At 32.3% G+C, this 144,179-nt stretch overlaps 8 protein-coding genes, 2 long non-coding RNA genes and 1 pseudogene across 11 annotated transcripts; 5 read left to right on the top strand and 6 right to left on the bottom strand.

The window, feature by feature from the left end:
* Positions 1 to 2,674: 2,674 nt before the first annotated feature.
* Positions 2,675 to 4,735, bottom strand: LOC107893348 (protein NUCLEAR FUSION DEFECTIVE 4). The gene has a single exon (XM_016818309.2). It carries the CDS (start codon positions 4,524 to 4,526, stop codon positions 2,817 to 2,819), a length of 1,710 nt encoding a protein of 569 aa, XP_016673798.1. The 5' UTR covers positions 4,527 to 4,735; the 3' UTR covers positions 2,675 to 2,816.
* A 4,502-nt stretch (positions 4,736 to 9,237) lies between these two features.
* Positions 9,238 to 10,055, top strand: LOC107905151 (uncharacterized). The gene is made up of 2 exons (XR_001686461.2): positions 9,238 to 9,371; positions 9,793 to 10,055. It is a non-coding gene; the product is annotated as an uncharacterized lncRNA (long non-coding RNA).
* A 41,986-nt stretch (positions 10,056 to 52,041) lies between these two features.
* Positions 52,042 to 53,811, bottom strand: LOC107905141 (uncharacterized; annotated as a pseudogene).
* A 1,690-nt stretch (positions 53,812 to 55,501) lies between these two features.
* Positions 55,502 to 56,689, bottom strand: LOC121203020 (putative pectate lyase 2). The gene is made up of 2 exons (XM_041075078.1): positions 55,992 to 56,689; positions 55,502 to 55,897 (listed from the first exon to the last, which is right to left on the bottom strand). Exons 1-2 carry the CDS (start codon positions 56,687 to 56,689, stop codon positions 55,543 to 55,545), a joined length of 1,053 nt encoding a protein of 350 aa, XP_040931012.1. The 3' UTR covers positions 55,502 to 55,542.
* A 1,560-nt stretch (positions 56,690 to 58,249) lies between these two features.
* LOC107893339 (xyloglucan endotransglucosylase/hydrolase protein 31) lies at positions 58,250 to 61,496 on the bottom strand. The gene is made up of 4 exons (XM_016818296.2): positions 61,097 to 61,496; positions 60,908 to 61,008; positions 60,615 to 60,832; positions 58,250 to 58,971 (listed from the first exon to the last, which is right to left on the bottom strand). Exons 1-4 carry the CDS (start codon positions 61,425 to 61,427, stop codon positions 58,611 to 58,613), a joined length of 1,011 nt encoding a protein of 336 aa, XP_016673785.2. The 5' UTR covers positions 61,428 to 61,496; the 3' UTR covers positions 58,250 to 58,610.
* Positions 61,497 to 68,289: 6,793 nt separating this feature from the next.
* LOC121204708 (uncharacterized) lies at positions 68,290 to 69,095 on the top strand. Its single transcript, XR_005899900.1, has 2 exons — positions 68,290 to 68,613; positions 68,863 to 69,095. It is a non-coding gene; the product is annotated as an uncharacterized lncRNA (long non-coding RNA).
* A 4,898-nt stretch (positions 69,096 to 73,993) lies between these two features.
* Positions 73,994 to 76,982, top strand: LOC107948260 (serine carboxypeptidase-like 48). Its single transcript, XM_016882746.2, has 9 exons — positions 73,994 to 74,687; positions 75,033 to 75,201; positions 75,285 to 75,404; positions 75,481 to 75,624; positions 75,717 to 75,867; positions 75,959 to 76,047; positions 76,157 to 76,415; positions 76,525 to 76,658; positions 76,754 to 76,982. The coding sequence occupies exons 1-9, from the start codon at positions 74,365 to 74,367 to the stop codon at positions 76,874 to 76,876; spliced, it is 1,512 nt and encodes a 503-aa protein (XP_016738235.2). The 5' UTR covers positions 73,994 to 74,364; the 3' UTR covers positions 76,877 to 76,982.
* Positions 76,049 to 79,972, bottom strand: LOC107948258 (alpha-L-fucosidase 1). Of its 2 annotated transcripts, none has more exons than XM_016882744.2 (4): positions 79,114 to 79,945; positions 78,423 to 78,659; positions 77,414 to 78,209; positions 76,049 to 76,448 (listed from the first exon to the last, which is right to left on the bottom strand). In XM_016882744.2, the coding sequence occupies exons 1-3, from the start codon at positions 79,674 to 79,676 to the stop codon at positions 77,447 to 77,449; spliced, it is 1,563 nt and encodes a 520-aa protein (XP_016738233.2). In that variant the 5' UTR covers positions 79,677 to 79,945; the 3' UTR covers positions 76,049 to 76,448; positions 77,414 to 77,446. The 2 variants fall into 2 exon arrangements, with proteins under 2 accessions (XP_016738233.2, XP_040931011.1); XM_041075077.1 differs by lacking the exon at positions 76,049 to 76,448 and adding an exon at positions 76,919 to 77,280 and having other exon boundaries at positions 79,114 to 79,972.
* Positions 79,973 to 83,970: 3,998 nt separating this feature from the next.
* Positions 83,971 to 84,687, bottom strand: LOC121204707 (probable prolyl 4-hydroxylase 7). Its single transcript, XM_041075076.1, has 4 exons — positions 84,603 to 84,687; positions 84,365 to 84,458; positions 84,207 to 84,264; positions 83,971 to 84,114 (listed from the first exon to the last, which is right to left on the bottom strand). The coding sequence occupies exons 2-4, from the start codon at positions 84,430 to 84,432 to the stop codon at positions 83,998 to 84,000; spliced, it is 243 nt and encodes an 80-aa protein (XP_040931010.1). The 5' UTR covers positions 84,433 to 84,458; positions 84,603 to 84,687; the 3' UTR covers positions 83,971 to 83,997.
* Positions 84,688 to 111,758: 27,071 nt separating this feature from the next.
* LOC121202814 (transcription factor RAX2) lies at positions 111,759 to 113,472 on the top strand. Its single transcript, XM_041075075.1, has 3 exons — positions 111,759 to 112,048; positions 112,141 to 112,270; positions 112,521 to 113,472. The coding sequence occupies exons 1-3, from the start codon at positions 111,913 to 111,915 to the stop codon at positions 113,200 to 113,202; spliced, it is 948 nt and encodes a 315-aa protein (XP_040931009.1). The 5' UTR covers positions 111,759 to 111,912; the 3' UTR covers positions 113,203 to 113,472.
* An 8,576-nt stretch (positions 113,473 to 122,048) lies between these two features.
* Positions 122,049 to 124,146, top strand: LOC121204706 (heavy metal-associated isoprenylated plant protein 3). Its single transcript, XM_041075074.1, has 5 exons — positions 122,049 to 122,581; positions 122,713 to 122,848; positions 122,967 to 123,193; positions 123,308 to 123,401; positions 123,498 to 124,146. The coding sequence occupies exons 1-5, from the start codon at positions 122,573 to 122,575 to the stop codon at positions 123,947 to 123,949; spliced, it is 918 nt and encodes a 305-aa protein (XP_040931008.1). The 5' UTR covers positions 122,049 to 122,572; the 3' UTR covers positions 123,950 to 124,146.
* Positions 124,147 to 144,179: the final 20,033 nt, after the last annotated feature.

The raw sequence follows: 144,179 nt of genomic DNA, 5'->3' as shown, positions 1-144,179 counted from the left end.
ACAACACAAAGTAATAATTCATAAACAAAATGTTATAATAATGAATCACAAATAACAAATAAATACAAAGTAAGAAAATCTAAAATAAAATATAAAATAATTCTAAGCAAATAATTCATAAAAAGGATTTAAAATGGATGTTATAAAAACGATCTAAAGTATATAAAATAATTTAAAAAAAGATTAGTATCCATTCAAGATAAAATAATATATAAAACTCTTTAAAAATAATATATAAACAATTCAAAATATATAATGTTTAAAAAAAATTTAAAATACATAATATATGAAAATATTAAAGTAAATAATGTATAAAAATTTGAAATGAGCGTTATATAAAAAGTTAAAATATATAATAACAAAAAATGTAAAAAAAAAAATAGAATGTTAATAACAAGAGTAAAAAAACATATATAAGAAAAATAATAATGAAAATAATATTAGTATATAAATAGAAATAGAAATATAATAAATAGAAATATAATAATAGTAGAAATATAAATAGATAAATAAAAATTAGATAAATAACAATAGTATTAGAATAGCAAAATAAATATAAATAGAAACATAATAATAATAGCAATAATATATCAAATTAGTTAATTTGATAATAAAATAGCAAAAAAAAAGAAGAAGGTTAAATCGAACCTTAAAGCAAAATTTTGGGGCAAATAAAAAATAAATAAAAGGAAATGGACCAATTTGAACATGCGAATAACAAGGAAGGACCAAAAGGGAAATAATCTTCACCCTCCAAAACGCACAGCTTCAAAGAGAACCAAAATGCAATCAAAAAAAATTTTAGGGCCAAAAAATAATGAAAACTTAATTGCAAAACAATAAAAAAATGGAAGTGCTAAAAGCAATTGGACGAATTTAGGAAAAACAAAGAAATTGAAATGAAATAGACAAAATTCCCACGTAATTGAAAGAGAAAAAAAAATAATTCAATTCCAATGGAAATAGAAAAAGAGAGAATAATTCAATTCCAAATTGAGGTAAGAATACCAAAGTAATTCCCCCTTTCAAAAAACAACATATCCCTATTTATATACATGGGGTTACTAAAAATAGCCTAACTAATTTAATAAATTAAAATAAAATAAAAATAAATAAAAACAAAAATAAAAATAAAATAATATCTTCTTATTTTTGGCTTTTTACCAAGTCAACAAAATTTGATAACTCATTGGCTTTCTTCATCTTTTTTATTTGGCCCCAATTTAATGATTGTCTTTCAATTTGGCCCTTTTTGGCTTGTTTTTGACCGATTGCATCCTTTGGCTTTATTTATTTGATTACTATTTTTTCCGGGCCCAGGCCAAAATTGGCCTATTACAGTTAGGGCTCGAGCTTTGACCAAAGCCCAAACCCAGTTTATTTTTAAATTTAAGCCGATATTCTGAATTAGGTTGGGTTTGGATAAGCATAAATTTATTAATATTATGTTTAAGCTTGACCCGACCTAACCCATGAGGATTTATACAATAAAATTAGCACATCTTTTTTAGGTCAAAATTTTTAACTAATAATTATCAATATATTTGTATTTAGCTTTTTCCCTATATTTTATGGTTAGATCTCTATTTAAACAATAAATCTATTTAAAAATGAACAAATAATTTTTAACTAATAATATTAAATTAAATTATCATTAAATTTAAATTTGTGATTCTTATAACTTCAATTTCTGATTGGTTATACTTATTTTAAATGTAGAATTATCACAATTTTTACTATACATCAATTTTTTTAAATGTAAATTTAAAATTTCTTTTAAACTCATACCAATTCATAAATAATCCGTCACCCATATTATTTTAGTAAATAACTTTTCTATTTTATATTATTTTGATAAAAATTTCAACTTCTCGATTTTGTAAAACAGGAGGATAAAGTTTGGAATTATTCCAATTTAAAAAATTGAAACAATGGCCACTCACCAACTCCAGAAAACCACACCACTTTCGTGAGTTCTCTTTCTCAATTTTTCAAGCAATAAGTACTTTTTTGAGTTATTGTCGTTTATTTTAATATAAATGCAGATTAAATTGTTAAATGAATATCAATGGAGACATCTATTTAAAAAATATTTTTTAAAAAGTTCGATATTATCATAAAAAAATTATATAGTTTTAGTATGCAATATTCATTTTTCAGAAAAAAATTAATTTATTAATTATTATTAACAAATCAATTAAAATTTAATTTAATTGAATATAAATTTGAATACACTCAAACATATATTTTTCTTTCCCGGATTGAGATATAATACATATGGTAGGAGCCATTATATATAAATTAGTGTGAATGTATGTGGGTGGAAAAGGGTAGTGGGAAATGGAGCAAGAGGCGCTAACGTTTGGGGATTGGCTTTGGCTGACCAATCAACGTATGAAAATCACCCCACGTGAAGTGGGTGTCCTACAACTTGGGCCGAATTCAAGGAAAACTGTCCTGAAATTACAGCTCCTAAATCCCATAAACAAATGATTTGGAGATCACAAGTTGTGACTTGCCCACCCGTGAATCACAGGATCTAGCACAAAACGACAGAAAAGAGACATTTGATTTGGGGAGAGAGGGTGGTAATCCCAACAAAGTAGTGTGGGCAAATCACTTCCCGGTGAGCACTATCGTATGCTTTTCTGAAGCTCATCGACAAATTTGGATATTGTGTAAGTATCTTTCAATTATGAGGTAGGAAGCAGTAAATAATACATAAAAAATAGTATACAGATAACAACATGCGATAATATGGTAGAAACAATACTGTTATTTTATCAATGCTAATCCCAAATGATCATTTTGTTGTCTCATAAACTCTCAGCATTTTCTCTAAACTTCTTGTATATATCGCTTCTATAGTAATTTCGGGTTCTTATCACCAAAATTAGAGACGTCAAGGCTCCAAAGAAGGTAACAAAAGTCAAGATTATAAACGGTAGCCTGTAACAGTGACTGCCAATGCAGGTCAATGCTTTCACTGAGGATCGTGTTAGACCTTTCTTTGCAAGATCCTTCATTGCCTCTCGATCGTATAGAAACCCAGTAAGCTTCACGTTAAATATGTACGAGCCGAGAGGACTAGCCAACTGTCCACAATTGAACAATGTGGAGTAGTACTTAAGGCCGAAAAGCTCGGAAATGATGGCGAAAATCAGCGGCAGTTGTGCACCAAATGAGAATCCAATTATGATGGATGCTACATAGAGTGAACCTGGCATTGGAAACGCAACCAGGAGGTAGCCAATGCAGGCAAGTAGAAGGACCAAGGTCATCATGAGTGGCCGTGGAACCTTGTATTTTACAATTAGTGTTTCAGAGACAAATCCAGAAAACACCCTTCCGAAGAAATTCCAGATGCTAACAAGGGACACAAAGGAAGTAACTGTCTTGTTGGGGTAGCCAAGGGATTCACCAATCTGCCCCAAGTTGTCTACTGCTGTTAAGCTTGCTCCAAGTCCACAGAATGTTGCAAGAAACAGAACCCACATGTCAAGGCTTGTCAGTGCTTGCAAAATTGTGTAGTCTTCTCCTCTCTCAGGCCTGTCACAAATGGTTAAGAAACAAGACTTTTCTACCTTTTCATCACCCTGTTTTGGAGAACCAGGCATGGAAACCACTTGTTTGGATTCAACTATTTCAGGGGTTGACTTGTCTACTGTTATCTCCATTGGAGAACCAATTGGGTGTTTCTGCATGTTCCAAATGAGCAATTCTTCTCTAACGGAAATAAAGAGAGGGGAAAAGACAAGGAAACAAACCACTGTGGCAGCCCCAGCATATGCTGCTTTCGAGAAAGTAACTAGTTTCTCTGTCAAAGTTATTAGCATGAGAAAAACTGCTAGCAAAATGGAGGCGCTAAGGAACTGGTAAAACACTCTAATTTCATTCGGGTGTCTAACAGGCTTCATTGTCCGAATTGTATATACAAATATTACGGAAATTGCAGCAGGAAGCCATCCGATAAGAAGAATAAGAGATTTGGAATCATTTCCATATACAGCTAAGTAAATTTGTGTCATTACAGCTCCACTGAGCCCTGTATAGCCCTTCAACAGGCCTAACATTGAACCCCTGCTTTCAGGGAAGTTCTTGACACTGGTGACAAGAGCTCCAGTGTTGGCAAAATTCTGAGAATTAGCTCCTATGCAGATGTAAATGCACATTTGCCAAACCTTTGGCTTGGCTATTCTACCAGTCACAGCTAACCATATCATGAAATACCCTCCGAAGTTTAATGCAGCACCAACTAGAAGAACAAACCAAGTGGGAGTTACCTCAGCAATAAGACCGGAAAAAACCCCAACGTTAGCACCAAGATCCTTTGAGAAGCCCAAGAGATTGAGCGTTGTCTGATCATAATCCAGTGCAGCTTTGATCTCTTTGGAGTAGGTTCCAAATAGATATGTGGCACCAGCTCCAGCCATGATTAGAAAGGATGCAAAAAGTGCAAACCATCTTCCTCTCAGGAACTGTACCGTGAAAGGCAACAGTTCACTGCCTTTGAGCCCTCTTCCCATCGTCACACTGCTCCTTGCAAATGACTCTATTATCTGAGTCTGTGAAGAAGATGGAAAAGAGAGAATTGAAGAAGAAGGAAAGGGGATCTGTGAACTTTATAAATAAGACAAGAATTCAGAATGACTGAAGTTTAGGTAGGCCAGGTTATAGAAAATTTAAAGGAGTGAAGTTTTTACTTGCAGGGATTCCTCGGCCTTTGATTCAGCTGAGTCCAAAAAGAGTAGTTTATCTTTGACACAAAAATTAACTGTAGACGAATCTGCTTGTATTATAATTTGTAAATTGCAAACAAGTTGTAAGTAATTCTGATAATTAAGTTTGGTCAGCCTATTGTTTTCTAAGTTGACTTGAATGGTCTTTTTTTTTTTTCTAAAAGAAAAAGAAAATATTAATTTATCCACTAAACTTTAAAGCTTTAGCTGTCTTAAGTTTTATTTAATTTTATTAAAATTGATGGACACCAAACATATAAAAATTGATTTTATTATTTGGAAGCAGATTTAATTGGTGTTGTTGAACTATAATGAAATTAAATTGTTAAATATCAAATCTACTTATATGGAAGATTCATTTATGGGCGTAATTAGTGGGGAGCAGAAAGAGTTGATGCAATTTCAAAACTATCAAATTTATAGCTTAATTTTTGTTATTAGTGTGATTTTAATTTTAATCTTAATATTAATGCTGAAGTATTGGGATAATTAGGTGAGAACCTTTTCTGTTTTAATTTCTTCACATCTTATACTCAAATTATTCTTTCAAAGAAAACACAAAATATTAATTAATCCACTCAACTTTAAATCTTTTTGACTCTCTATGTCTTTTTAATCTCTTTACAAAATTAACGTTTAAATATCTCAAACGTTTCGTTCCCCTTTTAAAATATACTTTCATTTTGGGATATTAAAAACTTTTTTTAAGCCTTCAATGTTTATTTTTTTCAATTTGATCCTTACAAGAAATTTTAAAAACTATTTTTTTATATTTTAAATAAAAACATAAATAATAAAAAGAATATATTTTAAAAAGTCTAAACTTATGAAAACTAAAAACTATTCAAAATTCAAAAAATAAAATATTCTAAATTTCAATGTTGTCTAAATCGGACCATATCGACCAATAAAATTGGCTAGGGTATTGGTTTGGTGAGATGTAAAATATTGATTGACCCACAAACCGGTAAAAATTAGTTGAATTGTGCTAAAAATCGATTGAACCAATAGTTGAACTGATTTTTATAATTTTTAAAACTATTTTAATGTTTTATTTTTTAATAATTTATTTGCTTAAAACTTGTTGGGTTGTTCCAATTAGGAATTCCTGGGCTGGCCTGACTTGGCCTGTTTTAATGTTTATAATGATAAAACTTAAAATTTTTTATATTAATATTTATATAAATTAATATTATTATTAATATTATAATTAAATTTAGATATAAAATAATTTATATTATTTTTTTAATCATGTGAAAATAAAATAAAATAAAGAATACACAGATTTTACATGAAAACCCATTCGGGAAAAAATCACGAGCAGTGGAAAAGAAAATTCACTATGTCGAATTCGAATAAATACAAGAGGAATAGACTATGTCTATTTATAGGCTTGTAAAGCCATATCCTAATAAGATTGAAACACCTTATTCTAATCAATATAAAATAGATGGAGTTTAATAATGTTTGTTGAAAGCATTTTTTTGAAAAGGAGGAATCGACTTTTTAAAATGAAAATTGGAGTCGTCACCAATCCTTTTTTGATGAGGTGTGATCGGGTCACCTCGAAAAGTGGTTATTTTTAATAAACGATTTGATTTATTAAAAACGATTTTGGTCTACGAAATTCAGAAAATTGGTTCGGGAGTCGGTTACGCACGAGGAAGGAGTAGCACCCTCATAATGCCCAAAATTGGTACCTAATTGATTAATTAGTGTCTTAGTGTCGAAAATTAAAAATTTAAAGAAATTTTAAAAATACAATCCTTTGTTAAAATATTATTTAATCGAAAAAATTTTAGGAGATAATGTATTTCACACTAATTGAAGAAAAGACTAAAACTTGAAACGGAAAAGGACTAATATTAAACAAAGAAATAAATAAGCATGGTAAAAAAAACTTAAAAACAAAAATAGTAATAGTAATGATGATATTAATAATAATATAAAAAGGGAAAAAATAATATTATATAAGAAGATATAAATAAATGATAAAATAAAATAAAGGTATTTAAGGTTTTTAGATAAATAAATAAATAGAATGAAAATATAATAATAGTAGTAATAACAGTACAAAACTAGTTAATATAGTACCATGATAATAATAAAAATAAAAATAATAAAATAATAAAAATAACAATATGTTACTAATAATAATAAATAAATGGTAATAAATATATATAAAATAATAGTAACAGAAATAAAATAAATATAATATAATAAATATAAAAATAAAAATAAACATGTTACTAATAATAATAATAATATATAATAATAGTGATAATATTAAAATAATGATAATAATGTCAAATTAATCCATTTAATAATAAAATAGCAAAGTAACTAAAAAAAAGACTAAATTGAATTGAAAACAGGAGTTTTGGGGCAAAATCAGAAACAAATAAAAGAGAAAAGGACAGAAATGAAACGCGCACTCAACGTGGAAGGACCGAACTGGAAAATATTCTCCCCTCCAAAACGCATAGCTTAAAAAAAGACCGAATCAAAATCAAGTCAAAATCATGGGGTAAAAATTAAAAATAATATAACTTTAATTGTAAATTTACAAAAAAAGCGGAGGGGCTAAAAGTGAAATTAGCCCCTCCCTAGAAAACACGCGGATCCTCCTCGGGTCGGGTCACTAGCGCGGGTCGACCAAAGAGCTAGAAATTGTAAAGCGACATTCATAAACCAAAAGAAAAAAATAAAAACATGAGAAAATATGCATGCATAAAATACGACGATGATGAATGAATAAAGATAATATAACTTAGGAAACCGGTTAACAAAACAAACAATAAAATATAGCTAATTAAAGAAAAATGTAATCAAATTTACAAGCACAAATGAACGATAATACCAAAAAAATGAATAAATAACATGTCACAATAACATATGGAATAATATAAAACAAATAGATCATAAAAGCTAGCACATGCTAGAATTTGAAATATTTTATAAAAAACTAGGAATATGTATATACGTACAAAAATTTAAGTTAGATCATCGAACGATAAAAATATAGAGTAAATAATATACAAACTTTAACATATAAATGAATTGCAGGATAAGTATTATAAGAAGAACTTTGAAAAGAAAACTATACAAAATGATTTAAACCCAAAATTTATCGATAATATATAATATAGATAAATATAGTAATGGATGTCAATATAAATTTTTAAACCAATGGCGTACATGTTAGAAAGTTTTAAGATAAATAGATTATATGAATATAACCGTATAAAAATATCTAAAAGAATGTATATGAACTACTAACTAGGTAATATGAAATGAATGATTGTACAAAAATAATTTGAAACGAGATTTATTCATCCACAATGATTAATATACATGAAGTAAAAAGCTTAATATAAACAACGCATATACAAAAGGGTAATAATATAGGAAAATATTTGAAACAGACAAAACATATAATACCAAAATTGGATTTAAAAGAAATAAACAATATATATAAATAAAATTAAAAAAATATGAACATATTCAAAAGAGGATTTAAATAAGTAATTCGATATAAATCATGTATGTGTATATATAAATATCGATGCATGAATATAAATATTATGCAAATCTTTTAAACATAAAATTACACGAAGAAAATTTTAGAATGATTATATGGTATAATAAAAAATGTACAAAATATTTTTAAAATGAAATATCAAAATAGACCATACACACATAATAAAGAAAATAAAAAAAAGGGATATAAAATGTGAAAGGTTTTTAAATAATAACAAAAAAAGAGTATGATAAAATATATTTTATATACGTAAGGTTTTAATATATATGCAAATAGATTCAAAAGAAATTGTGTACGTGAAGTAACATATAATTAATAAGATATATAGAATAAAATCCAACTTTATCGTAAACTACATATATTTAATAGTATATAAGAACATTTAAAGGATATATTATACAAAATCTTTAAAACTATGCAATATACGAAACAAAAAAAAAACATCCTGATAACTCAAAGGTATATACATCCATATATAAAATAAGTATTGAGTGAATAAATAAATAAAAAATGAATTATGCCAATTAAAAGGACTCAATTAAAATAGAATTAAACTAAAAGGATATTTAATAAAAAAAACAAGCTGCTGAAATTAAAGGAAGGACTAAAGCACAATGCACTCCAATGCTCAGGGATCAAAATTGGCAATATGCCAGGCCCCGAAACGCAGCATTGAGGCGCGGGTCAAATTAAAACAACGCGCAAATTCCAGGGCAAAATTAAAATAATAATAGAAAGAATTGACTGATGCTGAATCAAATGTTAATGCAAACTGGAGGGACCAGTTATGCAAATTTCCTGTTAATGGAAAACGCGCGGATCATCCCCGGGTCGGGTCAACGCGCGGATCTAGGGGCTCAAAGCGACGTCGTTTAGACGTTAAGGCCCCCTAACACCAAACGGTGTCGTTTCATAAACAGTACAAATCTAAAAAATTAATTAAACCTCATTTGGTCATTCAGTTGTTTCTAAAAAGAAAAATGCTCCCATTCCTCTGCTAGGGTTTTGACCCTGCTTTGGGGAGCCACCTAGGAGGATCATCGGTGCTTCGGCACCTCCGCCCCTGACATCAATCCATGGAGCGAATCCAGGTAACCCCCTTTTACTTTCATTTTTTATTTTAAAAAAATCGTTTGTAAAATACACGAAAGGAAGGAATAAAAGAAGCACGATTGCAAAAAAAAAAAAGGAAAGAAAAATTCAGAAAAAGAACAGAAGACAACCTTTTAAACCTTGGATCCGATTTTGGTTGCTATTGATTTTTATTTTTTTTATTTAATATGCGTAAAAACCCAGAAGAATGAAACTAAAAAAACATCCAAAAGATTTCGAATCGGAAAACACCTTTCGATTTTGATAGCCCATTTTTTGTGTTTCAATCTGTGTCCCCTTTTTACAATGAACATAGGGCTTTTATATAGCCGAAAATCTAAATAAAAATACAAAGAATTTCCTTTCTATTGTTTTACTCTTTGCTGTTGTTTTTGCTGTGCTGTTCTTGTCCTCATGCAGGTACGGAGGAGAACGTAGAGCACGTACAGAGGCTATGCGCTAGCGTACGGAGGTAGCTGGCGCTACGGAGGCTGCTAGTGATCGGGGCTGCGGCGCAAAAGGGGAACAAAACCCTAGGGTTTCTGTCCTTAAAATGTTTCGGGCCGTTTAGGCCAATGTAACTTTGGGTCTGAGTTAATTTGGGCTCGTATTGGGTTTTGAATTTGGGCTATGTAATTGGACTTTGATGGACTATTAATATTTAGATTTTATTATTATTATTATTATTTATTTTTTGTTTGTAACGGGCCGGGCAAATTTGGCCCACTACGCTCCGTATACTTCCACGTCAATCTACAAGAGACATTGAATAAACTCAAGTAAGCTTATGGAAACTTAGTAAGTTCGTAGGCATAAAACATAAATCTTACCAAATATTTAGACACTTATACAATATACACAATTATTAAGTTCACCTGTCAACCACAATCATTGATGAGTTCCCTTGTATAAACTCACTACCACTTATCCATTTCCTTTAATTCTTTTGGGCCCATTTGTCACATACCATTCTTAATCAAATTAGGGAACGGTTACGGAAAATTGAGTACTTCACTTTCACTTTTCCATAGTATAACTATGGTCTTGCGTATGATCACTTATCACTTTTCGAAATTATAGTTCTGCCACGGTCTTACACGGATCATATTTATCACTTGTCACTTGTCACTAATCAGATAAGTGTAGCTAAAGCTACCACTTATCACTTGTCACTTGTCACTGATCAGATAAGTGTAGCTGAGGCTACCACTGATCACTTGTCACTTGTCACTGATTAGAAGTACTCAAATCAGACGTTCCACTCAATTTGAACATTTATTCAGTTTTTACATTGTCATTTTATTCTCAATTCATTAATAAATATATCTCATTATACATTATATAATTCATAAAATTAATATTTAATCATTAAATTTCAGCCATATGAACTTACCTGGGTCGATTTCCAAAATTTGTGAAAATTCAGGGACTAATCGGCTACTTTCTCTTTTTCTCGAATTGCTTCGGGTTCTCGATCTACCATTGTAAAATCATTCACTTATCAGTATTGACTTCACATTCATTCTATTTCACATCCTTAATATTTATAACCCGCTTATAAGTAACATTATTTGTAATTTCACTATTTACCTATGTATATTCAATGTTGTCCATCTGTGTCATAGTTACTAAATTATTTTTATTTTGAGCTACAGAACTCCAAATTATGATCCGCTAATTTTCCCTAAAACTAGGCTCACATATCTTCTTATTATAAAATTTTTAGAATTTTTTGTTCAGCCAATAAGTACAGTTTATTCTTTAAAGTCGCCCTTGTTCTACTATCTAACAATTCCGACCCTTCTTCACTAAAATTTTATTATCTCCTCGTACAGGATTCGGATGATGTTCCCATTTATTTCTATTGAAAATAGACTTATTGAGGATTTTAAAAATATAAATTTAAGGCCCTAATTATTTTTATCCAATTTTTTATGATTTTCCAAAGTCAGAATAGGGTAACTCGAAATCATTCTAACATTGTCTCACAAAATTTATTATATCTCATGATTTACAATTCCATTACTTTCACCATTTTTCTATAACAAACTAGACTCAATAAGCTTTAATTACATATTTTATTCATCCTCTAATTAAATTTATAAAATATTTGGTGATTTTTCAAAGTTAGACTACTGCTTCTGTCCAAAACTGTTTTAGTGCAAATGTTGATTTCAATTTTTGCCCCAAATTTCATAGTTCATACAATTCAGTCCTTGCTCAATTAAGATAATTTTTCCCAATTAATACTTTACCTAGAAATTAAAATTTATTTCAAAACTATTGAAATTTATAATTTCCATATAAAACCCAAACTTCAAACTATTTTACAATTAGGTCTCAAACATTCACTTTCTATTAAATTCTTTCAATAAAATCAGCATATAAACAATGTAAAGCTCTAATTCCATGCTAAATCATCATATTCTTCCAACACATATTCATAGCAACTTTCAATTTCTTTCATAGAATCAAAAACTAATGAATTCAACAAGTGCACCTAGTTGTAAAAATCACAAAAACACAAAAATTTCAAGAAATAATCAAGAATTGAACTTACTTGCAGTAAAAATATGAAAAACCAGCTTAAGAAAACCCTTCTATGGTGTTTTTTCTGATGAGAATGTAGAAAAATGAAGAGAAATCTAGATAATTCCACTTTAGTCCTAGCTTTATTAAGTAAATTTTGTAATATTCCAATTTTACCCTTAATTCTCCTTATTTTCTTGCTGATTTCATGCCCTTGCCGTCCAGCCCAAATAAACCTTGGGTCTATTTTCCTTTTAAACCCTCTTTCTTCTATCATTTAAGCTATTTAATCATTTCTCAAAATTTTACATTTGTTACAATTTAGTCCTTTTTATGCAATTAACTATCGGAACTTTAAAATTTCTTGACGAAACTTTAATACTAACTTATTAACACTCCATAAATATTTTTATAAATATTTATGGCTCGGTTTAAAATTTTCAAAGTCTCGATACCTCGTTTTCGATTGTAATTATTTTAATATTTATTTCTAGTCCACTATTCGCTATTTCAAAAATTTTCCTAACTTAATATCTAACTTATATTCACTAAATTAATAATATTTTCTACTCATTTTTCGGATTTAGTGATCTCGAATCACTGTTCCGACACCACTAAAAATTTATGCTATTGCCTCCGATTGTAAAGACATAACCTGTGAGAGATCTTCTTCTATCAAGGTCTCCAGCAAAATCAGCATCAACATACCCAATGACTCCATCTCTAATTCTTCCAAACTTTAAGCAGACATCAGTAGTTCCTCGTAAGTATCTTAAATTCCACTAAACTGTTTTCCAGTGTTCTTTACTGGGATTCGCCATGTATCTGCTAACTGCACTGCCTGCATATGATAAATCTGGACGTGAACAAATCATAGGATACATGAGAGATCCCACTATACTAGAGTATAGAACATGTGACATGTACTCAATCTCATCATCTGATTATGGAGACAAAGCCGATGAAAGTCTGAAATGGGCTGCTAAAGGAGTACTAATAGGCTTAGCACTCTGCAGATTGAACCTGCAAAAAACTTTCTCAATGTACCTCTTCTGAATTAGGTACAATTTACTTGCTTTTCTATCTCTGAGAATCTCCATACCAAGTATCTTCTTTGCTGGTCCCAAATCTTTCATATCAAATTCTTCACTTAGTTGGGCTTTGACCTTTCTTATCTCTCATTTATCTTTTGCTACTATTAACATGTCATCAACATAAAGAAGTAGATGCACAAAATAACCATCATTGTTTTTCTTAAAGTAAACACAACTGTTAAAACTATTTATTTTGAAATCATGAGAAGTCATAAAAAAATCAAACCTCTTGTACCACTATCTTGGTGGTTGTTTCAAACTGTAAAGAGACTTTTTTAGCAAGCAAACGTAGTCTTCTTTTTCTAAGACTGTAAAACCCTCTGGTTGTTGCATGTAAATATCCTCCTCAAGTTCTCCATGCAAAAATGTAGTTTTTACATCTAATTGCTCAAGCTCCAAATCATGCATGACCACAATACCAAGCAAAGCTCAAATCCAACTATGCTTCACAACTGGGGAGAACACATCTGTGAAGTCCACTCTTGGAATTTGACTGTAACCCTTTGCAATAAGCCTTGCTTTATATCTGGGTTCTTCAACTCCTGGAGTCCCTTATTTCTTTTTAAACACTTATTTACAACGAACAACCTTTTTACCTTTAGGAAGTTTCACAAGGTCCCATGTTCTATTTTTGTGGAGTGATTTCATCTCCTCTTGCATAGCGAACATCCACTTTTCTAAGTCTTCACAGCTAATTGCCTCAGAATATTTAGATGGCTCTCGGTTTGCATATATATCTTTTGTAACGACGTAAAAATTTCTCTTTCGGTCGTTAATTGAGGCGATTATTTGAAAATTTGAAAATCGACTTTCGATTTTATTAAAAAAGGGAGTCGCCACCGATCTTTTTACTAGGTGTGACCGGACACCTAATAAATCATCCTTTTTTAGAAAAGAAAACTTATTCTTGCACAAAAATGAAGGCCGAATTTAGGTCTACGTCAAAAGCCAGAGTAACGTTGGGTTCGGGAGTCGGTTACGCGCAAGGAAGGTATTAGCACCCTCGCGACGCCCAAAATTGGTATCTTATTAAACACGTGTTGTCTTGATTTTCAAAAATACGAATTCAATTTGACATTTAAGTGTGATCCGATTGAAGGAAATGAGAAGTTGTAAGTTTTTGGTTTTTGGTTTTTTAGAAGAATATCCCGTTTTTAACACGAGCCGACTAACTTCACCCAACATAGCAATGAAATTAATGACTTAATGTTAAAATCGGTACATTGCCTTATTCTTAAAATTAAAATGTAAAAAGTTTCTAAAATGATAGTAAAAAAATCTAAGAATATTATTGTAAAAAATGCGAATAGTGATGTGAATAATATAAAATATTAAAATATCAAAATATTAGAATAATAATAATTAATATTGACAAATAAAAAATAAAATAGAAATAAAAAGGTGTACATAATATATATATTAGAAATAACAATGATGTTTAAAAATAATACTATTAATAATACTACATAAATATGTACATATATAAAAAATAAATACGTGATAATATTAAAAATATGTACATAATATAGTGTAAAAAATACATACATAATATAATTAAAATATATACATAAGATAACATGTAAAATATATATATAAATAATATAGTATTAAAGATATATACATAAAATAGTATAATATATATATACGTAATATAGAATTTAGAATATACCTAATATATTAAAAGAATATATATATAATATAATATTAAGAAATATAATAATAACAAAAAAGAGAGAGAGGGAGAGAGTGGGTGATTTTCGGCCACAAGGCCGGCCACCGTCCGGTCACCGGACCGCCGCCGGCGCCATCGGCACCACCGTACACGGCAGTCGGACCTCAAAAAAAACTTTTTCGGTAAAAATGGATAAGCTTCCTCCTTTTATTTTTACTTTCGGATAAAAGAAACAAAATAAGATTGAAAGAAAAAATAATAAGTAAACAAAGAACTTAAAACGATAATAGACGAAGAAACCTCTTTTGCTTTGATCTTTGATTAATCTCCAAAAAAACTACTCTCTCCAAAAACTAGCCTTTACAATAACTCTTCTCCTTGATTACTCTAAAAAAACCTCTCAAAAATCCTTTACAATAACTTTCTCCCCCAAAACTTCTTCCTCCTCTAAATACAAAATATGAGAAGGCTTATATAGCCATTTACAAAATATTTTTTATTGTTTATGTCTTCATTTGTAGGTACAAGTGGTGGTGGAGCAAGTGTGGTTAGTGGAGTAGGTAATGGAGCAAGTGTGGCTAATGGATTTGGTGGTGGAAAAGGTGTGGCTAGTGGTGTTGGTGGTGGAAAAGGAGTGGCTAGTGGAGTTGGTGGTGGAAAAGGTGTGGCTAGTGGAGTTGGTGGTGGAAAAGGAGTGGCTAGTGGAGTTGGTGGTGGAATAGGTGTGGCTAGTGGAGTTGGTAGTGGAAAAGGCTAAGATTTAGTTGAGAAAAGTTTAAGTTGTGGGCTAGGGTTCTTTTATTTTGATTTGGGCTTAGGGTTTGGGCCATTGGGGTTTTGATGTAAATTAGGCTTTGGGTAGTTAAGATTTTAGGTTTTGGGTTTAATTTTGGTGGGTTAGGTAAGGCTAAATTGGGTTTTGATGTAAATGGACTAAAATTGGCCTACAACAGCTGCCCCTCTTTGCTTATTATCGTGTAATGAGAATAGAGCAAAGATACAAAGAAAGGCTAATTTTGCCCGGTCTTGCTAAGTATGGACTTTTTTGGTGCTCTTCTCATCCAGGTAGTCTCTTTCCAGTCCACCGCATCTTGTAGCTTTGGTTCAATCCACTGCAAATTCGGAGATATGCCTTGTAGCTTCAATCTGTTCCAATGTAACTTCAAGGATATGAGATTTGTGGCTTCGATCCGCTTCACTATAACTTCAAAAAGATAAGATCTACAACTTCAATATGCTCTTCTATCGCTTCAGTGAGATAAGGTTTTGGTCTTCTCTTCTTCCACTTTAGAAAGGCAAGATCTGATATCCTCGATCAACTCTACTGTAACTTCAGGGAGACAAAATCTGGTGTCTTCAATCAGCTCTAATATTGATTCTTTACTCGGCATGTGATCCTGAGCTCAACTCATTTCTCGCAATATGAATTGACTCTTTAAAACTAAACATTAAAAACAGAAATTGAAAATAGCTCAGCACGTGCGCCAAGGCTCAACTTACTTATCCCAATATGAGTTGATTTTTAAAACAAAATTTGTAAAGCAGATTTTGAAAATACCTCGGTATGTGACCCGAGGCTCAACTCATTTCTCGTAATATGAGTTGATTCTTGAAAAGCATAAATTGAAAAAACATTAATTGAAAATACCTCAGCGTGCCCCGAGGCTCAACTCATTTCTCGCAATATGAGTTGATTTTTTGATGAACAGAAATTAAAACTACCTCAACGTGTCCTAAGGCTCAATTCACCTCTCGCAACATGAGTTGATTTTTTTGAAAAACAGAAGTTGAAAACACCTCAGCGTGTGACCCGAGGCTCAACTTACCTCTCGCAATATGAGTTGACAAACAGAAATTGAAAAATACCTCAGCGTGTAAGCCAATGCTCAACTCACCTCTCGCAATAGGAGTTGATTTTTTGAAAAATAGAAATTGAAAACACCTCAGCATGTGAGGCTCAACTCACCTCTCACAATATGAGTTGATTTTTGAAAAACATAAATTGAGCAGAAATTGAAAATACCTCAATGGGTCTTGAGGCTCAACTCACCTTTCACAATATGAGTTGATTTTTTGATGATAAATTGAAAATACCTCAATGTGACTTGAGGTTCAACTCACCTCTCGCAATATGAGTTGATTTTTTGAATTAAAACAGAAATTGAAAATAGAAATGGAAAACACCTCAGTGTCTTGAGGTTCAACCCACCTCTCGCAATATGAGCTGATTTTTTTGAAACACATAAATTAAAAAAAAATTAAAAACAGAATTTGAAAGGACCTCGACGTGTGGCCCGAGACTCAACTCACCTCTCGCAATATGAGTTGATTCTTTTGAAAAGCAGAAATTGAAAATACCTCAGCATGTCCCGAGGCTCAACTCACCTCTCGCAATATGAGTTATTTTTTTGATAAAAATAGAATTTGAAAATATCCCAGCGTGTCATGAGGCTCAACTCACCTCTCGCAATATGAGTTGATTTTTGACAAACAAAAATTGAAATTACCTCAGCGTCTTGAGGCTCAACTCACTTCTCGCAATATGAGTTAATTTTTTTGAAACATAAATTAAAAAAACAAAAATTGAAAATACCTCAGCGTGTCCTGAGGCTCAACTCATCTCTCGCAATATGAGTTGATTTGAAAAGCAGAATTTGTAAGGCAAAAATTGAAAAACAGAAATTGAAAATACCTCAGCATGCCTTGAGGCTCAACTCACCTCTCGCAATATGAGTTGATTTTTGAAAAACAGAAATTAAAAGCAGAAATTGAAAAATAGAAATTAAAAATACTTCGGCGTGCCCCGAGGCTCAGCTCACCTCTTGCAATATGAGTTGATTTTTGAAAGGCATAAATTGAAATTACCTCAGCGTGTCCTGATGCTCAACTCACCTCTCGCAATATGAGTTGATTTTTTGAAAAGCATAAATTGAAAAAACGGAAATTGAAAATACCTCAGCGTGTGACCTGAGGCCCAACTCACCTCTCGCAATATGAGTTGATTTTTTTTGAAAGACAGAAATAAAAACATCAAAATACCAAAAGATGTCATCTGGTGGAACTCAGGTGTCCTTTCCTTTGATTCAGTACAGCTATCATCGAAACCTCTTGTTCTGCTGAAATACCTGTATATGTCATGCATGATGTTATCATGATATGCACATGTTTGCCTTAAATGCCTTTATGCCTACGTGATCATGCTATGCGCCTTGGGCTTGCTTGTCATTTGTCCCTTTCCGTCATGATTTTTGATGATCTGCGTTCATTGCTTTGACTCTTGACTTTCTCTTCAGGCCCTGTACCTGTCCTCTAGCTTCACGACTAATCTGCGTTTCTCAGATATCGCTCTTTTGCCCCTGTTGAACTTTGTCCTTACTTTGAGGCTCTTGTACTTATCAAATTCTTATCCGGGTAATGCTTAGCACTTCTTTTGTTTAGAGTATGTCATTTCACTTTTTATCATGTAAATGAACCACATAATGGGATGCATGAAAATGGTCAGGTAGGGGACAAAAGGATACCTCACATTTATTCATTTCAAATGTAGCAAACAAAGAAAGTTAATCAATGATAGTAAAAAAAGTGTCATAAAGAGAAAGGGGATCGCATTTCAACAAATACAAATGCTCTAGATATTCAACGCATAAACTCTTCCACGTTCCTCAATCAAGAATCTTTTCAAGCATGGCTTTCTTGCGTAAGAGATTTCGAGTTTTCAGAAATGCTTCAAATACTGTAGTCTCTCTGTTTGACCCACCGTTCAAAACGCCTTACTTTTTAAGCCAGTGCTTGCTTCATTAGAACGCCCTTTCGGGTTTTCATCCTAATCTTTTGTGTTAATCAAGACGCCCTTTTCGGGTTTTCACCTTGATCCCTCTCTCTTTTTCTTTTTTCTTTTCTTTTCTTTTCTCTTTTTTTTAAGATGCCTTTTTTCGGGTTTTCATTTTGATTTTCCTTTTTTTAAGCATAATATTTCTTCACAGCATCTGAATTCACTGGATTTGGTAACTCCTTCCCATCCATCTCAGTGAGAATCAAAGCTCCACCCGAGAATGCTTTCTTTATGGCGTATGGTCCTTCCCAATTTGGGGCCCATTTTTCTCGAAAATCCTTTTGCATTGGGAGAATCTTTCTCAGCACAAGTTCTCCTTCGTGGAATTCTCTTGGCCGTACTTTCTTGTCATGAGCCGCGATCATTCTCTTCTGGTACATCTGTCCATGACAAATTGCCTTTAGATGTTTTTCTTCGACGAGGTTTAATTGATCATATCGAGCTCGAACCCATTCTGCTTCTTCTAGTTTTGATTCCATTAAGACTCGTAGAGAGGGGATCTCAACCTTGATAGGTAGCACAGCTTCCATTCCATATACCAGAGAGAAAGGGGTTGCTCTCGTAGATGTCTGCACAGATGTACGATATGCATACAAAGTAAATGGTAGCTTCTCGTGCCAATCTTTATATGTCTCGGTCATTTTCCCAATAATCTTCTTAATATTCTTGTTGGCCGCTTCAACAGCTCCATTCATTTTCGAGCGATAGGGTGATGAATTATGATGCTTTATTTGAAATTGTTCACACACCTCCTTCATCATCTTGTTGTTCAGATTTATGGCGTTATCTGAAATGATTCTTTCAGGAAAACCATATCGACAAATGATTTCCTTTTTCAAAAACCTGAAAACTGCAGTCTTCGTCACGTTGGCAAACGAAGCGGCTTCTATTCATTTTGTGAAATAATCAGTGACCACAAAAATGAATCGGTGTCCATTAGAAGCTTTTGGGGAAATTGGCCCTATAACATCCATGCCCCACATAGAAAAAGGCCACGGAGAAGTCATGACGTGAAGGGGTAAAGGGGCTGCATGAATTTTATCACCATAAATTTGACATTTGTGGCATTTTCGTGCAAAACTGATGCAGTCACTTTCTATCGTCAGCCAGTAATAATCGAGTCTCATAATCTTCCTGGCCATAGTGAAACCATTAGCATGTGTCCCACAAATTCCCTCATGGACATCTTCAAGTATTTTTCGGGCTTCAACAGCATCTACGCATCTCAAGAGCACCTGATCTTTTCCTCTTTTGTACAGGATGTCCCCATCAAGAACGAATCCCGCTGCCATTCTTTTGAGTGTTCTTTTGTCGTTCTCATTTGCTTGTTCGGGGTACTTTTGATTCTTGACGTATTCTAAGATATCATGGAACCATGGCCGTCCATCTGGCTCTTTCTCAATACTGAAACAATGTGCAGGGACTTCATATATGCTCATTTGAAGAGGCATTATTTCTGTTTCTCTGTTTGCTTTGAACATTGAAGCCAAAGTGGCCAAGGCATCAGCCAATTGGTTTTCTTCTCGTGGGAAGTAATGAAAAGTTATTTCTTCGAATTCTTTAATCAGCTCTGCCACTAGATCACTGTATTTAACCAATTTCGGATCCCTCACTTCCCAATCTCCACGGATTTGGTAAATCACCAACGCTGAGTCTCCATATACCTCTAAAGTTTTGACGTTTCGTTTAATAGCTGCACGAAGTCCTATGATACAGGCCTCATATTCTACTATGTTATTGGTACAGAAGAAATTCAGCCTGGCAGTGAACGGATAATGGTTCCCTTCTGGTGATACTAAGACTGCTTCAATCCCGTGTCCCAATGCATTCGATGCACCATCAACGCTCATCTTCCATGACTTCTTTTTTGGTGACTCGCATTCTTTTTCTGTAATGCACATCAAGTCTTCATCTGGGAAATCAAATCTCAATGGCTCGTAATTCTCCGTTGTTCGAGTTGCTAAGAAGTCAGCTATTGCGCTTCCTTTTATTAACTTTTGACTCACATAGACGATGTCGTATTCTGATAGTAAGATCTGCCACCGTGCCATTCTTCCTGAGAGTGCAGGTGATTCCATTATGTACTTTATTGGATCTAGCTTTGAAATTAACCATGTTGTATGATATAACATTATTGCCTGAGTCTCCGAGCTACCCAAACCAGAGCGCAATAGTATTTTTCAATGGATGAATACTTTGCCTCATATTCAGCGAACTTTTTACTGAGGTAGTAGATCGCCTTTTCTTTCTTTCTTGACTCGTCATGTTGCCCAAGTACGCAACCCATTGAATTTTCGGACACAGTCAAATACAATATCAATGGTCTTCTCGGAGTTGGTGGTACTAGCACTGGAGGACTAGACAAATATTGTTTTATCTTATCAAAGGCCACCTGGCATTCCTCATTCCATTCTCCTGGGTTATGTTTTCGAAGGAGCCGAAAGATTAGGTCGTATTGGTTGGTAAGTTGAGCGATGAATCGGGCGATGTAGTTTAACCTCTCTAAAAACCACCTGACTTCCTTTTGCGTGCGCGGAGGTGGTAACTCTTGAATGGCTTTTATTTTATCTAGAGCAACCTCGATACCTCTTTCACTGACAATAAAGCCCAGCAATTTTCCCGAGCTTTAGCTGGAACTTTCTCAGTCTATCGAACAACTTCTTCAGGTTCACTACATGCTTTTCTTCCCTTCGAGATTTAACAATCATATCGTCGACGTAGACCTCTATTTCTTCATGCATCATGTCATGGAATAATATCACCATAGCCCTCTGATATGTTGCCCCAGTATTCTTTAGCCCAAATGGCGTCACCTTGTAGCAAAATGTTCTCCACATTGTTACGAAGGTAATTTTCTCCATGTCCTCAGGGGCCATCTTGATCTGATTATACCCCGAGAATCCGTCCATGAAAGAAAAAAATGAATGTTTTGCTGTGTTATCCACCAACGTATCAATGTGTGGTAAGGGAAAATTATCTTTAGGACTTGCTCGATTCAGGTCACGGTAATCCATGCACATTCGTACTTTGCCGTCTTTTTTTGGCACCGGGACTATGTTAGCCACCCATTCTGGATATTTGGAGGCTTGTACGAAGCCATCATCAAATTGCTTCCTAACTTCCTCTTTTATCTTCAACAACATCTCAGGCCTCATCCGTCTTAGCTTTTGTTGAATGGGCTTGCATTCTGGCTTTAATGGGAGCTTATGGACCACTACCTCTTCATCCAATCCTGGCATGTCCTGGTATGACCATGCAAATACATCTTTGTACTCGCGGAGCAAAGCAATCAAATTATGTCTGGTGTCTCTGAAATAGAGGTCCCAATTTTCACTTCTTGCTTCTTTTCTTCAGTTCTCAAGTTTATTATTTCAACAGTTTCTTGATGAGGCAAAATCTGTTTATCCTCTTGTTCCACCATTCTTAGCAAGTTAGGAGACGAGACATAGTCTTCAGCATTTTCTTCGGCTTCGAATTCTCCCAAACAAACAGCCTTCTCAAAATCGATTTCAGGACTCGTAATGGGTTTGTTCATGCAATTGATATCTGAGGACCTGAAAGTTGAATGGAAAAGGAAACTATAGAGGGGCATCTAAGTATTGAAACCAACAAACTAAATGATATGGTATGGCATAAGGCAAATGTAAAGATAGGCTATGAAATGATTATGGAATTAGTGATAATATGAAAAATTGTGACAAAATGCATCTTCATTGATATTCATTTAAATGATAAAGAGCGAATGCAAGCTCTTACAAAATAATTCTATTATATCTAAGGACATAACAGAATGTTAACGTTTGAGCATTACTCTGAAGACTTATAAACTACATGAAGATCCTCGACAGACCAATTGTTCAACATGAAACCCGGGGGACAAGGGCGTATCTTTGAGACGTCTTTACTCACGTCAGCTCCTTTGTCAATGACATTTATATTGATATTTTGAAAACCCTCTTCGATCATTAACATTGTACTTTGTGCACTATACTGCCCTGGGCATATCATTCCCGTAGACGTAAATGTTTTTGACAAATGAGGGTATGTTATAGGCTTCCATTCTGGTTCTCGGCCTAAGGTTCTCGCGATCCTTCTTTCCTGATCTTTCTTCAACTGTCTTCTTCTTTGACGCATGTCCGGCTGGAACCCTAAACCGTATCGGGCCTTGTGGTGCACTAGCTTTAGAGCCCTAACTATTCCTTGTAGATATCTCCCTAAACCTCTTCTCGCTCGAGCTCCCCTTCCTACAGTCAACTTGACACCTATTCTGGTATTTCTCGATAGTTTTGGCACCGAAATTTTGTTACCCTCAACGATGAATGTGGCATTGACAAATTCAAGGGATCGGAAGGAACATTCTACTGCGTCTTTACTTACTTCAAGGTATGGCGCATCAGCAGAGATAGATGCGACAATGTCTTCTTCTCCCTCGACAGTGACCAAACAACCATCCATGATAAATTTCACCTTTTGATGGAGGGATGATGGGACTGCTCTAGCAGAATGGATCCAAGGTCTTCCCAAGAGACAATTGTATGATGGTGTAATGTCCATGACTTGAAACTCAACATCATATATGTAGGGACCTACTTCTAGAGGGATCTCGATTTTTTCCATAACTTCTCGTCTTGTTTCATCGAATGCCCTTACTGTAGAATGGCAGAGCCAAAGGCATGACATTGAGTACCGATCCATTGTCGGTGAGCACGTTCGGTATTATATAGCCCTTACAACGGGTTGTGATATACAATGCTTTCACAGAGCCTCTACCATTGGGTGGTATTTCATCATCACTAAAAGAAATAAAATTATCCGCATTTAAATTATTCACCCATCTATCAAGCTTCTCAATGGATATATTGTTTGCCACGTAAGCTTGATTCAACACCTTTAACAAGGCGTTCCGGTGGGGTTCTGAATTTAATAGTAGAGACAATACCGAGACTCGTGCTGGCTGCTTGCTTAATTGTTCCACCATATTATACTCACTATGTTTGATAAACTTTAAGAATTTCCGTGCTTCTTCTTTATCCACCGGCTCTTTAGTTTTTTGTTGCTCGGGCGGAGTTTCGTGCTTGGTTTCAGCCTCATACATTGGTGCATTTCCTTTTTGTTTCAAATCAGTATTACTGGTTCGACTTCTTTCGAATAACATCTCCCACTACGAGTGAAATAACTTACTTCTCCAACGTTTCTAGTTACAGCTTTGGATTTTTCGTCTTCAGGTGTGACGATATTGACGTTGTATTTCCATGGTACTGCTTTATTATCCTTGTAAGGGAAATGAGATGGTACTTCAATTATCATTTTTGGTTTCATCGGTTCCTTCTTTGCATCGTAATAAATTACGAATGGTCGATCAGCGCTATACAGAAAACCTAACGATTGATTGACAGAGGCACATACTTCTCTCTCATTGGCCTCTCCTTCATTAATGATCTCAATCTACTTATTATCTATCCGGTCTTGCAGTAACCTTTTAAATTCCTCACATGATTGAATGTCGTGCCCTACAATTCTATGAAAATCACAAAAAACCTAACATTCTTTTCTGAGATTATCGTCGGGGCGACAGAGCAATCCATTCTTAACCAGTGCCTCTCAAATTTTCTGCAGAGGCGTCCTTATTTCTGAAACACATCTTCTGACTTGTCATTCATCTTCTTTCCCCACTGTGCTCACATTTCCTTCAGTATGGTTAGGGAATGGGTTCCCAGTTGTACCGCCAGTACCATCAAATCGCAGAATACCCGCATCGATGAGTCCTTGAACTCTCCTTTTAAAGGCAAGGCAGTTTTTCGTAGAGTGTCCCTGGTTCCCGGCGTGGTACACGTAACTAGCATTTGGGTCATACCATTTCGGGTATGGGGGCCTCAAAGGTGCCATATAATGCGGGATATCAATTGCTTCTCCAAAAGTTTTGGGTACAGTTCCCCATATAACACAGGAATAAGGGTAAATTGTGGTCTCTCGGAATTGGGTTTTGCTGGCCTCTGCTCGTTTTTGGGTTGACCTTGGGCGGGTATTGTATTTTGTAGGAATATGGTGGTTGGTCTCAGGTTGAGGCGTAAACTGGGTAAGAAGAGTGAGGAGGCAGTGTTTGGTAGTAAGGGGTTTGAGGAGGATAATAGAAATCCAGAGGTGGATAATTTCGAGGTCGGGGTTGGTTTGGATATGGATTAGGGGTATAACGGCTTCCCATTCCCACCATGTGGACTTCTGGTTCTTTCTTCTTCACGGGCGCTACCCTTCTTGAACTTTCTTGACCTTCCATTCTACCGCTCTTGACGGTATTCTCTATAAGCTCACCGGATATTACAATATCCGCGAAGTCCTTCGTGGCGTTTCCCACTAGTTTGTCATAAAACGACGTCTTTAAGGTGTTGATAAAAAGGACGGTTATCTCCGTTTTCGTAAGTGGGGGTTCCACTTGGGCTGAGACGTCCCTCCATCTTTGCGCATACTGTCTAAAAGTTTCTGACGGCTTTTTCTCCATCATTTGTAAAGTCATTCGATCAGGCATCATATCTAATACATGCTTGTACTGCTCACAGAATGCCAACGCCAAGTATTTCCAGGATTGGATCCATTCCTTATTGAGCTGGTTGTACCACCGAAGAGCCGATCCTACCAGACTATCTTGAAAACAATATACAAGTAGCTTATCTTCGTTCACGTAACCGATCATTTTTCGGCAAAACATGACAAGATGTGCTTTTGGACATCTTATCCCATCGTATTTTTTGAAGTCAGACACCTTGAACTTCGAAGGCAGAATTAGATCAGGTACCAAACTGAGTTTTTTAGCACCTAGTACCGAGAAGGCTTCAGTGCCTTCTATTGCCTTGAGTCTTTCTTCCAAACTCCTATACTTCTCTTGAGCCTCGTGATCATCTATTTTCAACTTGGCTATTTCGGCAGGATCATCTAAATCTGAAACTACAGGATTGGCAGGGGTTACTCCGGGATTTGACATAAATGTTCCTTGCCCTAGATGAGCAAATGGCATAGGTCGTTGTTCCAAGCCTGTGGATTCCCCTTGAGTATACCCTCTTTGTGCTACGTGGGTATGTGGTTCTGTATGGAGTGAATCCTAGAGGATAGAGTGGATCATGGTCATGATTAATTCTTGATTGAGGTTCCATACTGTCGGGGTTCTGCATGGGTTCTTTTCCTTTGACCAAAACTGACATCATCTCCATCATTCTAGTCATTTGATCCTTTTGTTCAAGTGATTCCTCTCGAGATCTTACTATCAAATCCCTCGTTTCTTGTTGTGACTTAGCCAGTTGTTCTTGTAATTCCTTCTGGACTCTTTCCATCCTTTCGATTCTTTCATTAAACTCAGCCTCCATTGCTTTAGCTTGTCGACTCGTTTTATATGAATGGCGTGGTTCCAGATTTGAAGTGTTGCAACTGCGAATTATATGATTCTAACCTTAGCGAATGATTATGGGATATGTATATGTAATGAGTAAATGCATAAATGAATGCATGAATGTCAAATGACTGTTAGTCATGAAAGAAATGCAAGAAATTGGTGTTAATTTCAAGATAGCCCCTATTTAGGCATTTCCTTAATCAAAAGAGTCTATTACACAACGTTTCGGTCACTCGTGTAATTGACTCCTCCATCAGAAACCTCTTTTTGGCAACCAATCTCTAATCAACACCTTCCTAACAAGATGTCTATGATGCATGATGAAAAATAGAAATACAGACAAACAACCTTGGTTAGCACAACACATATGATTAGAGAAAAATTGTGGAAAATCTAACAAATTAAGCTACTTGGTCCAATGGACTCGATTCCCTTGCATAGAAAGCGAAAGTGCAAAAGGTAAGAGGCGTTCCTCCCGTGCACTTATTTTGGTGACTACTAAACGGACGGAGGTTCAGCATGGCTCTAGTTGGATGGCTCGTATGGTTCACTATATGTAGTTTTGGTTCTAGATGGGTACTCGAATCGTCTGTACTGTCATCCACTAAGATTAGTACAGAGCCTCGGTCATGGCCCATCATAGGCTTACGAGATCAATTCGAGGGATTACATTTACTTATGCCTATGCGGAGGGACAAGTTAACTCACGAAAGCATAAGTCATATGTAACCCGAAAGTATTCACTAGCCTGTGCGGAAGGACGGGTTAACTCACGAAGGCGTAGCGTTTACTTTCTCTTAAACGGACGGAGCCCGGGTATAGAGCTCATGTTATGCAAAGACGTATGTGCACGGTGTGTGGAGAGAAACTCACAAACCTTTACGTTTTATTTAAAAACTAAACCAAAACTAAAATCACAAAAATTTAAAGCTGAAAAACAACACGATGCAAATGCATGATTTTTTGAAAACAAAAAAATTTGAGGATCACGACTAAATGTTAATTTGAACAAGGAACTTTGAAAATTTTGACAACGCGAGTTTAATTCCAGACACGACTCTCAAAAAGGGTCCCCAGTGGAGTCGCCAGCTGTAGCGACGTAAAAATTTCTCTTTCGGTCGCTAATTGAGGCGATTATTTGAAAATTTAAAAATCGACTTTCGATTTTATTAAAAAAGGGAGTCGCCACCGATCTTTTTTCTAGGTGTGACTAGACACCTAATAAATCATCCTTTTTTAGAAAAGAAAACTTATTCTTGCACAAAAATGAAGGCCGAATTTAGGTCTACGTCAAAAGCCAGAGTAACGTTGGGTTCGGGAGTCGATTACGCGCGAGGAATGTATTAGCACCCTCGCGACGCCCAAAATTGGTATCTTATTAAACACGTGTTGTCTTGATTTTCAAAAATACGAATTCAATTTGACATTTAAGTGTGATCCGATTGAAGAAAATGAGAAGTTGTAAGTTTTGGGTATTTTAGAATAATATCCCGTTTTTAACACGAGCCGACTAACTTCACCCAACATAGCGATGAAATCAATGACTTAATGATAAAATCGGTACATTGCCTTATTCTTAAAATTAAAATGTAAAAAGTTTCTAAAATGATAGTTAAAAAAATCTAAGAATATTATTGTAAAAAATGCGAATAGTGATGTGAATAATATAAAATATTAAAATATCAAAATATTAGAATAATAATAATTAATATTGACAAATAAAAAATAAAATAGAAATAAAAAAGTGTACATAATATATATTAGAAATAACAATGATGTTTAAAAATAATACTATTAATAATACTACATAAATATGTACATATATAAAAAATAAATACGTGATAATATTAAAAATATGTACATAATATAGTGTAAAAAATACATACATAATATAATTAAAATATATACATAAGATAACATGTAAAATATATATATAAATAATATAGTATTAAATATATATACATAAAATAGTATAATATATATACGTAATATAGAATTTAGAATATACCTAATATATTAAAAGAATATATATATAATATAATATAATATTAAGAAATATAGTAATAACAAAAAAAAGAGAGGGAGAGAGTGGGTGATTTCCGGCCACAAGGCCGGCCACCGTCCGGTCACCGGACCGCCATCAGCGCCACCGTACACGGCAGTCGGACCTCAAAAAAAGCTTTTTCGGTAAAAATAGATAAGCTTCCTCCTTTTATTTTTATCTTCGGATAAAAGAAACAAAATAAGATTGAAAGAAAAAATGATAAGCAAACAAAGAACTTAAAACGAGAATAGACAAAGAAACCTCTTTTGCTTTGATCTTTGATTAATCTCCAAAAAAACTACTCTTTCCAAAAACTAGCCTTTACAATAACTCTTCTCATTGATTACTCTAAAAAAACCTCTCAAAAATCCTTTACAATAACTTTCTCCCCCAAAACTTCTTCCTCCTCTAAATACAAAATATGAGAAGGCTTATATAGCCATTTACAAAATATTTTTTATTGTATATGTCTTCATTTGTAGGTACAAGTGGTGGTGGAGCAAGTGTGGTTAGTGGAGTAGGTAATGGAGCAAGTGTGGCTAGTGGATTTGGTGGTGGAAAAGGTGTGGCTAGTGGAGTTGGTAGTGGAAAAGGAGTGGCTAATGGATTTGGTGGTGGAAAAGGTGTGGCTAGTGGAGTTGGTGGTGGAAAAGGTGTGGCTAGTGGAATTGGTGGTGGAAAAGGCTAAGATTTAGTTAAGAAAAGTTTAAGTTGTGGGCTAGGGTGTTTTTATTTTGATTTGGGCTTAGGGTTTGGGCCATTGGGGTTTTGATGTAAATTGGGCTTTGGGTAGTTAAGATTTTGGGTTTTGGGTTTAATTTTGGTGGGTTAGGTAAGGCTAAATTGGGTTTTGATGTAAATGGGCTAAAATTGGCCTACAACATCTTTGGCCACATTTAAAGCATAAGCAACTAGATCAGCTGCGGCATACTTCTTTGGAGGTTTAATTTCTCTTCTAGTTCTATTTTTGGCAATAGAGTATTGTGGTGAAGAAGTAACTCTATTCTCAATTTTTGTACTGGCTTGAGGAGTCGACTCTGTATTACTTTGATTTTCCACCTGCTTTTGATTTTCTTTATTGGAAGAGTCTTTAAGAGATAAGTTAAGTAGCATAGCAGTTTCATCAAAAACGACATCTCTGCTAATCACAACTTTTCTATTTTGAGGACACCATAACTTATACCCTTTTACACCGACTTTATAATCAAGAAAAACACATTTAATGGATCTCGGTTTTAATTTTCCATTATCAACATGAGCATACGCAAGACACCAAAGATATTTAAGTCAGAATAATTAGTAGGATTACCAGACCATACCTCTTGTGGAGTATTTTTCTCAATGGCAACAAATGGAGATCGGTTGATCAAAAAACATGCAGTAGAGGCTGCTTCTGCCCAAAATAACTTTGGTAAGTTGGCATTTGACAACATACATCGAACCTTCTCCATGATCGTTCTGTTCATTCGTTCTGCAACGCCGTTTTGCTATGGAGTATGACGAACTGTCAAGTGTCTCACAATCCCTTCTGACTTGCACAGTTTATTAAACTTATCAGAACAGAACTCTAAGCCATTGTATGTGTGGAGGTATTTTATTTGTTTTCCTGTCTTTTTTTCAATCATAATTTTTCAAGACTTAAATGCAGAAAACACATCGCTTTTCTGCTTTAGGGAGAACGCCCAAACTTTTCTAGAAAAATCATCAATAAAAGTTAACATATAATTAGCTCCACCTCTCGAAGGCACTCTAGACGGCCCCTACAAATCAAAATGAATATACTCCAACATTTCCTTCATGTTATGGATTCCTCTAGTGAATCAAACTCTTTTTTGCTTCCTAAAAACACAGTGCTCACAGAACTTCAGTTTGCAAATTCTTTGCCCATCAAGAAATCCTCTTTTACTCAATTCTGCCATGGTATTCTCACTTATATGCCCTAGGCACATATGCTAAAATTTAGTAATATCATCATCTGACAAGGTAGAGGAAGCGACAGCTGCATCACCAGTAATAGTAGAACCCTACAAAACATATAACTTGGTAATCTTTCTCAGCCCTTTCATCACAACAAAGGAACCTTTGGAAATCTTTAAAACTCCACTTTCAGCTGTGTATATGTACCCTTTTGAATCAAAAGTACTCAACGAAATTAAATTTCTCTTCAATTCTGGAACATGTCATACGTCACTAAGAGTTCTGACAACTCTATCAAACATCTTAACTTTAATTGTTCCAACACCTACAATTTTACATGAAACATTATTTCCTATCAAAACACCTTCAGCCACTGTTTCATAAGTTGTAAACAAATTTCGGTTGGGACTCATGTAGAAGGTGCAACTTGAATCAAACATCCACTCATCTCTCACTTTAGAATTGTTGATAGAAGCGACTAGAAGTTCACCATCGCTGTAGTCTTCTACAATATCAACTTCACCAGAATTTTCTGGTTGTTTTCCCTTTGATTCATAGCCTCCATTTTAATCTTGTTCTGTAGATTATAGCACTCAAATTTAATGTGCCTTTTTTTCTTATAGAAGTTACAAGTTTTACCTCTGTTTGAAGAATTAGATCTACCCTTAGATTTACCGCAGGATTTCGTTCCTGTGTCCTTCCACAATCATCATCAACATTTCGATCTTGTCTCCCACGAACAATGAGACCCTCTCCCTGAGAGTTGGGTTTAACCACAAGATGCTTCATCTTATCATACAAGGTCAAAGAATCATAAACCTTATCAACTGTGAGAGACTTGCAGTTATATAAAATCGTGTCTCTAAAGGTTGAATAAGACGGGGGCAACAAACAAAGTAGAATCAACCCTAGATCTTCCTTATTATACTAAACCTCCATGACCTCCAAGTTTGAGAGAATTTCTTTAAACACTGCTAAGTGTTAGTGTACAGACGCACCTTCCTCCAAACGATGAGCATAGAGACGCTGCTTCATATGTAACTTGCTGGTTAGAGTTTTCGACAGACATATTTGTTTCAGTCTATTCCATAATGCAGCGGCGGTCTTCTCCTTCATCACATCTTGTAAAATTTCGTTGGACAAATGCAGATGTAATTGTGTTAACGCCTTTCGATCCTTACGCTCCTTATCTTCATCTGTTAATGTCGAAGGCATCTTATCTATCCCTAGCAGGGCATCCTCCAGATCCATTTGCTCAAGAAGTGCTTGCATTTTAATCTGCCACAACGCAAATCTGGTATTGCAATCCAACAACGAAATTTCATACTTCAAAGACACTATTCTATTATCGTGATCGAGATGAACTACCCGGAAGCTCGGATACAATTTGTGAAAATAAAATAAAATAAAATAAAGAACACACAGATTTTATATGAAAACCCTTTCGGGAAAAAAAACCATGGGTAGAGGAGAAGAAAATTCACTATGTCGAATTCGAATAATAACAAGAGGAATAGACTATGTCTATTTATAGACTTGTAAAACCATATTCTAGTAAGATTGAAACACCTTATTCTAATCAATATAAAATAAATGGAGTTTAATAAGGTTTAAAAAACCTTATTCTAAAATAAAATAAAAGAAGTGTAGTTCTATATGGATTTTACTTTTATTTTATTTTACCATTATATTTTATTTAAATAAGGATTCAGGTCATTTAATTCTAACAAATCACTTATATTTAAAATGCGTCAATTAGGTTGATTATGTGACATGACCCATAAACAACTTTTATTTTCATCCAAGGAGTAAATAACACATTTTTTTTGAAATTTTGGCGATGTTTTTCGAACAACACTAGTGGTTGAACGAGTAAGACCAATCAATTCTCATTTTGAACACTCCAACTAGTTCAAAGTAAATAAATTATCAAAAATAAAAATAACAATATTTAAAAATTATAAAAATCAGTACAATTGGTCTTTAGCTCAATTCAATTAGTCCATACCGATTCGCAAGTCATTCGGTTTTTAACTCTCACCAAATCAATACCACATCTGATTCTCGATCCAGCCGATTCGATCTGGTCCAATTTAGACAACATTGGATTTTGGAACTTTTTATATATGTAGAAGCCCAAATTGCCCGGGCCTAATTTCATCAAAACCCAACCAAACCTCTAAACCCACTAAAACCCTTAACCCATGATCCATTTACATCTACCCAAACCCATTACAAAACTCAAATATTAAACCCAATTCAAAAGCCCATTAAACCCCCCCCAAAAAAACCTAACCCCCCAAAAAAAAACCAAGAAACCCTAGCCACCTAGCCACTTTCCCACTTGCCCCATTTTTCCTCCCATTTTTGATATCCATTGTCTACCACCATCACCTACAAAATAGAAACAGAAATAATAGAAAATCATGTAAAAGATGGCTATAAAAAGCCATTCAAAAATCATGTAAAGGGGGGGATTTTACAAAGATTGAAAGAGGAGACAAACACAAAAATCCCTTCAAATTTTGAACACAAAAGAAACATCAATAAAAAGGTTACATTTTTTTTCTTTTTTCCTCTTCTTTCGAATCTTTTTTTTTCTTTTTCTTTTTGTGTTGTTTTTTTCTTTCTTTATATATACATATATTGTTAAAAAAAATTTACCTTTTCCAGCCACTGTGGGCGGTGGCCGGCGCCCGCGACGGGCGGCGGCCGACGATCGGCCGGTGACCGGCCCTCCTTCGCCGGATTTCCTTTCCCCCCTCCCTTCTCTCTTCTTTCTCCCTTTTTTTTTCTCTTAAAAATGATTTTTTTGTCAAAAATTGGCCTTAAAGTATGTAGCGCTTTGCGATTTAGTCCCTCTTGCTATGTTATGTTTTGAGGGGAGGATTAATTGTGTTTTTGGTCCCCCACAGTTTTATGCGCGTTCTAATAGGTCCTTTCTCCTTTATATTTTTTAAAAAATTAGCCCCAAAATTTTGATTTTAATCCAATTTTGGACATTTTTCATTTATTTTTCGTATTTACCTTGGACTTCATATTATTTTGCTATTTAATTCAGCTTTAAATATTAATCATGTTATATATGTAATATTGTTATCATTATTATTTTTATATATTGTTATTATTATATTATATTTAGCTATATATATATTCTTTATGTTTCGTTTCTTACTATTATATGCATATATATCTATTATTATATTTATTATTAATATTGTTAGCACTAGTACTTTTACTTAATGTGTATATAGATATACATGTACATATTAATAGTTTTTTTTTATCATATGTGTATATTGTATATATATTATATTTATGTTATGTATATATTCTTAATGTTATTAGTTGTATATTTCTTGTATATTTCCATGTACATATTTTATATTGTCTCATGTACATACTCCAAAATACTATTATACATATACGTATTTTTAATACTATATTGAGTATATATTATTGTATTTATTTTTATTCCGATTATACTTATTATTAATATTAGTACATATATTTCACCATATGTGTATGTATACATTTTTGTGCATATAATATTATTTTCATATATTTAATTATATTATTCTAAAAAATGGTTATAATATGTATATATTTTTGAATATCATACTATTCATATATTTTTATGTTATTTCATACATATATCTTTATGTTATTTATTATGTATTTCTTTTACTATTTCATGTAGATGTTTTTTTTAAATCCCATAATATTTATATATTTTTGTACTATCTTATGTTTGTATTTTATCCTTGTTATTATAATTACTAATATATGTTTTATTATTTATGTATACAGCTTCTTATTATTACAATTATTACTATTATTATTAGTGTGCGTCTATTATATATGTATGTTGTATATGTTCATTTTAAATATGTTATATATATGTGTATATATTATGTACCCATATTAGTATTATTATGTAAACCTTTTTCATTCTTATGTTACGTACATACTCTTAATATCATGTATCTACATTCATTATTTCTATTTCATATTTAATTCTAGTATCATATATATCTTTATTGTTTATAATATTATTGTCACATTTATATTCGCTTCAATGTACCTCTAGATTGGTCTTTTATTTATTCTTATTTATTAATTTGCTTTACATTGTTTCGAACATACTTATTCGTGTTTTTATTTCAATAAGCAAGGCAACGTACTGATTTAAACACTATGTCATCGATTTCATCGCTATGTTGGGTGAATATCAATCGACTCGGGTTAAAACGGTATAGCTTTCTCAAAAGAAAACGAAGCTTGAAATTTCTCGTGTTTTACTCGGTCACGATTCAATGTTACTTTGAACTCGCAATTTTGAAAATTAAGACAACACCTGTTTATAAGATACCAATTTTGGGCGTCGCGAGGGTGCTAATACCTTCCTCGCGCGTAACTGACTCCCGAACCCCAATTTTTCTCTGGACTTTCACGTAGACCTAAATTTGGCCTTCTTTTTGTTTTAAAAATAATTTTATTAGGTGTCCGATCACATCTATAAAAAGGATCGGTGGCGACTCCCTTTGTTAATAAAATCGAAAGTCGATTTTTAAATTTTCAAATAATCGCCTCAATTAGCGACCGAAAGAAAATTTTTTACGTCGCTACAATTGGCGACTCCACTGGGGACTTCCATTTTTGAGAGTCAAGTTGAATTAAACGCGTGCTGTCAAAATTTTCAAATTTCCGTGTTCAAATTAATATTTAATCATGATCCTTAAGTTTTGTTTTCAAAAAAATCATACATACATATCTCCTAATTTGTTTTATCTTTTGTTTTTTCAGTTTTAAGTTTTACGGTTTTAGTTTTGTAGTTTTAAAATAAATGAAAGGTTTGCAAGTTTCTCCCCACACACCGTGCACTTGCATTTCGCATAACATGAGCTCTCAACCCGGGCCCCGTCCTTTTAAGTGAAAGTAAACGCTACGCCTTCGTGAGTTAACTTGTCCCTCCGCACAGGCTAGTGAATACTTTCGGGTTACATATGTCTTATGCTTTTGTGAGTTAACATGTCCCTCCGCATAGGCATAAGTAAATGTAATCCCTCGAATTGAACTCATGAGTCTGTGATAGGCTATGACCGAGGCTTCGTACTAATCTTAATAGATGACAGTACGGACAATTCGAGTACCTATCTAGAACCAAAACCGCATATAATAAACCATACGAGCCACCTAACTAGAGCCATGCCGAACCTCCGTCCGTTTACTAGTCACTGAAATAAGTACACAGGAAAAACACATCTTACCTTCTGTTTCTTTTACATTTACGCTTTCTATGCAAGGGAATCGGGTCCACTGGACCAAGTAGCTTAATTTATTAGATTGTCCACAGTTTTTCTCTGATCATATGTGTTGTGCTAACCAAGTTTGTTTGTCTTTATTCTTATTTTACATCATGCATTATAGGCATCATATTAGGAAGGTGTTGACTAGAGATCGGTTGCCAAAAATGAGTTTCTGATGGATGAGTCAATTATACGAGTGACCGAAACGTTGTGTAATAGACACTTTTGATTAAGGAAATGCCTAAATAGGGGCTATCTTGAAATCAACACCAATTTCTTGCATTTCTTTCATGATTAACATTCATTTGACATTTATGCATTCATTCATGCATTGATTCATTCATTGCATATCCCATACTCGTTCGCTGAGGTTAAAACGTACAATTCGTAGTTGCAATACTTCAAATCTGGAACCACGCCACTCGTATAGAACGCGTCGACAAACTAGAATAATGGAGGCTGAATTCAATGAAAGGATTGAAAGAATGGAAAGAATCCAAAAGGAATTACAAGAGCAGTTAGCTAGGTCACAGCAAGAGATGAGAGACTTAATGGTGAGATCACGAGAAGAATCGCTCGAACAGAAGGATCAAATGGCCAAGATGATGGAGATGATGTCAACTTTAGTTAAAGGAAAGGGACCCATGCAGAGCCCTGACATTGAGGAATCTCGATCAAGAGTTAATCACAATCAAGACTCGCTCTATCCAAACGGATTCACTCCACCACACGCCCGCACAGCACAAAGAGGGTACACCCAAGGAGAACCCACAGACCCAGAGCAACAGCCGGTGCCACATACTCATTTAGGGCAAGGAATATTTATATCAAATCTTGGGGCTAATCCTGCCAATCCAATTGTTCCAGATTTGGACGATCCAGCGGAAATAGCCAGGTTGGGAACGGACGATCACGAGGCTCAAGAGAAGTATAGGAGCTTAGAGGAAAGACTCAAAGCAATAGAGGGTACTGAAGCCTTCTCTGCACTAAGTGCCAAAGAGCTCAGTTTGGTGCCTGATCTAGTTCTGCCTCCGAAGTTCAAGGTGCCTGATTTTGAAAAATACGATGGCACGAGATATCTAAAGTCGCATCTTGTCATGTTTTACCAAAAAATGACTGGTTACGTGAATGAAGACCAACTACTCATACATTATTTTCAGGATAGTCTAGTAAGATCGACTCTTCGGTGGTACAACCAGCTTAGTAGGGAAAGGATCCGATCTTGGAAGGACTTGGCATCAGCATTCTGTGAGCAATACAAGCATGTATCGGATATGGTGCCAGACCGAATGACTTTGCAAATGATGGAAAAAAAGCCGTCAGAAACTTTTAGACAGTATGCGCAGAGATGGAGGGATGTCTCAGCTCAAGTGGAACCCCTACTAATAAAAATGGAGACAACTGTTCTTTTCATCAACACTTTGAAAGCACCGTTTTATGACAAACTAGTGGGAAGTGCCACGAAAGACTTTGCGGATATTGTAATATCCGGTGAGCTTATAGAAAATGCCGTCAAGAGTGGTAGAATGGAAGGTCAAGAAAGTTCAAGAAGGGTAGCACCCATGAAGAAGAAAGAACTAGAAGCCCACATGGTGGGAATGGGAAGCCGTTATGCCCCTAACCCAAATCCAAACCAACCCCAACCTCGAAATTATTCTCCTTCGAATTTCTATTATCCTCCTCAGACCCCTTACTACCAAGCACCACCTCCTTCTTACCCCGTATACGCCATAAACAACCAAAGGCCCGTCACTACATTCCCACAAAACACTCTACCCGCTCAAAGCCAACCCAGAAATGAACCAAGACCAACAAGGCCCAATCACGAGAAACAGTAATTCACCCCTATTCCTGTGTCGTATGGGGAGCTGTATCCAAAACTCTTGGAAAAGCAGTTAATATCTCCCCATTACATGGCACCCCTTAAACCTCCATACCCGAAATGGTACGACCCAAATGCTAGTTGTGCATACCATGCCGGGAACCAGGGGCACTCTACGAAAAACTGTCTGGCTTTCAAAAGGAGTGTTCAAGGGCTCATCGATGCGGGTATTCTGTGATTTGATGGCACTGGCAGTACATCTGGGCACCCATTCCCAAACCATACTGAAGGGGATGTGAGCACAGTGGGGAAAGAAGATGAATGGCAAGTCAGAAGATGTGTTTTTGAAATAAGAACACCTCTGCAGAAAATCTGGGAGGTACTAGCTAAAAAGGGGTTGCTTTGTCATCTTAATAGAATATTCGAAGGAAGAAATGAAAAAGATCAAGGTTTTTGCGGTTTTCATGGAATCATAGGGCACAACATTCAGTCATGTGAGGAATTTAAAAGGGTACTTCAAAACATGATGGATAATAAAGAGATTGAGATCTTTTATAAAGACGAAGAGGCCGATGGAGGAGAAATATACGCCTCTGACCATCAATTGTCAGGTTTTCCGTATAGCGCCGACCGACCGTTAATAATTTATTACGACGCGAAGAAGGAGCCGGTGAAACCAAAATTGATAATCGAGGTACCATCTCATTTCCCCTACAAGGACAATAAAGCAGTACCATGGAAATATGACGTTAATATCGTCACACTTGAAGATGAAAAACCCAAAGCCATGAATGAAAGCGTCGGGGAAGTAGGTCATTTCACTCGTAGTGGAAGATGTTATTCGAAGGAGGTGAAGAAGAACAGTGACTTGAAACAAAAAGGAAAAGCACCGATGCACGTGACCGAAGAGGAGCATGAAACTGTGCTTGAACAAGAAGCTAAAAAGCCTGTGGACGAGGAGGAAGCACAGGAATTCTTAAAATTTATCAAGCACAGTGAGTACAACATGGTAGAACAATTGAGTAAGCAGCCAGCGCGAATCTCGGTATTATCTCTGCTGTTGAATTCAGAACCACACCGGAACGCTCTGCTGAAAGTGTTAAACCAAGCTTATGTGGCAAACAATGTATCCGTTGAAAAACTGGATAGATGGATGAACAACTTGAATATGGATAATTTCATTTCTTTTAGTGACGATGAAATACCGCCCAATGGTAGAGGCTCAGTGAAAGCATTGCATATCACAACCCGTTGTAAGGGCTATATAATACCGAACGTGCTCATCAACAATAGATCGGCACTCAATGTCATGCCTTTGGCCACACTTTCCAAGATTCTGATAGATTTGTCCTATCTAAGGCCCTGCCATTCTACAGTAAGGGCATTCGATGGAACAACACGAGAAGTTATGGGAAAAATCGAGATCCCTCTAGAAGTGGGTCCCTACATATACGATGTTGAGTTTCAAGTCATGGACATCACACCATCATATAATTGTCTCTTGGGAAAACCTTGGATCCATTTTACTGGAGCAGTCCCATCATCCCTCTATCAAAAGGTGAAATTTATCATGGATGGTTGTTTGGTCACTGTCGAGGGAGAAGAAGACATTGTCGCATATATCTCTGCTGATGCGCCATACCTTGAAGTAAGCAAAGACGCAGTAGAATGTTCCTTCCGATCCCTTGAATTCGTCAATGCCACATTCGCCGCTGAGGGAAACAGAATTCTCGCGCCAAAATTGTCAAGAAATACCAGGATGGGTGTCAAACTGACTGTAGGAAGGGGAGCTCGAGCGAGAAAAGCTTTAGGGAGATATTTGCAAGGAATAGTCAGGGCTCTAAAGCCAGTGCACCACAAGGCCCGATACGGTTTGGGGTTCCAGCTGGATATGCGTCAAAGAAGAAAACAATGGAAAAAAGATCAAGAGAGAAGGATTGCAAGAACTTTGGGCCGAGAAATAGAATGGGAGCCCATAACATACCCTCCTTTGTCAAAAACTTTTACATCTGCGGGAATGATATACCCCGGACAGGATAATATACAAAGCACGCTGTTATTAATTGAAAGGGGTCTTCAGAATGTCAGTATAAATGTCATTGACAAAGGAAGTGAGGCTATTAAAGATGTTTCAACGATACGCCATTGTCCTCCTGGTTTCATGTTGAACAATTAGACTGCCGATGACCTTCTTGTAGTTTATAAGTCTTCAGAGTAATGCTCAAACATTAACCCTCTATTGTGTCCTTAGATATAATAGAATTCTTTTGTAAGAGCTTGTATTCGCTCTTTATCATTTAAATGAATATCAATGAAGATGCATTTTATCACGATCTTTCGCATTATCGCTAATTTCATAATCATCTCCTCATTTCATAGCCTATCTGTACATTTGCCTCATACCATGCCATAACATTTCGTTTGTTGGTTCCAATACTTGGATGCCCCTCTATAGTTTCCTTTTCCATTCAACTTTCAGGTGCTCGGATATCAACAGCGTGAACAAACTCGTTACGAGTCCTAAAATCGATTTTGAGAAGGCTGTTTGTTTAGGAGAATTTGAATTCGAAGAAAATGCTGAAGACTATGTCCCATCTCCTGACTTGCTAAGAATGGTGGAACAAGAGGATAAACAGATTTTGCCTCATCAAGAATCTGTTGAAACAATAAATTTGGGAACTGAAGAAAAGAAGCAAGAAGTGAAAATTGGGACTTCTATTTCAGAGGACACCAAGCATAATTTGATTGCTTTGCTCCGCGAGTACAAAGATGTATTCGCCTGGTCATATCAAGACATGCTAGGATTGGATGAAGATGTAGTGGTCCATAAGCTCCCATTAAAGCCAGAATGCAAACCCGTTCAACAAAAGTTAAGACGGATAAGACCCGAAATGTTGTTTAAGATAAAAGAGGAAGTCAAGAAGCAATTTGATGCTGGCTTCCTACAAGCCTCCAAATATCCAGAATGGGTGGCTAACATAGTCTCGGTACCAAAGAAATATGGCAAAGTACGAATGTGCGTGGATTATCGTGACCTGAATCGAGCAAGTCCTAAAGATAATTTTCCCTTACCACACATTGATACGTTGATGGATAACACAGCAAAACATTCATTACTTTCTTTCATGAACGGATTTTCGGGGTATAATCAGATCAAGATAGCCCCTGAGGATACGGAGAAAACTACCTTCGTAACAATGTGGGGAACATTCTGCTACAAGGTGATGCCATTTGGGTTAAAGAATGCTGGGGCAACATATCAGAGGGCTATGGTGACGTTATTCCATGACATGATGCATAAAGAAATAGAGGTCTACGTCGATGATATGATTGCTAAGTCCCGAGGGTAAGAAGAGCATGTAGCGAACCTGAAGAAGTTGTTCGACAGACTGAGAAAGTTCCAACTAAAGCTCAATCCGTCCAAATGTACGTTTGGGGCTACCTCAGGAAAATTTCTTGGCTTAATTGTCAGCGAGAGAGGCATTGAAGTTGATCCAGATAAAATAAAAGCCATTCAAGAGTTACCACCCCCGCGCACGCAAAAGGAAGTCAGAGGATTTTTAGGGAGATTAAACTACATCGCCGGATTTATCGCTCAACTTACCAACCAATGCGACCCAATCTTTCGACTCCTTCGAAAACATAATCCTGGAGAATGGAACGAGGAGTGCCAATTGGCTTTTGACAAGATAAAACAGTATTTGTCTAATCCTCCAGTGCTAGTACCGCCAATGCCGGGAAGACCATTGATATTGTATTTGACTATGTTCGAGAATTCAATGGGTTGCGTACTGGGGCAACACGATGAGTCAGAAAAGAAAGAAAAGGCGATCTACTACCTCAGCAAAAAGTTTACTGAATATGAGGCAAAGTATTCGTCCATAGAAAAATACTGCTGCGCTCTGGTTTGGGTAGCTCGGAGACTCAGCAATAAATGCTGTATCATACGACATGGCTAATTTCAAAGTTGGACCCAATAAAGTACATGATGGAATCACCCATACTCTCAGGAAGAATGGCACGATGGCAGATCTTACTATCAGAATATGACATCGTCTATGTGAACCAAAAGTCAATAAAAGGAAGCGTAATAGCTGACTTCTTAGCAACTCGAACAACAGAGGATTACGAGCCATTGAGGTTTGATTTCCTAGATGAAGACTTGATGTGCATTATGGAAAAAGAATGCGAGTCACCAAAAGAGAAGTCATGGAAGATGAGCTTTGATGGTGCATCGAACGCATTGGGGCATGGGATTGGAGCAGTCTTAATATTGCCAGAAGGGAATCATTACCCACTCACTGCCAGGCTGAATTTCTTCTATACCAATAACATAACGGAATATGAGGCATGTATCATGGGACTCCGTGCAGCTATTGAACGAAACATCAAAGCTTTAGAGGTATACGGAGACTCAGCCTTGCTTATTTACCAAATCCGTGGAGATTGGGAAGTGAGAGACTCGAAACTGGTTAAATACAGAGATCTAGTGGTAGAGTTGATTAAAGAATTCGAAGAAATAACTTTTAATTACCTCCCACGAGAAGAAAACCAATTGGCTGATGCCCTGGCCACTTTGGCTTCAATGTTCAAAGCAAACAGGGAAACAGAAATAATGCCTCCTCAAATGAGCATATATGAAGTCCTGCACATTGTTTCAGCATTGAGAAAGAGACAGATGGACGGCCATGGTTCCATGATATCTTAGAATATATCAAGAATCAAAAGTATCCCGAACAAGCAAACGAGAACGACAAAAGAACAATCAGAAGAATGGCAGCGGGATTCGTTCTTGATGGGGACATCCTGTACAAAAGAGGAAAAGATCAGGTGCTCTTGAGATACGTAGATGCTGTTGAAGCCAGAAAAATACTTAAAGATATCCATGAGGGAATTTGCGGGACACATGCCAATGGTTTCACTATGGCCAGGAAGATTATGAGACTCGGATATTACTGGCTGACGATGGAAATCGACTGCATTAATTTCGCACGAAAATGCCACAAATGTCAAATTTATGGTGATAAAATTCATGTAGCCCCTTTGCCCCTTCACGTCATGACTTATCTGTGGCCTTTTTCTATGTGGGGCATGGATGTTATAGGGCCAATTTCCCCAAAAGCTTTTAATGGACACCGATTCATTTTTGTGGTTATTGATTACTTCACAAAATAGATAGAAGCCGCATCGTTTGCCAATGTGATGAAGACTACGGTTTGCAGGTTTTTGAAAAAGAAAATCATTTGTCGATATGGTTTGCCTGAAAGAATCATTTCCGATAACGCCTTGAATTTGAACAACAAGATGATGAAAGAAGTGTGTGAGCAATTCCAAATAAAGCATCATAACTCCTCGCCCTATCGCCCAAAGATGAATGGAGTTGTTGAAGCGGCCAACAAGAATATTAAGAAGATTATTGGGAAAATGACCGAGACATATAAAGACTGGCACGAGAAGCTACCATTTGCTTTGTATGCATATCGCACATCTGTACAGACATCTACGGGGGCAACTCCTTTCTCTCTGGTTTATGGAATGGAAGCTGTGCTACCTATCGAAGTTAAGATCCCCTCTCTACGAGTCTTAATGGAGTCAAAATTAGAAGAAGCAGAATGGGTTCGAGCTCAATATGACCAGTTAAATCTTATCGAAGAAAAACGTCTAAAGGTAATTTTTCATGGATAGATGTACCAGAAGAGAATGATCGCGGCCCATAACAAGAAGGTACGGCCAAGAGAATTCCACGAAGGAGAACTCGTGTTGAGAAAGATTCTCCCAATACAAAAAGACTTCCGAGAAAAATGGGCGCCAAATTGGGAAGGTGCATACGTCATAAAGAAGGAATTCTTGGGCGGAGCTTTGATTTTCACCGAGATGGATGGGAAGGAGTTACCGAATCCAGTAAACTCAGATGCTGTAAAGAAATATTATGCTTGAAAAAGGAAACTAAGATGAAAACCCGAAAAGGGCATCTTAAAAAAAAAGGATCAAGGTGAAAATTTGAAAAGGGCGTCTTGATTAACACAAAAGATTAGGATGAAAACCCGAAAAGGGCGTTCTAATGAAACAAACACTAGGCTTAAAGAGCAAGGCATTTTGAACAGTGGGTCAAACAGCGAGACTACAGCATTTGAAGCATTTTTGGAAAGCTCGAAATCTTTTACGCAAGAAGCCATGCTCGAAAAGATTCTAGATGAAGGAACGTGGAAGAGTTCATGTATTGAATATCTAGAGCATTTGCATTCGTTGAAATGTGACCCATTTTCTCTTTATGACATTTTTTTACTATTCGTAGTTAACTTTCTTTGTTTGCTACATTTGAAATGAATAAATGCGAGGTATCCTTTTATCCCTACCTGACCATTTTTTCGTGCATCTCATTATGTGGTTCGTTTATATGATAAATAGTGAAATGACATACTCTAAACAAAAGAAATGTTAAGCATTACCCGGGTAAGAATTTGATAAGTACAAGAGCCTCAACGCAAGGACAAAGCTCAACCAGGGGCAAAAGAGTGATACCTGGGAAATACAGATTATTCATGAAGCTTGAGGACGGGTACAGAGCCTGAAGAGAAAGTCAAGAGTCAAAGCAATGAACACAGATCGTCACGAAAATCGTGACGAAAAAGGGATATATGACAAACATGCCTAAAGCTCATAGCATAATCATGTAGGCATTTACAACAAACATGTGCATATCATGATAATATCATGCATGACATATACAGGTACTCCAGTAGAGCAAGAGGATGTGATGATAGCTGAAAAGACACATGAGTTCCTCCAGATGACATGTTTTGGTATTCTGATGTTTTTATTTCTGTTTCAAAAAAATCAACTCATATTGCAAGAGGTGAGTTGAGCCTCAAGACACATTGAGGTATTTTCAATTTCTACTTTTCAAAAAAATCAACTCATATTGCGAGAAATGAGTTGAGTCTCAAGACACGTTGAGGTAGTTTCAATTTCTGTTCAATTTATGTTTTTCAAAAATCAACTCATATTGCGAGAGGTGAGTTGAGCCTCAGGACACGCTGAGATATTTTCAATTTCTGTTTTTCAAAAATCAACTCATATTGCGAGAGGTGAGTTGAGCCTCGGGGCACGCTGAGGTATTGTCAATTTTTGTGTTTCAATCTATTTTTCAAAAAAATCAACTCATATTACGAGAAATGAGTTGAGCCTCAGGACACGCTGAGGTAATTTCAATTTCTGTTTGTCAAAAATCAACTCATATTGCGAGAGGTGAGTTGAGCCTCAAGGCACGTTGAGGTAATTTCAATTTCTGCTTTTCAATTTATATTTTTCAAAAAAATTCAACTCATATTGCGAGAGGTGAGTTGAGCCTCAGGACATGCTGAGGTAATTTCAATTTCTGTTGTAAAAAAAAAATCAACTCATATTGCGAGAAATGAGTTGAGCCTCAAGACATGCTGAGGTATTTTCAATTTTTGTCTTTCAAAAAAAAATCAACTCATATTGCGAGAAATGAGTTGAGCCTCAAGACACGTTAAGGTAGTTTCAATTTCTGTTCAATTTATGTTTTTCAAAAATTAACTCGTATTGCGAGAGGTGAGTTGAGCCTCAGGACACGCTGAGGTATTTTCAATTTCTGTTTTTCAAAAATCAACTCATATTGCGAGAGGTGAGTTGAGCCTCGAGGCACGCTGATGTATTGTCAATTTTTGTGTTTCAATCTATTTTTCAAAAATCAACTCATATTACGAGAAATGAGTTGAGCCTCAGGACACGCTGAGGTAATTTCAATTTCTGTTTGTCAAAAATCAACTCATATTGCGAGAGGTGAGTTGAGCCTCAAGGCACGTTGAGGTAATTTCAATTTCTGCTTTTCAATTTATATTTTTCAAAAAAATTCAACTCATATTGCGAGAGGTGAGTTGAGCTTCAAGACACGCTGAGGTAATTTCAATTTCTGTTGTCAAAAAAATCAACTCATATTGCTAGAAATGAGTTGAGCCTCAAGACATGCTGAGGTATTTTCAATTTTTGTCTTTCAAAAAATCAACTCATATTGCAAGAGGTGAGTTGAGCCTCAAGGCACGTTGAGGTAATTTCAATTTCTGCTTTTCAATTTATATTTTTCAAAAAAATTCAACTCATATTGCGAGAGGTGAGTTGAGCCTTAGGACACGCTGAGGTAATTTCAATTTCTGTTGTAAAAAAAAATCAACTCATATTGCGAGAAATGAGTTGAGCCTCAAGACATGCTGAGGTATTTTCAATATTTGTCTTTCAAAAAATCAACTCATACTGCGAGAGGTAAGTTGAGCCTCAAGGCACGTTGAGTTAATTTCAATTTCTGCTTTTAAATTTATATTTTTCAAAAAAATTTAACTCATATTGCGAGAGGTGAGTTGAGCCTCAGGACATGCTGAGGTAATTTCAATTTCTGTTATAAAAAAAATCAACTCGTATTGCGAGAGACGAGTTGAGCCTCAGGTCACACGCCGAGGTATTTTCAATTTCTGTTTTTCAATTTTTGCCTTTCAAAAAAATCGACTCATATTGCGAGAGGTGTTTGAGCCTTGGCTCACGCGCTGAGCTATTTTCAATTTCTGTTTTTATTGTCTATTTTTAGAGAGTCAATTCATATTGCGAAAATGAGTTGAGCTCATGAGCACATGCCGAGTAGAGAATAAAGATTGAAGTTGATTGAATACGTCAGATTCTGTCTCCTTAAAGTTGCAGTGGAGTTGATCAAGGACATCAAATCTTGCCTTTCTGAAGTCGCAGAAGAAAAGACCACAAACCTTATCTTACTGAAGCGATAGAAGAGCAGATTGAAGTTGTAGATCTCACCTTTCTGAAGTTACAGTGAAGTAGGTCGAAGCCATAAATTTCATATCCTTGAAGTTACATTGGAATAGATTGAAGCTACAAGGCGTATATCATAAGATGCAGTGGAGTGAACCAAAGCTACAAGATGCAGTGGACTGAAAAGGGACTAACTAAACAAGAAGAGTTCCAAAGCAAGTCAAGACCTAGCAAGACCGGGCAAATTTGGTATTCCTTGAAAGTCTTTGCTCTATTCCTGTTGCACGACAATGAACAAAGAGGGGCAGCTGTAGAGGCCCAAATTGCCCGGGCCTGATTTCATCAAAACCCAACCAAACCTCTAAACCCACTAAAACCCTTAACCCATGATCCATTTACATCTACCCAAACCCATTACAAAACCCAAATATTAAACCCAATTCAAAAGTCCATTAAACCCCAAAAAAAAACCTAACCCCAAAAAAAAACCAAGAAACCCTAGCCACCTAGCCACTTTCTCACTTGCCCCATTTTCCCTCCCATTTTTGATATCCATTGTCTACCACCATCACCTACAAAATAGAAAAAGAAATAATAGAAAATCATGTAAAAGATGGCTATAAAAAGCCATTCAAAAATCATGTAAAGGGGGGGAATTTTTACAAAGATTGAAAGAGGAGACAAACACAAAAATCCCTTTAAATTTTGAACACAAAAAAAAACATCAATAAAAAGATTGCATTTTTTTTTCTTTTTTCCTTTTCTTTCGAATCTTTTTTCTTTTTTTTTTGTGTTGTTTTTTTCTTTCTTTATATATACATATATTGTTAAAAAAAATTTTACCTTTTCCGGCCACCGTGGGCGGTGGCCGGCGGCCGACGATCGGCCGGTGACCGGCCCCCTTGGCCGGATTTCCTTTCGCCCCCTCCCTTCTCTCTTCTTTCTCCCTTTTTTTTCTCTTCAAAATGATTTTTTTGTCAAAAATTGGCCTTAAAGTATGTAGCGCTTTGCGATTTAGTCCCTCTTGCTATGTTATGTTTTGAGGGGAGGATTAATTGTGTTTTTGGTCCCCCATAGTTTTATGCGCGTTCTAATAGGTCCTTTCTCCTTTATATTTTTTAAAAAATTAGCCCCAAAGTTTTGATTTTAATCCAATTTTGGTCCTTTTTCATTTATTTTTCGTATTTACCTTGGACTTCATATAATTTTGCTATTTAATTCAGCTTTAAATATTAATCATGTTATATATGTAATATTGTTATCATTATTATTTTTATATATTGTTATTATTATATTATATTTAGCTATATATATTCTTTATGTTTCGTTTCTTACTATTATATGCATATATATCTATTATTATATTTATTATTAATATTGTTAGCATTAGTACTTTTACTTAATGTGTATATAGATATACATGTACATATTAATAGTTTTTTTTATCATATGTGTATATTGTATATATTATATTTATGTTATGTATATATTCTTAATGTTATTAGTTGTATATTTCTTGTATATTTCCATGTATATATTTTATATTGTCTCATGTACATACTCCGAAATACTATTATACATATACGTACTTTTAATACCATATTGAGTATATATTATTGTATTTATTTTTATTCCGATTATACTTATTATTAATATTAGTACATATATTTCACCATATGTGTATGTATACATTTTTGTGTATATAATATTATTTTCGTATATTTAATTATATTATTCTAAAAAAGGGTTATAATATGTATATATTTGTGAATATCATACTATTCATATATTTTTATGTTATTTCATACATATATCTTTATGTTATTTGTTATGTATTTCTTTTACTATTTCATGTAGATGTTTTTTTAAATCCCATAATATTTATTTATTTTTGTACTATCTTATGTTTGTATTTTATCCTTGTTATCATAATTAATAATATATGTTTTATTATTTATGTATACAACTTCTTATTATTACAATTATTACTATTATTATTAGTGTGTGTCTATTATATATGTATGTTGTATATGTTCATTTTAAATATGTTATATATATGTGTATATATTATGTACCCATATTAGTATTATTATGTAAACCTTTTTCATTCTTATGTTACGTACATACTCTTAATATCATGTATCTACATTCATTATTTCTATTTCATATTTAATTCTAGTATCATATATATCTTTATTGTTTATAATATTATTGTCACATTTATATTCGCTTCAATGTACCTCTAGATTGGTCTTTTATTTATTCTTATTTATTAATTTGCTTTACATTGTTTCGAACATACTTATTCGTGTTTTTATTTCAATAAGCAAGGCAACGTACTGATTTAAACACTATGTCATCGATTTCATCGCTATGTTGGGTGAATATCAATCGACTCGGGTTAAAACGGTATAGCCTTCTCAAAAGAAAACGAAGCTTGAAATTTCTCGTGTTTTACTCGGTCACGATTCAATGTTACTTTGAACTCGCAATTTTGAAAATTAAGACAACACCTGTTTATAAGATACCAATTTTGGGCGTCGCGAGGGTGCTAATACCTTCCTCGCGCGTAACCGACTCCCGAACCCCAATTTTTCTCTGGACTTTCACGTAGACCTAAATTTGGCCTTCTTTTTGTTTTAAAAATAATTTTATTAGGTGTCCGATCACATCTATAAAAAGGATCGGTGGTGACTCCCTTTGTTAATAAAATCGAAAGTCGATTTTTAAATTTTCAAATAATTGCCTCAATTAGCGACCGAAAGAAAATTTTTTACGTCGCTACAATATATTTAAAACAATTTTTTATTTTTTGAATTTTAAAGAGTTTTATTTAATTTTTATATTTTCATTTAAAAGTGGAAAAATTAATTTTTAAATTACTTTTAAAGGGTAAAGATCAAAATAACAAAAAAAATTATAAATGTTGAGGTCTAAAAAAGTTATTTTACCTTTTTTTATAAGGGTCACCAAAATAAAAGTATAAAGACTAAAACTTTAAAATTTAAAGGAGTACATAAACATTTGATATATTTTACCTTTGCTTTTGGAAATTTAAATTATAGCCTTAACTAAAATAGTAACAATTATGTGTTTGGTTAAATTTTACCATTAATCTTATATTAAGTGTAATAGTGTAAATTTAGCTTATATCCAAGCTAAACCATATTAAATTAATATATTATTGTTGAGATTGACCCAATTAAGCAACAAGTAAAAAAAATTAGTGGAATAAATTGAGAAATTGAATACCCAAATTTAACATGAAAAAATCCCTCTAAAGAGGATAAAAACCACAGGTAAAAATAATTTTACTATAATGGCAAAAGAACGAAGAATACAAAAGATGGATATAAAAACTAAACCCCGAAAACCCGAAAACAAAGAACTCTTAAAACGTACACACAAAATTCTTTAAATATGTTATGAGTTCTAATATCTAATGGATGTGTTTTTCTAAGGTTGTAAAAGAGCCTATTTATAGGCTAAATTCATAGGTTAAATAATAAAAAAATAATCTAAACTATTTAGTGTTTGATTGAAACAAATAAACAAAGTTTAACTAGAAGATTATATCTTAAATTTGACTGAAATAGGAATCATACTTAATAATTATAAAGGGAATAAATTATATTAGGGTGATCCTAAAATATATAGATTTTAGGCACCAATAATAAAATATCACTTCATCAATTTTTTAAAATATAAGTATCTTATTATACATTCATCTATATTTAATATTTTTTCTAACTTAATTTAACTTTAATTAAATTACTTAATAAATTAAAATTTTTGATAAATAAAAAAAACATGTTTTTTTTTATAAATTTTAAATCATTTTAATCATTTTTTTATTTCTTTGCTTTCAAATCATGTTCTATTTTATGGAGTCAATTTTTTTTATTTCTTTTAAGTTGTAGGTAAGTATTTTTTTTAATTTTAATTTTGATTTTTTTTAATTTTTACTAATTCTCAGAATTTGATGAAACCAACAATGGTGGTTATATTTTTTCAAAATATGATTTTTTTACTGTGTTTTATTTTTAGAATTTTAACGGTTGATTTTAGTTTTTTTTAATTTGTGATTATGAATTTTATCAATTTTTTTTATTTTTAATTATTGATTTAAGTATTTTTAAATTTTATTTATTTTTGGTTATATTTTTTTCCGACGTATAGTTTCAACATTCTTCCAAAATTTTAATTTATGTTAATTAAAGATAAGATTAAATATATGACGAGACTGCCTGATATTATAACCATCGTTGATCAACAAGAAAAATATACGACTCTTTGAGAATGTATCATTTTGAAAATTCCAATAATTTATTTAATAAAAAAATAGCCTTCTTGATCTCGCAGATATTTTGATTCCAACAAATGATGACGATATAGTTTCAATTTCATTAATTCTTAACAAATTAGTAGTCGCAATTTGTGAGGGTCATTCTAAATAAATACGAAATCCTTCATTAATAATAAGATAAATAAATTAGTTTTTGGAACTACATAGATCTATGGAATCAATTATTGTATCCTGAATTGCACAAAAGAGATAAAAAAAATTGTGAATATTGTGTGATTAGTTTAGACGATGTAAAAAATATAGAATTTGAGTAGGCAAGATAAGATTCAATCAAAATAATTCTTTTATTTTTCTTTATTTGGGCGATTTGATTATTATATCCATTAGGGCGAAAAAAGAAATGGTATTTATGAGGCAGTAAAGATAAGATGAGGTTTCTTCAGTGTTTTCGACAATAATTTGTTTAGTAAAATTACAAATTCTTGGACTGCATAAATTATGCGGTCATTTTCGATAGACGGATAACGACGATGAGGCCGACATAATTGAAAATTCAATGAAGCACTATCATATGTGTGAACATATATATATATAATTATAATTATTAGAGCACAATCATATGTACGAGTAAATGTTTTATACGAAGGTTAAACGAACCATTTGCCTATCCACAGACCTGGATATATCTCATCTTTTAACATATCCTATCTTTACGTCATAAAATTTGACCCAATAATAATTTATTAAAAGCTCATCTAATCCTTACTTTTTCTTCTTCTCAAGTAAGACCAATGGATGTTTTAACCAACAATGATGTGTGTCTGTCAAACAAAAAAGAAGAAGAGTTGCCAAAAATATTATGATATTGTAGGTTCTTTTTTTCTAAAAGGAAATATGTATCAAAATAGGTTTCTTTTTCGTGGTTTGCATGTGGTTTTTGGTTTAAAATTCTTTTGAAAACTAATTTGAAAAGGACTTGGATAAATGTTTTGGTGTAAATATACTCTCCCTTGTTCGGATTATTTTAAAATGAAAATGAGTTTCGCCCATAAATTTATTGATCAAAATACAACAATAAATGTAAAATTTCAACCATAAAATTATAGATTTAATGGTTGTGATTATAGCCTTCGACAATGCTGGTGGATCCAAAGGTGGTGAATGAAAGTGGGTTGACCTCAATGAAGCTTCACTTAGGAGGCACATAAAAACCCAATGGGTCGAGGGCCGTGGAATCCTCACTCAAGGTCCGGCGAAAGGATTAATTTACGAAAGAGAATGCAAAAAAGAAAAAAGAAAAGAAAAAGGAAACCCAGCAAATGAAGATTATAAAATTTTTTATAAGCCAATCTCATGAGAGATAAAATATGGGTTTTCTATTAGGCTGAAAAAGATAGGGAAAATATAAAAGGAAATTAAAATTGCAATAATTTTTTTATTTAATAAATTTGATCTTGAAAAAAAAAAAGAAAATTTAATGCAAATATATGATTGTTTAGTTTTTTTCTCCTCTTGACTTTTTTTAAAGATTTACATGTCAAATTTTTTATAAAAATTAACATGGTTAGATCGAAATATCAAATGATATATATATCAAATTTGACAAATTAAAATTATAGATATTATATTAAAATTCAATGAAAAAATTTGTCATTATCCCTTCTGTTAAAAGTATCACTTCAATAAATTATGTAAGTTGGATACAATAAATATTATGCTATAAATTTGAAACTCATAATTTTTTATAGTATGTATGTATGAGTTGTACATTTATTTATAGATAGTTTCATTTAATATTTCATTGATAAAGTATAGAAACATTTTAATATTTTAATTTAAATATTGTTTTATTTTCTATATATTGAAAAGTTAGGTGAAGAAATTAAGTCATTGCTTCTTGTTTCAACACAAAATAATCTGAATCCGGTTTGCCACTTCTAACATATAATAGATTGCAATATCAATCCATCATGTCCATGAAAACACTAATTTGCAAATTAGATATGAAAAAAGAACATAACCGGAGTAAGTCATGGCATTTTCACATTGGCTAATCCCAACACCCAATCAACCATTTCTGTGTCTTCAATTAATTCTCTGTATTTTCTTTAAACTTTTTGTATATATCGCTACTATAGAAGTTTCGGGTTCGTATCGCCAAAATAAGAGAACTCAAGGCTCCAAAAAATGTAACAGAAGCCAAAACTATAAATGGTAGTCTATAACAATGAGTGCCAATGCCGGTCAAATCTTTCACTGAAGACCTTCTTAGATCTTTCTTTGTAAGACCCTTCATTGCCGCTCTGTCATATAGAGTCCCAGTGGTCTTCACATTGAATACAAATGCTCCCTGAGGATTAGCCAATTGTACAAAATTGAACAATACCGAGTAGTATTTTAGACCAAAAAGCTCGGAAACTATGGCGAGGTTCATTGGCAGTTGTGCACCAAATGAGAATCCAGTTACAACTGATTCTATATAGAGTGAACCTGGGAATGGAAAGGTAACCAAGAGGTAGCCAACACATGCTAGAAGAAGGACCATCGTCATCATGAGTGGTTGTGGAAGCCTGTATTTAACAACCATGATTTCAGACACAAATCCAGCAAACACCCTTCCAAAGAAATTCCAGATACTAACAAGCGACACAAAGGAGGTAACTGTCTTGTTGGGATAGCCAAGCGACTCACCGATCTGCCCCAAATTGTCTACGGCCGTTAAGCTTGATCCAAGTCCAAAAAATGTTGCAAGAAACAGAACCCACATGTCTATGCTTGTCAGTGCTTGCAAGACTGTGTAGTCGTCTCCTCTCTCGGGCTTATAAAAAATGGCGTCCAAACTAGACTTTTCATCACCCTGTTTTGGAGAAACAGCTTTGGGTTTCGGCCTCTCTACCGTTATCCTGGTCGGAGGATTGATGGCTTGTTTTTTGACGTTCCAAATGAGAAAATAACGAGAGGGAGAATTACAAGGAAAGAAATCAATGTGGCAGATGCAATATATCCTCCTTTCGAGAAACCTATAATTTTCTCAAATAAATTCAATGCAATGAGAAAAACTGCTAGTACTATTGAGATGGTGAGGAAATGCTGAAACACATTAAGGTCATTGAGGTGTTAACAGATTTTACATCCCGGATTGTGTACACAAATAGTACTGAAATTGCATCCGGCAGCCACGCAATAAGAAGGATTAGGGACGTCGAATCATTTCCATATACAGCCAAGTAAATTTGTGTCATGATAGCTCCACTTAACCCAGTATAACCCTTCAATAAACCTATCATTGAACCCCTACTTTCAGGGAAGTTCTTGACACTGGTGACAAGAGCTCCCGTATTTGCAAAATTCTGAGAATTGGCTCCTATGCAGATGTAAATGCACATTTGCCAAATCTTTGGCTTGGTTATTTTTCCTGCCACTACTAACATATCATGAAATAGCCTGCAAAGTTGAATGCAGCGCCCAGCAAGAACAAAAACCAAATTGGAGTTAACGGTGGCAACAACACCCGAAATAACCCCAACATTAGCACCAAGATCCTTATAGAAGCCTACGAGATTAAGTGTTGTTTGTTCGTAATTTAGAGTAGATTTGATCTCTTTTGAGTGGATTCCAAATAAATATGTGGCGACACCTCCAGCCATGATTAGGAAGGATGCAAAAAGTGCAAACCATCGTCCTTTGATCAAATGCACAGTGAAAGGCAACAATTCATTGGTTGTCAGTCCTTCTCTCATCGTCATACTGCCCATTAATACAAATGAAAAATATATGAATAATAATTTGAAATTTTAAAGGTCTAACTGAATGACAAAATCTTTTATGATTTTTTCACTCACTAATTTCTCTTGTTCTCACCTTTCATCCACAAATTAAATTCTCTTGTTCTCACCTTTCATCCACAAATTAAATCTAAAACTTGGAGAGCACGAAAACTCATTCTATAATTCCAGTTACCTAAAAATAGAACATGTTATTCCATTCTTTTAACTAATCCTGTTATGGCGTGTATCTAAAAGTTTATCATAAAATCCGACAAAGTTACTTAAAATCAAAATTCACAAGTAAGAGTTCCTTAATTCATATCTAAAAATCTAAAAAATAAATAAATGGGCATATGTGATCATATTAACCTTATTAGTATTTTTTTTCTTTCCACTAACATGTATCTAATAATAACCCATGATATTTATAAAAGAAGATTTAAACTCCAAACCTAAACATGCACCATTATAGTCGCTGTATATCTCTCTAGATCTTCATGAATAAATCTAAGTACATCATCTAGAGGATAATTGTAATATTGGATAGCGATACCATTGTTGCTAGCCAAAAAACCTAATCTATCAACCGCTCAATTCTCTTAACAATGAACGTGACGGATTTCAACCACTCAATCCCATCTCATTATCTTCCATATATCCCTCAAAATAGCATTACTATGATTCCTCAATGTTTGTTCATTTATTAATCCGTTTTCAATCTAATCCTTCTTTCCAATCCAAAAAACTATATCAAATAAAAATATTTACTTTTTTATCACTATTATCAATTATGTTTTGATAAAAAATATTCATATTGTTGCAACTCTTCTTACTCCCATTATTAGTTAAATAATGGGCCTCAATGTTCAAAAAGCCGAGAATGTGGCGAATGAACCAACAAATTGGGAATCTTTAATACGTAAGTAGCAATACACCTAAAAGCATTGGGGATTCATTTTGGGTTTTGATTAAATGAATATGGCAAATAAAAAACATGGACCTTGTTTGCTCTGGTTTCTTCTACTACCAAACAACCATCACTTCCATAATTCATTAGCTATCGTAACACTAACAAATCCCCAAAAAAGCATTGGGGATTTTAGATGGGTCTCTAACCCATTCTTTCGATTGTGCTATTGACTTCTTTCAAATCTGAGTCATCATTTTCAAAAGGGTTTTGTCTTCATCGAAATAGCCTCTTTTCATTAAGCATTTCGTCCAATCCCTCCATTATATAGAGAGTTAAGAAAGACAAATAACAAGTTTCTATGTTGAGATAAAATTTGATTGGGTAAATTCATAGTTCTCTAATTAACTTTTAATTAGGTTTAAATAAATTTATTAATATTTATTTATAAATTCTTTAGTTTATTTTATTTTATTTATGATTGAGGTGACAAATTATAGTTTATTGATAATGTATAAAATTTATACATTGACAGTGCATCAAATATAATCCATTTTTTTTATACATTTCTCTTGTAAAATAAAAGTTCATCTCTTGTACAAATATCCACGTCTTTTTACATCAAACAAAATATAAGCAAACCATCTTTTTGTTCATTTGAGCGAAATATTCAAATACCAAGTAATTATTAATTTTATTTCCTTCTCACATAGGTTTTAATTTTTTAATCAAAGTTTATATTACAATTTAGAGAGGGTATTAATACCAAGACTCAAACCCTAAACTTAAAGTGCCAACACAAGTAGCAACCTTTAGCACATTAAACTCCTAGAGCATCTTAAAACACCAGATTCACTTGTCAATTCTTTAACAGACCCAGCATCGACAACTTTAAAATCCTGTTCTCGGTTATAGTTAGGCTTTGCCCCACCTACACCTGTTTGCTTACTGAAAGATGCTCCATTTTTGAAAACATCCCCTACCGAATAAAATTTCCATAACCCTTTTTCCCCTTTTCTCCATGTTACCTCTTTGTTCCCAGCATCATTCGGAGCGACGAAAAAATTAGCTTCGCTCTTGATGCTGGGGCTCATGCTTCCACCTATGGCATATTGCTCCCACCCTTGGTAAAAATTGTTAGCTACATGCGCATATCCATGGCGAACTCTACAACATAGTTAATGTATAACAATGTCAAATTATTGATGTAAATATATATTCAGTAAAATATGGAGTTCACTGATCCATCATCATTATTTACCTTGGCATTCTTTGGTTGCAGTTAGGTCCGAAATGATTGAAAATGACAGTGACCTTCATGTTTTTGTCTCTCAAATGACCGTCGTCGTGCCCAAGGAGCATGACTTTGTCTTGGTTCCTGAACCAGTTGTTCGATATGGTGATGTCTGTAGAACCACGAGTAACATCGAGGAGACCGTCTTGACACTCATACAATGTGTTATGATCGATCCACACTTTCCTTGCAGTGACCAATCTTATAGCGTCTCCATCCATTTTTCCTAAAGGGATCACCTTCGCATTTGGACCCATCACGGTGCTAGGTGGTTGGGCTTTGCAATGGTGTATGCGAAGCCCATGGATGATAATATCGGTCGCTTGGTACACTAGCAGGCACCCGACGCCGGTTATGTGGACATCGATACCACGACCGTCGATGGCGGTGAAGCTGCTTAAGAGAAGTGGTCTTTGGAGTGTGATGGTCATGCTATTTTTGAATGTGATCCATACTTTACCTTTGATCATTGTGGTTCCGTAACGAAGGGTCCCTGGTTTAGGACTTAAAGGGTCATCAGAAGCATCGGTGACCTTGTATTTCACGACATCTTTGCCGATGTTGTTGATCATTTTGCCAGCAAAACCAACAGAGCATTTGGCCAATTGTTGTCTTTGACTCTGCCAAAGAGGGTTACCTCTCCAACATTTATCGATTTCATTCATATTAGCCAAACTTGAACTAAAACTTGCCATTAGAAAGACCATGAAAAGAGCCCATGCTAAGCACCTTGATAATATTATAGCCATTGTTGAACTCTTTTTATTTTTAATTCCTTTTTTCTCTTTTGGAAGATGGAAGAATAAGGAGAGATTATTCATGGATTTATACAACAAAAGAAATTGCCTAATTTGAGATTGAAAAAGTTAATTCATAATGTTACAAAGTGAATGTTATTGCTGTTTTTATTAAATACCAATAGTTTGGGTTGCTTTGTTAGTAACTAAGTACTAACTTCAAGTTTGTTGAGGCAGAAAAAAAGGTTTGTTTATTTTTTTATAAAATTATGCTATTAGTCCTTGTATTGGTATAAGTTGTGTATTTAAATTTTAATTTGATCAATTTTAAGTTATGTGATTTTAGAATTTTGAAATTTTAATCATGAATTAAATGGTGGATGTTAAATTTGTTATATTTTGATATTTCTAAAATCTTATACGATGAACATATTATCATATGTGTAATATCATATCAATTCGTTATTTTTATATGGTACTCACAAAAATATCACGTTATTTGAGTTAATGATTTTAATGGCTACCGTTTAGCTTTATTAAGTTCATATGCTTAAATGAGCATATTGATGGTAAATTTTGATAGATAATTCTAAATACTAATGAATCGATGATTTTATTAGAATTTTTAAAATTTTAAGTATAAAAATTAAATCTTAAACTTTGTTATGGCACATGGATTGGAAATTAATAAATAAACTTTAATAATTAATAATAATTAAAATCAAGATTTTTTTTCCCGAACTTGAGTAGATTGAATTGACTTATTCAGTTTTTTGAATAAACTCGAAAAGTAATTTGGTTTTTCGAGTTCGAGTCGAGTTAAATTTTAAAACTCGAAAAATTTGAATAACTCAAATAATAAACTGATGTAAATACCTCTTAAATCTCTGATAATTTTGAAAATGTGCAAATCAATCCTTCTCAAAAAATTCAAAACATTATCAAAATATTTTTTTCAAATATTTTATAAATAAATATTCAAAAAATAAAATTATTAAAAAATATTTACAAATATATAAATGCTAAATTATATATTTTTTAAAAAAAATCAAAATGATAAATTTGATTCCTTAAACAAGCAAATTATTAAATCAAGTTATCATACTAATTATCTTTTTTTTTTCTATTATTTTGTATTAAAAGAGTTCTCAAAAATATATATGGTGTTTATATTATTTAATTTGAAATTTAGTCATTTTGTCAATATTATTTCAACATGGCCAATTTATTTTTTTAGTTTAATTAGAACAAATTTATTCGACTCGACTCGAATCTCATTTCCCTCAAATTGATTTAAAAAAATTAAATTAAATTAGAATAATAAAATAAAATTCACCAACTTAATTAAATTTAAAATTTTTTCATTCAATTCTAACTGATTTAATAAAAAAATATTTAAATTCGAATGAAGGGTTGATTAGACTAGCGTCTTGACTTTCATCATCGTTTCTTCTTTCTTCTCCCAACCAAATTCATTATTACCAAAAGAAAACAGAATCACACCATCTCTTTCCATTAATAGTACTTACATACACTTAAAGGCCCCTTTGGCTATTTCTCTTTCTTTTGATGTCTCATGTCAAATTTTCCTTCGTGCTTTTCTTTCCTTTAAAAAAAAAAGCAGCACTTTCACAATCATATTTTTATTCCAACCCACAATCCAAAACACTAACACCAAAAACAGCACAAATTGACAAAAACAACAAACAACTTGTAAATCTTAGAAGACTTTGGACGCTTCATCACTCTTGCACCTGTTCTTGGCAAGCAGGACCCATCTCAGCACCCAATTCAACAATGATAACAAATTTGCATCTTAATAAAAAATTTTAAATATCCAGTTCTTAATTTAGCACTCGGGTAACTGACCATGATCCCTCTTAGGGTCCTGGCAATAGTCATACACCAAATAGTTCCTTTGGACCCAATTCATGGCCTCGAGTTGTTGTTGACTAAGGCTACCAGTGTCGGATGGAGAGACCGAGGGCGGGCGGCATGAGGCAGGGCCACCGGCTATACAGCCACTGATTTTGAAGTTTGTATACTTACCAACAAAGGGTTGGTAGTTATAATTAGCTTTGTATCTCCCATTATCAGTGGCCCAAGTTGATGCATCCCATATTGATCCATACACCCACATCGGTCTTGTTGGAAATGTGGCTTCACTCTTCCTTGTGTACCTCCTAATTGGCACATCGTCTACGAAAAATCTGTTGATTGAATCATATATTATACCCAAATTTAACGAGTTCAGAATCTGAGTTTAGGAAGAGTGGGTTACTTTATTAGGATAGATTTTTCTCAGGGGAACCGACAAAAAATATACTGTGCACATATATCGCTTTCCGTAATCGTACGACTGCACTAACAAAAGTAAAGCCCATCAAAATAAAAGTTGTGACCCCATTACCAATCCACGTCTCAATATATGAGTGGACATGATAATTTGTACATTATATGTATACTGATTTGTTTATAAAAAAAAAGTGGTAAATATAATTTTATATAAATTTTAATTTAATGTGTAATATTATATGTAAATTTTAATGTAATATGTAACGTTACATACGAATTCTGATTTAACTTGCAATGTTATGAACTTTAATTTTGTGTGATTTATACAAATTTTTTTTATTTAATTTAGGTTTTATAAATTATTAGTAACATTATTAAATATGAAAATAAATGTATGCATTCATTTATATAAATGTATACAATTAAATTAAAGTTTAGTTTTCGTGTATACATATGGATTATTATATAAGTTTCATGTGTATAACTTCAATAAATAAAAATTCATGTCCAAATCTTTCAACAAAAAAAATCAAATTTGAAAGTTATGAATTGTCTATTTTTTTCACCCTAAGACTTCAATTATTGCAAAGAAAAATAGAAGAAAAATATAGAGTGTATTAGTTTTATTTTAATAAGGTAAGGTAAATATAAAATCTAAAGCTTAAAGCCATTTATTTTGATCTAATGTCTAGGATTATTTTGGTTCTCATTTTAAAAGTTCTCACTATAATTGCCACTAAATTTTATAAGTGTTGAATTGATATTAGAAAGTTGTTTGATAAATTAGTACATATAAGTACAGAATATAATTAAGTTGTTTGATAAAAATAAATATTAATTTTAAAAGATTAATTAATTATTAATATTTTATATTATTTTAGATAATTTTAGATAAAAATAAATATGTTAATTTGAATACCTCATTTTTTTTAAAAACAATTTATTTTAATATTTTAATAAAATAAAATTTAACTTAATACTCTTTACTTTACGTTATAAGTAGCTACCTACCTATATATTTTATCCAATATTTTTTCGTTAAAATTTTTATAATAAAAAAATTAAAATGAATATGAAACATATTTAAAATATTAAATATTTTCATTTTCAATTAAATAAAATAAAAAATTCCCAATAACTTATAAATTACATTCTAAAAGAGTAAAATAGAAAGAATGGGGGTAATGATTAAAAGAATACTTTTTATAAAAAAATAGTTATTAATATAACCTTTAAAATTTATTTATTATGTATTTTAATTTTTATGTCTTCTCACAATTAACATGATTTGACCCACGACCACACCACTATAATTTTTTTCTTTTTAATAATTGAGAAAGAAAATGAGTAACGAATTGATTGTAAACTCTTATATTTACAACATAAATATATATATATATAAACCGTTATTATCAGTAAGAAAAAACCAGAAACGGAATAATTAGTTGAATTATTCGACCCCAAAGCATGGACAGTAAAGTATGCATGCATGAAAAGGATGTAGTCAAGCATGATTAAAGCGAAGAAAGCTGAAGTTAACGATTTAAATATTACTTACATAATCTCACTAGGGGTCCACAGTGCAGCATAGTTATGGAAGTCTTGCGTAGGATCAAACCATAGATGAAATTTCATTTCCCTTCCAATTAGATTTCCATCGCCACTTCCTTTAATATACACATTAGTCTGCAAAGTGTAGAGCTCATCTGGTGTTGTTCCAAGGAACTCAATATCAATTTCATCATGGTTTCCAGGGTGATCTTCGTTGTTTGAAAGCTGTCAGAAGTTGCGTCAAATTCAGTGGTATTTTTATTTTTAACTTTGTGTATGTAAACTAAAAATTAATCTTACGTAGAAAGATGTAATGACTCCTGCTGTATAACCAGGTTGGAGTTTCATGGCAGCACCAAAGTAACCAGATTGGTATGGCTGAATTGACTTGAAACCACTTCCTGTTTTCACCATGAAAGCAAAGTGATCATCTCAAGGAAGGTCTATGAGAAGAAACATCATGGAAAAGAAAAAACAATGGGAAAGAACCTGAGGTTTTATCAAGCCAGATAGTTATTGAATCCTGATCGGCTCTCTGATGCTGAGGACCCCATAGATTTCTAAAAACTTGATCAAATTTCAAAGTACGAACACTGGTGGAGGGGGAGTATCCTGGGGAAGGTGGACCCTGTCCCTGAGCAATGCTCCATGAAAGCATGACGAAAGAAAGAAACAGAGAGAAAATCGGAGCCATAAACGGGAGACAGAAAAGAGAAGGCAAAGAAGAACAGACAATCAGTAGAGAAACAAAAACGACTAAATGATTAAATGCATATTGGGACCAAATATTGAAGAAGGTTATGAAAACTGGTTTGTGCATGGAAGAGTGTGGCAATACACTTGGTATAAATAAGGAGATTGAAGGCCCACCATATATACGGTGAAATTTTGGTTGATGGGGGTAGCTGTGCATGCGGACAAAACCTTGAATGTGAGGAAAGATGGTTGATGTGACAATTGACATATATATATATAGTTTCACTGCTTTTATGGTATCAAACTTGCTATTTCCGTTAGTTCACTTTGAGAAGTAAAAGATGAAACGGTAATGAAAGCTTTTTTTAGATAAAAGCATTTGGATTTGAGATGAATTTTGTATTTATAATAAGAAAGGAAAGACTATTTTTTCGTTTTATATGTCGATTGGGAATAATGTAGGGATATTGTTTTCCATTAAACTGTAGTTAACACATCAGTTTAGGAAAAATTTGAAAGAAATTAATTATGTTTTAGGTATTAGAATTTTAAAGGATCAAAAAAAATAAAGTGATAATTTTATTACAAATTTAAACATAGATAAAATATTGGATCGTTTTACAATGACCAAATCAAAGAAGGTAACACAACTTCTGTACCGGGCTTTCGTATTTTTTTTAGAGCATTGTCTTAAAATAATGAAAAAAAGAGAATATATGAGAAATGTTCCTTATGCTTCGACAGTAGGATGTCTCATGTATACCATGTTGTGCACGCGTTCAAATATCTGTTTCGTAATAGTATTGGTGAGTCGATATCAAACGAATCCCAATCCTACACACTTCCAACTATTTAACTATATACTCAAGTATTTATGTAGAACGATGGATTATAAGCTTGATACTCCATGGGAAATCTTACTCTTATTAGTTATATAGATTTTGACTTTCAAATATGTTGGAATTCGAGAAAATTAACATTGAACTGTGTCTTTGTCCTAGGCAATGAGTCCATAGTGTGGAGAAGTGTCAAGTAGAGCTGCATTGTTGACTCTACTATGGAGATCGAATATGTGACAACTTCTGAGGCAACAAAAGAAGAGATATATAGCTTCAGGAGTTCCTTACGGATCTTAAAAGTCGTTCCTAATATGAAAAAAACTATCACATAGTATTATGAAAATTAGGGGTGAACATTCGATTGAATCGAGTTGAATCAAGTGAAAGAATTTCGAGTTAATCGAGTTGGCGAGTCCTATTTTATCATTCTAATTCGATTCAAAAAATTTCAAATCGAGTTAAATTAAAAAATTAAATATGTCAAATTAAAATCTTGCTGCAATATAACTAAGTCCATGTTAAAGCACATAAATTTGAAACCATATATATTTGAAATTCTTTTCAAAGCAAAATAAGAAGAAGAAAATATACTTTAGTATAATAAAATTGAATCATTAATTAACTTATTTAGCTTACAAAAATTTTTATTTTAGAAAAATTTTAAAATTTTAACTTTTTTATATATTCTTTAGAATTTTTAAATTTTTTTTAAATTTTTGAAATTTTTATAAATATTTTAAACTTTTGAAAAATATTTTGATTTTTTTGTAATTTTTGTTGAGAGAGACCAATTTACTCATTTTTAAAATTGATAAGGAAGAAAGGAGTATTTACACCAATCTGTTATTCGAATTATTCAAACTATAAAATTCAATTTGACTCGAACTTGAAATTTGAATTACTTATTCGAGTTGACTCGAAAAAATCAAATAACTCGATTCAGTTAATTCAAAATTTAATTTTTTTAATTTTTTTGAATTAAATTGAGTTTTGTTCACCCTTAATGATTATAGTGCAACAATAGCTAACGCTAAAGAAACTAGAAACCATAAGAGGATAAAATACGTTAATAGAAAATATCATATCATAAGGGAGGTAGTAACTTATGGGATATCGTGGATATAGTTAAAGTCGCATTAGAGGACAACCTTGGGATAGGAAGGCAGTAATTTTGAGAAACATATAGAGGGTATGAAAATGAGAAATACGACTCATTGACTTCACTTGTAATAGCACAAATTTCAGTGATGTAGGAAATAGTGGTTCGAGACCATCAAATCAAGCAAATGAACTCGTAATTTATATTATTTAATATTTACGAGCCAAATGTGGCTTTTAAAATATTTTTGAAATAGTAAACTGTGTTTTACAAAGATTTATTTAGTTAAGAAATTGAGAAAAAGAGGTATTGAGATCTCGGTGTTATAAACCAAGCCATAAATATTTTTATGAATATTTACGGAGTGTTAATAAGGTAATATTAAAATTTTGTCAAAAAATTTTAACGTTTCGGTTGTGAATTAGATAAAAAGGACTAAATTGAAAAGGTGCAAAACTTGCTAAAGTGATTAAATAGCTTAAACATTAAATAAGGAAGGACTAAAAGCGAAAATGGACCATTTTAAAATGGCTGAGGCGGCATAGCATGAAAAAAATCAAAGATTTTTATGTGAAAAGGACAAAATTGGAATTTTAACAAAAGTTACATGGCCAAAGTTGATTTTAATGATTTCTAGACCATTTCTTCTTCAACTTTCTGCCAAAAACAGCCATGGAAGAGGTTTTTGAGCTGGTCTTTCATATTTTAGCTTCAAGCAAGTTCAATTCTTGCTTTTTCCTTGAAATTTTTATATTCTTGGACTTTTACAATTAGGTCCAACTTAGTATTCTATTAGTTTTTGATTTTTTTGAAACTTTTAGAAGTTACCATTGATAAGTTCATATGATTTTTGTTATTTTATGATGAAATTGAGATGTTAATGGATGTTTAAAGGTGTTTTATTAAAGAATTTTGGATGAAAATATGTTTTAGGGGTTAAATTGAAAAGTGTTGAATTTATGAAAAATTCTGAAATTTCATGAAACTCATGGGCTGTGATTGGTATGTATGAGAATAATTAGGCTTGGAATAAGTATTAAATTGCAAGAATTTCATTTTCCAAGCCTAGGGACGAAATCGTCATGTATTAAAAGTTTAGGGGAAAAATAGTAATCAACATTTTGCACTAAAACAGTTCTAGACAGCAGTAGTAGTCTAACTTTGAAAAATCACCAAAAATTGTGAGAATTAAATTAGAGGATGAATAAAATATGAAATTAAAGCTTATTGAGTCTAGTTTCTCATAGAAGAAACTGTGTAAGTAAATAGAATTGTAAATCATGAGATATAATAAATTTTGTGAGACAATGTCAGAATGATTTTGGGTTTTCCTGTTCTGACTTTGGAAAATCATCAAAAATTGGAGAGAAATAATTAGGGGATTAAATTTATATGTTTATATTTTTAATGAGTCTATTTTCAATAGAAATAAACGAGAATATCATCCAAATTCTGTGTTAAGAGATAATTAATTTTTAGTAAACAAAGGTCAATGTTGTCAAACAACAGAACATGGATAAATTTGAAGATTTTGCTATACTAATTGGCTAAACTATAAATTCTGAAATTTTTGTGGTAGAAGGATATATGAATCCAGTTTCAAAAACATCAACTGGATCTTAATTTGGAGTTCTGTAGCTCAAGATGAAAATAATTTAGTGACTATGACATGGACAGACAGCTTTTAATATACATATAAGTAAATAGTGAAATTGTAGATAATGTTACTTATAAGCGTGATATATACATTAAGGATGTGGAATGGAGAGGAGGAGGAGGAAAATATATGAATGACTTGTACATAAATTGATCACATGCCCGATAATAATAGATAAACGTTGAATTAGAAATGATATAATGTTTTATTTCAAATATTTATTATGAAATTAAAATTATAGTTATGGTATAAAAATCAAATTGTAAGTTTGTGTAACTTGAATTGTATTCTTAAATGTTTGAAATGTACGTTTATGTGATGAAAATGTGATTTGAATGCTCAATATATGATTATTGATGAAATGCTAATAATATTCAATAAAAAGGGAAATAAATCTCGGTTGAATGGAATGGAATTCGATGGATTACTGAAAAGGATTTGACAGTAAAAAGGATCTAGCTCGAACGAGTGATCCTGATATAAGCCTTCCTAAAGAATATGTGTGAAAAGGATCTAGCCCGGATGGGTGATCCTAATATAAGCCCTCCCAAAAAATATGTGCGAAATGGATTTATCCCGGACGGGTAATCCAAAGTAAATGTGAGTCTGGATTTAGCTTGGACTGGTAATCTAGACAAAGCTCTATAGAGTATTTGTCATTACATGGGATTTAGCTTGGACTAATAATCCCGCTGTAAGAAATGAGGTTCGCGAGAGTGTGCTCTCTTACAGGGGATTTAGCTGGACTGCTAATTCTGCTGTAAGAAATAGGGTTTGCGAGAGTGTGCTCTCTGAAAAGGACTTATGTATATATGTGTACGAATTGACGGTTAATGAGATTGTACACCATGAGTGTACTACAAGAAATCCATCAAAATTTCAAGGAATTTTATGGGATAAATATGGAAAACGGTAAATACATGGAATTATGAAATTGGTGAGCGTATTCACAAGAATTTGTCTTTTGAAATTGTGATTGAGAGGAAGAAATAGCGAATTGCATACTTATGTATGGTTATAAGTATTTATCTGAAATACAAGAAAATAATGATTATTGATATATGGAGACCTGAGACTATGATATATGAACATGGAATATGTTTGATAAATATGTTCATTCGTAATTATGGAATTATGTGCCTCGTGTGTACTATTTGCATAAAAATGATATTTCAAATACTTTGATGAGTAAAGCTCAAATATAAAATAGTATGAAATCAAAACAAGTTGTTATGAAAATGTATTTAAAATACAAAGATATGGTTGCTATATGTTATATTATTACATAATGTGAAATTATCTATATATATGAGAAATTTAATGAGAATTGAGCCCATACATGTTTCTTGGTATTTATATGAAGTGTACGACTAACAAGGGTGATGAGGTTATGTGTTAGGGCTTGTGATCAAGATGATTGAATATGCCTTGTATGTTTATATTAAATTTAAATGAGTGAGTTTTCGAAAGCTCGTCGGAGATCACTCACACTATCCATCGGCCTATTTTGGTATGTATGGTAAATGAATTATGGTTATAATGGCATGTATAGGTTAATTAGTCAATGTTGGCTTATAAATGATCTAACTGTAACTAGCCATTGGTATGGCTTGTATTTAGTAAGTTTTGAGTTACATATAATTATGATTTTATCATGTTTGATATGGGTTTAAAATGAACAAATGATGAGATGGTATAAGTATAGGGATGAAGATGATGGTTAAGAATGCTATAAAAATTTATGAATATGTCTATATATATATGAATAGTAAAATGACTTGTTTAATGAAAAATGGTTCTGTAAACTCCGGTAACGCCTCGTACTTTATTCCAGCGACTGATACTGATAGGGGGTGTTACATCACTAAGGCAAGTAGGAGACTATTGAGATCTAGTGCCCTTAGTGTAGTGGTTTCGTCTATATGTACTTATAATTTTTTTTGAACAAATTGATTTAATAAAATATTCATCAATATTGTTGAAACCATTTTTGAAAAAAAAGGGGTCGACTTGATTTTGAAAATGAAAAAGGGAGTCGCCACCAATTATTTTTATTTAGGTGTGATCGGATCACCTGGTAATTCAATCGTTTTAACAGAAGTTTAATATTTATTAAAACGATGATTTTTGGTCTACAAAATCCAGAAAACGGGTTCGAGAGTCGATTACACACGAGAAAGGATTAGCATCTTGGATACGCCCAAAATTAGTACCTAGTTGATTACTTGGTGTTTTTAGTGTCGAAAGTTAAAAATTTGAGAAAAATTTTAAAAACACGATCATTTTGTTAAACATTGTTTAATTGAATTTTTACAAAAAGAGGTATATTTCACGTTAATCGAGGAAAATGATTACGTCCCATAAATTAGGACACAATGCCTTAAATCCTCGAAATAAGAATAAACGCGAAAAATTTATTAATTTTGAAAAATATTTGATTATCTCGGTTTTAGAAAGAACTCATATCCCGTAAGTAAAATGAATAAATGAAAAGCAAGCTAATTGTAAAATAAAAAAGAAAATAAAAATATTAAATAAAACAAAATAATAATAATAATAATATAAATTTTTTGAAAGTATATATAAAAATATATATACATAAGTAAATAAATAAATAATGAAATAACAATAATAATAAAAATAAAACAAACCTAAAATAAAAAGGATAATAAGTAGAGAAACAAATAAAACTAAAAAGTTTAGTTAACAATTGAAAGTAAAATAAAACAAATGAAATAATAATAATAATAATAAAATGTGCAAATAAAGGAATAAAGAATCATACAAATTCTAAGTACAAGAAAAGTAAAAATTAAATGAATGAATGAATGTAACAATAAATAAATCAAATAAAACAGATCAAGATGCATATATAAAATAAAGCTAAGTGAATAAAAGATTAAATTGAGATTTAAATAAAATTTAGAGTCTAAATTACAATAAAATAAATGAATAAACATAAAAGGGGCTAGATTGAAACTTAAATGGAATTTAAGGGCATAAATCGGAATAAAATAAAATGGGGGACCGCATTGAAAGGCGTGAATAACATGGGGGGACAAAATGGGAAAATATTCCCGCCCTCCAAAACGCACCATTTCATAAGGGGCTGAAATGAAAAGAGAGTAAAATTATGTGGAAAAATTATTAATACATAAAACATAGGCAGGGCTAGATTGAAAAATATAAAAATACGGAAGGACTAAGGTAGAAAATAGCCCATTCGCCCCAAAACGAGCTGATCCTTTTAGCGGGTCGAGTCAACATGCGGATCCTGAGGGGTAAAACGACGTCGTTTTAGGGCTTTAGGAGCCTGCACTAAACGATGTCGTATTGGGGCAGTATAAATTCAAAAAAAAAACCTTCAAAATTCATTTCAGCCACAATCTATATAAAAAAAAAAGCTATTTCTTTTCTCTCTTCCCTCTCTCCCTCCGGCCATAAGAGCTGGCCGTCGGCCACCGTGACGGCCGTTGGTCGCCGATGACGACACCGCCGTACACAGCGACCAAAGAGCCCAAAAATCCTGTTTTCAAACCTTCTCGAAGGGTTCACCTTCTATTTCAAAAAAAATAAAATAAAAATAAAAAGGCCCCAGAAGCTCGATTTCTTTAGAAGAACCGCATACCGTCGAACCCCAAACCGAACCCTAAGGGTTCTAGGCTTTCGATGTCGGAGAGAAACTCCGATCATGGATGGAGACGAATCGTCTCTGGTAAGTTTTCCTTTTTTTTATTTATTTTTATATTTAAAAAAAATCTTAGAAGAATAAGGCTAAAAAATCACCTTTAGAATTTTGCTTCTATTTTTTATTGATATTCGACTGTAAAAAAATTACATTGTGTTAGTAGTGGCTCTATAGCCGAACCATACAATATTTTTTCGAATTTTTTGCTACTGTTTCGTTACTGTATATTAACTCTGTTTCTACTTTTCTTTCTGCTCTATCTTCTCCTTTCTGTAGGTTTGCTCAGTCAACGGATAAAGCAGGTGGCCATTTTGGTGCAAGCAGGGCCAAGGGAGCTGACCCTCGGGTGATGTGCGCACTGAGGGCGCACATGGAGGCTGCGGCGCCTTAGGGCATTAGGTTTGTTCTTTATTGTTTTAGGTTTTGGGCTATTTTTTGGGCTAGATTTTTTAGTTTGGGTCTGTATTTTATTTGGACCTTGTAAAATAATGGACTGTTATTATTTTTTATTTTTTATTTTGGTTTCTGATGGGTCTGGGCAATTTTGGCCCATTACAAATATCATTAATATCTTTATATATTGTCTTTAATGATTTTTGCACGCAAAGAAAAATGAAAGCAAATATTGGTTCACTGATTGTCTAACGTTTAATTAATACTAAGCGATATTATATGGTCGAATTATAATACGATAAGATAACTTATATTAATAGATAATTTAAACACATCCTTAGTCTAATCAAAATTGAACAAATCGATTGAAAAACTAATATGTTGTCTATCAAATCTAATTAGTGAGATACTTTGTCTCAGGTATCGAAGTGAATGATTCTCAGAAGATAGAGATATAGATGAGATTGACTGGACAGCCAGTATATCAGGCAGAACCTAAGTAAAATAAATTCTAGATCTGTGTACGGATTTATTCACTTGTGGCATTCATAGTGTGACACACATTAATCTTGAGTGGATGATGAACTATATATGTGTGACTCGTATATTTTGATATAAATGAAAGCTTGAGTTCAAATAGATAAGGAACTAAAAGTTGATACGTTGGGTATACGACTTCTGCATGATGTTGCATCATTCCACAACAGTAGAATTCATACCCCAATAAATGATAAATGATATCATCTTATCCACATTACATGATAGATGAATAGTAACGTGACCACGGGTCATTTGTCTTAGTGATATATGATTTAATTATTATTTGATAACAATTGACTTTTTATGAAGAAAGATGTAATGATTATCATGAGATAAAATAAGATTATATTAGAAAAACGAATTTAACCAAAAGAGATTAAGAATACATTGTGAGGGTAACACATTCATGACAAGGTCATTGGACGAGAACTTATTAAGTGGCTTTCGTAATAATATATAATATGAGATAGTACAATCATGATACTTTAGTGAAATGACTTCATAACTAAATGATGTTATAATTAATAAACAAACAATCAAAATTTAATTACAAATTATTTCAATCTCGAAAAAAGCTCTCAAACACGTTGAATTTGAGGAGGCATAGGGGTGAAAAGTTGTCGGCATTCAAAGTTGCTTAACTACTTGTGAGTTAAGAGGCAACCTCGAGTAATTGTACTATTCTTAGGTTTAATATTAAAGAAGTCATAGGTAGTATGGGTATAAAACAAAGTATTAATTTGGCCTATAAAACAGTAGTTTTAAATTTGAGAAAAGTGATTAATAACCAGATAATAGAATATTGATACTGATTTTTTTTCCATATGAAAGAGTATCCTAATGTTCCAAGAATGAATAGTTTAGTAAGGTCTTTACATCATTCAAAATCAACATGAAAGTGTAACCCTATACTTCACTAAATTAATGAAACTTCAATTGTGGATGGAAGCCAATTTCAAATACTAATTTGGTTTAGTTTATCTAATAATTTTGTGGACACGAATACCATTGTGATGCCTTTATTAGCCTACAATACGATGAAGAAGGTGACAAAAATGTCCTGTCCGTGGTAGCCTACGCTCACCCATAAACGAAAACCTTTAATCAGTTATCCAAACCCAAAACAATTATTTTATTATTTTATTGATTGTATTATTTTAAGTTTTAATTAATTGTTATGTAAGTGACTGTGTTTTTCATTTTTTTATTTTTTTATAAAATATTAGGAGTGGAAATTAAGGATGACACGACTTGAATCTATATTAAACGGGGTATCTGATAAATTTTAACCATAACACTATATAACTCAAGATTATTTAGTTATCTCAAAATTTTATATTACCATTACATTTCCTTAATTTTTTTATTATCTTTATAATTAATTGGCATAATGTTAGAGATAGCCCTTACCGTTTGACTGTTTGGTATTTTGGCTCTTTATGTTTTTTTTTTAAACACTTTAACTTTTAACCTTTTTTTTTTGTCAAATTGGTCTATTTTTAACAGATATGTTGGTGTGGCTGTTAGTTGACTAACGGTCAACATTAATCGTTGATGTGGCGGTCCAAATATAATTAAATGTTGATGTGATACTATTTTCTTATATGTCACGTCAGCAAATGATTTTAAAATTATTAAAATTATTTTTTAAAATATATAATTATTATATTATTTTTTTAAAATATAAAATTATTAAAATTATTACATGTATATAATTTCTAATTATTATATTATTTGTTTGTCTTATTATTTGTGTATTTTTATTTTATCTATTTTGCTCCCTCTATTATTATAATTTCATTAGTTAGTCCAAATAATTATCACCATAAATAATTTCAATAGTTGATATGGAAATTTTTAGAATGTATAATCTAACTATGTGGAAATATAACTTTCTTTGTTAGAATAACATTTTTATAAATAAAAATCACGTCAATAATTTAATAAAAAAATTAATGATATTAAATATTTAGATTAATTAATAATATTATAAAAATATAAAAATTAATTAATGTTAGAAATTAAAGTAAATAAGAAAAAGAAAAGGAAGGACACATGTCAAAAGACAAGTATTGGATCTTCTTTACTTACGTACGCGTAACACGTGAAATTTCTATATTATATCTTGTTCAAAACAAGTATTGAGTTTTCCCTTACATTGCTCACGCATGATACTTGACCACACGTCAATATACAAACACTAAGCAGAGAATTAGTGTAAAATATAGAGATTTAAAAATGACTTCGACTGTAAGTATGACATGTTAATTATAACATTTGTAAGTATACAATGAAACATTTGATAATTTCAAGGATCGAATCCGGAAGAAAGTAAGTGATATGATAAAATGGACAACGATTAAGAATGCAATTAAAACGGCTAGATAGGTGGCGGCTAACTGGTATATTAATTTTCTTCCTTCCCATCCTCTCTTTTCCTTATCGCCAATCCAATCCACAAGCCCACAAATTTGTCAAAGTTTTAAATCTTTTAAAAATAGTAAATTATCTTTTACACCCCTGGAATTATCCGGTTTTGGAAGTAGAACATCTACTCTCAGATGTTAATGATACAAGCCAAAACTATTGGGTTATTTGTGGGCCCAAAAATAGAAGGTCGCTTAAATATTATGTAGGCAGAAACTGGGCTGTTCCATCACCCCTAATTATACTAACCCAAAAGAAATTTTGTAATAGAGAATCTCATAATTACAAAAACAACACCTCAAGTTAATTTATTAATTTTTATTTTTTTTATAAATTAATTTATTGTTAAATATTCAAATAAAATATTTTATTAATATTTTTTCCATTCTTTTAAACCATCAAAATCAAATTAAATGGTAAGTTTTAAATTAAAAAATAAAGTTGGTGACAAATTTTAATAAAATTTAAAATTTAATAAAGTTTAATATAAAAGTAAAGTGATAAATTTATTTATATTCTGAAAAATATAGCGATAATGAGGAATTTCAATATTCAAACTAATTTACAGTGTAATTTTTTTTCGAAATGAAAAGGCCATGTTTCACTCTTAAATAGATAAAAGAAAATTAAATGTTTATTGCGCCAGACAGATGATTGGCTCTGACCAGTGGGCAAAATGGTCTATGTATTAAAATAAGTATTTTTATACTTCATGACTTTTGTAGTTGGATTACATTTAATTTTTATAATAAAAAAATAAGCAAATTAGTAGTGTTTGTTAGAGCAAAGAGCCAAATGATCATTCTGTTAAAAATTTCATCTATTTTTATTTTTAAAATTGTCCTTATACCTCAAAATCAGGTACACATAGCACATCATATGTAATTATTTACTTATTTAGTCAGTTACGCCAGTTTTTATTAATAATAATGGGTGGAATTTTTAATAAAAGTGATTAGATTGCTTTTTTATCTAACATACAATGACTAATATGTTAATTTTTTTAGTAAAAAAAAACGTAATTTAACTCTTAATCAAAAGCACCTATTACTAATGATTTTATTGATTTGATTTCGGTTATATTTTCAATTTTACATTCTTTGATGATGTATGTTAAGAATATCCCTCCATATTTACACTCATCATCTTCATCACATTTTTCTAAATCTCTTATTGACCAAAAGATGATTTTAATGACGGTTTCAATCTTCCTACAACCAAATAATTCATCATATCAATGCCTAAAGTTAGTTTACTCAAAAAGTAAGTTAATATTCATATGAAAAATGCGTATGAAAAATGTGAATTTTTTTATATTTTAATAATATGTAATTATATTAAATTCTGATTAAATTTAAAATTTAGTCTCGTAAAATTCTTTAGTCCATGAATAAGGCTGAAACTCAAAGCTACTCTATTAGACTAACATTGGCGTGACATCCAAAAGGTAGACAGAACCAATCCATCTAATGGCATTTCAGTTAGCAGGCATCAAATGATGAAATCACAGTATTGTCTATAGGAAGATCCCATGTTCCTTTCACTTCATTCTTCAATTTCTATAACATTGAGTGAAGTCAAGTTATTGTTTTGTCATGTTTTGAGTGTGGGTTTTTGATGTCTTGTACGCAACATTAATCTTGTTTCTAGCCTTGCCTTCAAAGCCCCCCTTCTTTTTATTATTCTTGAATAGGAAAAAAGATTATTAAAAAAACAAATGACAAAAGGAAAGCCTGTTATAACTAGGTTCATCAAACAATAATTCTTATATATATATATTGAAGAACAAAACGTGAATCTTGTACAAAAACAAATATGTTACCAGCTGTCTCATTCATTAAATTTCTCTAAATGACAGAATAATCCAGATATTGTGATGTGAATGCTATATAATAAACCCTAAATGAAAAAACAATGGAGATCCTTGAATGACAAGGCAAGTCATGTAAATTATTTGTATATAATTTTCTAGAAAATTTAATAATAAGATGATGGAGACAGACATTTTCACATTCCTTTTAAGTTCAAGTTGAAGATTTTATTTTGTTTTAAAAGAGGCAAGATTCATTTGTGTAAAAATTTCAATAGTGATATTTATTTCCACTTAATTTTCTAAATAATAAAGTTGGGTTTAAAAGCAAAGTTGATGCAGCTGTCTAAATCACTAATGGAGATAATTAAGCATTCAAAAAAAATTAATGAAAAAAGAGTCGAGGGTTCAATGTTTATCAGTAGTTTTCACACGGCAGGTTAGATGGGAAAAGCCGGTGCCAAGTGGTGACCGTTAATTTTCTTTTTTCCTTCTTTTTTTGCTTTGTATTTGGACTTTGTCTCTATTCAAAGTGGGGGCTTTATGATCAAACTCTATACAAATCAAACAGGACCTTGCATTCATCGACCAAGATAAACCCCACAAAAATGGCCTCTACTTTCTGTCAAAATCTCTGTTTGCTTTCTCTTTTTGTGCTTTTTTCTGTTTCCTCGGCTAAGCCTATTTCCCATTGGAAGGACCAATCTCCAAGTTCTAGCCAGGCAAAGTTACAGGCTGAAAAGCTCATAAGAGGACTTAATTTGTTCCCTAAAGATGCTATTAATGCTGGTGACAATGCCCCTGCAGTTGAGACATCCAAGATTGTTGAAAAGCAATTCAGGTTCCCAGTGCTTGGGGAACCTGGGCCTTCCATTCAGGAGTTTGGTCACCATGCTGGGTACTATAAACTTCCACATGCTGTATCTGCAAGGTCAGCCATGAGTTCTAAATCTTGTATACATGCTATGTCAAATGATATAAATTTAGAATCAGATTGTATGTGCAGTGAATATTGAATATATTTCCAAGTAACATAAGAGCCAATACAGATTCCAAAATCCCTGATGATGTAAAGCAGAATTTAATGCTTATCTGCTATATGAAGAACATGCTATTATATAAACCTTAGTGCCAGACCTAGTTTATTTTGTAGGCCTAGTCCAAATCATGCAGTGGTTTGTCTAGTTTTCTAGGTATGATTCAGAGCTGTAATATACTTTAATGCTGACAATAATACTGATTGTGGATTCTTTATCTCCTTATGTAATTTTCGCAGGATGTTTTACCTTTTCTTCGAATCACGGAACAGCAAGAAAGACCCTGTAGTGATTTGGTTGACTGGAGGTCCAGGGTGCAGCAGTGAATTGGCATTGTTTTATGAAAATGGTCCTTTCCATCTTACCAAAAACTTGTCGCTTGTATGGAATGACTATGGTTGGGACAAGGTATCTGATAGAATTCCAAAATTTTCACTGATACACTTAATTCCTTACTGCTTATCAATCCACATTTTATTGTCCGTTGGCAGGCATCGAACATTTTGTTTGTAGATCAGCCCACTGGAACCGGTTTCAGTTATACTTCAGACGAAAACGACCTTCGCCATAATGAAACTGGTGTCAGCAACGATTTGTATGACTTCTTGCAGGTTTGTTGTGTTCTAACATTCCTTCCATACAACAGAAGCATTCAAAAATTGACTTAACTGTCTTCTGTACTTTCAGGGATTTTTCAAGCAGCATCCTGAGTATGTTGAGAATGACTTCTACATAACCGGAGAATCTTATGCCGGGCACTACATTCCAGCTTTCGCTGTTCGAGTTCACCAGGGAAACAAGGCAAAAGAGGGAATTCATGTTAATCTCAAGGTACGTATTTCTTCATCTCCCTTTATACCATTTGAATATGGACTTTTCATTTTGATGTTTTGGGTTAAGATTGAACTCTAATATTCGAACAGGGTTTTGCAATCGGGAATGGACTAACAGATCCTGAAATCCAGTATCAAGCATACCCAGATTATGCTTTGAACACAAGTATAATTACCCAATCTGATTATGTCGACATCAAAAAGTTGGTCCCTTCATGCGTGCAAGCAATCAAAAGATGTGGTAACTGCTTCCTCTCAGCTGTAAAAGATTAAAATCAAAATCTGTACAGTTTCTTTTGTGATTTATTGATAACGTTGAACTACCATTGCAGGCTCTAAAGGTGGAGATGCTTGTGTGGATTCTTTTGATACCTGCAACACTTTATTTGATCAGATTCTGAGCATCGCTGGTAATATAAATGTAAGATAAGCCCAATATCTATCATTATATAATTACAAAAGTGATTTCTATTCAGAAGGAAGCAAAAATAGAAATCATGATTCTGAACTCTGGCATCTTTAATGCACAGTACTATGATATTAGAAAGGAATGCAAAGGAGAATTGTGCTACGATTTCTCGGCAGTGGAGACGTTCCTCAATCAGAAAACAGTTCGGGATGCCTTAGGGGTCGGTAACATTGACTTTGTGTCATGCAGCACCGAAGTATACGATGCCATGATTACAGACTGGATGAGGAACTTAGAAGTTGGCATTCCTGCTCTTCTAGAGGATGGTATAAAGGTGCTTATATATGCTGGAGAGTATGATCTCATATGCAACTGGCTCGGTGAGACCCTTCAACTCTTCTTGATTTTGTTAACTGAAAAAGAGATTTTGAAGAAATGTTATAGATTATTCACTCTGCTATACTAATGTGACTTTTTCACTTGAGGCAGGAAATTCAAACTGGGTTCATGCCATGAAATGGTCAGGACAGAAAGAGTTTGGGGCAGCTCCCACAGTTTCATTTATGGTTGATGGTGTAGAAGCTGGACAACTGAAAAACCATGGCCCTCTCGCTTTCCTTAAGGTTCAAACACAATGCAACTGCATGCTTCTTTTTCCATTTTTTATGCTTATCAATTGTTCACATTTAAAACCAAAAAACAAAATGCAAAAATGCAGGTACATAATGCCGGTCACATGGTTCCAATGGATCAACCAAAAGCTTCATTACAAATGCTGCAGAACTGGATGCAGGGAAAGCTAGCATCATCCAAGACAGCAGAGAGACTTGCTCCCCAATAAATTAACCCCACTTGTTGTGGCACAATTTGCTAATGCACATTCTGAACATAAATTGAGATTTTCTAAAGCTTCATTGTTATCAATAGTGTACCCCCTTTGCGTCTTATACAGTGGTTAAGCAAATGGATCCAACTCTTTTTCATTCCCCTTTTATTTATACACATTGCTATCTAAGAAGACAAAAAAAGGAAAGCCTTTCAATGTAATTATCCCTTAATGAGCTAAAAATCCCAAAACTCGATTATGAAGCACCAGAAACAGATTTGTTTCTAGATGACTAGTACAATGTTTCTATGATGGTCTGACAGTTTCATTCACCTTCTAGAAATGTAGTAACAGACCCTTGCAGCTATAATTTAGTTCATCATAATGGTCGAGATTCGACGCTCAAGAGACTATCTTGCCTATAAGAATAAAGGGTGATCAAATTAATAATCACGCACACATGCAATACTATCAACTTATTTGTACATTAGGCATTTGAAGCTGCCCCCAGTTATGTAACAATAAATTTTAGAAAGAGTTTTTAACACTCACCAGTACAATAATTGCAGCTTGAAATTACATGTACTAAACTGTGGCAGTTTGGGAATGTTTGTTTGGAACTTGCCTAAGGACTTGACTACCATTAACATATATCTGTGAGGTTGTATTAGATGCATGGCTCAGAATGGAAAATCGATCCATATGAAGCCCCATATAAGAAATAAGAGGATCAGCTCGAGACATGTCAATGACAAGCTTCAAGTACTGAGATTGAACAGTTGGAAATCGCAGCAACCTTTTGTATCCCACTGTTGTGCCACTAATCACATTCTTCCATCTACCTCCACTCAGGATCTCAAGATGGAACTTGATGATGCGTTGTCCCATGTGAATCGGCTCTTGAACTTGCAAAACGTTAAAAGATACTGATTCTTGAAGGTCTAAATATAAGACCCAATCACGTTGATCCTCTTCAGGAGCCCAGTAGGTGTAAATACTTTCTTCAAAGACATTATATGGACTGAACTGATAATTATCATTGCCTCCTCGAATACTGCTAGCAGTTAGGAGACCTTTCTCGGCCAAATTATTTGAGAATATAGACCTCCGAAGTTCCTTGAATTCTTGGAGTGCTTGTATATCTTCATCTGAAATAAGACCGGAAGAATTTGGGGGCACATTTAGCAACAAAAGACAATTACGACCAGCTGATTTGTAGTATATATCAAGAAGTTCCAATGCTGACTTTGGCACTTGAGATGCATGCCAAAACCAACCCCGCCTGATTGAGACATCACACTCGGCAGGTACCCAGTCATGACCATGAGGGTCTCCTCCTTGGGAGTATCTGTTAGATAATTCATAAATAATGTTATAACACTATGGGTACTAGTTTGGTTCCAAATCCAAAAAGCACAAAAGAAAATGGTTTGTTGATGGTTCAAAGCAAGCATGTCCTAACTTCATAGATTTCATGGAGAATATGCTGTAAGCAACGGCATAATCATCAGGTAATTTTGAGCAAAAAGGCCTAAATTAAAAAGTAGGAATAGATGCTTACTGAGGATTGGTTCCACCAATTACGGCATTACTTCGATTGAAAAGAGACCAACAAGTAGAACCAGCAACACCAGCCTCATCCCCGATCCACCTTGTGTCGGGACCTGCATCAGAAAAGATGACGGCATCTGGTTGGAGCTGATGAATGAGACTAAACCAAGCATCGAAGTAATACTCCATATCCTTTTCCCCCTCCCCTTTGGCACCATCCAACCATACTTCCTTGATATCTCCATATCTGCTTAAATTTGAAAAGGGAAATTTAACACTCTGCACTTCCCAATTCAGAAAACCTAAATGGAACAAAACTATGAAGAAAGGAGTCACACAATACCATAATCAATGGAGTGCCTAAATCAACAGGAAATTATCAAAATCAATACAGTTCAAGCAAAGAAGCTCAAAGAGAAGGCAATACAACAATTACAAAACCACTCAGTTGCATAAGCAAACACAATTCCTATGAACATAAATCAACGAACAAATTCAGAGGATAAATTCCTTCAAAAAAAAAAAAACCAAAGACCCAAAGAGACAGCCAATGCATAAAATAAAAGATTAACTAAGTACTAAATCAGAAATGAACAATACCAACAAGAACATAAATGAGAAAAACATATCAAAATTTATAAACAAAATAAAGATAGCAAACAAGAGAAAACTCAAAAAGGGCGAACGAAACAATGAATTACCTAGTCAACAGCTCAGTCATCTGTCCGATATAGAATTCATTGTATTCCAGGGTCTTCCCATAGCAACTTTCATGCCTATCCCATGGAGACAGATAAAGCCCCAAAGCAATACCAGCTTCCTTAGCTCCCGCAGCCAACTCAGCAACAACATCGCCCTTCCCATCTCTCCACGGACTCGCCTTCACGGAATAATCCGTGTATTCACTTGGCCACAAGCAGAAGCCATCATGATGCTTGGCAGTAAGGATCACCCTTGAAAACCCAGCTTCCTTGGCTACATGTACCCACTGAGAAGCATTTAGTAGGGTGGGGTTGAACACAGAGGGGCTGGCATGGCCTGTTCCCCACTCTGAGTCAGTGAAGGTGTTGGGTCCAAAGTGAAGAAAGAGTGCCATGGAAGAGAGTTGCCATTGAAGCTGAGAAGCCGAAGGAAGGGGTAAAATGGGCAAAGGGGGTGGTATTTTGAGGGCAGAATGGGGAATGGCGGAGAAAAACAGGCTGACAAAGATTGGTAAAGCGTGTATAGAAATGCGTTTTCTAGAATTGAAGGATGGATTAGGCATTTTGATGGTGTTGCAGCTGGCTTTGGTGATTGTGAAAGACAGGAGAGGGGAGGATACCTGAAAGTGGGTGTTTTTAGAATTAGAACAGTATTGAAACTGGAAAAAGGAATCTAAGGGGTCTGCATCGATTCTTGTTCTGCTTCTGCTCAGTTCTAAATTGTAAGGATTCAAATTTCAATGGTGGGTATCATCTTACTTCAAGTTTTGTCAGACTTCTAAGTTTTGACCAATGATGAAGCGAAAGGACTGCAGGGGTTGTTGGCGCTGAAAATTACAATTGGCACGTGTTATGAAGTAAGTTGGCCTGGTCAGTGATGGATTATCACTTGGTCTTAAAGGAATGTCCCCTTTGGTGGTAGCGGATATTATTAGTTTTTGAGTTGTTTTTTTTTCCTTTTAGGAATTACTTTTGGGCTGTGGATGTTAGATTTACAACCTGCCATTACAACGAAGAATAAAGAGAAATTCGATAAGGATCAGTATGATGATTTACAAAGTGATTATTGTAAGGAAAACTCCATTTGGTGCGGATGCATACGTCTCACGGTCTGCTGTGAAAGTCTACCATAAAGAAAAGGAAGGACATTGGGGACGTCATGTACTTGTGCCCTGTTAAAATTAAGGATATATGTCGGTTTTTTTTATTTATAAAATTTAAGAAATTAGGTTTTTTATATTTATTAATATAGGTCATTTTGTGAGAAAAAAATGAAAACGTGCCCTACAGGAGGTTGGGATAGAGTTCGTCAATAAATTTTGGCAACTTAAAGGTTAGGATGGAGTTTCCTCCAAACACACTTTGGTTGCTGCAATGAAGCGATATAGCATAAAGCATGGGGTAAACTTTCACATTACAAAATCTTAACCCGAGAAGTATGAGGCAAAGTGTGCAATGCTTGGAACAAGATATCTATGGAAAATCATGGCATCTATGAGGAGGAAGTCAAAGTTCTGGACAATGAGGAAATTTACCACTCCACATACATGTGTTGTTGTAAATATGCGTCATGATTAACAACCTCGATTCCCATTCTGACCTTTATTCGACATTGTATTACGGATGGTAAAATAAATGAGTTTTTACAAGCATGTCAGACAATCATCTGAAATTGGATTCAGATATGATATCCAACTTTATATTACCTATGGTAAGAGTGAGTCCTAGGATTCTAATGTTGATTTTGATTGCACACATCCGTAGCGAGTACGATTTCATCGTGTTTTACCACAAGACATGGTTGGAAAAACAGAAGACATTAGAGAAGATGCATAGCGAGTGAGAGAAATCATATAATAATTTATGGCAATGGTATCAGGTACTAGAACGGTATGTATCAGGTTCCATAACCAATCTGCAAAAGGAGCTAGCATATTATTGCGATCACTTGGTCCATGGAAAAAGAGTTTTCCAAAGTTTTTTTTCTAGACTTTCAAGCAATGCATAATAACATTCCGGTATTGCAAGCCACTTGTACAAATTGTTGAAGCCAAACCAACTTTCAAAGTTGACAGAAAATTGAAGCCAAGAGTTGCTATTCAAATTGGCCAGCAACTTTACAAAATGTGGCTTTGAAAATGATTGCAAAGTGACCTACAACTCACAAAGGATGAACATAATCAATACATGCTTACTGGAAGTTTGATGATATTCTTAAAGGATAAATAATCATTAAAGCGGTATACTATGTTTATATATATATATATTTATTTATTTTGTATATTAATGTGTGTCTTGAAAGTGAGAAAAAAAAGTGTGAGAGATAGAAATCTAGCAACAACTAGTATAAAGAGAAAGAAAAGTTTGTATTTGTATTGTGTAATATTTGTATGTAATAAAATTACTTTGATTTTAAGTGTTTATTATATTTCCAACAACTTTTATTCGAGTTAGGTTCGTGTTGACGTCATAATGGCAAACATGATTCAACTGCAGGTCTCGAAATTAACAAAGACAAATGGAGCATCCAAATGAAGGTTTTGCTTGGTTCTCAAGATTGCCGGGATGTTGTCGAAGAAGGATATGAGCCCGAAAATGCAGCTGCTGAAGCGGCTTTGACAAACGAAGAAAAAAGAATATTGAAAGTAGTTCGTAAAAAGGATAAGAGAGTATTGTTCTTTATTTTTCAAGGTGTTGATAAAGTAACCTTTAAAAAAATTTTAGATGCAAGACGTCAAAGGAAGCATGGAGAATTTTGCAAAAATCACTTCAAGGAGCCGAAAAGGCCAAAAAGGTACGTTTACAAACTCTTAGGGCACGTTTGGTTCGTTGAATTGGATTAGAGGTGTATTGGATTGGAGGTGTATTGGAATAGAGGTGTAATAGCAAATCAACTGTTTGGTTGAATGTAATGGAATAGAGGCGTAATAGTAATCTTATGTTTGGTTGAATGGAATAGAGGTGTAATAGCATAATGGAAAAAACTAAAATGACTAGAATACCCTTAGCATAAATTTGTTTGGGTAAATGATTATTGTTATTGTTATTTAAAATTTAATAAGATTATTAATATCAATAATAAATAATTTAATCATATTTAAACAAAATTATTATTAAATATATTATAATTAAAATATATAATTTAATAAAATTTTTAATAATTAATATTCTTATATGAATTTACTCAAATCATAATATAGATAATTTAAAATAATTATTATTAAATATATTATAATTAAAATATATAATTTAATAAAATTCTTAATAATCAATATTCTTATATGAATTTACTAAAATCATAATATATAATACTATAAAATATAATTTGAAATAATTAATATTAAATATATTTTAATTAAAATATATGATTTAATAAAATTTAAAATAATTATAACTAACAAATTTTTCTCATTAGAAATGCATTGTACAAAATGCCGGTCAGCTCATTTCAACATTCCAGCTACCAACTAATATGTTTTCCAATTTTCTAGCCTACCCAAACTTTACAAAATGCTAGATAGCATATTAGTCACAATCCTATTCACATCACTAATTATATCCGAAAATGAATGACCCTGGGAAAAATTACAAATATTACATGGATTTCATTGAATCAATGTTGATGCAGAAGCATCCTTGCCCTCTGTTGAAGTTGAGTCAATGACCTAATACAAGTGCCCTCCTCCCATGTCTTTAAGCGTGTAAGGCTGATTAGTTCCCGAATAAAAACCACCATTTCGTCAAGACTACTTTGCATTGGCAACTTGTCTTCAGATCCCTTGCTTCGGTGTTTCCCGTATACAGCCTCAAATTCTCTAGACTTACTGGCAGCTGTTCGTAGTACTGAGTCAGGGTGCCCTGAAATGATTACCAGTCAGGTGACATTCATCATAGCAGATGCTAAAATTTTGCAATTCAGTCGATTCTCTATAAACAAAGATCTAGATATATTCAGTAGAATTAACGCTCATAATAATAGTATGATGAATTAACGCTCATAAAATACATACCAAAAACAAAATTATGATAGTAAGGTTTCATCACCACCTATCCATATTAGCCTTACACGATGTTAATAATACCACAGGTATATTATGAATAAAAGTATATGGTTGGATTATATGGTTGGATTTCTAAGGTGGCAATTTTATCCGAGAACAATTAAATAAGAAGCTATGAACATATACAGCAGGTTCATAGTAATATCTGCAGAATTCATTGGAATACAAATCACAAACCAATCATACAAACAAAAGTGGCAAACTTAATTTCACTTGTTCACATAAGCATTTGAACTTCAAGAATCAGCATATACAATGCTTTCCAAACACGGTCCACAAAAATAAACAATCTGAGTCATCAAAATTAGTATTGAGTAAACGATCTCTAAACTTAATGAAACAAGTAACTAATACTAAGCAGTACACATTTGGACCTGAACTCCAGTGAAGAAAAAGGTGCAAACTGAAGAATGATTAAAGCAGTAATGCATTCCCCAGTGAGCAACAAGACAGCAGAGGAAGAAATAAGAAGTAAATCAGTTATCAGGAGTCCTACTCGAGATATCTGATACAGCATTAAGGGAAAGTAATTATCCCAAAAGCTTAAGCCAATGCCAAAGAGCACAACTATCATCTTTAACTTTCAATGCATTCAGTGAGGAAACGGATTCTTTAGGTAAAGAGCTTGCCCTAGATTAAGTGTGAATGAATCATTAGGGGAAAGGAGTAAAAGACACCTAAAACATCATCTATCATAAACTACCATCCAAAATTTGGTTATTTATGAAGAATAAGTGAACTGCCTTCACCGCTGTAATATTTCTATCTTCCATTAACAGAATTCCAGCTAATTTCACAGATTTAAACTAAAAAAAGGGGCAATTTAATTATATACCCGAGCTTTCTGAAGAAACATGCCAGAGCTGGTTCGAACTTCACTCTCAATGCTATCACCCGATTCATTATCCGCCACCATTGACTTCTCTAATTTATCCTTAGCCTGAAATTCACACATTTTAAGAAAAAAAGGGGAGGGGGTTAACATCACAAATCGAAATTAATCAACAAATTAGTTTAAAAAATGTTGCTTACCAGAGTAATAAGGTGATCGCATTCCTCACTTGATAAAAATCCTTTGTAAAGGAAAGCCCCGAAAATAAAAATAAAAACATAAAGTTCACAATTTTGAGTAAATTAAACAGAAAAAAGTTACAAAATGCGAAAAAGAAGAAGAGAGAAATTAAAGTGACCTAGGGTGCCATGAGAGTTGAGTAACACGAGTGGGATCAAATGGAACCGAAGAAGTTCCTCTCTTCATTTCAAGCACCGATCCATTGATCTCAACTGAAACCAAACAGAGATGAAGCAAAATAAGAAGCAAAAATCCTATAAAATACCAATGATCCATTAAAAGGGCAAAAAAAATCCTTTGTTTGGATCCAATCGATAATAAAATAAAAGAGATGATAGGTCTTCGAAGACTTTTGCCTTGGAGTTTGGTGGGTTGTGTACTGCTGTTGATGTTGGGAGGGAGATGGTGGGGTGGAGCAGCAGATTTTGGCTGGGGAGGGTAAAACAGAAACGATTAGCTAATCCTTACTTTTGGAATGGAATGGCTAATCGCTGTTGAAGCAGAGAAAATCAGGAATACATCCGTGTTGTAATAGGCCTGTAATAGGCAATACATCAAACCAAACATGGGATTAAGTGGGGATTAGTGGGGCCCATAGAATAGGGGTGTAATGGCTAATCCATTACACCAAACCAAACATGCTTAAAGCTGAATTTGAGACATTGAAAATGAAAGTTTCAAAAAGTGTTGATGATTATGTCACCCAAGTGAAAACAATGGTAAATGAAATGAAAAGGAATAAAGAAACACTTGATGACGTAAGAGTAATGGAAAAATTTTTGCGGTCACTAACACGCAAATTTGATTATGTGGTTGTTGTCATCGAAGAATAAAAAGATTTGTCACAAATATCTGTCGACAAACATGTGGGTTCCCTCCAAGCCTCATGACCATAAAATCAAGCAAAATGATTATACTGGAAATTTGAAGCAATTCTTGCAAAGCAAGAGTTTAGTTTATATTAAGTTGAGAAAACAACACAAAATAAATTCAAAATAAACTTGCATCAATAAAAAGTAAAAACAAATAATCTAAAGAGAAAATAGTTAAGGAATTAATACCAAGCTTTTTGGATATCTTTTTCTTATTATCTTTGCAAGTTTGAAGTTGTTGTTCTTTAGCCTCCAAGTGATTCCTTGCACATTTTCCTCTTTTTTTCTTAAATCTCATCATCGATGTTTTTAGGGTTTTTAATCATTACTCCACTAGAAGTCCGCAACTGAATTAAATCCGGTGGAACAGAAGACTTCACTTTACCACTTTTTATTCTATGCTCTAAGTCTTCCATTCTTCATCCGAAATCCACCATATAGAAAGAAAAAGAACAAGTAAACCCGAACTAACCCTAAAAATAAAAAAAAACAAATAAAATTTAAATAAAATATAATTAATTTAAAAAATTATAAAATACAATAAAAACTAATTTAAATGCTAAAATTAGCTCTTAAAATATTATAAAAACTATATTAAAAATAACTCCGAAATTATCATTCATCGTTGTTACTGAGTTAGGAGGCAGCATCTACCCACACTGTTATGTCGTTTGCCTTCACATTGGCTCTTCGTCCTCCATAGCAATGTATGAGCTCAATTGTTCTTATTTGGAAAGGAACATCCAGTTTTATCGATCCATTATTTTCTTCACGGTGTTATACATGGTGTTTCACCTATTGGATGAGTATATCAAAACACTGTCAAAGCATCAGTGAGTCAATGATGGCTGATCCTGCAAAACAACGTCACTTCAAGCTTTGATTGCAGTCCACACGGTCCTGGAAAACTTGTATAATCATTCTGCCTTAAAAGAGTTCAGGGGTTGGCCCCCATTTTGCCTCTTAATGTTTGATTCGTCTTGTTTTTTCTATGTATCGATCTTGGGCTTTGTCTTGGTTTGCTTTGCTTTGTCTTGCCCGATGGATTGATTGTCGGCCTTGGTCTTGTGAATCTTTGTATGTTTATGCTTGTTTCTTCTTGTGACTCGAGTGTGTAGCGAAATGATATTTTAATGTTGCAAAAACGAAAAAACTGGCATGAGCATCTATGCAAAATCATTCTCTCACTCAATTTAAAATTTGTAAGAAAAAAAAAGGAAGTAGATGATCTACAGAGATTAGTGTTTGAGAAAGTTGAAGAACCTGGATGGAAAAGTAACTTTGTAGTGGACTGATTATGGTGTCTGATCTGATTCTCCCACATTGTAACGAGCTAAAGGCCTGCCTCTGGGGACCGAAGCTTTCTACTAAGGATTGGGCTTTATATCAATTTCACCCTTCCTTTCCAACCAAACCTAATTATCTTTACTAATAAGTAATAAATTATGCTATATTTTTATTTTATTTGAGAAAACAGAATATTTTGTTTTAAGAAATCGAATATACCTCATGCCTCACACACTACAATCTACCCCTTAGTAAATTTCTTTTGTCTAAATAACTCTGTAATACTTTACCCTTAATTAAGTGGAATATTTTATGATGAAAACTCATCATTAATTCTCAGGGGCGAACCCAGAAAATTTTTTTAGGGAGGCCGAATGAAATTTTAATTTTTTATAGTTTATATTTCTATAATTTGTAAAGGATTAAATTGAATTTTATAATTTTAGGGGGGACCAAAGTGTAATTTTATCTTTACTAATTTAAATTTTTTAAAAAATTTTAACAACCTAAAATGAAATTTTCCAGGGGGGACGGGCCCATGCCCCCCTCCCCCGGCTACTTTTTAATTACTTTAGTACTTTGTCATGAGCAGTACCTAAATTACTTTTTAATTAGAAGCAAGTTGATACTTGAACTTTTTTCCCAAATTGATGCCTAAATTTTTTTTTCACAATTGGTACTTTCATTATGAAAGAAGATATTGATTCTAAATGGTGAATTTAAGTGGTACTTAAACTTTTTTTTTTTTTATTAGGACATCCTCAAGCTAGTTGGAAGCAAGCTAGTTCAGCACTTCTATAATCACTTTCTTGGTTACATGAGCTTCCAAGGGTTTGCATCAGTGACTTCAATAACCTTAAGTCTCCAAACGATAAATATGGTGGTGTCACCTAGTTTCTTTGATAGAAGGTTTTCGATAATGTGTAGCTGGTTGCCATCTTATGGAGTTGCCTTTTATTGGATTTAGCTATACTTGGAAAAAGAGAGGGGGTCCAATGCGTTTGTCATGGAGAAGCTTGATTGTGCTTTTATCAATCAACAGTGGGTAGATGTTTTTCCTTATGATAAACTCGATAACTTGGTGAGTGATACCTCCGACCATAACCCGTTAAAGTTGGTATCTGCTTCATATTTCCCCTCACAAAAACCCAGACGTTTCAAGTTCAAAAATCATTGGCTCGCTGACGATGGCTTCTTTGATGTCGTGCAAGAGGGGGGGCATGCTTGCCCGTCGCATGACGCTCTCGACAAACTAAAATCATGTAGTTCTTGACTTGTGATCTGGTAGTTTTCTTTGGGTGGTAATTTTGCATCTCGACTGAAAGAGGCTAAGCGAAAAATTGAGGAGGCTCAATTTTGTGGGGTTACTGATACTTCAATGATAGTTTTAAGAAACGCGATCAATAATCTTGTTGCGCAAAAGGCAGTGTATTGGCGATGGAGATCTAAAGTTTTTTGGATGAGTTACGGAGAGGCAAAATCAAAGTATTTCCATGGTCAAGCTTTAAAACGAAGAGCAGATCACATCCCAATATTTGCTTGATACGCAGGAGCGGCCTTGTTTAGATGAGGTCGGTATGGGTAACATTGTTGTTGATTATTTTAATAATATTTTCCCTCAATAAACTGTGATGAATTTCGATGCCTTGGATGGTACGCAAGCTATGGTTCGAGATCAGGATAATGCTTTTCGAACTACTCCTTTTCATCTTGTTGAATTTCGTAAGGCCATTTTTGAGATGCACCTAGATAGCGTCAAGTCTGCTTACATAACTGCACTAAGTACGTACACCGATCTGCATGACTTTGCTGGGCTAGTTGTTTCAAATCAATCTCTTTATAATTGGTTGCTTGCCTTATTATCATTTGCTAATGATGTTCTTTTTTTACAAGCAGCAGTCATGTTTTAGAGCCTCTGGTATTTTCATAATTTTTTGTTAGAAAGCTACTGATGCCCCCCCGTCACATATTATTTCTTTTTCAAATCAGTTCTTACAAGATTGGCAAGTTTCACAGGTGGCTTTTGGTCGCGTACAGTCTCAGTCCTAATCACCAAGATGTTACCGCTGCTATCTAGTCTAAACTAATCTCAGGACGGGTGAAATGTAATGTTGATACTGCAACATTTGAGGCTAATCAGGCCACCAATTTTTGCTTCTATATTACGCGATGATCGTGGCAATTTTATACGTGCTTTATCAGGTCATTTACTTGCTATATTGGAACCACATATTATTGATTCGAGAGACACTCTCTTAGCTTATGGATGATGGCATCAATAATGTTATGGTAGAGACAAAATGTTTAGAAATCATTAACGCTCTTGCTTCTTCCCTTCTTAATCTTTCAAAGGTTGGAGTTTTAGTTGCTTATTGTAATATATTAAAATCCCACTTTTGGCATATACCCTTTCATTGGATAAATAGGAGTGCTATTAAGAACACGCATTAATAGCTCGGGTAGCCATATTTCATGCAAATTTACTCACTTTTGACATTTTTCTGTAATGTATTTTGCATGTTCTTCATTTACATAATAATAAATATCACTGGAAATACTAAAATTAATAAAATTTTAATATATTTAATGAACGTAGTTTAAAAAATTAACACCACATTCTTAAGTGAATCAAACATGTTAACATAAATTTTTTAAAAAATTTTAATTAGTTGTATTATATTTGAATTTTAAAGCCCGTTTGATTACATGTAAAATGTTTTACGGAAAATATTTTATGCATTTTCATATGCTTGTTTCACAGAAAACAGTTTAGTCAACGGAAAATGACTTATAGATCAATGTAAAATAAACATTTTTTCTTATAAAATGACTTGCCCTCTCGAAAATGGTAAGTCAGGAAAAGAGCTCCTCCGTAAATAATTTTATTTTTGTATAAAAATTAACTTAAATCAAGTTTAATATTATTATATTGATAATAAATTTTATTTTTATTTTTAAAAATATTTAAAATATTAATATAAAATATTATATTTTTCAATATTATTAACCATACATATTTAATTATTTATATTTAGTCAAATAATAAATTATTAATATAATTAATATAATTTATTATTTTAATAATAAATTTTAAAAATAATAATTTTAAATAATATTATTCACATATTATTGAAAATATCAATATTAATATTTTAATAATAAATATTAATTATAATTATAAATATATTAATAATAAATATTTTGTAGTATAAAGGTTAAAATGTGTTATACAAGTTCATGTACTCTTCACAAATTTACAATTTAGTCTCTGTACTTTTATTTTCAAGAATTTAGTCCTTCTACTGTTCAGATTTAAAAATCAAGTCCAATTGTTGACATTGATATTTTTTTTTGCCAATTTTATTAATGTCACATTTTTAAATAAAAAATATTCACTTGATAGTCATGTAAATAAAAAAATGACGTTGTAATGAATCTAAATTTAACAAAATATTTTTAATATGTGTAAAAACAATGTAAAATATAAAATTATAGATATAAAATAAACTCACTTAAACAATGAAAAGATAAGAAAGAAAATCTCAAATGTATATTTGTTTAATTAAAAATAACTTTTATGAAATATTTTTAATGAACTTGCCAAACAAAAGAAAATATTTTACACAAATTCATCTAAACACTAGAAAATATTAGCTGCTCCAGAAAAGCAAGTTGTTTTTAAAAAATCATTTTCCAAAAGTAGTTTTCAATGAAATAAATGGAGCCTTAACATTGAAAAAGTACCTGTAACAGCCATTTTTCAGTGAAATCGTAATAGTGGTTTCGGGACCACAAATCCGAGTTAGAAAGAAAACTTATCTTAAAATTATTGCATGGTCTGCATCATGATAGGAAATACGTATAAAAATTTTGATAAGAAAATTTTACCAATTTCAAATTTAATTATAGAAAGGACCAAATTGCATAAAATGCAAAAGTTGAGTTCTAGTAGCTATAAGTATCAAATAGCTATGGAATTCAAAACTTGAGATCCTTATATGGTAATTAGACCATTAAATGGAGTTAGTAGATATTTATGATGAATCATCCATGGAAAATTAAAAAAAGAAAAGAACTAAATTGGAATTTGGAATAAATAAAGATGATAATAGCCTAATATCATCTTATCTCATCATCTTCCCCAAATTTTCTATAGAAACCCTAGGAAAGAGAAATAAAATCAAGCAAGCTTAATTAGGTAAGTAATCATGTCCCATTTTTAGTAATTTTTTTTATTTTTGAAATCGGAATAACATAATCTATCTATTTTGGGGATCAATTTGAAAAGATATTAAAGTATTGAAATTTTTCCATGGATGAATATGTTGAAAATTTGAACTTTATGGTAGAAAATGAAAGGTTATTGATAGATAAACAACTTTTGTAAAGTGAATTTTCATGAAATTGTGATTTAGGGACTAAATTGTAAAGATATAAAATTCATGGAAAATTTCTAATTTTTATGAAATATATGTGCTGTAAATGTTATATGTAAAAATCGACGAGGCTTGGAATAAGGATTAAATTGCATAAATTTTATTTTCCGAGCCTAAGGACAAAATCGTCATTTATAGAAAGTATAGGGGAAAAATAGTAATTTTTCCTAGGATGTGAATTGTATTAAATTGAGTATGAAATGGATTAAATTGATGTTAAATTAATTTACATAGATCTGGAAAGACTTAATACTGAGTTAAATCGAGGAAAACAAAAAGTATTCGATTAGTAGATCCTTGTATACAAACGTTTATCGAGGTAAGTTCGTGTAACTAAATTGTGTACATTTAAATATTTGAATTATATATTGTATATGTGAATTTTGTAATTGTCATGTTTATGAAATTGATTGAAAATCCAATACTACCCGATAAGTGTTAAATTCCGTTTGAATAAAAGAAAATCGATGGATACAAGTTTCCCGTATTGGTTGTGGTCTTGCATATGTTGCAGACACACCATAGCTCAAAACAGCATCCCGTATTAGCCTCTCGAGCTTCCCGTATATGGTTCTTGCGAGCTTTCCGTTACAGCACTTCGAAGCATCCCGATAGGTTGTAATCCTACATTTGTTGTGGACACACCTTAGCTCTTATGAATATCCCGATTATATGCTCTTCATGAGCTTCCTATTAAATTAGCTCTTTGTGAGCTTCTCGATAGTGCTCACTTGAACTTCTTGATATATGGCTATCTGAAGTTTTCCGTTACATGACGCTTTGTGAGCTTCCCGATATGGTTCTTTGTGAACTTCCCGATTATGGCTCCTATAAGCTTCCCGTTATATAGCCCGAATAAGCTTCCCGATAAGCTCTTTGTGATTTTTCTAAAACGGCTCTTTGTGAGCTTCCTGTGATAAAGCTCGAGAGTGTGATTCCCGATTATGTACTCTAAAGAGTACCCCCATATAAGAGTTAACAGATCAATGATATATACACCTTGTATGTACTACCTGGGTATCCATCTATATTTCAATAATCCAACAGAAAAAACTTTTGATATGAAAAAATATGAGAATTAAATGAATTATATCTTAAAAATCCCTGAAATACCTGGAAATAGATGTATGATGAGCTCATCTCTATTTTCATGATAATCATGTAAATTTCATGACTAACTTGTTTGATGAGAACATGTGTCTAGGCAATTGGTCACATAGTTTTGGATGCATGTTTGTATGCTTACATTAAATGAATATGATTGGTTAGTTAATTTCCTGTTATACGAACTTACTAAGCATTTGAAATCTTATGCAGTTTTGAACTTACTAAGCATTTGAAATGCTTACTCAGTTTTCTTTTCTCTGTTTTATAGTGCTCAAAAGCTCGTAAAGGTTAGAATCAGTCAGAGCACCATCACGCTATCCTTCAGCTCGTTTTGGTATAAATAGAAAACTTATTTTGGTATAATGACATGTATAGGCTAACTTGGCCAATGTTAGCATATAAATGGTGTAATGACCCGAATTTTACGGTTATCGGAAAAGTGTATTTTCGGGTCTCCGTTGCTGAAAAATAGATCAGTAAATATTTATCAAAAATACTTACAAAGTTAATTGAGTGGTTAATTAGAGTTTAATTAAGTAAATTTAGCTTAATTAAGGATAATTGGATAAAAGGATTAAATTGAATAAAGTGTGAAAGTTTAATTATAGATTAAAAGAAAATAAAAAAGACCAAAATGGCAATTATGCCATTTAGCATAAGTGAGGCGGCATATAAAGTAAAAATCTAAAATTTTTACTTAGATTTTAATTATAATATATATATTTATTAGTAATATATGATATTAAATTAAGTTATTATAATTATATTATAAGATATTTATATGATAAATAAATTAAATTGTGACAAGTGTGTGATAAAAATAAAATACATGTGTAATAAATACTATACATACATTTGTAATATATGTATGTATTTACTTATTATTTAAGTAGATATTAATGTTATTGTTATTATTAAATTGATATTATATTATGAAATATATTAAATAAAGACAAATGTATGGTAAATAAAATATATAAGTGTAATACATATATTTGTACCATTGTAGTATATTTTATTTAATTGCTTTCTATTTAAATAGATTTTTATATGAAATTAATAAAATAAATAAATAAAAGACAAGTGTATAAAAATGATTTGGTACAAATGTAATAAATATTATACATACATTTATAATACATGTATGTATTTGTTTATTATTTAAATAAATATTAATGTATTTATTATTATTAAATTGATATTATATGATGAATAAATTAGATAAAGACAAATGTGTGGATATGATTTGATACAAGTGTATAAATAAAAATATATACATTTGTAATATATGTGTTTAATTATTAATAGATATTTATTAATTAAGATTTTTATATAATAAATAAATTAAAACATGACAAATGTATGATGATGATATGTTACATGTGTAAATATAAGTAATATTATAATTGTAATAAATATATTGATTATTAAATAGATATTTTAATAAGTTATTATATTATATATATACAAAGCAAATAAAAGGAAGAAAAAGAATAGAAAAACAGAATAGCATGAAACGAAACAGAGAAAGGAAGGAAAGAAAAGAAAGAAAGGGAGAAAAGGAAAAATTGAGATTTTAAGGTTTGAAAGTTTAATTGGTAAGTTAATTTAGCCTTTTTTTACTTGATTTTGATGTTTTGGAAGCTTTGGAATAAGGTTTTGATGAAATTAAGAGGATATTTTGAAAGTTTTTAGATTTCTAGATATTGTTCATGATGAATAAAATGATGAATTAAGGTCTAAATTGATAGAAATTCAAGTTAGAAGTGAAATAAGGATTGAATTGTAAAGTAATTCATAAGTTTTGAATGGTAGGGACTAAATTGAAAAAATTTCAAAATTATGGTCCTATGGTGAAATTAGAGAGTTGAAATAAGTCTAAAGTGAAAATTGAATAAAAATATTGAGTTAAATATGAAGAATAAAAGTTAGTCTCGATTTAGGGACTAAATTGGAATTTAAGCAAAATTTGAATAGAAATTAAAATTGAATGGTAGTGTATTGATAATATTTAATTAATTTTCGTAGCTAGCGTTGTTTCGGAAATCTTAGCTAAGTAAGGAAAAATGCAAAGTCGACGAGAGCTAACTCGGAAATTACGGTTTGTATTTCTATAATCCAAACCTAGTTATTAATTGTTATATTTTATTCAATGCCTTTAGTGAATGTTAAAGTGAGAATTATTGTGTTTGTTAATGGAAGAGGGTTGATTTGGTATGTTATGAATTTATTGAATCAATATTGAATTGAATTATATATATTATAAATATATATGTGTGTGTGAATGTGATATTGTGCAATTATGCTAATTGAATTCTGGGTAAATGTTATGATAAAAAATTAAGATGTGAATTATTTGTATTGTGTTTTTTTTATAATTGAAATGAATTGATTTAGTATGTGATGAAATTAATATGAATAAGTGACTATTGTGAAATTGAATATTTGTTATTGAAAAGTGAATTGAGTTATATTTAATTGAGAATAAATGTGATTGTTGAAGTGTATAATGATTGGAAACTGGAAAGTGAATTGGAAACCCTATTAACAGTATCGAGTTAGGTCGGATATAGTTGGCATGCCATAGGATTGGAAGAGTGCAGGGATACTTCGACCTCGAGTCGATGAGACACTGGGTGTCGCTATATTTCTTCGGATAGATTTGATGAGGTACTGGGTACCACTTTACTCGGCTAGGCCGATGAGACACTGGGTGCCATTCTGGTGTGTTTGGTTGGATCCGTGTATCCGTCTGAGTCCGAGTCATGTTAATAGGGGTTATTAAATATAACAGTGATCAGATTGGTACTGAATGAAGATTTGAAATGTGGGCTGAAACACACGAATCGTATTATATAATGAAAGCTATCTGGGATAGCAAGTTGATTTGATATGAATGGTAATGACTGTTATTGAAATGGATATGTACAGAACACTGATTGAAAAGTGAATAGTTGAATACAGTTTATTGATATTAAATAGTAAACTGAAGTATGATTGAGACAAATGAATTATGTAGATCTGGATTGGATAAAAGTGAATATTATAATTGTTTAATGACTTGTGAATAAATCGTGGAAAGCTATATAGGTTAGTAAGTGAAAAGAATAAAATAAGTTACAATAAATATATCTATGAATTAAATAATTGAATAGTTATGATTGTTATCTGATTTTAAGTATTTGTTATATTTTATTTTATTAAGTGTTTGGATTATAGAAATACCACTAAGTATACCCATACTCAGCGTACGGTTTATTTTTGTGCGCAGGTTAAGTTAAAGTAAGAATGCGAATCAACATCCCAGGCCGATCCCGAATTCAACGAGGTAAAGCGTATTAATTGTTGATAATGGCATGTACCTAGGGTGTCTTATGTGTGTCATTTTGAATGGTGAATGTAAAAGTGAAATAAGTAGATTTAGATTTTGGTAATGGTATATAATAGAACTTGACTAATTTAGTATGAATTTGATTTATTTGATAATATTTGATAAGTACTTAGAATTGAGTATTGGATAATATATAAAATGTGTAAATTTAGCAAGTTTTGAGCATATTTAAATATGTTTAGATTGGTTGAACATAGGTATTTTATGTAAATTGTCCGATAGGTTTCGTAATGCTCCGTAACCCTGTTTTGACTACGGTTTGGGGTTAGGGGTGTTACAAATGGTTATTTTTAATTTAGCCATTGGAATGACTAATGATGATATGTTTAGTGAATATACATATATTTGAGGTTATAGTATGGATAATATATATGTGTTTAGTATGGTTAGATTGAATTATAGAAAGTATATATGTCTTACAAAAGGTAAGTTTGAATACATGTGATGCTATATCTTATATAATGTTAATATTGGCTTGGTTTTAATGTCTTGAATTGGTTGGTATATGTATGTAAGTATTGATGTAGGTTGAAAACAATTTGGGTGAGAAAAGTGGCCATGAAAATGACCTATTTTTGTCCACATGGGTAGACACACGGGCGTGTGTCTCAGCCGTGTGTGACACACGGGCATGCGCATTGGCGTCTGGCTTGGTCGTGTGTCCCCTGCATATTAAAAATTGAGAAACAGAATGCTTATAATTAGTCATACGGGCAGAGACACAGGTGTGTGTCTCAGCCGTGTGGAACACACGGCCTAATACACGGGTGTGTGTCTTAGCCGTGTGAATCCTGAACCTAATTTTTGAAAATTAAATTGTCCACACGGCCTAACACACAGGCGTGTGGCTGGCCGTGTGACCCAATTTAGTAGCTACCCTAATTTGAGTACGGGCTGGGACATGGCTGTGTGCCTCACATCAAAAGCCCACACGACCTAAGACATAGGCGTGTCACTTGGCCGTATGAGCCACACGGGCATGTGTCCCCTACACCTAAGAAAATTTTTGAAATTTCACAAAAAAAATTCTGAGTTTCCGGTTTAGTCTCGATTTGATTCTAACGTGTATTAAGGGCATCGATGACCTATTTAAAAGACAATATGATTGAATTATGATTTGTTTCGGATATGAATAGTAAAAGACATGAATTAATTGTATTTGTTCTGTAAACTCTGGTAATGCTCTGTAACCCTGTTCCGGCGACGAATATGGGTTAAGGGTGTTACAATACCGAAGGCATCGTTGCTAATTTCATGATTAATGTCAAGTGGAATAAAAATTTACTTTAAAAAAGAAAGAACCAATATCTTATATTTGATGGTGTTGATAAGTGGTTTGAAAATAGGGACCAATAGCAGTTTCCAAGGTGGTGTGAAAAGCTCCTAGTCAAGGATTGAGAATGTCGGACGGTGGTGGAGAAATTTGAGAGAGTTTTACTAGTTAGGGAGTGCCTAGCCTCTTATTAGAGATGAAAAGGGTTATATAAGTAGCTTGGCATTAGACTTTATTAACGTGTAGGGTCATGAAGTGTTACCACTACTGTTATAATGTAATTAGACGTGAGTTGGTCTATCCTCAAAAAATTTCATGAGATATGATTGAAGAAATTTTTAAAACAACTTTGATGTGATATGACCACAATCTAATTAAAAAATATGTGAAAATTTTAACGAGTCATCTGATTAAAGTGATTAGTTTCAATGGCGTTGAATTCCCTTAAGTGAAGTAGTTAGGTATAACATATATGTATGATATTTGTTAGAAATTGTATAATTCGAATCCAGTCACTTGTTAAAAAATAATTATATGGGCAAAATAAAGGGATTTGTGGGGGCCAAACAAGTTGAATCCATATAGAACTGTACTTCTTCTATTTTACTTTGATTAAAATAGAATTTTTCAACCCTTAAATAGATGTAGTCAAAACTTCTATTGTATCATTCTTTTTTCAACATTAGTGAATTTCTCCTCCTTTGCCCGTGAATTTCCCCAAAATGGTTTTTCACGTAAAATCTATGTGTTCTTATTTTCTTTTCTTATTACTTTGTGATCGTTCTACCGTCATTATCGACATTTATTATAATAATGTAGTTCGAATTGTATTTTGATTTTTTTTGTAAAAAATGAGAAAACTAAACCCTTAAATGCTAAATGGAAGAGATAAAATTAATGTTGCTTATTTTGGTGCTTTATGAATAAATCATAATACAAAATTTAGTCATTCACCTATACATTTTTATTCATCTTCACCGCTACTGCTTTATTTGAAGCAATTGGGCAGTCAATATTTCATTATTGACACAGCACTATTTTATTATATATTTTATATTAATAAATAAAAAAATTGTAAATAAAAATTATAATTTATGAAATTTAAAAAAATATATATATAAAAATTTAAAAAATTATATAAAAATTAATTTACTTGTTTTTTAATAAAAAGATTAAAATGCATAAATAATTTTGCATTGTAGGTAATTGCTTCTTCATTTTTAATGGATTGTGATATGTGAAAATGATGATTATTTCTGTCAAATGAGTTCAGCTCTAGTTCTAGTGCTAGGACTTACCTCTATTTTGGAAGATATCGACTCCATATTTTAATACAAACTTTCTTACCGACCGAATCAAACGCATAGATCTTGTAAGAACCAAAGACTTGACAACAATCCAAACATCTTTTAAAATTTAAACTGTTTCATTTTAGCAAATGAAAAAGAAAAGTCCGAGGCATGATTTGATTGATTGATGGGTTATTACCATCTCATCTGAGCATTTCTCAGCCACATCATTCCCATTCTAACATATCCTCATCAACTCACGTACTCGCTTTATCATATTATATGTATATTTGAATTAAATTTTAAATAAATAATATTAAATCTTCTTTTAATTGAATAAAATCATAAATAATATGATAAAAACGATTCACAAAATATATTTTTTTAAATTTCACTTAAACCTTGCGTATGCGTCCTATAAAAAGTTAGGCACGCGCGCGTGAAGCCGCCCTCACGTGGGAGCCAGGACAGGAGCAAAACAAGACAAGAACGCCGATGCAGAAATGGACACGTTTCGAGCCATACAATGCACGAATCTTAGAAAATCAGTAATTTTTGTTAATCAATCCTTAATTTTTATTTAATTAGTTGATTTTAATTATGAAAATTAATAGAAGTTAAGAAGTTAAAATTATTTAAAATAAAAAATTTAATTTAATTGCTAATTCAATTAATTTTAATTTTAATTTAATTAATTTATCTAAACTCTTTTCAAACCCATACTTTAACTTATTTTCAATTCAATTATTCCAATTAGTCAATTCAATCTAATTTAAATAACGTTACTTAAACAAAGTTTTTCAAATATTTCTACTAATATTGTTTAAATTGAGATTAGTTTTTGTATTATATGCAGTAATATATTTATTTTTATAATTTAACTTAGTCAATTTTTATCTTAATATTTTTTGAATTTTGAAATTTAGTTCTCAAACAAGTAATAGGTAATATATTCATTAGATCAAATTCTATTATTAATCTTATGCCATGCGTAAGTTGTGGATTTAATTTTATTTTTCAATTTATTCATTTCTTAGTTACTATATTTTACAAATTTTAAAATTTCAGTTTTAAATTAATAGTAGTCTTTAAATCCATGAATTATAAAATATCTTTTTTGTCTGTATTATATAAAAAAACTAAACTAACATAATATTATACATAAAATAATATATTTACTATATACAATTTTAAAAATAATAAAATTTAATTCAACGAATTTAATGATTATCATTTTAAACACTAATTAACAAATCTCGTACCTTTAAAAAAAAAACCTCTCATCTTTACACTATTTTTATTGAAATATTTTTTTCTCATTTTCTCCCTAAAATATGCACAATTCAAACTTATTTATTTGAAATATGTTCTTTTATGTACGTGAGCTTGACGTGGAATCCCATATCCGATATAGAAGGGAAATTATTATAGGACAATAAAGGAAATTTAAAAGAATTTTAAATAGTCAATTTTTATAGCAATAATTTTTTATTAAATTGTGCAAGGTGGGTTTAAACCGTTCTCGGCTTTAAATCGAACGACCTTCTCTATTATCCTCATATCTCAAATTGTGCCAAGTGTAGGTTCGAGTAACATGAACCAAACACAAAATAAGAAATGATTCTATTATTTTCAATAGAAAAATAATCCTCTCAATAGAAATAAAAATCATAATTCTCATAAAATAAAATTTGTTCTAAAAAATAAATTCTAACAACTTTCTGACAGAATAATGATATATGAAACTTGCGTGTCAATAGCTCTATCAATGTCATATATATATGGAGATATAGGAGAACTCTAGTTAAATAAGACTTGCACAAAAATATTTATTTAATAGAAAGCACATTCCTACTCCAACTAGAGTAGGGGTGGACGGCACACCCTAGTAAAAACTATTAGGGTTGCCACCCCTCTCATCTTGTATAAGGGGATTTGAGTCTCTTTTGTATTGAGTTTAATTATATATGCTTTTAGTATTTTTAAACTAAAACATTATAATTTAATCCAATCCAATACTAGTTTTATATTTTCCAAAATAAATATGATTTATTCTATTAATTTCCAAATAAATTTTTATTTCAACCTAATTCTAAGTTCGTTAAAATCATAACAATTTTACCGTAAAAAATCTAAGAGGAAATATATTTAATTTCCTTATTCAACGGATTCGTAATGACTAATTAATTTAAATTCATTTTTGAACTTCAATTCTTTAATTTAAATAATAATTCAAAAACCTTAAACTGATTCTCATGTCATTTTTATACTTAGTGAGAAAACGTATTAATTTGTGAATGTGACTTATTTCTCCAACTTCATCATTTCTGTTCATTTGTATCTACATGGAATTCATTTTCGATTTCAACAAGCTAGCGAAAGGATCAATTAGACATATATAGTTAAAGCTCAAATAATTTATATTTAAGTTTCAACTTTTCGCCTATTAATTATAAATTTATATAGTCACAAAATCATTCCACTATAGAATCATAATTGAGCTCTCCCTAATTACATATCATTACGAAAACCACTTAATAAGTACTCATCTAAGGACCTCGTCATAAATGTGTTACTCTCATAGGGATATCCTTAATCTCTTGGGGATAAATTTGTTCTCCCAATATGGTAACCATTACATCTTCCTTCATGAAAAATCAATTATATCAAATAGTAATCAAGTCATTATCACAAAAATAAACAACTCATGGTTATTTTTGCTTTTCATTTATCATGTAATGTTAATGAGAAATTATCATTTACCCATTAGTTTAGCTATGAATTTCACTATTGTGAATGATGCTACATATTACAGAAGTCTATAATATCAATGAGAAGATATCATTTACCCATTAGTTTAGCTATGAATTACACTATTGTGAATGATGCTACATACTACAAAAGTCGTATACCCAACATACCAGCTTTTGGTTCCTTATCTATTTGAACTTAGGCTTTTACTTACGTAAAAGTATATGAGTCACACATACATAGTTCATTATTCACTCAGGATTAAGATATGTCATATTATGAAAATCACAAGTGAATAAATCCATAAACGAATCTAGGATCTATTCTGCTCAAGACAAAACATCTCCACAATTGAACTTGACAGACAACATATTAGTCTTTTAATTGGTTAGCTCGTTCCCTATTAGGCGAAGAACATGTTTAGGTTTATCTACTAATGCAAGTTATTTTCATATTATGATCTGACCATGTAATACTGCTTAATATTACTTAAACATTAGATAAATAGTGAGTCAATATTTACTTTTATTTTGCTTTGCGTGTAAAAATATCAAGGACAATATACAAATGATATTAATGTAATTAAAAAATATTTTTATTAAACTAATTTTTTCGAATAATATAAGTATACAAAATGAATATACAACATTTAGGGCATTAGATCTAATAATTCTAACATGACCTCTAAAAAAACTAATATAAGCTTAAGAAAAGCTCCAAAACATAGGAGCCATTAGATTAAGAGAAACCTAAAACCCAACAGTTGGATTTAAAACAAATGAACGGGGGAAAAATTGTGGAAACTAATATTACTCAATTACCATACACAAGAGACAAAGAGGCTATAGCGAAAAGAAACCCTAACAAAGAAAAAAAAATAGAACCCTCCCCTCCACAACTGTCGTTCATCATTAGTGAGCCTTCCTAACCATCGTTCAGTACCAAAGAGCTCTCCCCTGTTGTCATTCACCTTAAACTTGAAAAAATCGAAAGAAAAAAAAAATCAAATCCCCTCCCTTCCCTTGCCACCATTCATTATCGGTGACTCCTCCCCAACCATCGTTCATTATTGTTGAACCCTCCCCTACAGCCGTGCATCATCGATAACCACTCCCTAGCTATCGTTCATCATTGCCAAAACCTTCCCTCTTGTCTTTTATCATCGTTGACCACTCTTTTGTCATCGTTCATCATCCACACAAAAACGTAAGAAAAAAAATGCTCTTTTCTCCCTTGCCAACATTCAACATCACTAACACCTCTCCTACCGTCATTCATCATCATTGACCCATCAATTCCCATCCTGTCGTTCTTCGTCATAGAGCACCACCCCCTCCCCCATTTGTTCAACAATATTTAAAGGTAAAAAAATAATTTATTCTTACTATTATTTAAATTTGTAGTTATTTTCATTATTTGTTTCTATTAGAGATTGTGCTACCCAAATCCCGTCACTTGTTGGAGAAATAAATACAGTGGCAAAATAAGGGGATCTGTGGGTTTTTCAATCCTTAAATAGATGTAGTCGAAACTCCTCTTGTATCATTTGTTTATCAACATTAGTGAATTTCTCCTCCTTTGCCCATGGTTTTTTCCAGAAAGGATTTTCCACATAAAATTTGTGTGTTCTTATTTTTACGATCGTTTTACCGCCATTATTTTTACAGTTTCCTTGCATTAGTGCTTGGGGAATGATAACGTAAGGAAGTTGCTATCAAATAACAAAAGTTTTCGACCTAGGATAGAATTAAAGAGCAAGTTAGTTTTATTATATATAATAAATTGTACTTACTTCTCTTGAGAACTTAAGCTGTAAACACAACTTGTTTACTCTCTTAAATGCACTCTCGAAAATATATTCCACTATGAACAAATAAATGCTCTCAATGTTCAGTATAAAACCTATGCAAGTCTCTAAAATATATAAGAGTTACAAAACTTTCTAACATATATATATCAATTACAATCAATTCCCTTATTAACCAACAACTAAAATAACAAGGTATAATATAATAATAAAGACAAATGTAACTTAGATTGTTGGATATATGCCTTTAAAGCTATCCTGATCCAATCTCCACAATCCAAGGAATTTGATTGCTTGATTCTATCCAATCCAATCCAATCTTCAATATACATTGCTTTAAATGGATTGAATTTCAAAGACAAGCTTGCATACTTCTACAATATTAGAATCATTTAAAGCTCAAAGGTTTTATTCAAAAATTGTCAATTTCAAATATGGCAAGTAATAAAATCTATTGTCAATTTCAAATATGGCAAGTAACAAAATCTATCGTAATGATAGTAATAGTGGCCACTACTAATAGCAGCCACTTAGAAAACACCTGTCTTGGATTGAAACTCTATTTAAGAGAATAATCAAAAATTCATCCAAAGATTGTAAACCAATTTCACAAAAAAAATTCTTTTATTTGTCTCCAATTTTTCAAATCATTATTTGATTAAGAAAATTGTGTATATGAATACTTTAATGAAAATTAATACTCAATAACAATTATTTCAATATAAATAATATTATAATAAAAATTAATATTTTAATATTTTAATAGTGGATAATGTTATTTTATGTATATAATATTTTACTTTTACTTTTTAATATTATAATACTACTAGTTGAAATAAAAATATTGTAGTAACGAATATTTGAATAAATATAGATTTTTCAAAAATAATCAAACAATAGAAATCAAAAGAATTGAGGTTTCCTTCGTTTGAAATTAGGGGCAATTTGAAATCCTCGACCTCATAAGAGTTATGGGGTTTATGAAAAGGGTCTGGGTGTGGATATTTATAAGCTAAACTAACCAGACCTTGAAAATAGTAGGTATGAGTTAGTTTGTAGAAGATTTTATCAAAGTGTTTAACCTTCGCACTCATAAATGTTGAAATTACAATATTATTTCAATCATATCTCAAACCAAAGAATTAGATTTCGTCATAGATTTTGCAGAAGTAGTTTAAACTCATCATTCAAGGGTGTTGAGGTTTGACTAAAAATATTCATACAAACTTCCATCTTCATGAATGTTAAGTTATTTAATATTAAAAAATAATTTAAAAATTAATCTAAAAACATTTTGAGAGAAAAAACTGCAAATTTCATAACTTTTATTATAAACAAAATGCTTAAGTTCTAAAAATACCTTGCGAAATAATTAAAAAATTAATTAAACCCCTAATTAAAAACTGTAATTAATTGAGTTTTTAACTTAAAATTAGCAATCAATTGAACCCTTGACTTATAGTTTTCCATCAAAGTCTCTAATGGGTTATTAAGTGAAGACTTGACAGTTAACCTAGCGGCTAATGTTCCAAAAATAATATTGTGGTGTCAAATGTGGCATTTGATCTGAAAAAGTGTTAACATATAGGGTTAATTGATTTTTAATTTTTTTTTGTCAAAATCAGAGTATCCGCTGCACTTATCCCCTTGTCGCATGTGCTCTTTGAAGATATAAACAACTAATTGTGATAACAAATTGATTTTTAAGTATTTTACGAAAGCTTAATTGATTTTTAGAAATTATAAAAATCTATCAATTATTAAAATATGATTAAAAAATTTAGAAAACTATAAAAATTGTAGAAAAATATTATAAAATTTTTAATAATTATAAAATGATTAAAATATTATTAAAAATTATAAAAACCATTAATATATTATGAAAAATAAGAAAGAATAATAAAAATTACAGAATTTATAGAATTTTTAAAAAATTAAAACTATAAAAAAGTGTTAGGTATTTATATTAAAAGTATTAAAATGAATATTATAAATATTATAAAAATATTAAATTGTTATAAAAGTATTAAAAATTTATAGAAAATTTTTGCTATTTTGAAGGTTAAAAGTATTTGGCTTCAATAATAAGAAAATGAAGAACTTGAAGTGTAATGATAATTGAATATATATGGGGTGCAGAGTGAGGGGTTTGAGCGACAATTAATTTAGTGTTTAGTTACTTGAAGTGAGCAGTGATTAATGATTTTAGTTAAGAAAAGATTATATAAGGAAAATTGATAAGAATGAACTCTGGTGCTATATAGGACAACGTGTGAAGAAAAACTAAAAAAATGGTAATTTTTTATTAAAGAGCTTTTTAAAGTTATTAGAATTATTAAAATATTATAAACCTTTTAGAATATTATAGAAAAAATTATATAAATTATGAAAAAGTATTAAAAAGTTAAAAATACTACTATTATAAAATTTAATATTTTTATATTTTAATAAAATTTTTATAACTTCTTTATACTATTTTTAGAGTTAATAGAGAATGGACTTAACAATTATTTTCACATTAGGGTTAGAATACATTTTTGGTCCAAGTTAATTTTTGAACTCGACCATTGTTCTCATATTAGGATTTGAAGTAGGTAATTATTCTCACATTAGGGTTTGAACTTTTTTTCTCCAACTTATTTTAAGGAAATATCATGGACTAATTTGGATAAAAAAAATTAGGCTCCCTTGTAGAACAATTGACAAGTTCAATAACTAACTTAAGCAAAAAAAAAAAAAAGACAAGTTCAAGCTCCAATATGAGAAAAATTATCAAGTTCAAGCCCAAGAAGTGCATTAACTCTTTTTTTTTTATAATTATTTTTTATACTTTTTTAAAAATTAATTAAACCCTTATAAAATAAATTAAAAAGGATAGCATTTTCTACATCATTCACCACATCATAATTTTTCATACTATTATTCATCTTGTTAATTGCCACATCATCACTTAATAACCCATCATAGACTTGGATAAAAAAAAATATACTTTAAGAGCTGAATTAATTATTAATATTTGATTAAATGGTTAATTGATTTTTAAATTATTCTGGGAAATCATTTTTTCTATAATCCTCCAAACGAAAAATGCATCGAAATATACTTCACCATTTTTTCCTTAAATGCAGTCTCTTATTATAATATTATTTTTCTGCCTTTGTAACGTGGCGTACGCAACGTATTACGTCATTGGAGACAGCTAGCGAGAAAAGGGTTTTGTCTTTTGTCCACTCAGAATCCGAGTTTGAGGAGACTTTTTCATTTACAGCCTTGAGACTGACTTTTCTTTGACTTTTGTTAAGTTTCCTTTTCAAAAGAAAGACCCTCTTTTCTTCACAAATTTCACTTTGCTCCCCAATTCTTCTAAAATTTCATTTGGTACTATTTGATCTTATTCTTCTAAAATGTGAATTAACTACAAATTTCAGTGTTATTTATTAATAGCATCCTTTTACAAAAATTCAAAAAGTTAATCTCTCGTTGGAATTTAGTTTTTGTATCTTACAAGTTAGTTTGAATGGATTACACTATTAAACATTATCGTCAAATGATCATCTTAAAATCAGCAATTTATAAATTTATATGTAAGAAATTAGTAAATTTAACGATTTAAAATTTTATATGAAACAAATTAATAAAAATATCAATAACCGAACTAACTTCTTAATTTAATTTTTTAAATTGTACCCTTGAAGAGAAGGCATGATATAAAAGAACACAAAAGATTACATCATTTAGCAAATATTCAAAGGTTACATTGTAGGTATTATGAAATGCCTATGGGATGTAAAATTAAAGTAGTTTTAAGGTTTTTTTTTTTATATATTTTTGAATGATTAAGCTTTAAAGATTTAACTGTCAATTTTTATATTTCATTAATATAGATTATGCATGTAAAATTTGATATAAATTTAAAATTTTTTAACTATTTATTTTGTGTAAAAAAATTTCAATAGTTCAATAAATATTAATATATACAACATTTTAGATTAGTGTGGTGAAGTTATCTGATTGGTTCAAAAATTTATGTGCATAATAAGTACAAATATATTAATAAATTTAATAGTTAGATCGTTAAAATATTAATCGTACAGAAATATATAAAAGAGTATAAAGCTACTTTAATTTTACAGTAAATCTCTCTCATTAGTCAATATATATAGTAAAGCTACTTTATACTCTTTATATATATTTTTGTACGATTAATATTTTAATGATCCAATTGTTGAACTTATTAAGATATTTGTACATATTATGTGTGTAAATTTTTGAATCGATCAAATATATCTATCTTATTGATCTAAAATATTATATATATATTGATATATTTAACGATTAAAAGTCTTTTTTCATAAAAAGAATAGTTGACTATTTTTAATTTATATCAAACTCGATATACATGAAATATATGAATAAAGTATAAAATATAACGATTAAATTGTTAAAATATTAATCGTATAAAAAATTACAAAAAAATGTAAGTATATCCCTTCTCAAGAATATTGTATGGTAAAAATGGATATATGTGATTTGTAAAAGTATGATTAATTTTGAAAATTAAATCTGAAGACGCAATCAAACTCTACTACGTAAATCATATAGAATTCAACGCTACTTTAAGACTATAACAAGGTAAATGTCAAAAATTGGGAAGCACTTCGAAATTTGTGCGATAACAAAGGTGCAATAAAATTTGAAAAATAGCCTACTCTTTATTTTTGGTTCATAATACGGAAAAAAAAAGTACAATTTTATATCTAAATATAGGGATGAGTATTCGATCGAGTCGGGTTGAATTAAGTAAAAAAATTTGAATTAGTTGAGTTGATGAATCATATTTTAGCAACCAAACTCAATGTGATTTTTTTTCGAATTGAATCGATCAAGTGAAAAAATTTCAAGTTAAGTTCAGTTGAGTTAACGAATCATATTATTTATACTCAATGTTGCCTTTACATAGACCGATTATTTAACCAGTAGACGAAGTACAATATTATTTAATTATATAAACAATATAATTGTTTTACCTTTTAACTTAATGAGTAAATATTTATCAAAACGTTGTAGTTTTGCCTTTTCTTATTCAAATTTTCAGATAACTCAAATTGTGTAATTCATATATTCATATTCAAGTTAAATCAAAATACTTAATTTTTAATTCAAGTTGATCAGAATAACTTGATTAACTCAAATAACTCAAATTATTTAATTCAAAATTGAATTTTTATCGAGTTTTTTGAAATTAAATCGAATTTTGCTCACTCCTGCACAAATATTTAAATAAATCAACTTTTTTAAGTAGATATTAAATAATAAGATTTAAAAATAAAGTTATCACATTTTTCATTAATTATATTAATCAGTCATTAAATAGTGTTATTATAATGAAGTGGATACAGCATGCACAATTGTCTAATCTTAGCTGGCCAACCGTTGAGAAAGATGTCTCTCTTTCTTGTACAAGAGTCAATGCAGAAGAAGACACTTGTATTTTTTTGAAAATTTTCTTTTATTTAATCCAATCATATATAGATTTGATTAATTTAATTATTGTTTGTTATCTAGATTGTGAAAGCTTAATATTAAATAATGGATACCTTTAAATTGATTGTTAAAGTTGACATTTTAATAAAAGAAATCTTTTTTTTTTGAAAGATTCCATTTATTAGAAAACAACACAAAATTTAAAAGATTCACAAAATAAAATCTCAGTTAAAATTTAATTAAATGTTAAGAGTTAAATTTATCAAATATTTTAATCTCTAAGAATATTGAAAGGAGGACAAGCAAGAGCCCCACCTCTTAAACGGAAAATTGTACTTTTAGCTCTTGAAGATTTATGAAATTTTAAGTAAATAAATGGTAAAATTATAGTTTGACCTCCAAAAAATTGTATTTTTATTTTATTATTTTTAGAGTTAGCTCAGATTTATTTGTTATTTTCCTCTCTACATTGTCGGCTTTGAATGAAGAATGAAACGCTTGAACCATGCATATAGTAAAAAGTAGTGGAGAGGAGCCTTTTGCTCCAGTGAAGCACAATCTTCAATTGAGAATTTTCAAACAACAAGCAGTCCGCTCCACCGCAATTCTGCGTCTGGTGGAGCGGAACGATTAAAACCCTAACAATAAGGGTTGGCGTGATTTAAAAGGAAATGAGGAGAAAAAGAGAGAAAAATCAACTTGGAAGTTAAGAAACAACTCATTTACACCAAACGAACTTTCAAGCTTGCAAAGAGGAGAAGAAAAAGAGATCCGAAGTGCTCGACACTAATTCAATAATTATTTTTCTCTCTAGATTGTTTCTTTTTACTTTTTATCAATGCAAATTTGTTTTGAATTTATTCTTGTAATGCTTTCTCAAATCAACATGAACTAAACTCTTTTCTTGGAATGATAATGTATCTTATTTTTTAGTTAATTAATTTATTTTCTTCAATTGTTTCTATCCTTGTTAATTATTTATTCAATCCCATACTTATTTAATCTGCTTGTCTGACCACCAAGTTGTATAATTTGATAGTCTTGATTTGTCTTAATATAGAAAATTAAGGTTTAAATATAGACTGAATGGATTAAGATTAACTTTAGTAGCATCGGTGAACAAGTTAAATTTGCGGATAGGATAGGAATATACTTGATATCCTAATCAACCCAATAGGTTTGGTCATAGTGACTTTACCCAACTTGCCTAGCATAGGAATATAGTTAGTGGGGAGGGGGATTAACTTAGATAGATACTGGAAGGGTCTAGTTAATGCCATTGAATCCTGGGTTAGTAATTACATAGATTGAACACTTGAACGAGAGATACTTGATTAACAAAATTAGGTGAAGTTAGAGTTCCAAGATCTTAAAACTGATTGAGAAATTATTTTTAATTTTTAAATAAATTTTAATTATTTTTAGGATTTTTAATTTTTCTAAAAATATTTGTTTATTGGTAAAATAGAATATCAACATTAGGTACATGTGGCACGCCACGTGTCACTATTTTCTTGTTTTGTCTGCCACATTTGTAAAAAGTCATGGTTAAACGTGACCAACGTTAACAAAAGACTTGTTTGATCAACTTTTCAATTTTAATGACTCAATTAGATGCAAATTTTTCATGAAGAGTCAATTAAAATTTTAAGTTTTTTCTTTGTGTTTTTTTTTAAACCATTAAACCTTGTTGATACTAGTATTTGACAAGGAAAAGATAGGATGGAAATGGTGGTGAAGGTAAGGAGGTGTTCACCTATTACAAGTAGAATGCCGGAGTCGGAGGAGTAGGACGGAAGGAGAAAGGAGAAGGGAGCTAAAGAGAGGAGATTGTGGAATATTAAGGTTTAAGGGAGTAAAACATGAGAAGGATCCTTTGTTTATCGTGGGTTGAGGTATATATAGGGGGAAGGTCCCCTTGCCTGACAGTGCCATGTTACTGACAGTAAGGATGGTGGATCGCCCGTATGGTCGACCAAGTGCAAGTCCATTATATGTTAGTTGTCATCAACCATAATTTTGTGTGGGCCTACTCTAACATTTCCTTTGTTGAAGTAGTTCAAGGTTATTAAGCCTCAATGGTCCCCTTCCGAGGATGAGAGTGTGCTGCTAAGAACGAATGATCTAATGGAGGAGCCAATTATATGAAATTATTTTCTATTATGTCATGTGAAAATTGCTAATATGACATGCTATTAAAAACAAAAAACTTATTAAATCAATAAATCAAGTAGAATACTTTTTCTTATAATATCTCTTCACTAAATAAATTGGTTATGAATAATTTTAAATTATTTTATATAAATTGAAATTACATGTTTTTATCATCGTAGCAACGTGAAAAATTTTAAATTTACTCCTTCGTTTTTAGTTTAATAAAATGCCACATCATAAAATTAACCTAGGTTAAAAGGAAAAAATAGTGCCACACAAATAATATTATTAGTGTTATGCCAAAATTGAATCAAAATTAAAGTTTTATATATACAAATTGCACCAATATAAAATTAGTGTATGAAATTTAAATATCAAATCAAAATTTATATATAGTTTGAAATAAACATAAAAAGGGAAATGATAAATTATCTGTGTATAGTCTCAGTATGTGGGAATTGGGCACTAACCATATAGAGGGTGGAATAAACATGGAAGCAAAAAGCATGCCTTTTATCTGCCATAGATATGCTATAAGCTGATATAAATGCCAAAAGAAAAAACCTATCCAGGGAAGTCTATTATAGCAAGACTAATTAGGGAAGGTAAACAAACCTGGATTTAATTATTTATTACAATATACCAAGTAGAGTAGGGTACTCATTCCCAAGTGGTAAGGGGTGCATATAGGGACAGCTCTTTTCTCTTGTGTCACTTGAACGAAAATGAAAGCCCTTGTTAATATGGAAATGTTACAATGTATCAGACAATATATAAGCTGTTGTTTGCCCACTTTTCACTACTTCCTATTTCTGTGGTAATAATAATAATAATAGGCTATGATGCATCAACAGTTTCGCATTCATTAGTCAGTTGGGAGAAAGCACCAGATCTGATCACCAAGTAACTGATATGTGGAGACCTTCGTTTTTCTTTGTTTTCTTAGTTTTTTTTTTTTAACCTTATGTAGTTGTGTGTATTTGATTTTTGATGTGCTTTGCCTTTTTGGTACCCTCACTCTATGAGTATAAGTAATGTGGAAATCTTTATATTAGGAGTTAGATTTGGATAAATTAATTGTTTTGCGTTAGATTAAAGAGTAAATTGATTCTTTTGTTAAAAATTTTGTCCGTTTCAAATGTTAAAAAGTTAGTTTTTATATATAGGTATCAAATATCATTATCAAATATCATTAGTTGATTATTCTTTTAATCAAGATAATTTTTAACAATATAAATGATAATTTTACTTGGAGAATGAAATGAAAGAAAAAGGAAACACAATACCTGACTTGATTGGTTACTATAAAATTATTGAGTGTATAAAAAAAGTAAAAGAAAATTATCTGCTTGGAGAATAGTTGCTGTTGTTTGGAAAATGTCTCAACTGTAGGGCAGGGTTCTGTATATAGTTATGTTTTCCAATAAACAATTAACGTTGGACTTTTGATGTCTTTGATAATGGGTAATATTTTTATCCATTTAAATAAATATAAACATATATTATTATTATAATAATATTTTTTAATTTCTAAAAGAAATCAAAGTGAAATTTTTTTTTCTAAATTAGACGTAACAGTTAGAAACTATACATATTAAATAATTTGTACCTGTTAATAAATAATAAAATCCAAAGTACAATTGTTTTTGTATTTTTGTGAGCACAAATCTTTCCTATTAAAAGGAAGCAGTCAGCAAGGAAGTTTATTAGTAGTAGAAAGGGAGAGAGAGGTTTGGCTTGGGTTGGTTTGGTTTGTAAAAAGAGGTGTCAACAGAAATATCTAAGGGGATCACAAGAGTTGTGTTGGAGAGAGAAATGGGGAGGGCTCCTTGCTGTGACAAGGCAAGTGTGAAGAAAGGACCTTGGTCTCCTGAAGAAGACTCTAAGCTCAAGGACTACATTGAGAAATATGGAACTGGTGGTAATTGGATTGCTCTCCCTCACAAAGCTGGTAAATATATTTCATTTATGCTTCTCTTTTTCTCTTTGATTGGTGATTCCTTAGCTAATTTGTTGTTTCTTGTCTCTGTATATATTACCCAGGTCTGAAAAGATGTGGGAAGAGCTGTAGATTGAGATGGCTAAACTATCTCAGGCCCAACATTAAACATGGTGAATTCTCTGAGGAGGAAGATATGGTTATCTGCAACCTCTTTGCTACCATTGGAAGCAGGTACTTTCTCCATCTTTTAATTCTTTCGATGGGACCTTCCCACCTTACCAAATCTATATACTGCCATGATGAAGCGATATTAACGAATTCTACCGAAAAGGGTTTAGATTCAAGAATCTGCTATTTCAGGATAATTCTTTTGCATGTATGCTAGTAGGTGAATTTAGACTCAACAACATCACCTACTAGAAACTGTTACAGAAAGAGGCAAGGAATTTACTTCTTATGGAACTCTTTATGAAACTTGCAGATGGTCAATAATAGCTGCTCAGTTACCAGGCAGGACTGACAATGATATCAAGAACTACTGGAACACCAAGCTTAAGAAGAAGCTCATGGCTTTGAGTTCTCAGCCACAGAGAAAACCACCACCACTACCAATCCCATCTTCTCATCAAACTATACCTCCATCATACAAAGACTGCTCTTCGTATTATTATACTCCAAGTAGTAGATCTTTTGCAGGCTTTGAACCCTCATCAACTGTTCAATCTGATATTTTGAACCATAACAATACTTTTTTGGCTACCGATTCTTCTCTTAATCACAACACCCCTGACAGTTTTGTGAGTTATTATCCGGTAAAAGAAAAGTTTCTGATGTTTGCGAGTGAACCAAGCTGCAGTTCCTCAGATGGTAGTAGCTATGGCAAAGAGATCAAGCAAGAAGACATGAGTAATTTTCAGGGCTTTTGTGCACCCAATGGGTATGAAGACAATCACAAATTCATGTTAAGTTACGGCAACCGAAACCAATGGACTGAGAAACCAAGTGGGCACCATGGAGAAACGCCATTAGACTATGATCTTGAAGATGTTAAGCGACTGATGGACTCTAGTAGCAGTAATAATAGCTGTAACAACAACAACAACAACCACTTGCTCATTGATGAAAGCAAGAGCCAAGAGAAAGTCATGTATTATTACTACTGAGATGGACTGACTGCAGGTGTTAAATCAGAAAGATTTGATGGGGTAAGGCCCAAAGGTGAGGGGGGATGGCGTAGAGTTTCAGTTTCTGGAGCTTTGTGTTCTAATGAAATGAAACATTTCTTCTTTTGACAGTACATAGTAAAAAGCTTATTAGTTTCTGCAATTTTTTTTTATTTTGTGTGATGATGGTGTAATTGCTGTACTGACCCTCTCAATCACTGAAATCCCTAATCAGAAATCAATGTTTATGAAAACTAGACCACTTAATCATCATCATCATTCAAAGAATCCATGATGTCAAAGATAAACCAAGCATGCACTGTTCATCCAATGAATGACACTGGGATCTTTTTCAGGCTCACTGCTGGCACTGTTTTGTCAAGAATATTGAAAAGGTCCCAACTTTATTATTATTATTAAATGCAATGCAACTAAGTCAGACATAAAGGTGGACTTGTTTACCGTCTTTTTTGTTTGTGATGGGTGGAGATTTTGGAATTTTACGGAAGAACAATGCTTTAAAAATGACTTACAGTTCTTCATAATCCTAGTTTTCCTAACGGAATCCACTTTAATTATTTATATTATATGTACAGCTATTTTAATGAATTGAAAAAAAAAAAAGCTCATCAACTCTGTGTATTATGATATCAATAAACAATTCAAATGTTTGTTTGAAAGTTGGTACTTTTGATTAATCACCTTTTGCAAACTAAATTCAACACTTTCCAGTTGGTAGTATTCTGGATTCTTGACAACACTTTTTTCAACTAAAAATTCCTGTAAACTCATTACAATACAGTCTTATTGTTTTATATAATAAATACTCAGTTATATACTAAATTATCTTCTTCTTCGTTTTTTCTTTTGGATATTAAAAGCTTTGATTTCATGATTGAGCAAGAAAAAATGAAAAATTGATCTGATCATTGGATAATTTATGGTATGCAAGTTTAAAAATTGAGGTTATCTTAAATTGAATTAAATTCTATTTTGATTCAATTTATAATTACTTTTAATTTTTGTGATATAAAAAATAAAAATTTTGTATTTAAAATAGTGAAAATAGTTTAAAAGTTCTTGAAAAGTTATTAGTTTTTAGAAATATTTATAAAAATACTTTAAAATATTGTTAAATAATATTAAAAAAACATATAATAAATCTCATTTTATTAAAAAAAATTTAAAAATCTAAAACAAAAAATTAATATAAAAAAATAGACAACAGTGGATTATAAGAAAATTATACATCAATTATCTGCATGTATGCTGTCACTAACTACATCACTTAATTTTCTATAATTCCCTATAATTTGCTGGTAGTTGATACTTCAATTGTCTGATTCAGCAACATAAACTTAATCCAATCCAAACCCTTTAAAATATATCGAAAATTTTCTTGTTCAACATCAACCTCTACTGATCTTAGCTGGTAAATAAAGAAAAAAAAACTAATAAAATATATAGAACTTGTTGAATAAAAAAAAATCATGTGAGTATGAAGGTTAGCATGAATCTTTATGATGGGAAATATTGTATGCATGAAATCAAGAAGGATTGAAGTATATTTTGGCAATGTAACCCTCACTAGAAAAAGTCCAAATTAAGAGCTCCAAATATGGCATGATCACAAGATCCCTGTCAGGCTGCATCACTGTGCCATGAGATCCAGCCTTGTTTTGTGCTAATTTCTAATATTTTTTTATTTATAAAAATTGATTTGCCAATATATATATATACTGTTTTTATTTCAAACTAGTATAAAATTAAATTAATGTTAGATATTTTTATAATTAATATTTTAACTATCAAATTATTAAATTTATCAATATAATTATACATCTAAAATGTTGATTTAATTTAATATTTTTATCATATCCATCAAACAATATTATTATTATTATTCAATATATATTGTATGGAAAGCATATCCGGGGATGTCTTTTGTAGTGAAGGTCAAAAAGATTGTGGTATACCTTTACCTACTTAATAGACTCATATTCAAGTCCAACCTATTACTACTAATTTTTTATTTTTTTATTTTAATAAATAATAAAAAAACATGATAACTAGTCATATATATATATATTAAATTATGCCTTAAAATTGGTATGGACAACTTATTTTAATGATACGTGAACAATTTTTATTTTAAATTATTATATTTTTCATATCAATTTTACATAAATAAAATTTAAAATCTTAAGTGAATTTTGTAAAGATTAGATAAAATTTAATAAAATTTTTATGTAAGAAAATAGAAATATACAAAAGTTTTAAAAAATATGAAAAGAAAATTAACTTAAAAAGATAAAAAATAATGTCTTTTGTGATTTTATTTTCAAATTTATATATTTTTAATATTCTTTTTAGAAATTTTAAGTAATTATTATAGTTTATTGTTTTTTAAAAAAGATGCACAGATTAATTAAAAAAAAGTATATATAAAATTTATATAGAACCCCATATGATGGCCTGATGGTTAAGGGTGGTCACTATCCCAGATGTGGTCTGAATTAGAGTCATACTAGTTGTATTTGTTGTTTGAGTTTTACCTTATTATTATAATTCACCAAAAAAATAATTTAAATTATAATTATAACTTTTATATATTAAAATTAATATATTATCTCTTTTAATATATAAAGTAAAAGATATATACCAAAATAATAATATTTAAATTTTATTTTTTTTCTATTCATCATCAATTTTTTTTAAAAATTCAGTATTAAATTAAAAATAAAACTCTTTATTTGAGTAGTTTCGAAATGGGAGGTGGATGAGAGAAAAAAAAATATATCATTTTTAAAAAAATTTAAAATTATTCTTAAAAAAAACATAAAATAAGAAGGTAGTTGAGTGATATTGTCAACTAGTTTAGTTAATGGAATAATTTAAAGTAATAGTTGTAATAGAAAAATGAGGTTTGGGCCCATTATCATTGATGATGAAAATATCATATGAACAAATAAAGTTAAATGTGGAATAATTTATTGCATTTAAATTGGAACACCTATTGAATAATGTGAGCAACCTAGATTTAGTCTTAAACCCAAATTAATTAATTAATATTTTGGTCCCAATTAGTCCATATTTGAAATCTAATCCTTTAATTCTACTTTCCCCCACCATCTATATATGCTTCCTCTTCATGCTTGCCTTCCTAACCACTTACCTTTTTTTTTTTTACTTAGATTATCTCGTTCATAGTTGTCTCTTTTAATAATATCGTTAAATTATTTTATAAATATAATATAATTTACCATTGCATCTAATATATTTATTAATAAAAAAGTTTTTTTTCATAAACCAAGCAAATTATCAATAAAATACCATAGAAGTTTATGTATTATACTTAGATTGCATTTTAATCCCTTTACATAAAAAATGAACAAATTAATTTCGTATGTTATAGAAAAGAATAAAAAATAGTCTCTTCATTGAAATTGTTTTGTTAAGTACTTATTTAGTTTTTTTTTTATTTTTATATATATATTTAAGGCATTATAATAAATTAGCCTCTAACCTTTATATCTTTATTCAATTTGACTTTATACATATATACATTCAATTTGATCTCTACTCTATTTTATTTGGGAACTTTTTATTTTGAGTCAAATTGGAAAAATTCCATTACAATTTAACACCTACTTTGAAATTGCACGAGACACTAAAGCAGCAGCTCTCGTACAATTTATTTGTATTTTATTATTGATGTGATATTATTTTATATTACATGACATTTTAGCAAATGATTTAAAAACTAGAAAATTTTAGAAATTATAAAAATATTTATAAATATCTCCAAAAAATATATTTTTTTTAAAATTTTTGATAAAAAAATATTTTTTTTGAACAATCTCATTATAACTTCTGATCATATATGTTCTTTTTAACACAATATCTAGAAGGCTAGAACTACCTATAGCCCCTCCTCAACCCATAAATAGGAGGATAATACGCTTCAGTGCACTCGAACCCACGACCAACTACATTGATAGCAATATTCATGCCAACCGAGTTAAGACTCAATAATAATAAAAAAATCTAATTTTTAAATAAAAAGAATTTTAAAAGAAGAAAAAATAAAAAAAATTATAAAAAAAGTCATTGTTTTCAGAACTGGACCAAACTAGAACGATTGGATTGAGAAGTGATCAAGGTATCAATTCGGAAGAAAAGACTAGATTAATTGAACCGACGATCAAGTTATTTTTTTTATTTTTTAATATATTTTAATAATTTATTCAATCAAACGGTAACCCAATTTGGAAAAAAAATGAAAAGATGTGTAAAGTATCGATAACATAATTTAGTATTACTTACGCAATTAAACTATTTTTTAAAACGACAATTAAACTAATCTTTTAAGTTTTTAATATAATTTTTTAAGAATCGTGAATTTTTTTAACAACTTTTTAAAATTATTATTTGTTTAACTCCTTTGCATCTCATAGAATTTTTTATTAAAAATTGAGAAAACTTCTACATATTTTTATTTTTTATTTATCTTTATAATTTTTGGAAATTTATAATTTTATTTATAATTTTTTTCCTAAATTTTTAATTTTTTGTGAATCTCTAATTATGTGTTTACTTAGTATATAAGATAAAATAGTTCGAAAGTTTGAGTGTCAATTTGCTCCAAATAAATTAATAGTGTAAAGGTAAAGGACAAAATTTAGTATTAGGATTTATATACAAAATAAACATTTAACCAAACAATTTTAAAGGAAGGACTATTTTGCTATTTTAGTAACAAACAAGGACCAGTATTCTATTTTTTTCAAGTAGAGGGACTACAATACAATCTTGGGTATAGTGCATGGACTTGTAGGAGAATTCTACCCAAATCATCTGCAACAATTCTCTGAAAATATAGTCTGACAAAGAGGGGCAAAAGAAGCAGAGAATGGAATGCAGTGAAAATTGGAGGATGGGGATATGGAGTCCATATATTACAGACCCAAACGATTAACAAATATATGTAGATAATAGCATTGGGCCAACGGGATATTATTTGATTTGTTGAATGAACTAAAATACTATCTACATTCACCACCAACTCATAATGGTTTGGGTCTGTAATAATGAGTCCATATATCAGTGCACGTTGAGCGTTGGGTGGGTTTCTACGAAATTCAATTCTGTCATACCACCACTCAAATCATCTTGGTCATAGTCTATGTGTCATGTCCCTTTTAACACGATCCACTAAAAAGACTACTAACTTCACAAGTAACTCTAATAATGAAATTTGTGCCTACCAGTAAATACAACTGTTTACTGGTTGTTGGGAGCTTAGCTTTTCTTGCTCTCCTCTTTGAATGGTATGTTATGTAATCATGTTTCATTCTTTGTTCAAACAATTGTCTGGATAGATATTTGGACAACAGTTTAAACATGCTTTTAAGATAGTTAAGCGCATTATGAAGTTGACATTTTTTTACTTTTATCTTCATGGTGTGTTACTTTATCAGCAAATGATCCTTAGACCATGTTTTATTTTATCCTTAATGATGCCGATTCATGAATTTGAAGAGGAAGAGGAGGAAGGATCAGTTTTCATCATCTCGTACCTTATCCTTTTACCTGGAGACCGAGTTGGCTATTTTATTTGGATATGAAGTTATGGGATAATTATTAAGATATTTTAAGAGATAAATTCGATTTTTTATTAAGAGTTTTAAGCTTATCAAAATGTTGCTTAAAAGTATCTTGTGTTTGGCATATAAAAGTTGTTGGTTGTTGCACATGATTACGATCATAAACCAACTAAAAATCCGACAAAGATAAATGCACCTATCAATTAATAGTATAGCTACGGTGAGCAAAGATGTCGTTCCCATGAGGATTAAAAGTACCAGTAATTACTACCTTTCTATTATTTATTCGGTAAATTGGTGAGATTGATTTAAAACTAAAATTAACTAAATTAATTAACTAAAGAACCCGACAAAGAACGAATCAAGAAAACAAACGATTAACAACCAAGAAGCGAAATAATACCTAGGAAAGATATCAATTTGAATTAAACAATTCCTTTACTTAGCATCTTGATCTGTAGAAATCCCTAAATTATGCTAATATCTCTTTTCGAGAGTAAGAGCAAATGACTTTAGGTTGATTAGTTTAAATTTCTTTCTAATTCAAAACTCCTATTATCGCATTAACTCGATTTATGGATCCCTTTATTAGATTTGACTCTAATCCAGTAGATTTATATCATCTTATTTCTAGAATTGCATGCAATTCCACTCAATTATGCTATATATACTCTTAAACATCCCAAAGACAAAATTCATCATAGGGTTCATCTCCCCTAGGCATTTAGAAAATTAGTTCATAGTTGCAATAAAAACATCCCAGAGATAGTATAACCACAAGAAACAAATAAACTCATAATAAAGTTCAAATAAATCAAAAGGAGATCTTCAATCTTGATGGAAATCTGCTTCAAAGTCGACTTCAATAATGTTTTTCGAGTAATTTTCTTGAGTATTCTAAAACAATCCTCTCCCCTCTTCTTATATTTGATATATAGGTCTTAAAATGCTCAAAAAACCTAAAAATTGAGTTTTTCTGCATTTCTGGAATGCAATTCGTGATTTTTACACGGTTTGGAACATGCCCGTGTAGGAGGGTCCAGCTCGTGTGGCCCCCTTACCTTGCTCCAATTTTTCGATTTTTGCTCCCAAATGCTTTCTTAAGTATAAAAACGTGAATTTAAAAGATTAAGAGCATAAAATTCACAATTAACATCAAATAATCATTCAAAAATGCATTAAGAGTGAGACTAAAACATGTTACTTTTAACACCTATCAGCACATGTTTGTGTACTTGTGAGAGTGCTTTTGGTTGGTTATTTGTTTTATCGGAGAGTTCTTTTGATTTGTAAGTGAGGTTTTGGGTGAGTGATTTATACCAATCGGGATTATTGTTGGGGCTACAATTACTTTTTATGTAAGGGTAGATTGTGCTTAAGCCAATAGGTGATCCGTACAATTATTGAATAAAATTATTCACTAATCGAGGCTCCACAGAGTAAGATTGTTGATCTGAACCATGTTAACAAATATTATGTGTTGATATCTCTCATTACTTTACTCTCCATTTATAAATTGTAGTCAAAATGTCTTGTTCAAACTCGTGTCCAAATATCAGTTGGGACATCAAGTTGGACTGTGAGCAAACCAACTTGCGCTTTTTCACTAGTTTTAGTTAGACTTAGTAGTTAAGAGCTCAGTGTCTTTTAAGTATGATTTTAAGTTCGAGTCTTCTGATGGAAAAAACAACGTGCGCTTAGTTTAAAATCCGATTTGAAATTTAATCAAAATTCAATGTAACCATAAAATATTGAATAATCTCAAGAGAAAAAACACTATTGAAATATACGGTTTATAAGAGAACCTAGTATAATCATCTCTCTCTATAATAGTCTCATTTGTCTGCCATAATTTTATAGAGATCTGATTATTTTACACCTATAACGACATTTAGAATTTAGATCATATTTGATTTTTTTAAAAATTTTCAAATTTAAAAAGGTTTAAATATGTCAAAATCCTTGTACTCTTTTGAGATTTAAAATTTAGCCATTATACTTTAATTTTGAGATATTGAGTCCCTATACTTCTTTTATTTAAAATATTGGTCCCTCCATCAATTTTGCCGCTAGAATTGATGATGTGGTTATTATAAAAAAAAGTAAAATAACTCTTTTAGCCCTTAACATTTATAATTTTTTTATTTTGGTCTTTACACTTTAAAAGAACATAAAATTTACAAAAAAAATGTTTTAAAATTTAAAAGTCTTTTTACATATTTTCAATAATGAATATAATTTTTTTTTGAAAATTAAGACCTCTTTAAAATTAAAAAAATTATAAAATTCATTTTAGATAACTAAACAACTATGAAAAATATAATTTTTTTTGAAAATTAAAAAAAAATGTTATCTAGTTCATGAATAGTAACAAAGTGTCTCTAAATTTTGAAATATTTGTTCGGTTCATATTAAAATAATTTTGAAAAACTTTTTTAAAATTTAAAATCAGATTAATTATATATAAAATATTTTTACGTAAATTTAGTTTAAAAAAACAAAATATAACCATTCTCCTATCAACAATAAAAAATAATTAGAAATAAAATCATAAAAAAGCAATGAGTTGGGTTCATGGTCAATTATTGTTAATAGAAATAACACATATTTATTAACAAAATTATTCTCTCTCGCATCAATACCCCTTTGCAGGCTAAGATCCTTGTCCTCAAAAACTTGAATCTCACCTCTTCTTCTTTACCCATTGCCTTTCTTGCATTCATTTTCACATCTATTTTCTTACTTTTTATAACTTTATTATTATTTTACTCATTCGATTCAAAAGAAAGACCAAACTCCGGTCACGATTTGTAATTTTTTATTGAAGATATGAAAAAGATTTTAATTTTTCACAAATTTTTTATATTTTTTATTGAAAATATGAAAAAGCTTTTAATTTATTCAAAAGAAGATCCTTGGTTGCATTTGTAATTTTTTCACAATTTTTTCATAGTTTTTATTGAAAATATGAAAAAGCTTTAATTTTTAAAACATTTTTTCTAATTTAATTTTTAAAACATTTTTTCTTACTTTTATGCAATTTTAAAGTGTAAGGATTAAATTGATAAAATATTATAATTATTGAAAGCTTAAAGAGTTATTTTACCTTTTTCGTTTTTATAAAAGCCATATCATAAATTATAACAGCAAAAAAGAAAGTATAAGAATTAAAATTTAAATTTTTAAAAAAATATAGAGAACTTTAATATATCTATATTAATAATATTATTAATTAATGAGCTTTGGATTATATAATTGATAAAATTTATAGAGAAGATTTGCATAGGTTGACATGGACAAATCGAAAAATATTCTAGATTTGAACTTTAGCATTTGGTTTATTGATGAATGGTGTTCACTACATCTTTAAAGTCGTGAGATTGATCCGCTGATAGTCTAAATGGGTTTAGGTAAGTGCATTGGGGAGACCACTGTGATTCAGATGGAACCAGAGGCAATGCAAGCGTGAACAGGTGATGGGGGAGGGAGTGGATTAATATACCCTTAGGAACCGAACTGTTGCTGCATAAATGGACACAGAGAAAGAAACAGCCAAGAACCTCCAATTCTTTTTTTTCTTTTGAAGGCCACCACTTTTTCCTGGAAGTACCCCCCACTCTCAAGTCTTAACCCCTTAGCCAGCCACCTTCACTCCACGCGTTTTGAACCATCCATCCCCTCTATAAATACTCCATCTCCTTTTTTTCCTCTCATATTTCAAGTCATCACTTAAACCCGATTCACATAACGCATTTCCACTCGCAATGGGAGAGGTGAGTTAGCACTACACCCCCTAACCCCGTTTCTCTTTCTCTTTTTTACTCTTTTCATCATCTTTCATTTCGTTTTCTGGTTCATAATTAATATGATTTTGTGTTATGGTTATTCTTCGTGTTTGTTGCAGAAAAAGAACGGAAACAAGCAAGGAGGAGCGGATGGGAAAAAGAAGGAAATGAGTTCTTCAACCTCTGTTTTCAAATTTGAGTGTCTCTGTGATGGTTGTGCTTCCAAAATCCTCAAATGCATTAATCAATTTGAAGGTATAATCGCTTTCCACGCTTATTTCCCATTCTTGTTTCTGGCTTTTCCCTATTCATTTCTTCATTCTGCTCTTGTTATTTACTCTGTTTTCCTCTTCTTATTTTTTTTCTGTCGCAGGGGTGGAGACGGTGAAACCAGAGATGAGCTCAAACAAAGTGACGGTGATAGGAACTGCGGATCCCACTGCCATTAAAGAGAAACTCGACAAGAAAACGAAGAAGAAAGTTGAGCTCATTTCTTCTCAACCCAAGAAAGATGATAACAAAGAGGAAAAAAAAGAGAAAAAACCTGACCAACAGAAAAACCAGGATTCTGATAATAAATCAGACAAAAAACCCAAAGAGGTTCAAAATCCCATATTTTCTATATCATTTCAAAATTTGTTACTTACTTTCTTGAGGTTTAAGTTTTTAAAAAAATTATGTAATTTAAGCTTGCTATTTATTATCTTTGTTCAGGCCCCGGTAACGACGGCGGATTTGAAGGTGCAATTGAAATGCCAGTGTGATGGATGCTTTGATAGGATTAGCAAAATTGTCTCTGAAACCAAAGGTGATGACCTTTATGATTTTCCGTTGCTCTTACGGCGTTGAAATTCTTGCGTTCGATTCTGACTTTTGATACATATTGTTTTTAACGGCGTTGCAGGTGTCCAAGAGTTGAAAGTAGACAGGCAGAAGGAGATGGTCACAGTTAAGGGGACTATGGATGTTAAGGCCTTGGCTGAGGCTTTGAAGGACAAGCTGAAGAAGCATGTTGAGATTGTAGCTCCTAAGAAAGAGAAGGATGGCAACAAGGAGGGCGGCGACGGAGGGAAGAAGAACAACAAAGGTGGTGGTGAAGATGGTGGGAACGAAGCTAATGGTGGCAAGATGGAAGGGAACCGAATGGAGTTCATGCTTCCACCCCAATTTGGGCACATGCCTAGTTACATTCCGGGTTATCCCGGATACGGGCACCCAGCTTACGCGTATGGAAACCCGTATCCGCACCCACACGGGCATGGTTACCCCGGGTATGTGCCAGGTTACCCGGTGTATGTTAATCCACCTCACCAGATGTTTAACGATGAGAACACCAATGCTTGTGCTATCATGTAAGGAGGAATGGGGTTTACGGTATAGGTTTAGGTCAAGGAAAATGGAAAAAAAAAATAGTGTAAATAGGAAATAGACAAGAAAGTTTACTTGGAGAAGAAAATTTTCTTATATATGTTGGATTCCAGGGTTTTGATCTTGTTATTTGTTGTTAAAAAAGTTTTACTGTTGTCATTTTTAATATAATTAGTGTTCTTAAACTATGTGACCAATGTGTTCATATATATATACATACATATGTTCATTAGTATAACTAGTACTATAACTTAATGTGATGATGTGGGAAATCTACTTTGGGTGAGACAACAAAAGGAAATAACGTAGTCTGGTGCCCACTCAATAAATGTGCAAAAAAATGACCCATGGGTGTTGTGGGTCTTGGTCTTGGCTGATAGCACAAAGATGTGGAAATTGCCACACATGTCATTTTCACTATTTGTTATGTAACCCCAAAGGACAAGGAGGAAAGGAGAGCGAGAAAAACAACCTTTACGATAAATATCATTACAAATATTTTAATGCATGCATGACCTGGAAGATTCTTTGTTTTTGTTTTTTTTTTCTATTAAAAAAAAAAACTAGTTCACTACACAGCTACCCTTCACTAACACCCCCTCAATGTGTTCAACAACCAAAGTGTGAAATATGCACTTTTTTGTTAGTATGATTTTCTACTGGGAAAAGCTTGATGAAACTAATCATATGTTGAGGTTATTGTCCACATAATCATTCAATCATGTAATCGGGATTTGATTTTTTTTATTAAAATAAAATATATTTTACAATCAACAATTTATTTTTTTTAAAAACATCTGCAATTTGATGACACTACAAATGAAATTACAGATCCTATGCTATAATAACATGAAGGAAAAAAAAACAGTTTGAATCATAGGGGGTTTTGGACCTACCAAATTATTCTACAAAATTAGCCAACTGAACCTGCCTTACACGCCTTAACTTTTGCTGTGTCCTTATTAGGTGTCCATTGCTTAAACCCATTTCATGGCTATCCAAGACATGAAATAATTATCATCAACAATGTAAAAGTAAATCCAAAATGCCAAATAGGAAAAAGAAGGGTGTGTGTTTTTGTCTTGTTATTAAAGACATGATGTGCAAAATGCAGCATTTTCCTGGAATTTGCAGAGGCTTTATCCCAGACCCTGTGCTGAAGTTACACTTTGTACTCAGGCCGAAAAGGACACCCACCCAGCCACCATGGCAGTGTGCTAGAAGCCAATGTTTCATGTCGGATGCTGCCAGCTTTGATACAATTGTGTTATATTCTTATATAATCGATAAGCAAGTTGTTCATTTTTTTTCTAATATTTAATCCTATTGATTTATTTTTAAAATTTTCTTGTTATGCTTGTATTTGGTTTGATGGTGATCAAACATATTCCAGATTTATATTCTTTTCTTCTTCTTTTTCCTCATGATCTGTAACTTAATCATTTAGAAGTAATTAAATTGAGTTTCATTCCATGAGTCACTTTTAAAAATTAAAATCATGTAATTTTCTGTATTTTAAGAAAGAAAAAAGGGTCAATTATTAGTTCAAAATCTAGCTTTTTTGTCATTGGACTATAAAGAATACTATTCGTTTGCCTATACATTAAATTCCTTTCCACTCCCTTTTCAATGAAACTCGTCATTCTGTCTTATGTAGACTTAGCCTTATTCGTCATGTGCATGTAGCTGATGAATCCATCATGATGATATGCTTCAATGTGGCATTCATGCACATAGCAGCAAAGGCATGCTTCCCCCCATTTCCCTTTGTCTCCCTTTTAATTTGTGAAATCAAGGGGAAAACAGGGCAGTAATAAAAAACACATACAAGCCCCAAATTTTCTGCCTGTTAATTCAATAGTAAGGAGGGGAAAAAAAGAGTTTAAAGGTTTACAAAATGAAGGAATATTCAGACAAACCGACCAAGAAACCCCAACCTCAAATTAAACAAAGTACAATTTAGTTGACTGTTAAAAAAAACTGAGATTCGTGTATGAACAACGCTTGTCTACTTCCATCTTTCTGATTAAGATTCTTTGAGATTGAAAAAAGAAAAAGGAAATAATGATTTCATTTCGTGGATGAATGGAAGGGTTCTTAATTAATTTCCTTGTAATTTGAAGAGGAAAAAAACAAGGACTTTTAATATGGAGTATAAGATTCCAAATCCATGTGATCAAAAGGGTTTTTTTGATTACTTTTTAAGGATATGATGATTGCTTGAGCTCAATCCCATGTGATTAGAAGTAGACTACACATACATGTATGTATTGATGTGTGTGTGTAAAAGCATTAAAGAAAAGAAAAAGGGATTCATTTTTCATGCATGAAAAGTACTTAATATATATAAGAAATTAAGAAAATGAGAGAAGAAGAAATGAAAACAAAGTGTTGAAAGGTTATTTCTTTTTTATATTTTGTGTTGAGATTATGGGATGGTAAAGAAATTAACAGCTCGTTTAATAAATTTGTATTATAATAGTTAGACATAAAATAAAAATGGATTTTAAAACCGACATGAAGTAAGTAAAAAAAAATTTAAAATATAAAACTTTTTTAAAATTATTAAAAAATTTTATTTTTTCGAAAACAACTAACTTGAATGACTAAAAATAACTAATTGAAATGATCATATACTAAAATATAGTGAAAAAACATCACTCCTACCAAATGTAGCGTAATAATACTATTTTCAATTATTTTTTGTTTTAATAATCATAATATTATTATTATTTGCATGGATTTTGTGCTTTACTCCCAAGGCAGAATATGCATAAAGTGTTAAATGAGGGGGATGAACACTTATTTGGTATTATTACATGAGAACCCTTTGGTCATGATGATTTAAGGGTGATTTGCTTCGACATTGATTGAGATTTGGAAGAACATTTCTAGTAATACCCAAAACTTAATTTTTGAGGGTAGATGCAAGGGTCTTGATCCCAAAAACATAGTCTCTGTGAAATTATAAATTGAAATAATGATAAAATTATATTTGATAATTTATCATTTCTAAGATTAGAAATAATCATAGTAAAATTAAATCACCAAAAAATGTATAATACAAAGATGCTCTATAAACCCTTTATTCTTTTTTTAAATAACTTCTTTTTTTTTCATATATAAATTACTAATAATTGGAATTGTCATATTATTAAATAATGAATAATTGTGGTAAGATTGATTTGATGTTCATATGAACAAAGGACTTGATGTTTTGAAAAGTAATGTAATGGAAAGAGACTTTTCTTTTGGGGTGATTTTCTTTTTACCTTTAGTTGCTTTTCTATGCCTTGAAGAAATTTCGTCCATTTTGGTGGTTCAAAGTTTGAAAAGATAGGATATGAAAACAATTATTTTTAATCCCAAACGTGCATGGAAAGCATATTTCTAGTTAGCTTTTAAGCCAAGGGGTTTAATGATTATGTTTACCATATCTATAATCGAGTTAAATTCTTGATTGATTCTATGTGCTCACATTTTCTTAATCTTTTCATCATCATATAGTATATCAAGTGAATATTTTTCTGGGACCCTTGGATAATTGAATGTGAGAATTGCAAGCATGAATGTGTGGACTTAGCTAAGTCAATGCAAAGAGTATGAACGATAAGTCAATAAGTAATGTGGAAAAAAGACGTGTTAAAGGGGTTAGGTCACATTATTTAATGCTAGGGTGGCCTCACCCTGTCTGGTAGAATTTTCACAACCTTATCGTCAAAGGGGAAGCCTGGAAGGTTCAAATTAACCCTACAGCTACTGGAGCTGGTCAACTACAACATGGTACGTCTCTCTGAAATGGTTGTAGGGTTAATATTTTGGTATTTAATTGCTACTTAAAGTTAGAAACTATAAATTTAAGTGATATTTTTAAGTTTCTCAGTCACACTCTTAGTTTTTATCAAGCTCATGTGTCCAATTTCGAATTTAATATTTAAATAATTTTGAATCACCCTGCTTTCAGCCTCTTCAAGTACTACTTGGCTAGTTCTTTGAGTACACGCCTTTCATGGGTGTTGCTCGTTAAGTTAATAGGAGAATTATTGCTAGCCTCGTAAGGCACTTAACAAGTTCTTTGAGCACACTCCCTTCACTAAGTTAATAGCAAAACCCCCCACAAGCCTTTTAAGGCACTTAGCTAGATCTTTGAGCACACATCCTTCATGGGTATTGCTCAATAAATTTTTCTGAGACTTACAAATTGTGAGAATAAATGAACATTTTGAGTAATTGATTTTATTTTGTTTGTTTATTAAAGTTAAATAATAATAGTTAATTTGATATTTCTTGATATATTATTTTATTCATAATACTCTAAAATTAATAATGTAACATTAGACGTGTAATAAGTGATTTTTAAGATAAATTTAGTAAACTCAAAATTTGACCATAACATATTCTAAACGTTAATACTAAAGTGGACCAAATTTTTTATTGTAAACTATTTCAGAATTAGTTGTTTTTAATAATTAGGGAAGGAGAATGATATTGTTCGGGAATAAACTCAAACATTTGTACTTACAACATAATGCATTTGTCATCAGTCCAAGACATAGTTAGCTTTTGTTAATTCGTTTTAATCTTATTATTTGCTAGTAAATATTGAAGGAAGATTCGGAATATTTGCTTCCACCCGATTAGCTGGAAAGTCAAAAGATTTTCTGCAAAAAATGACATTATTTTTGGATAAATATCAAATTTATACCAGAAATTTGATATATGAATATTGATTTGGTGCAGTTATATATATAAAAATTGAATTGTTGTTCATATGTGTCGAAACTTTTTTGAAATCGACTTTTTATTTTTAAAAGAACTAAAAATGGAGTCGCCACCAATCGTTTCTATTAGGTGTGATCGGGTCACCTCATAATTTGATTATTTTAATAAGAGTCTAGATTTACTAAAACGATGATTTTCGATTCAAAATCTAGGAAATGGGTTCGGGAGTCGGTTACGCACGAGAAAGGATTAGCACCCTTGTGAAGCCCAAAATTGGTACCTAGTTTATTAATTCGTGTCTTAATGTCAAAAGTTGAAAATTCGAAAATTTAAATATGATCCCTCTTTGCACGATTTTTTAATTGAAATCATTTAGTTAAATCAAAACTTATATAAGCAGCCTTCTTATTTCGAGATAACCAAAACGAAAAGGTCATGTCCAGTAAGTTAGGATACGGCATCCCAAATTCTCAAAAATAAAATTGCTCATTATTTAATTATTGTTTAGATCTCATGTGTTTTAGTTTTAAAAGGATGTTCGATTATTTAGGTTCAAAGAGAAAATCAAACCTCGTAAGTTAGGACATGATTTCTCGAATCTCTAATAAAAACATTGCCTTGGCTTTGAAATTTCCCTTTTTATGCATCAAATAAAAATCAATGTAACACTTAAAATGATGTATATTTAGTTTATTCGGGCGTAGTATGAAACAGACAAATGTGTTTGAACATAATGTATGATATAGTGATAATGAAATAATATAAAATGGCTATGTGGGTAGAACGATAAATAATAAGTAAATAAAGGAATACTATAATAATAATATAATAATAGTAATAATATGATTATTAATATTAATTTTATTATTATAATCATATTATAGTAATAATAAATAAATGAAGTATCTTAAGATAAATTTAAAAAAAATGAAAAATGCATGATTAAAAAGATAAATGGGCATGACATGAAAGTGCCAAAAATAAGAAGAGAAATAATAAAATAACAAGAACACACCAAAAGAAATAAAAATAAAATAGTAATGACAAAAATAAATAAAAAATGGACCAATAAAAGCATGTGTCGAAACCATCTTTCAGATTTAAATTTAATGAAAAATGGGGAATCGACTTTTTGAAAACAAAAATATGGAGTCGCCACCAATCTTTTTGTTTAGGTGTGATCGGATCACCTAGAAATTTGGTTATTTTAATAAAATATTTCTTTTTACTAAAACAACGACTTTAGTCTTACGAAAATATGAGAAAACGGGTTCGGAAGTCGGTTACGCATGAGGAAGGATTAGCACCCTCACTACGCCCAAAATTGGTACCAAACCGATTAAATACTGTCCTTATGTCTAAGATTTGAAAATGTTTTTTTGAACTGTGGTTCCTTTTATAAACACTTGAATAGCCCAAGTTGGTCGTCAAAATTCTCTTGTTTCAAAAGGATACAGCATCACATCCAGCACGATAGGATACAATCCTTTATACCCTCGAAAACACGATAAATTTCGACTTCTAAAAGTTTATGTGTTGAAAACCGCAAAAGGATGCCCAATTGTTTAGTCCAACGAAAAAAATCGAAACCCAGCACAGTAGGGCACGATTCTTCGAATTTCTAGACATTGGACATTGCCTTATTTTAGAATTCAAAGAACATGAGTGAAATTCTAAGAGAATATTCGATTATTTTGAACAAACAGGAAATCGCAACCCAGCACGATCGAGCACGATTCCCGAATTGCCAAACATCGAACATTACCTTCGTTTTGAAGAATTTTTAAAGACATGAGTGAAATTCCAAAGGAATATTCGTTTGTTTTGAACAAACAGGAAATCTCAATCCAGCACGATAGGGCACGATTTCTGAATTGCCAAACATCAAGTATTGCCTTCGTTTTAAAGAATTTTTAAATGAATAGTTATAAAACTAGCTTAAAACGTATTAATTTTACTTGAAATAAGATGGAGTATTTAAAAATTTTTCTTTAAAAAAAAGGGTTAAAAATTACAATGCAACATTGGTAAACTCGAAAGAGAAATAAAAACGTAGGGTGATATACACTCATAAAATACAATGCCAATTAATAAACTAATAATCAAGTATGGCTAATCTAAGGAAAATGTAGTCGAAATTCTAAACATGGATGGAGAATAATTGATATGACGATACAACAAATATGCATGCAATAATAAAACAACTAATCCATGAGATATCAAACAACATTAAATTAACATAATACAAAACAACTTTGATGAGCAAACCACATGTTAGAATTTAAGATGATTTATAAAAACTAAGAACATATAAATATTTTTTTGAAATAGATATTATGCAATTAAGACATTTGAATCAAATAACATGCATAAACATTATAAAGATGATACATCCATTTAAAGTTGATAAACATACATGCATATAAAAATAGTAGTTAAATGTGAAATTTTAAATCAATACTGTTGACACCATTTTTTGATGAAAATGGGGTCGACTTGGATTTTGAAAATAAAACGAAAAATGGGAGTCGCCACCAATCTTTTTTCGTGAGGTGTGATCGGGTCACCTCGTAAAATGGTTGTTTTTAATAAACGATTTAGATTTTATTAAAACAATGATTTTTGTCTACGAAATTCAGAAAAATGGGTTCGGGAGTCGGTTACGCACGAGGAAGGATTAGCACCCTTGATACGCCCAAAATTGGTACCTAGTTGATTAATCATTGTCTTAGTGTCGAAAATTGAAAATTTGAAGAGTTTTTAAAAAAATACGATCCTTAAAAGAAACTCTGATAACGTGAATTGAAATATAAGATTCTCTTGTTCCGAAAGAATATCACATCCAGCACGTTAGGACACGATACTCTATACCATCGAAACCAAGATCACCTTATAGCTTATTGAAGCCATACTTTGAAGCTTTAAGAGGATATTTGGCTATTTAGTCGAACGAGAAATCGAAACCCAGCACGTTAGGGCACATTTTCTTGATTTTCCAAACACGAAATATCGCCTTATTTGCAAAAAATCTTATCTCGAGGTAATAAGATGTCATATCCGGTGAGTTAGTGTAATAGCCCGATTTTAGGCTTAGTCGGAACAGTGGTTTCGGGACCACAAATCCGACGAAAAAAAAAATGTAATGGCTTGAATTTTCAGAGGTGTCGGAACGGTGATTCGAGATCACTAAATTCGACAAATGGGTAGAAAATATTATTAATTTAGTAAGTATAAGTTAAATATGAAGTTAGGAAAATTTTTGAAATAGTGAATAGTGCACTAGAAATAAATATTAAAATAATTAGAATCGAAATGAGGTATCAAGACCTCGGGGATTTTAAACTGAGCCATAAATATTTTTATAAATATTCATGGAGTGTTAAAAAGTTAGTATTAAAGTTTCGTTAAGAAATTTTAAAGTTCCGATAATTAATTGAACAAAAAGGACTAAATTGTAACAAATGCAAAATTTTGGGAAATGATTAAATAGCTTAAATGATAAAAGGAAGAGGGCTTTAAAGGCAAATAGACCCAAGTTCTATTTGGGCTGGACGGCAGAGGCATGAAATCAGCAAGAAAGTAAGGAGAATTAAGGGCAAAATTGGAAAATTGCAAAATTTGCTTAATAAAGTTAGGACCCAAGTGGAATTATCCAGATTTCTCTTCATTTTTCTGAATTCTCATCAGCTAAAACACCATGGAAGGGCTTCTTCAAGCTGGTTCTTCATATTTTTATTACAAGTAAGTTCAATTCTTGACTATTTCTTGAAATTTTTGTATTTTTATGACTTTTACAACTAGGCCCACTTGTTAAATCCATTAGTTTTTGATTTTATGAAAGAAGTTGAAAGTTGATATGAATATGTGCTGGAAGTATATGATGATTTAGCATGAAATTAGAGCTTTAAATTGTTCATATGCTGATTTTATTGAAAGAATTGAATAGAAAGTGAATGTTTGGGACCTAATAGTAAAAGAGTTTGAAGATAGAGTTATATGTGGAAATTCTGAATTTCAATAGTTGTGTAACAACTTATAATGTCTAGTAAAGTACTAATTGAGAAAATTAGATTAATTGAGGGGTTAATTGAGAAATGACCGAATTGTATAAACTGTGAAATTTGGGGCAAAATGGAAATCAACATTTTGCACTAAAGCAGTTTTGGACAGCAGCAGTAGTGTAACTTTGAAAAATCACCAAAAATTGTAGAGATTGAATTAGAGGATGAATAAAATATGAAACTAAAGCTTATTGAGTCTAGTTTCTTATAAAAGAAATGATGTGAGCAATGGAATTGTAAATCATGAGATATAATAGATTTTGTGAGACAAGGTCAGAATGAATTCGGGTTCCCCTGTTCTGACTTTGGAAAATCATTAAAAATTGTACAAAAATGATTATGAGTTATAGTTTATATGGTTAGAATCCTTAATGAGTCTATTTTTAGAAGAAACAAGCTAAAACATCATCCGAATTCTGTACAATGAGATAATTAATTTTTAGTGAAGAGTGGTCGGAACTGTCAGACAGCGAAACAGGGGAAACTTTAAAGAATAAACTGTACTATTTGGATGAACCAAAAATTATGAAAATTTTATGGTATGAAGATATGTGAGTCTAGTTTCAGGGAAAATTAACGGATCTTAATTTGGAGCTCTGTAGCTCCGGATAAAAATAATTTAGTGACTCTGACTCGGATAAACTGCTTTGAATATACATGTTAGTGAATATTGAAATTATGGTTAATGTTGTTTAAGTGTGTTATACACATTAAGGATGTGGAATGGAGAGGAGGAGGAGGAAAATTGGGAAATATATGAATGATTCGTGTATAAATGGTCATATATTTGATTATAACTCATAAACGATGAAATATGAATGATGCTTATTTTTGTGCATTATTGGTCATGGTTTAAGCTCATGTGTGAAAATAAAGTTTCATAGTATGTGTGTATGGTATATTCAGTATATGATTTGGCATGAAATAATACCATGAATGGTTTATGAATTAACACATGTTGGTAAGCCTGATATATGAATAAATGATCAAATTGAGCGGAACGCCGGATTTGAGTACTTCTGATGAAGTGACAAAGTGATAAGTGGTAGCTTTAGCTACACTTATCTGATCAAGTGACAAGTGGAAAGTGATAAGTAATAGCTTCGGCTATACTTATCTGATCAAGTGACAAGTGGAAAGTGATAAGTAATAGCTTCGGCTATACTTATCTGATCAAGTGACAAAGTGATAAGTGGTAGCTTTAGCTACACTTATCTGATCAAGTGACAAGTGGAAAGTGATAAGTAATAGCTTCGGCTATACTTATCTGATCAAGTGACAAAGTGATAAGTGATAGCTTCGGCTACACTTATCTGATCAAGTGACAAGTGAAAAGTGATAAGTGATAGCTTTAGCTACACTTATCTGATCAAGAGACAGAGTGATAAGTGGCTACACTTATCTGATCAAGAAACAAAGTGATAAGTGGCTACACTTATCTGATCAAGAAACAAAGTGATAGGTGGCTACACTTATCTGATCAAGAAACAAAGTGATAAGTGGCTACACTTATCTGATCAAGAAACAAAGTGATAGGTGGCTACACTTATCTGATCAGGGACAAGTGATAAGTGATCATACGTAAGACCATAGTTATACTATGGCAAAGTGAAAGTGAAGTACTCAATTTTCCGTAACCGTTCCCTAATTTGATTAAGGATGGTAAGTGACAAATGGGCCCAAAAGAATTAAAGTAAATGGATAAGTGGTAGTGTATTTATATCAGGACGATGTTGTTATTCAAACTAAAGTGATATTTTCATTGCTAAATTGAGAATTTCATAAATGTGTTATTGAATGGTATAATCAATAAACATTGAGTTAAATGGTAAATACGTATTAGTTTTGAATTTGATGTCATTGAATTGCACGTGAATTAAATGGAAATTGCTAGTGATATGATTTAAATTATGAGCATGAGAAATTGCGAATTGAATGAAATGGAAATGAAGCATTAAATTGCATGAGTATGTATCGGGTCTCGCGGGCCCTAATTATTATGATTATAATATTTTGAGGATATATTGGGAAAAGTTATAGAAACATGTTAATTATTTTGAAAGTTTTAATTTTGATGAAATTTTATAACTCGGTTAAATACGTTTACAAGTGTATGTGTTTTGGTAATGCCTCGTACCCTATTCCGGTGTTGGATACGGGTAAGGGGTGTTACAGTTAGGACACAACACCTCAAATCTCAGAGAGTAAGCATTTTATTTAACACTCGTATTATGATTTAAAAGAATATGCCGTTATTTAGGTTAAACGAGAAAAATCGAAACCCAGTAAATTAGGACACGATTTTCTCGAATTTCCAAGAACAGAATATTGCCTTATTTTATTTTTGTATATTCAAATAAATATGTATGCAATGTTTAAAACCATGCATATCATTTGAGTTTCAGTGTAAAGAATGAACCTTTAACATGGCTCATGATGTGATTGGAATAATAATAGAATGATAACACGAATAAACAACATAACGACTTATCTATAATAATAAAACAACGAGTATGCCGGGGCAATTAACAACTAAATCTAATATTAATTAAACCATGATATACATAAGAATAATAATGAAAGAAAGTGGAATATGTATAAAAAATGAATATGCAAACATCAAAAAGAAATAAATAAATAACAAAGAAGGGTTAAAATAATATAACAATGACGATAGTAAGATTTGGTGAAAACATGAGATTATAGACAATCATATTTAAGAAATATATGTAATAATGAACAAAAAAAAATTGAAATTATATAAATAAATAAATCAAACAACTTGAAGTAATACAAAATTTAAGGATAAATAGGTGTACGTGTAATATTACATTTAGAAATAAAAATAGCAAACAAATAGTTAAAAGTAATGTTGGATAATAATCTAGGTAGAGTATTAAAAAGGAATAATAATAAAAATACTATGATAGTAATGATGACAATATTAATAATCAAATTGCAACAACAAAACGAACAAAGTGGCTCAAAATAAAATCAAAATCAAAATAGGAGGTGCATAATAATAAAAGGTAAAATATAAGAAATACATAATAATAATAATAATAATAATAATAATAATCCGCGTAGTAGAAAACACAAATAATCTAGATTTTAAAATATACGTGTATATATATAGATATATATAAAAGTACTTAAATGGAATATTATACAAAATGTTAGGATAATATAACATGAAAATTCCAAAATAATGATTTTTCAACAAGGCAAAACCAATAAAGCAATTTCGGCAAAAAGAGGAAAAAAAATAATAATAAATAAATAAAAATAATAATAAAAAATAAAAAAATTGAATGAATCCTTTTGGAAATAAGTATTGAATAGATAATAAGCCTAATTAAAATAAATTTAAAATAAAAGGGGTAATCTGAAAATAAAGAAACCAACATGGGGGATCACTGTGTAATGTGCGCAAATGCACAAGGACTAAAACTGGAAATAATCCAGGTCCCATAATGTAGTGCTTAGACGCGGACCGAATTGCCAACATGCGTAAATTTTGAAGCCAAATTAAAAAAGGAAGTGAAATAAATAAGGCATGGTTGAGTGCTTGCACAAAGGGGGAGGACTCAATGTGAAATTCCCCTATTTTCAACTTAAAAGGCGCAGATCAGGCCTGTTAAACAAGTTGAAATGCGGGCCTTCCTTTTTACAAATAATTTAAAACCCTTTTTTCAAATGCAACCACCTTTTAACTAAAAAATCTATAATCCTAAAATCAATTAAACATTGCAGCAAAAAAACAAAAAAAAGGAAAGAAAAAGGGGAAACCCAAAATGTTTGCCCCCGTTTGGTCTGCCGTTCAACCACCATCAGTCCACCATGAACGATGGATGGTGGTCTACCAAAGCGTTCCCCTTATGCCTTCATTTAAAGCCCAGCCTCAAGGCTCATCAATTTCGGCCTCAAAACCCCTCTCAACCTTCGACGCCGGCGAAGAAGACGAGGATTTGGTGGCTCGTTCGCAAAGTAAGTCTTCTATCTTCTCTTTATTATACTAAAACGCATGCAGAGCAAAAAAGAAAACAAAATAGACCTGAGAAAAATAATGTACAAGACTTTTGAAATCTTTTTTTCTTTTTGATTGCTCTTTTTTTATGTTTCAATCTATGTGTGTATAAAAATACAATGTTTTTTTTATTCCCGAAATTCCCCTATTTTCAATCAGTTCCCCCTCCCCAAAATACCATCGATCCCCCCGTACAATTTTTGATTCGGGTTTTTATAACCCATTTTCATCTAATTTCCTATTGTTTCTGTTTTGTCTCTTTGCATGGGATGGGCACGATGGAGGTGACAGAGGCATGGGGTGCAGATGGTGATGGGCATGCGTGGAGGCTGGCGCGGAGCAGAGGCGTGCGAGGTTGAGTGGTTGCGCACATGGGGCAACGGCGCAAGTGGGCAAGTGGGGGGTTTGCTGGTATGGGCCCGAGCAGATTTTGGGCTTTACAGCTGCCCCTCTTTGCTCGTTGTCGTGTAACGAAAACAGAACAAAGACCAAGGAAGGCCAAATTTGCCCGGGCTTGCCGAGCCTTGGCTTCTTTTGGTGCTTTTCTTCTTCAAGTAGCCTCGTTCCAGTCTGCTACGTCTTGTTGCTTCGATCCACTCTACTGCAACTTCAGATACGCCTTGTAGCTTCAATCTACTCTGCTACGACTCCATGGGGATGAGATTTGTGTTTTTAGTCTGCTCCACTACTACTTAGGGAGATAAGACTTGATGCGATCTGCTCCACTATTGCTTAGGGAAATAAGATCTGTGGTTTTGTCTGCTCCACTACTGCTTAGGGAGATAAGACTTAATGCGATCTACTCCACTACTGCTTAGGGAGATAAGATTGTAATCTTCGATCTATTCCACTGTTTCCCAGGGAAGTAGAACTACCAGCTTCAATGTACTCCACTGTAATCAGGGAGGTAAAATCCGCCGTCTTCAACCTACTCCACTATTGCTTAGGGAGATAAGATCTGTAATCTTCAATCTATTCCACTGCCAAATACAGGGAGATAGAGTTATCGGCTTCAATGTATTCCACTGTAGTCAGGGAGGTAAAATCTGACATCTTTGACCTGCTTCGTTGCCAAATACAGGAAGGCAAGATCTGCAATCTTCAATCTATTCCACTGCCCAATACAGGGAGATAGAGTTATCGGCTTCAACGTACTCCACTGTAGTTAGGGAGGGAAAGTCTGCCGTCTTCGACCTGCAATCTATTCTACTGTTAAATACAGGGAGATAGAGTCTGTTTTTTCAATCCACTTCCTACCAGTATAGGAAAACCGAAACTGTTATCTTTGATCTACTTCACGCCAATACATGAAGACAAGATCTGCTTTATGTGATCTACTTCGCCACCAATATGGGAAGACAAGATCTGCATCTTGGATCTACTTCCTATCAATATAGGAAGATAGGACCTGCTATCTTCGATCTACTTCATGCCAATACATGAAGACAAGATCTGCTTTCTGCGATCTACTTCGCCACCAATATGGGGAGACAAGATCTGCATCTTCGATCCACTTCCTACCAATATAGGAAGATAGGATCTGCTACCTTCGATCTTCTTCATGCCAATACATGAAGACAAGATCTGCTTTCTGCGATCTACTTCGCCACCAATATGGGAAGACAAGATCTGCATCTTCGATCCACTTCCTACCAATATAGGAAAATAGGATATGCTACCTTCGATCTTCTTCACGCCAATACATGAAGACAAGATCTGCTTTCTGCGATCTACTTCGCCACCAGTATGGGAAGATAAGATTTGCGTCGTCGATCCACTTCCTACCAATATAGGAAGATAGGACCTGCTATCTTCGATCTACTTAACGCCAATACATGAAGACAAGATCTGCTTTCTGCGATCTACTTCGCCACCAGTATGGGAAGACAAGATCTGCGTCGTCGATCCACTTCCTACCAATATAGGAAGATAGGACCTGCTATCTTCGATCTACTTCATGCCAATACATGAAGACAAGATCTGCTTTCTGCGATCTACTTCGCCACCAATATGGGAAGACAAGATCTGCTTTCTGCGATCTACTTCGCCACCAATATGGGAAGACAAGATCTGCATCTTCGATCCACTTCCTACCAATATAGGAGGATAGGATCTGCTACCTTCGATCTTCTTCACGCCAATACATGAAGACAAGATCTGCTTTCTGCGATCTACTTCGCCACCAGTATGGGAAGACAAGATCTGCATCGTCGATCCACTTCCTACCAATATAGGAAGATAGGACCTGCTATCTTCGATCTACTTCACGCCAATACATGAAGACAAGATCTGCTTTCTGCGATCTACTTCGCCACCAGTATGGGAAGACAAGATCTGCGTCGTCGATCCACTTCCTACCAATATAGGAAGATAGGACCTGCTATCTTCGATCTACTTCATGCCAATACATGAAGACAAGATCTGTTTTCTGCGATCTACTTCGCCACCAATATGGGAAGACCAGATCTGCGTCGTCGATCCACTTTCTACCAATATAGGAAGATAGGACCTGCTATCTTCGATCTACTTCACGCCAATACATGAAGACAAGATCTGTTTTCTGCGATCTCAATCCATCCCACTGTAACTTCAGGGGTATAGGATTTGTTTCTTTGATCTGTCCTCTGGGGATCATGACCTGCAAAATCTATTTCATGGACCTATTTATGCCTAGTGTTTAGGATGACATGATCAGAATGAATCAAATGCTCCTAACTAGATGTGTATGTATTATATTTGTAGAATATCATGAGAATGATCCATTTTAATGCTTAGGTTGTCATTCCTCATTGTTCATCAAGGTTCTATCACTGATGCCTTCTTGTTCAGCCAGTACCTTTGACAGAAAACCCAAAGAAATAGTTGCAATTTAGACTATTCTTCCTCCAATTCTTCTAACCCTTAAGTTTGGTCAATTCTAAACAATAGTCCTGTTTCAGGTCCTCGTACTATTTAGAAGCTTTCAGAGTAATATGTGGAACTCCTTCTGCTTGAATATTACCAGTCCAGTAATCATTATTTTAATGAAAAATGCTTGAAAAAGATTATCAAGATGGACAAGATAAAATTTTGCTGAGAGCAAAACTCGAAATGAATAAATCAATCAAGATAGCAAATTTTGCTGAGATATGATGAAAAAGATTATCACAATGAATAAGATGGAACTTTATTGAGAGCAGAGCTCTAAATGAACAAATAGCAAATTTTGCTAAGATGTAAATAAGATAAAAACAGGTGCCCCAGATATCGCAGCATGAGCTTCTCTGCACAAACTCTGTGTTTAGAAATCCTAAAAGACTTTGTTGATGCCCCAAGATGTAGTGTCTCTCCTTCTTGTTAATTCGGAGAAGACAAAACTACTCTATGCCTCATCTTTGATCGAAAATTTGAATTGCCCATTCCTGGGTTTTCAATTCAAAGCCCCTTTGGTCTCAAGGTGCCCTTTGCGGGTTTTCACCTTGGCCTCTCCCTTTTTTTTTTTTAGGCAAAGTACCTCTTCACTGAATCCGAATTCACAGGATTGGGCAAGCTTTTGCCATCCATCCCAGTTAAAATTAATGCCCCTCCTGAAAAGGCCTTTTTTACTACATAAGGTCCCTCCTAGTTTGGCATCCACTTTCCTCTGAAGTCTTTTTGTATGGGAAGGATCTTCTTCAGTACCAAGTCCCCTTCATGGAAGTTTCTAGGACGAACTTTCTTATTGTAAGCTCGCATCATTCGTTTCTGGTACATTTGACCATGACGGATAGCTCTTAACCTCTTTTCTTCAATCAAGTTCAGCTGATCATATCGGGATTGGACCCATTCTGCTTCGTCTAACTTTAGTTCTGAAAAAAACTCAGAGAGAGGGAATTTCAACCTCAATTGGTAGCACTGCCTCCATTCCATAAACCAAAGAGAATGGTGTTGCCCCGGTAGAAGTCCTGACGGACGTTCGATAAGCATAGAGGGCGAATGGCAACTTCTCGTGCCAATCTCTATAGGTCTCAGTCATTTTCCTCACAATCTTTTGATATTTTTATTGGCTGCCTCCACCGCACCATTCATCTTTGGACGATATGGCGATGAGTTGTGGTGCTTGATATTGAATTGACTACAAACCTCTGCTATCGTGCTATTATTCAAATTTAATGCGTTGTCAGATATAATCCTTTCGGGCATTCCATACCGACATATGATTTCCTTCTTTAAAAACTTGCTGACAGCTGCCTTTGTGACGTTGGCGTAAGAAGTAGCCTCTACCCACTTAGTAAAGTAGTCAATCACTACAAAAATAAAACGATGTCCGTTTGAAGCCTTTGGCGATATCGGCCCAATGACGTCCATGCCCCACATGGAGAAAGGCCATGGGGAAGTCATGACGTGAAGAGGTGATGGAGGCACATGAATTTTGTCTCCGTAAATCTGGCATTTATGGCACTTCTTAGCATATTTGATGCAGTCTCCTTCCATGGTAGACCAATAATATCCAAATCTCATGATCTGTCTGGCCATTGTGAAACCGTTAGCGTGTGTTCCACAAATACCATCATGGACTTCTTCCAAGATCTGCTTGGCCTCCACAGCGTCCACACATCTTAACAGCACCTGATCTTTTCCTCTTTTGTACAAGATCTCTCCATCTAAGACGTAATCACTGGCCAGCCTCCTCAACATTCTCTTGTCATTCTCAGTTGCTTGGTTTGGGTATTCACGATTTTTTACGTATCGCAATATATCCTGATACCAAGGGTTGTCGTCCTTTTCTTCTTCTTCGTCAATGTTACAACAGTGGGCTGGAGCACCATAAATGCTCATTTGGATAGGCTTCACATCCTCTGGTCTATTTACTTTGATCATGGAAGCCAATGTAGCTAAAGCGTCGGCCATCTGATTCTCGTCTCGTGGGAGATAACAAAAAGTGATGTCATCAAACTCCTCAATCAATTCTAGGACTATCCTTCGGTAACTAATCAACTTAGGGTCTCTTGTTTCCCATTCGCCTTTGAGCTGATAAATTACCAATGCCGAATCCCCATATACCTCAAGTACCTTGATTTTGCGTTCCATAGCCGCGCGGATTCCCATGATACATGCTTCATATTCCGCCATGTTATTTGTACAATCAAAATCTAGTTTACTGGTGAAAGGATAATGATCACCGTTTGGAGATACCAAGACTGCCCCAATCCCGTTGCCCATGGCATTTGAGGCTCCGTCAAAATTTAATTTCCAAGTATTGCCTTCTTGGTGCTTGCTTCAGTAGTTGCCACATACATCAGATCCTTATTTGGGAAATCAAAGTTCAAAGGCTCATAATCGTCCAGGGCTCTACTTGCTAGAAAATCTGCTATCGCGCACCCTTTTACAACCTTTTGATTCACATAGGTTATGTCAAATTCAGATAGTAGAATTTGCCATCGGGCCATCCTTCCGTTTAGAGCAGTTGACTCCATCATGTATTTCAGAGGGTCTAACTTTGAGATTAACCAAGTCGTATGGTACAACATGTATTGTCTCAATCTCCGAGTAGTCCAAACCAATGCGCAACATAATTTTTCAATTGGCGAATATCTCGTTTCGCATTCAGTGAACTTCTTACTGAGATAATAGATCGCTCTTTCTTTTCGTCCTGACTCATCATGTTGGCCGAGCACGCACCCCATGGAATTCTCAAATACTGCCACGTATAGTATCAATGGCTTGTCAGGGCAAGGTGGCATCAGTACTGGGGCGTTGGACAAGTAATGTTTAACTCTTTCGAAAGTTTTCTGGCACTCTTTATCCCATACACCTGGATTGTGTTTCCTAAGAAGACGGAATATGGGGTCACATTTCTTAGTTAATTGTGAAATGAATCGAGCGATGTAATTTAGTCTTCCTAGGAAACCCCGAACTTCTTTCTGAGTACTTGGCGGAGGTAATTCTTGTATGGCCTTAACTTTGTCTGGGTCAATTTCAATTCCCTTTTCGCTGACTAAGAATCCTAGCAATTTTCCTGATCTCGCCCCGAAAGTACACTTGGCTGGGTTAAGTTTTAGCTGGAACTTCCTTAACCTTAGAAACAGTTTTCTCAGAACTTGCACGTGTTCCCCTTCTGTTCTGGATTTTGCGATCATGTCATCAATATAAACTTCTATCACTTTATGCATCATATCATGGAATAATGCTACCATGACTCTCTGACACGTTGCTCTCGCATTTTTCAACCCAAAAGGCATTACTTTATAACAAAACGTCCCCCACATCGTTATGAATGTGGTCTTCTCCCTGTCTTCAGAAAGCATCTTAATTTGGTTGTACCCGGAGAAACCATCCATGAAAGAGAACAGTGAGTATCCGGTCGTGTTGTCTACCAAGGTATCGATATGAGGCAGTGGGAAATTATCTTTTGGGCTGGCTTTGTTCAAGTCTCTGTAGTCTACACACATTCGCACCTTCCCATCTTTCTTAGGAACAGGGACTATATTGGCTACCCATTCTGAGAACTTGACCACCTGTAAGAAACCAGCATCAAATTGCTTCTTAACTTCTTCCTTTATTTTTAGCAAGACATCAGGCCTCATCCTTCGAAGCTTTTGTTGGACTGGTTTGCATTCTTCCTTTATAGGCAATCGGTGTACCACGATATCAGTACTTAACCCTGGCATATCTTGGTAGGACCATGCGAAGACATCTTTAAACTCTTGAAGCAACTCAACAAGGTCTTGCCTTGTTTCCTTGGCAATGCAAACGCCAACTTTTACCTCTCTACCCTCTTCTAAGATCACAACTTCTACTGATTCCTTATAGGGTAGAATTTGTTTTTCTTCTTCTTCCATCATTCTTAACAAATCCGGAGATAAAACGCTGTCTTGGTCACCTTCAAAATCTTGAGGATCTTCTATACTCATGTCTTGTTCAAATAGAGACTCTGAATTCGTAACAGCGTCACTCATCTTGTTGATATCTGAAGACCTGTTATTGGAACAAATGGAGGCCCAAATAAAAGAATCTAAGAATACTTGTATGCATAGTATGATTATAAAGGGAATGAAAAGAATGAAAGAATATTTGCTCAAGATGAAACTGAATGATAAGTTTTCACTAAAATTAGATTTTGGACATGTGCCTTTTGCAACAGGCTTAGGGCAACAAGTGTTCTGAATATTACTCTAGATTAGCTCTAAAAATACAGGGATCTCTTCCACAGTCCCATTGTTCAAAACACTCCTAAATATGCAAAAGTTTGGAGACTTTTATTCCTCAGTTCCCTTTTCGGATATATCATTGAAATTCCTCGATATTCCTTTCAGGCTTTTGACTTGTTCAAGGCATTACAACTCTTTGCTCATTATCGTGTAACGTAAAGATGCCTAGTCATTTGACTTTTGTCAGTTTCCAAGTTAACTGGGAGAATTTTACCTAATTAGGGTCATTTTAGGGAAAG

The sequence above is a fragment of the Gossypium hirsutum genome, chromosome A08 (genome assembly GCF_007990345.1).
Source record: "Gossypium hirsutum isolate 1008001.06 chromosome A08, Gossypium_hirsutum_v2.1, whole genome shotgun sequence".
NCBI classification, from domain to species: domain Eukaryota; kingdom Viridiplantae; phylum Streptophyta; class Magnoliopsida; order Malvales; family Malvaceae; genus Gossypium; species Gossypium hirsutum.
This window is presented reverse-complemented; position numbering and strand designations above follow the sequence as displayed.

Coding starts and splice junctions, on each gene's coding strand:
- LOC107948260 (XM_016882746.2), top strand. CDS start 74,365: ATGGCCTCTACTTTCTGTCAAAATCTCTGTTTGCTTTCTCTTTTTGTG. Junction 75,202..75,284: donor ATGACTATGGTTGGGACAAG/GTATCTGATAGA, acceptor GTCCGTTGGCAG/GCATCGAACATTTTGTTTGT. Junction 75,625..75,716: donor GAATTCATGTTAATCTCAAG/GTACGTATTTCT, acceptor ATATTCGAACAG/GGTTTTGCAATCGGGAATGG.
- LOC121204707 (XM_041075076.1), bottom strand. CDS start 84,432: ATGAAGAGAGGAACTTCTTCGGTTCCATTTGATCCCACTCGTGTTACT. Junction 84,265..84,364: donor CAACTCTCATGGCACCCTAG/GTCACTTTAATT, acceptor TTTTATTTTCGG/GGCTTTCCTTTACAAAGGAT. Junction 84,115..84,206: donor GCGATCACCTTATTACTCTG/GTAAGCAACATT, acceptor TGTGAATTTCAG/GCTAAGGATAAATTAGAGAA.
- LOC107948258 (XM_041075077.1), bottom strand. CDS start 79,676: ATGCCTAATCCATCCTTCAATTCTAGAAAACGCATTTCTATACACGCT. Junction 78,660..79,113: donor ATGACTGAGCTGTTGACTAG/GTAATTCATTGT, acceptor AAATTTAAGCAG/ATATGGAGATATCAAGGAAG. Junction 78,210..78,422: donor ATTGGTGGAACCAATCCTCA/GTAAGCATCTAT, acceptor ATTATCTAACAG/ATACTCCCAAGGAGGAGACC.
- LOC107893348 (XM_016818309.2), bottom strand. CDS start 4,526: ATGGGAAGAGGGCTCAAAGGCAGTGAACTGTTGCCTTTCACGGTACAG.
- LOC121203020 (XM_041075078.1), bottom strand. CDS start 56,689: ATGAATGAAATCGATAAATGTTGGAGAGGTAACCCTCTTTGGCAGAGT. Junction 55,898..55,991: donor TGCAACCAAAGAATGCCAAG/GTAAATAATGAT, acceptor ACTATGTTGTAG/AGTTCGCCATGGATATGCGC.
- LOC107893339 (XM_016818296.2), bottom strand. CDS start 61,427: ATGCACAAACCAGTTTTCATAACCTTCTTCAATATTTGGTCCCAATAT. Junction 61,009..61,096: donor CTGGCTTGATAAAACCTCAG/GTTCTTTCCCAT, acceptor TGGTGAAAACAG/GAAGTGGTTTCAAGTCAATT. Junction 60,833..60,907: donor GAGTCATTACATCTTTCTAC/GTAAGATTAATT, acceptor AACTTCTGACAG/CTTTCAAACAACGAAGATCA.
- LOC121204706 (XM_041075074.1), top strand. Junction 122,849..122,966: donor ATGCATTAATCAATTTGAAG/GTATAATCGCTT, acceptor TTTCTGTCGCAG/GGGTGGAGACGGTGAAACCA. Junction 123,194..123,307: donor CAGACAAAAAACCCAAAGAG/GTTCAAAATCCC, acceptor ATCTTTGTTCAG/GCCCCGGTAACGACGGCGGA.
- LOC121202814 (XM_041075075.1), top strand. CDS start 111,913: ATGGGGAGGGCTCCTTGCTGTGACAAGGCAAGTGTGAAGAAAGGACCT. Junction 112,049..112,140: donor TGCTCTCCCTCACAAAGCTG/GTAAATATATTT, acceptor TATATTACCCAG/GTCTGAAAAGATGTGGGAAG. Junction 112,271..112,520: donor TTTGCTACCATTGGAAGCAG/GTACTTTCTCCA, acceptor TGAAACTTGCAG/ATGGTCAATAATAGCTGCTC.